Here is a 144,179-nt window from a genome sequence, read left to right as displayed (position 1 = left end):
TGCATATGGTGGCACACCATTGAGCAGGTAAAGAGGCCTTCTTGCTCCAAAATCACCTGAGAAAGGATATAAATTTCTTATTGCTTTACAAAGACTAGGTTAAAGGTTGTAAAAGAAAGCAAAAAGAAGAGGGAAAATCACAAACAAGACTGAAATGTACCATATACCTTTTTAAGCTAACCAGCGTAAGGTGCCGCCTGAGCAGCTTTATGAACTAGTGTATTGTATTCTGGTTTTTAGGATATAAAAGATATATTTCAGCTATAAGTAAATGTCATTGGTTTTATTCTGTCTCATTATTATTATTTTATTGCAGGTTTCTTTGTGGACATAAAGGAACTTGAAGAGTGTATACAATTTCAAATATCCCTAAGCTTGCTGATAATGCTAAATTTGTCTGGACCCGTAAATAGACAGCCAACCTTTTGAAAATTATCAGATTGGATAAAGCTTGGAGGCTGAAACAGAAGGTCATTCAGATTAGCATGGAGAAGTGTAAGATAATGAAACAGGACACTAGAAATAATTACAGTTTCTTCAGCCTAAAATGATACAAGTTTCAGAATTTGGATAAAATTTGGACAAATAAAGAGAAATTTATGGTAATTAAGACGTTATTTTTGCAATTTTACATGCTTATTTTCAAGTCTAAAAAAAAAAAAAGAACGGGTTAAAACCATCTTTCACAAGTGAGACTGAAGTTTGCATGTAAATGGAAAACATTAGGTCTAAGAGCCTAGTTATTTATTTTGTTTACCAATTGAAGCAATTTCAAGATTAATTTGAAACTGTCCAATCTCTTCCAGCAATACCAAGAGATTGGTTTTCCCTCAAACCGATGCAAAGGGCTTCATCCTTCAAAGATGATTAAATACCTTGGCCTAGCAAAATAAATAAATACTTTTAGTTTGCTCATCATTACTTCTGAGCGACTTCTGATTCTGCAAGTTGTGTGTTTGGCTATGAAGTAAAACAAGTCCACCATGCCCAGCAATTGTTATTATTTATATTTTAGCTCTTAGAAGTCCTAGTCATAAACCAGGTCTTACTTTGCCCTTCACAAGAGAAGCACCTGTGTCAACAAATGGCCTATTAAAAAAATTTCATTTATATGTGTACCTTTCAATGACAAAGAAGGACTAAGCACAACTAATTTGTGTACCAAATATGAAGAAATGCCACTGCCATGCAGCCAGTGTTCTGTGTCTCAGGTTGAAGTTACATAAAAGAGTTGAAATTATTTAAGAGGAGGAGCTCCTAGTGCCTCTACTTCCTCCTGCCCTTGCATCTCATGCTTGTTCTCCCAGCCATAGGCTTTTCTTCCTGGCCTTGCTTGGGCTCTCGGCCCTCTCCCAGACAGCTTCAACCCACCAGTCTGACAGGAAAGCATTTACTTCACTGTTAGTTTTGCTTTCTCTCAATTTAGGTAACCAAATTGGCATCACACAAGGCTGATGAGTACTAGAGCTGGCAGAAGTCACGTGCAGACAAGGAAGCCTGCACCCAAGAGCAGGCTGTGGGAGGCACTGGTGACTGTGGAAACTTGTCCTATTACCCTGGACCACAGAGAGTAACTGCAGTCTCAGGCTGTTTTTCAGCAGCCTTTGTGTAAGAGTCTGTGTGCACAAATGGGTGTTGCACAGTATCAGAGAATACATGGCAATGTTGCTCTTCCTGATAAAAAAGTACCCATTTTCTAGCAAAAGTAAATCAAGTGTTAGTCCTCCTGCTGGTCTGTTTACAAGTTTAATTTGTCAAGCAAAACAAAAAAGCTGACATATTTCTTTCCCTCTGTGAATGAAATGATCAGTCTGTCTTTATATCTGCTAGCTACTCATCCAAAAAAGTACCTTATTATTGTCTAAATTGGATATTCTTAAATGTGAGAAATGTTCTACATCAACCTTTACTGCTTAATTTAATTGCAGGAGTGTTTGGGACTTAAACAAATAGAAATACAAGCTTAGTTTCATAAAAAAAAAAATATCTTCAAGTGTCTTTTTGCTTTTAGTTTATAATTGGCTCAAAACTTTAAAATATTAGATGTGATTCATTATTTTAATTAATATGAATTCAAAAGTGCCATATTTCAATTAATTCAAGAAAATAAAATATTCTTATTTGCTTCTGGCATTACTCGAAGAAAGTCTAAAATATTTTGGTTTATTTAAAGGCAATGAAGTGTGTTAAATACAGTCAAGGAAGAAAATTAACGATTCTTTGGAAGAATTTAGAAGCCATGTGAAATTATTCCATGTAAAAAAAAAAAAAATCATGGAATCATAGAATGGTAGAGGTTGGAAGGGAACTATAAAGATTTTCTAGTCCGACACTCCTGCAGAAGCAGAGCCACCTAGATCAGGTCACACAGCAATGTGTCTGGGCGGGTCTTGAAGACCTCCAAGAAAGGCGACTCCACACCCTCCATGGGCAGCCTGTGGCTATGCTCCCTCACCCTCACAGTAAAATAGCTTTTCCTTATGTTTAAATGGAACTTTTTGTGTTCCAGCTTTAACTCATTACCCCTTGTCCTGTCACTAGATACTCCAGTAAAAAGTGTTGCCCCAAACTCCTAACATCCACCATTTAGATATTTGTAAATATTAATGAGACTCCCCCTCAGTTTCCTCTTTTCTAGACTAAACAGCTGAGGCTCCCACAAGCTTTCCTCATAAGGAAGAGGTTAAAGACTTGTTGGCCAAGCTTAAGGTTTATAAGTCAATGGGTCCTGATGGGATACATCCTAAAATGCTGAGAGAGCTGGCTGATGTGATTGCTAAGCCTCTCTACACCATTTTTGAACAATCATGGAGGACAGGTGAGGTGCCTGAGCACTGGAGAAAGGCCAATGTCATGCCAGTCTTCAAAAAGGGCAAGAAGGATGACCCAGGAAACTACAGGCCAGTCCCTGGAAAAGTGATGGAAAACTCATCCTGAATGTTATCACTGAACAGATGAAGGATAAGATGGTTAATAGGGGGAGTCAACATGGCTTCACCAAGGGGAAATCCTGTTTGACTAACTTGATATCCTTCTATGAGTGCATAACTGACTGGCTAGATGAGGGGAGAGCAGGGGATGTCATCTACCTTAACTTCAGCAAGGCTTTTGACAGTCTCCCATAACATCCTCGTCAGAAAGCTCAAGCGGTGTGGCTTGGATGAGTGGACAGTGAGGTGGATGGAGAGCTGGCTGAATGACAGAGCCCAGAGGGTGGTGATCAATTGCACAGAATTGTGTTGGAGGCCTGTGGTCAGTGGAGTTCCACAGGGATCGATTCTGGGGCCAGTCTTGTTCAACATCTTCATCAATGACCTGGATGAGGGGACACAGTGTACCCTCAGCAAGTTTGCTGATGACATCAAACTGGGATGACTGCCTGATTCCCCAGAAGGTTGTGCTGCCATTCAGCGGGATCTTGACTGGCTTGAAAGTTGGGCAGAGAGGAATGTCATGAAGTTCAACATGGGCAAGTGCGGTGTCCTGCATCTGTGAAGGAACAATCCCATTCATCATTACATGCTGGGGGCTGAACTGCTGAAGAGCAGCTCTTTGGAGAGAGACCTGGGAGTCCTGATTGATAATAAACTAACCATGAGCCAGCAATATGCCCTCATGGCCAAGAAGGCCAATGGCATTCTGGGATGCATCAAGAAGAGTGTGGCCAGCAGGCCAAGGGAGGTTCTTCTCCCCCTCTACAGTGCCCTGGTGAAGCCTCATCTGGAGTCCTGTGTCCAGTAGTTGACGGGAAGAAGGCAGAGTGTTGTGATCAATGGGGAAGGGTCTAGTTGGAGGCTTATATCTAGTGTGGTCCCTCAGGGGTTGATGCTGGGACCAGTACTGTTCAATAATTCATTAATGACCTTGATGAGGGAACAGAGGGCACTGTCAGCAAGTTTGCTGACGATACTAAACTGAGGGAAGTGGCTGACACACTAGAAGGCTGTGCTGCCATTCAATCAGATCTGGACAAGCTGGAGAGTTGGACAGGGAGAAATCTAATGAAAGGCAACAAGGGCAAGTGTAGAGTCTTGCCTCTGGGAAAGAATGACCCCATGTACCAGTACAGGTTGGGGAATGAAGGGACCTGGGGGTCTGGGTGGACAGCAGGATGAGCCTGAGCCAGCATTGTGGCCTCACGGCCAAGAAGGCCAATGGCATCCTAGGGTATATTAGAATTGCTGTGGGCAGGTCAAGAGAGCTTCTTCTCTCCCTCTACTCCTCCCTCGAGAGACCACATCTGGAGTATTATGTCCAGTTCTGGGCTCCTCAGTTCAAGAAGAACAGGGAGCTGCTGGAGACAGACAGGTACCAAATCTATACTGGAAAAAAGAATTCAAAATAGTTTAGTTCTATAGACTACATCACCCAGCTTCTGGGAGATTTTACTAAAAATACTCGAAATGTCCAGGAGAAAAGGCAGGATAAATCCAATTTGATAATGAATGGCATCAAAGCATATAAAAAAACCTCTATGAATAAACTGAAGACTATTAATACAAGAGACTTACATATTATTTCAGCATACTTCTGATTGTCATTACATTTGTGAAAATATAGACTGGATTAACTGAGGTTTTTTTTATATAATCTGAAAGTCACAGTTTTAGAGTGAAATCTGCATATAAATGAGGGAAAAGTAAGCACAAAGCATAAATAAAACAAAGGTTAAATCTAAACAAAGTGTTCTGTGTGGAGAGGTACCCACCCTTAAGGGAAGAGGAAGAAACAGACATTCTGTCTCTCCAAGGAACACTCCTGAAGACACCTTTTTCTTCAGCTGAGTAGGAAGCCTTGTTGTTGAGAAAGTCAGATCACAAATCTAATCAATTTTTAATAACTTCTAGGATATACTGACGTTTTGCTACTATTTAAGGTTATAGCTTAAGAAAGATTTAAGTGTATTTTTTTGCTTCCCCGCATTTCCTACCATTGTAACATTTATGACAACTATAGGTGTAATAACTACTGCTTCTGCTGTACCACACAGAGACTAGGTTAAGCCACTATAGGCAATGCTACAGGTGTGGTTAGCCGGAATTCATGTTAAGGAAAATCATTGGTAAATCCTTTCTTATTTCATTTTGTTACTCAGTGGACAAGATCAAATCAGGAGGCAAGAAGCAGTGGATCAGCTACTCAAATGCTTGTATTATTAAGTTCACATTTACAAAATCTGATGGGAAGTTACACCTCTCTCAGTTTGTACAATTCCAGGTTATTTAGAAAATACTGAATGGGGCTTTCTTTGTTGTCTAATCTCTTGGTAAATGGTACTTGATAACTGAACAAATAGGAGAACAGATGAGCAAGATAAAAATAATTTATTAAGCATGAGCTAGAAAACACACAAATGTAACACAGGTCAATGTGGCATGCTAAGATATTATTTGTCATGTTACAAATTTAGTGCATCTGAATACCATCCAAAAGGCTGAATTGCAAGACAGTGCCATTTCTGTCAACCTCTTGAAGCACAGTTTAGTTTTAAGAATTCAGAGATATAAAAAATGAATATCAATAGTAAATTATTCTGCTGCAGTGGAGGTACAACCACATTGGATTGTGGTTAGCCTCTAAATGAAAATGTGATACAGTCCTCTGTTTCTACAGCCTCTCCAGACCTTAAATACTAGTGGATTCTTTCTTACTATATAAATGCCTTCATACGACGCTTTTGCTGATTCAAAATATCAATCTCTTAGGAAGTTATTATAATGCATATCTGTTCGGAAACTTCCTTAGGCATTCAGTAAACAGATAATTAACATTGCTTTAACCCAAGGATTTTTATCAAGGTAAACTCATCACCTGTTTAGGTTCATCAGACAGTAAGACGTAACATCCATGTTCCCAGAATGAATGATGCAAAACAAATGAAAACAAATTAAGAAAATTTATCAACATCCTAACAGTCCCATCTTTTTCTGTCATCTGATTTTTAATGCTGGTGAAAAGTGGAAAGAATATTGAAGAATCACATTCTCTTTCCCAGAAAGGTTCATTTTCTAGCGTTACTGTCTAGGAGATTTTAACAGCAGACGTTGTGAAGCCAGTGTAGTTCTCCTGATATAGTGTAATCAAAGTCAGTTGCCTTTTCCACAAGCCCTGGTAGAAAAGCCATGGCTTTGGACAAAGGCCTCCTTCTGTCTCTTATGAAAGCATGAGATCCTATGGGTTGTCTTTTCTCTGCATTTTAGATTTAGTATAATGTATAGAACATTTGCACAAAATCTGCCATAGTACTTGGGCAAAATTCCAGGAAATCCATCTGTTTTCATTCTTTTTAGTGTTATTTATCTTTCTTAACTTGTCTTGCTGCTAGTAACATGAATGTTGCTTTGTTCAGTGGAACAATCTCAGAAATTGAGAGGGTGAGAAGTACTTTTCTAATTGCAGAATTGGCGCATCAGGAAAGATAACCAGCATTTTCAAAGTAAGATTTTACTATCACCAGACTAAGTGCAGGTTGTGGCATATATCCGTTGAAGACGGAAGGCTAAAAATGCCTTATGTCTAGGATTGTCATTATTACAGAAAATATCTCTCACGTTACTGTTGTATGATTGCATTTCATAACATTTTGAGGCCCGGAGGACACTCTAGCTCCAAGTCTGATGGTAAGATATTCAATTCAAAGAGAATATGTGCATTATTTTTCTTGATCTACAGTCAGAAAATATTACTTTAAAAGTAGAAATATTAATATGCGAGTTTCTCAGTGTATGGAGTAGATGTTTGTCATTGTTCAAGCTAAGCCAACAATGAAGCCCCATGCAGCTGCTCCCCCTCTCCCTCCCCATACCTCAAGTAGGATGGGAAAGAGAACTGGAAAAGCAAATTGAGACTCATAGATTAAGGTAAGTATAACAACTAAATTGATAGTAACAGTGAGAAGAATAAAACATAGTAATAGTAATTAAGAGAAACAAAACCCCAGATAAAAAACAATGATGCCCAATGCCATTGCTCACCACCCACTGACCAATGTCTGGGCAGTCATATATTCCTCACAGACAGTTCCTCCTAGTTTATGTATCGGGCAGGGTGCCCTCGAGTATGGAACAACTCTTTGGTCAGTTTTGGGTCAGCTGCTCTGGTCATGTTCCCTCACAGCTTCTTGTGCACACACTGGCCTCCCCTTCACCTCTACCCCCAGCCCACTCACTAGCAGGGCAGGGTGTCATGGTTTAGCAAGGAGCTGTTTTTGCTTGTTAACAGTGGGATCAGGTTGCAGTGAAGACATGGTAAAGCATTTTTGGACTCTCCCCCGGCTGCTGGGCTCACATCCACCTCCGGCCTGGCTGGGCTGATCTGGCGCCTCTGCCATCACTATTTAGGGGATGGGAATTTGAAGTGCTGGCAGGAGGTGTAAGAGTGATACAAGATGGAGGCGACCATGCGGATGCCACAGTCAGAGAAAGAGGGAGGAGCACCAGACCAGAGACCCCTCTGCAACTCGTGGTGAGAACACAGGCTGTACCCCTGCAACCCATGCAGGGCAATGGCATGACTGAGAGCCACCAGCAGCTCTGTGTGAGTGCACCCAGACGGTTGAGAGACTGTGTGAGGAGGCGCCATGGTACAGGCCGTGCTGGAGAGCCTGTGGGCCACAGAGCAGACCCACACAAGAGGCAGAAACGAGCTGCAGCTTTTGGGACAAATGCATGTTGGAGTGGCCCATGCAAAGCTGCCATATGTGTGAGGTATCCCATGGACTTACAGGGAGGACTGATGTGGAGCCCACCTGTCCTGAGGAGAGACAAATGGCAGAAGCTATGGGGAATAAACTGACTGAAATCCCCATTTCCTGCCCCCCTGAGCCGTTCACGGGGGAAGGAGGTAAAAACAGTGGGATCAAGACTCTGAGCTCAGGAAGAGGGGAGGGGTGGGGAGAAGGTGATCTTAAAGGTCTGATTGTACTCTTCATCATTGTACCACTCTGTGTTGTTTTGTATTGGTTATGTTTTGGGTTTTTATGGTTATGTTTTAGGTGGTATTGTATTAAATTATTTTCTGTTCTCTTCCCCAAGTCGAATAGCCTGGTCTGTTTTGTCCTGGACCATAAGCGGCAACTAAGCCCTCCCTGCCCTTTGGCAATTCTCAGGTCTTTGGTACTTGAGGCTGATCGTGGTCTTTTGTCCCCTGATGGGCCTAAACCACGACACAGGGTGAGAAGCAGAAACAGCCTTGGTGCTATGCAAGCACTGCTGTGCAATAATGAAAACATTCCCATGTTATCAACATTCTCTTTAGTGTAAACCCAAAATACAGCCCTGTGGGAGCTACTAGGAAGAAAATTGACTCTATTTCAGCAGAAACCAGGACCATGTTAAAAGATCATAACCATGGCATGGGCTGACACAGCAATTGCTCTGACTAGGGTAATACAAGGATTGGAAGTAAGGACTGTAATCATAAAAGACTGAGATGAAGAAGGAAAAAACAAATCAGAATCAAAACAGAAGTGCAGCACCCAGTTTAGCTGCCAGTAATTCTACCAGTTTAATACTGTAGGGCAGGTCCAGAGACAGCTTGTGGGTCAGACATGAAAAAAGCTGAAGGCAGGTCTGGTAGCCCAAAGAGGACCCCAGCAAAGGGGCAGCTGCATTTATGGTCTTGGTGGAAAGTGGTGTACTGACACAGATGCGATGGAACAAGCATGGATATCAATCAGTCATTCTTACTTAATGGCCAGACTTTATTTCTTACAGATTGGTCAGGTTATCAAGACGTACAAAACTGGCTTCTGTCAGAATGCTGCCTGACATTTAATAGTCCATACAGAGTATAATTGCAACTGACAGTAAGTTTGTTCATAGAAGTTATTATTATTTTCTGCCAGAGGGAGATTATAAGTATACTTGTAGGAAGACTGAAAACCCAACGAAAGGTTTTACATTACTTGGATAGAAGTAATTTTTTTCTATATTGTCAAGTGGTTGCTGTGCTGTAAGCCTGCTGATATTTTGATTAATAGTACACTCTTGACACTTAGGGCTTTTGCACTGAAAGATGCAAGATCTCTTGGAGTACTAAAGATCAGTCTTTTCTACTTTTTTTTTTTAAAATGCAAATATAATTTTTTTTACAGTGCAATTTTTTTTACATAGCTACTTAGCAAATATATATGCAAAATATGTCTTGTTTTTGACTGCTACCAAGAAAAATGAAAATAAAGGTCCAAATTCAATAAAAAAAATACATACAGCTATTATTTTCAGAAGAAGGTGGAGATAGGATTTTGGATAAAATAAGCGGTCTATATTCATGAAGAGGTAATTTCTACAAAAAAACTACTCAAATTCCATTTTTACTGTATTCAGATACATTTCCAAGCATTTAACTCTTGCTCTCAACATCATTTGCATTTATAGTTTTAACATTCTCTCCCATAGGCACTGTTTTAAGGACATCTCTCAGTTCAGATCAGTACACTGTCCATTATAACTAAAAGGAAGGTAACCAGGGTTCCAATTTAACATGTCAGTGGTGAATATCTAAAAATGCATATCTCAGTAGGAATATTCAGGCTTAGTTTTGCTTTTTAATCTTTGTAAATCTGCTGTATTTTGTTTCTCTTTAGTTGCTGTATTTCTGGGCTTCCTTGTGTTCCATTCCAACAAAAAATCCATACTGTTCTTGACACAATATGTGTATATCAACATTTTAAGGAAGCAGAAGATTTTTTTTTTTCCTAAAGCACATAACAGCATGAAAGTGAGGTGGAGCAGGCATTGTTCTCAGAAAGCCGTGCTGGGATTTGACAGCCAGGCTTTCAACACTGCTTACCCTGTGAAAAAGAATTAAAATATTGGACCAGGGAAGTTTCTTCTGCAGGAATATCTGTATTATCAGCTTGCGGGAGGAGAACAGTTTAAACTGTAATATCATTCTTTGTCTAGGCATTGCAAAAGTGTAAATATACTAACAGAACTCTCATTTTGTTTGAGGAAAAAGTTTATACTCATAGGTAAATGCATTGCAATTATTTAGAGAATCGTGTGCATACAGACAGATTGTGCTAGAAGTAGTCAAGTGTCACTGGTAAATCTTTGTAGTAATGACCAGGCTGAGAATAACACTACAAAATATCTTTTGGATTCCATAATCTTTCATTATGCTGAGACTTTGAGCAAGTGTGACAACTGTGATTGGTAAATAGTTCGTTTTGTGCTAAGCAGAGACAAGCTGTAAGAGTATATTTTAAAATAATCCACTGCAGAAATGTAACGTAACTGTGACAATTAGTCTTAGTGAACAAAGATGGGTCCAGACTGTGTTGCAGAAAAAACCCAAACAATAATACTAAAATTATTCTTAAAAACTATTGGTAATCTTCGTATTTGTTCAGACTTTCTATTTCAGTTTGTTAGTACTCCCTAAAATATCTTCCTTCTGCTACACTTGCCACTATCAATATATAAAAAATATAATTGTAAACCTATTCTAAGCTGCATTTGAATGCAGAATTATCTAATGGCTACATAGTTACTGGTGTATACTATACCTTATCTTTGCCCCTACAAATACGTGTTTAAATGATTCTAGATGTATGTGAAATTCTTTCTATCATTGAAGAATAACTTTTTTTCACAAGATTAAAATTAGATCCATTCCTAAACTGTTGTTAAATAGAAAATGTTTCAGTTAGAAAATTATACCAGAGTAACAGGATCTCTGCTTTATTTGTCTGGATTTTGAATCACATCAAAGCCTTGCATTATATTAAAAAAATGAAATAAAAAGGAAAAGATGGTGGAACCATCTAACTTTTATTTATTTACAGGGAAATCAGTCATTTATCAGAACCTGGAAGTAATCAAACAATTTCAAATTGCTTTGTTCACAGCTCTATTCCATCCGTAGTCAAATCTTGCTCAAGGGTTTTATCTTTATTTTATTTTTTTTTCTTCCTGTGAAGAAAGACTAATATTTTGGTGACTGTTTATTCATTTGGGTACTAAAAGGAACCTAAAGAGAATGAGGCTCTACATAGACACATAAAGGCTACTTAAGGCTGGGTTTTGACTTGTTATTATCATTCAGCTTTTCTTTTTTTAATAGAAAGAGATTCAACAAATCAAAGGTGATTGCTCTGTGCACCCAATTCTGGTTTTTTTCTAGTCTCTGACAAGAGGCTTTAGTAATACAGTTTCAGAATTTTATTTTTTTATAAACAGATCATTCTGACAAAAGTTTTCCTAAGATTTGTCAAATTTATCTCTTTTTCTGGAAAGTTGGATAATTTCAGAACAAATATTATACATAAGTTTCCAGACACTTGGCTTAGAGTTAAAGTTAGAAACTGCTCTTTCAACTGTTTGCTGAAATGAAAAATTGTTTCAATTTCTTCTACCAGAATGTTGTGGCTTTTAAATGTTTTGATTAATTATTTCCACTCCCAAACTTGAGCTCTTTTAAGTTATCTAGTTTAATTCAGTTTCAGTAAGTTCTTTTTGGATAGTTAGACACATTATTTCTAAACTGTATAAATGCAAAATACTGTGTGATCAAAATAATTCTGTTGTCCGATATGATAATCAGCCTCCTTCAACGTATTCTGAATGCTTACAAATATATTGTATTTCTTTCAAAGAAATAATACAACTCCAGACATACAATTCTGTGTTTATTCGTTATGACAACTTCAATTAAAAATTCACATTTCTTTCTTCTTTGGGCCTGGAAAAGTTGTCCCAAATGGCTTAAGACATCTAGAAAGTATCTTAGGTCTGTAGAGACAGGGTACATCAGAAGAATAAAATTATTGATAGCTTGCCATTAGTCACTAGTAACTGAACAAATCCAGGATCCAGAAATTAATTTCAACACAAATTCCAAACACACATGAAATTCAGATTACTGCATCCCTGGGTTAAGACTGTACATAAATTTATTTGCCAGTTAAATTGCTTTAAAGGTATTGTTTAACATTCAGCTTCTATATTCTCTTGCTTATGTCAGCACAAGTATTTCTGCAGTCAAAAGGACAGTTGGATTCAGGAGCACAGGTTGCTCAGAACAAATGATTTTTTGTTTCCTTAGGTATCACTTTCACTGCTTGCACTGACCACGCACAATCATGATGTCAAATCCTGAAGCACAGGACAGGTGATGTGAATTCACTAATGGGGCAAACAGTAAGACTGACTGTTAGCACTAGTCACAACTTAGGTAAACTTAAACTGAACCATCAAAGGCCTGAATTACCACTCCACTTTAGGTGTGATTCATTAAACTTTCATTAACAGTCTTGAAATTATGTGATGGTAGGAAGTCTAGCCCTTAAAGTATCAGTTACCATACTGGTTAGCATTAGCATTGGTAGAAATAGAACACACAACAGGAAAGCAGGATGTCATAAAAAAAAGGGAAAAGATTGTTCTGTTAAGAAATATATTATCTAGCCAAAGATTTGCTGCCTCAGCTTAACTGTGAATTCTGGAATAAAGCTACATTCTCTCATCTAAGAAACTTTTTTTGACGAAATATCCTTAACAACTGTTTCTTGATGACAATAAATAGAGATTCTTCCTGATCAGTGGCAAGAAACCAAACCACTAATTCACTGTTATCCCAGATTCACTACTCTTCTTCATTCTGAATTCAAAAAAGATTCGTACTACAAATTAATAAGTGAATAGTTCGCTGTGTAGTTTATTTATAATAAAACATGTTAAGAAAACAAAAAAAAATACTGATTTATATTGTCATTAGTATTTAGAAAATCACATTTTAATATACTTTCACCAAGTTACAATCCACTTCCTTTGTGTGAAAGAATGTCATCAAGGGCAAAGAGATGGGAGACTTTTTTTGTAAGGCTTCCATAAGATGCACATCAAATACAAAATGGTAGCCACAGTTCATAGTACACACAATTCTAGTGTAACTGGAAAAACAAAAATACTCCAGAATTCAACCTCAGTGTTTCACTCTACAGTTTAAAAGCATGTATGGATATTCTCATAATGGCTACTTGCAATTCTATCACAAACTACCAATCTCTTCCAAAGTATCCTATTCAAGCCTATGTTGTAAAACTTAATGAAGGTACATTCTTTCACTATTGCCATATGGTTCATTATTTCTTACCCAGTTGTCACACACCAAAATAAAGCTTAATCTAAAGGGCAGCAAGGGGTTTTAAGGTTTCCTGAAAACATATCAGTCATGAACCAGTACACCAAATAGAATTTTCTATCACCTGTCTGATCTGAAGTCTCATATGCCAGCCTACACTGAACAGCATCTTCAAGACCGTTACTATACAAGACATACTCTTGTCTGAGCATACATGAGAGTAATGAGCAAGCTACCTGTAAAAATGTTTTGACTTATTTTTCTGCATGGAAATGTTCAGAGCCCATGCATGTTCCTAAATTTTTGTCATTAAGTGGTCCTACCTATTGTTGAGGTCCTAGTATTTGTAGAGATGTTGTACGTGATCTGTACGTGCATGCTCACATGCATATGCACATTCATATAAACTATTCTAAAGGATAAGCTCTGTCCCTTAAGCAAGGTTTGCTCTTTCTGCCATTGTTTTCTTGCAATAAAATGAATGAAGTTTATGAAAAAAAATCAACACAAACTCCTTAAAACTGATTTCTCCTCTGAAAAGCAGATATTGGTCCTAATAATTAAAAAAGCAAAGATTCATACCTGCAGAATGTGACTTCAATGATGTGACATTTGTTGATTTGAATGGTTTCCTTCTTTGATGGTAAGTATAAGCAGGCAAAATAAATCCATCTCTTACAAATGGAAGAATAAAATGATGTGATGTGAATTTCTGTATGCAGATCAGACAGCTGTATTACTTGTCATCACTACAGAGAGTGTCAAATGAGTCTTATGTTTTGCTGACACTGGCAAAATGGTCATGGAGCAGACATGTTCATGTTGACAACCATGTGATTTCTTGTGATGCAGTTAGCATGCCATGAAGAAAAAGCAATAGAAGTCAATCCTCTCCCTCTTGCCTCCGGCAGAGAGGAAACCGGGAGATAATTTCCTCCCCATCATTCACATGTTTTTCCTCATAGTAGAAAGAAAGAGATGAAAGAGCTAAGGAGCTAATTAATCATTGAGCTAACTAATCATTGATTGAAGAAATTCAACGTCCCCAGCAGAAAAGTCGAGATACAATGTCAGGATGTTATTGTAACTACTTAGAGATTCCTATTGATGATGAACTGTCTGAGGACCAGTGAAGTTGAGGATAGTTGCAGTGCTTGATAGCATACATTTCTATTAGGACCTGTTTCCAGTATTCTGGGCTATGATATGGAGGGTACTACACTTATTATTAAATCTTTACTTGACAGAAGACAATATTTTCTCAAAAATCTCAGCACTGGTCCTTATTTAGTGAGGAAAAATAAAATTCTGTAATAAGAAGGCTCATGTTTCCTCTCTTGTCTATAATTTTTAAAAGCACTAGCTAGGATAAATCAAATATTACAGATAAATAATGATATCAAAGATATTATGCTCTTACCAAGTTAATAAAATTGGGCAATTGGGTACAAGACAGATTAAGGTGCTTCTGATGGAGAAGTTTCAGTTAGCCTAACTCCTGTTTAAACATATCAGATTTCCTTGGGGAAAGATAAACTAATAAATGGCACTGCAGTGGAAAATGGTGCTCGTCCTTTACTAAATTATATCAAGTCAAAGAAGAAGGAGCAAAATGACAATAAACTAAGTCTTAACTGTTATACTGTCAACAGAACAGCCTCTATTTTCTCTCATATTTTTCACTTTTTGCTTTCAAACTACAACTCTAAAGTGGTGTAAGTGCAGGATATTGTGTTAAAAATTTCTTCCTTTATGTGTTTCCCACAGGAATGATGAGGCTGTCCTGACTAGAACCGTATAAATATTCCTAAAGTCTCTTTTTTTTCCTTTCTAAATTGTGAAAGGAAGTAGTACAATAGTGCCACCAAGTACTGTGCCTCTCTACAATATAGATATGTACTGCAGGAGTCACAGAAATTTTAAAAAAATCTTTATTTTTTTCCTGTTTTGTTTGTTTTGTTATGTTTCTTAAAGTCATCACTTCAACAGTCTACAGAGTTCTTGCACAGGGATATTGCTGTCCAGTAGCCCTTAGTAGCCTGTCAGTCTGCTTACTGACAGAATTGGATATATAGCAAATCAATCTAAACACAAAAAATGACTGGTGCACATATATATTTCCTGAAAAAGTTTCTGTTGAAATCTCAACCAGTTGAGCAAAGTTATAGCTGCCACCACTTCCTTCAACCCCAAAGGGCCTGAAGCACCAGTCCGGGACTGTGGAAAGCACTCGATTTCTGTAGCAGGACATGGGAAGTTGGAGACATGCTGCCCACCCCTTTGTTTAGTTTTGTTCAATTAGAATGAATCTTCAGCATATTTGTGAGGTACATGTGTGGACAGCACAGAAAGTAGCTAGTTTAGGGGTTTCAAGGGAAATTTAGGAAGACAAAAATTATTGGTTTGCTCTGAAGAAATCTAACCAGTGAAATTTTTACTCCTGTGGTGTCTGTTACTTTTTTATCCTTTTTTGGTTGTCTTCTGCTTTTAATAATGTATGGGCTTTTTAGAGTTGGGCTGCCTACACAGTTGTTTTGGTTGCTTTGTACAGACTCACACATTAAGGACAATTTTTCACAACCTTCTTGCCTATAGTCAACTGCATCATCCAAGAGAAAAAGGTATTTCTCAAAAGGTGAAGTTGATTTGTAATATTCTTTTCATGATGTACTTTTCAGCTGAATTGAAAAGAGATCAAAGGGAAAAATAAGAACCAGGGTTTCACCTGAAAATACACCATACTTTATTCATGCAGTTTTGAAGCTTTGTTCTCAATAGGCAGTAAGCAACAATAGAAATATGCAATTCTGTTCCATATTGTCAACATTATTCCAAGAAAAGTAAATTTGTACATATGTGCTGTGACTTAATTAGTTTGTATAGCAATTGTTAGAAACATCTGACATTCTTAGGGATGTTTGCATTTGAAGTTACAGTGAATTATCTCTTCAAATAAAGATCTAGAACTTCCATAGAAATTATCAGTTATTTTCTATCAAAGTAGGCCATGAAATAACACATTCCCATGTACTTACATGCATTCCTGGGCAATGTTCCACATTGCAGCTAAATATTTACTACCAAATGTGCTTCTGGACCATCCTGGCTATTTAGGCTATTACTGAATAGTTTAAGAGTTGTGAATGTGTTCAGCTACTTTCGTACAGAATATTTGTTAAAACTTATGGATTCAAAACATGCATAAGAGCATTAGCGACGTTCCATAATAACTAGCTTCTTTCTGCTCCCCCCGACCCACAAGGTAAAAGTTCAAGAAAGAATGAAACATGTCTCTAATACATTTAATCTTTACAATAGAATACAGATGGCTCTGGCATATGACTCATTTTTTTGTACATTAGGGGCTAACTCAGGTGGTCAAGACTATATTTTAAACAAATATATCACAGCAAAATATAAGCTAAGTTTGTTTACATCTGATTCTCTTCCCAGGCTTACATTGATAAAACAGACTTTCTGAAGTAGGTAGTACTAATTTTACACTTGTAATTGGCCTTTCTAATAAGTATAACATTTGCTGCTCTGATAAACATTTTTGTTACTATTTGCTTTTTAATATTTGTGAAATATTACTTAATTAAAAATCTAAACTGGTCTTTCCATGTGACTTCTTACCTGATATCTCAGACATTACCCTTTACTTTGATGTTGCTAATGAAGAACTTTATCTCCACTCATTAGTTACTGCTTTATTCCCTTTAAACTATGTTTGCACTTAAAGATTCCAGAATGTTTTCCAAGTTGTGCATAGTTGTGAGGATAACCAGGATTAAATATTGCCTTCTTCATGTGCTTTGTAGAGGTGATATTAATACATTTAGGATGCTTGGTAGTGCAGAAAAGTGACTAATCTTGTTTTGGAGACATGACGCTAGTATTGTGCAATAGCTCTGACTCCTATTTTTCTTGAGAATTGAATGATACTGGAAGAGATCTCCAAAAGTTCTGTTCTACAATGCTCAGATTTTCTTTCCTTGGCCTTTTAGTCTTAAAGTCTGTGCTGTGTTGTTTACAATAAAGGCTTCTCTCTCTGTGGTCCATCTTTGCTTCGTGTTGAATACTGAAAGAAAGAGTTTTTATTTAAAAAATAAAATATATGTATTATGCATACATGTAATATATGCCTGTCAAATACATAATTCATTTTTTATTGTGTTTTTGTTTTTTTAGACATTATCTATATAATTAGAAATGACTGAGTACACAAATAGAAACCAGATATCCAATAGCATTCAGCAAAGAAAGAATACATTATCTTGCTTTGTAAAATTTAATTGATACATTGTGTAATAACTACATTAATCACAAATGAATAGGCTTGTCCAACAACATTTTTTTCCTGTTATTTAAAATCCTGGTTTGAGTGTTCCTTGCTATACAATATTATTCCTCCGTAATAACTTCAATAAACTTTCACATGGGTTTATATACATTCAGCCGGACTTAATGACAAGTGGCTTGTCACATCCTACTTTCATATCTTTGAAGATATTTTTTTTAATTTTCATCATGCCATGTCCATTAATTTAATATTTGTTGTGAAACCACCCACTCCTTAGAATCCAACTGTTTTGACTCAGCCCATCTGGGATTAAGATAGGACCATTCAGTTCAGGGTTCTTCAGCAGAATGAGGTTTGCTACAGTTTGTAGTCAAACTGTCCATACATCAGGAAAAAAATAATTCAGTGCTCAAGGCAAACTTCCTTTGTAGAGGTTAAAACATCCAGTTCATGAAAAAACTTGGAAAAGTGTGTCAGATAGACACTTGGTGGAAAAGAACATACAGTTATTACAATCCTGTAAGAATGGTCATCACTGTTGTTTGTAGACAAACAAAAAAGTCTTCCCAGAGACTGAAAGAGGGTTTTGAATCTTACTTTGACATGCATTTAACATTGTTTTATTCTATGCTTTTGCAGTTTAGTGGAATGTATAGTAGACTAATATAATGATTAGCTTACTTCTATCAGGATAGAAGTAATCGATTTTAACCTCTATGTTAACTTTCTGAATAGATACATTTTCAAAATTGTGATTTTAACAAAGAAATACCACACCATTTTTTCCTTTCTAAATAATATATCATTAAATAAAGAGAGAAAACATAAACATAAGTTTAAAACCATGTACTCCAAAAGCAGCTGCAGGCAAGGATGTGAAGTATGTGAAGGAATAAAAAAAAACAGAGATGCTCAAGTACCTTATAAAAATCAAATTTCTTCAGCAATTGACTTAGAAAATACAAGAGGCTTTCCTGATTGCCTGATGCTCCAGTCTGTTCTAAAAGTGTTTCAAGATCTACAATAGGCCAATGCAGTCTAATTCTAAAGGCACCAACATTTAAATATATCTCTCTGTACACATACACTCCAGTGATTTAGTAAACTGTACTTGACTCTGGTCCTTCACTCAATCAGTGATCAAACACAATATTTTAAAGTTATATACCAAAAACAAGAAGAGAAATTCAATGGACGTGACAGCAATGCCTTAGTTTCCTTCACTAGTTACTAATAATTTAGAAAGGAACATCCTGACTGCTTGGAAAGTTGATTGATTTTTGCTGTCGGGAGCCTTACACCTTCAATAAGTGCAAAGAGTGGCAAGTACTGTTACATGATACTAATAGCAGGCAGAGAGGCACTGCTTAACTATTTCCTGGTTCATTTTTCATTTGTTTTAAATGAAAGTGATTGGTCTGACATTGAGGAAACATCAAATAAAAAGTCGGTCATCAATGTGAAGCTTTGTTTTTTTAAAAAGGAGAAGGAGAAGAGGAAGGAGAGTGAACATGACACGGGAAAGAAACAAAAAACTGAGAAAGAAGACTGCAATAATTCTAATATCATCAGGTTAGTCTATGAATACCTAATGGATTATAGTTTTCTGTAGCTTTTTCTAAAATACTAAACATCTCCAATCACAATAGTCTCACTCCTCCCATGTTTCCTCTGTTTTTCTTCCTTTTGACATTTCTGATTCTCTCTCTTCCTTTCCTCCTTCACACAATGTTTTAGCTACCTTTTCTTCCTATGGTGCCTTCTTTTTCTTCCTATGCCTCCCACTGACCTTATGGGCAATGGCAGCAAAAGATGTTAATGTTTTAAGCAACGTTGTGTTCTTGGACGGTCAGTATCTGCATAGCTTTGTTACCTACTGTATCCCAGCCACCACCTCTCATATATGTCAGGGAATTCTTCTTTTTCGTATTCCATTTTTATCAAATGCACTTTTCCGCATTCACAGCTTGAAAAGTTACTGAAGCAGGAAAGGAAAAAGGAATGTATGTTCAGAGCAGCTAACTTTTGTAGGAAAATGAAGTCCAAATAAACAGGGGTCAAATGGGAAGTAGTGTCTAGTCTTACACTTTAAAAGTGTGTCATAATGCATATTTGAGTAGGCAAATGCAAGTTACTTTAAAACTGTGTGATAATAAATATATGGATTAATTACAGTTTTCTAGGCAACATTAAGGCATGTTGTTTACTTTCTGTTTGATTTTGCAACTCTTTCTATTCTTGTGCTCAGAGATTTTTTTTTTTTTTTTTTTTAGGTGACAGTTTAGATATCATTATCTGTTTAAACATCTGGACATGTTGCTGTGTGACCTGATCAAGGCGAACCTGCTTTAGCTGTGGGGTTGAACTAGATGATCTCTACATGACCTTTCCAGCCCCTACCATTCTATGATTCTATGATTCTATGACTCTATGATTCTATGATTCTATGCTTGGTTCTGATGTGCTAGATACACTGTAATATTCCAATGTTTAATAGCTGACAAATAATATATCTCCTGTAGAATGAGGGATTCAGTTAACATGGTCCAAGATTGAAACTTTCAGTCTGGCATCAGTAAATCTGATATGGGTGGTATCAAACACAAGAACTACAACATTTCCATATAGTGTGAAATGAGTATTGGTACTCTGTTGTATTAAAACCTATACAGAGTTCTGATTCTCCTAGAGATGCCCAAAAAATTCTTCTCAAGTAAAATTCAGGTTCCTTTGCTAGATACCTGAATTACAATACAGAGGGGATAAGGAGAAGTGTTAAATTCAGAAATAAGGCTCAAAAACCCAGAGCTCTTCAAAGAAGACTCCTGGGCAGTCAACAGGAAACACCAGACAGTGGTTTGTGAAACCTTTCCCAGAATTTAGGCATATTAACATGTTGTGGTTTATGTCCATCTGGGATGGAGGGCCTTTAGAATGCCCTAAGGACAGGGAGGGCTCAATTGCCACTTACAGTCCCAGACAAAACAGACAAGACTACTCAACTTGGGGAAGAAAACAGAAATTTAATCCACCAGAAACCAAAAATGTAAAACCCCAAAACATAACAAACAGAAAACACCATAGTGATACAATCATTAAGAACAAAACCATCCCCTTTCAAACCAGTTTCCCCTCACCCCTCCCCTCTTCTCAGGAACAGAGGCCTGATCTTAATGCCTCTATCTCCTCCCGCCATGAACGGCTCAGGGGAGCAGGGAATAGGGGTTTGAAGTGTGGAGGGAGGAAAATGGTTATGTTGACCACTTTTATAAACTAGTCATGTTTACTTTAGGAATATATATATATGTATTCATGAAGCCATGAATAAATACATATTATATACACTTCTGTGTAGGTAGTCTACATATTGTGTCAATATTATCTTTGTGTACATACACACACATTTTGTGTGTCAAAGCATTTCAGTACTGGCAAGAGTACACTGGCTGAGCCTTGATCTCAGAAACCCTGTTTGCTAGGCTGTAATCTAGAAAGTGGACATAGTACTTTTTTCAACAACATTTTTCTTTTTTTGGGAGGGTAGTTGTGGTGGCGGTTTGTTCAAGGTGTTTTTATGTGTCAACAAATGCATTTTGTCAAGGAAGTAATCTTCCTGACATATCTTCAGAGTTACGACTGTATTTTTTCTACCCATGCACGGTTAGAGGGACTACTGAGATTAGGGCAAACTTAGGTGGAAATGCAAGATCAGGACTGAAGTCATATGAAGAAAATTATTCTTAAACACAGGTATGCCTTAAGCCATAGGCCACTACTGAATGGATATTTTTTAGATCCCTGATATAGATTGAGTACCTAAAGTTTCCCTAATTCCTTGCTTAGATGACAAATTATTTTTCTTGATCTAGACTCTCTCTAATAGCAAACAGAGGAAACTAGTCTTTCAGTAGTTATTTTTTTACTGACCAGGCTAGTGGTATCTAAATTACATTTTACACCACAGACTATGGAAGCTTTATCTCTAGCTGTTAAGAAACTGGACAGTCAAGTAAACCCCATATGTTATGAGATCTACTATCGAAACAAGGAAGAAAATATAGAAATATTATACAGATGTAACTTTTACAACTTTCTTAACTGCATGCTAGCTTGTAAGGGTGAGCAAAGATGTTAACTGTTACTGTTAATAATATTGTTTAAAAAAGTCTGTGACATTTTTTAGTGGCAAATGTTTGTTTCCACCAAGTCAATCAATAATAAGTCACGAAATTAAGAAGTATTTCCATTTCCAAACCTACATAACGTCTACAACTAAAATATACATAGATTTAGTTCTTAGAGAAAAACTATTTCAGTCAGTATACTGTAAGTATATCATTGAGATTTAAAACCATTATTCTTCGACACCAAGTGACCAATAGTTGCTTATTTGAAAACTACAACTAGCTTCAGAAATTTTGTAGGAACATAGGAACTTGGCAAACTTGGCATTTCATCTTCAAGACACTGATTTTTCCCATTTACTTCTCAAATTAAATACTTATAAATTAACATCCATCCTTTGTAGCAACAGTTGCAATGTAAGAACAGGAAATAGTTTCCTAAATGTATAACACGCTGGATTTAATGCATAGATACATTTCTGAGTATGTTACAGACAGATAGAATAATTTTAGTTTTCCTAAGACACTTCTTAGTAGAAATAGAACTCAGAGTTGTTATATATCCAAAATCAGATGTGGTTGCTCAGAAATGTTTATTTCTTCTGAGTTGCCCTTGCATATTAAGCTTTTTATGAACGTTTTTAAAAATACGAAAGGAATTGGGGTAATAGTAGTAAATGTTAAGGGGAAGAATCTGCAAGGTGTAATAATTATAGAAAAAGCATTTTGATATTCAGATACAAATGCCTAAGTGTGATAAAATGACAATAAAGAATTTACCTTTATCATAACCCATGCTGAAGACATGAGTTCCTTCCTGCCTTTTTTTTTTTTTTTCCTTAACAGTATTCTCATATTCTTATGATTTAGATTTGATACAAATAGTCCCAGGGAGGGAAAATTCCAAAATCACAGAGCTTTACTGTGATATAAGTTGTGACACAGTGAACTGAGAGTAGAATGATTAATTTCCTTATAGTTTACTGATGTTCTAAGAAATCATAGTTAATTACAAAATTACAGATGTATGTGTAAAAGGTCCTTGTGAGGAAAGGTCTAAGCTCACTTCTTTCATCGGCCTCCGCTGCTAATCTGAGTATTTCTGCAGTTTAGATCATCTAGGTCTCAACAAGGAACGCAGAAAGCAAAGACTCTTTACCAGCTTTCTGTAAGTATTTTGGTTTGAGTGACTTAACATCAGCCAGAAACCTTCTAACAAAAACTGATTGACTGTCTGTGGCAACATGTGTTCTATCAACCACCTGACCACTGCTGATTCTCTGCAGTACTCTGGTCTCATTCATCAAACAGTTTCTGACAAGAAACAGAGTAAGTGAAACAGAGGTCTAATGGCTATTGTTTTATTCATAATCACATTTTTTGGAGGGTTTTTTTTTCCCCTCCTGGCACCCCACTACCTTGATCAATGAATCAACTAAATATTCTATGAATAAAGAAAAAGGAAATATAAGATCTATTTCATCATGCACAAAATGAAAATATGCTTCAGAGTGAACCTTATTATCACATTTGCCAAATCCTGATGCTTGTTTTGTTTGTTTGGTTAACCTTAGTGTTAGTTTCCTGTAGACTTAAATACAATTTCCCTCTCAAGAAACCCGGAAAATTCATGTTACGTAGGTCACTCTAAAGTTGGGCTTTTGGATTCACAGGGTTATCTGAACTCCACTAAACAACAAAAGGAGTAAGAAACATTTTCTTTTCTGTGGGGATCTGCTACTAGAGGGGGAATAGAGCAACTGTGAAGTGGTAAGATTCTTGTGTTAACAGCTTTTTGCTGGACAGCAGAGTAATATCAGCTTTCAGAACTCCTGGGTTTTGTTCTAGATTCCGTAGGAGACTCATCTTCACCTTTCTTCTGTTTTGCCTGACACCAAGCGTTGTGCCCTTCTACTGTCATTCTTTCCCCTAACCTGCTTTATGTCTTATTCCTAGCTTTCTATGGCTGTTGGTCTCCAGCCCCGTCTTTTTGTCCTTCTCCAGCTTATTCCCTGTATTGTCCCCACTGCTCATCTGCTTTTCTTTTGGACCTCTTTCTCACTCCCCTGCATTAAAAAAATAATAATAATAAAAAAAAGTACGCACAATAGTCGACCACGTTATCTACTAGGGGCAGTTTCTCTGCTGTCAGCATTTCCTGGCACAGTAGCTCATAATGTCCCAGTAACCACAAGAGTCCCGTACTGCCTTTCAAATCCAGAATCAAACACTTTAAACTTTCTGTCCAGTGAGAGAAAAGGAGGGAGAACTTATGAATAATCGAATCCTCAAATAGGTTTCTTAATTGGAACAAGCTCCAAACATGGAAAAATTCTGCAACCGTTTAAGCATCTCAGCTCCTGCAAAAGTCCACTGAACTTTACCAGCCAAATGTTTGTGCCTTGTTACATCTTAACAATTTTGGAGGGAATTTCATGGAAAAAGAAAAGAAAGTAGTGATGTTAACACATACATCCTGACATCAAGTCATAGGGATTTGTCTCGATGTCTGTCCTTAAAAAAAGCAGCTCACATCCAGTAGTAAAAGATGTTTTCAGCGTGTGTCTAGTTCTCAAAGGCAGCCATTCATTGCTTCTTACTTCCCAAAAATATTGGTTGGAAGTAGTTATTAGGCATAAACCTGACCAGATTAAACATGTGAAAATCAGGAGCTAAACAGTGCCATGGAGAAGCAGGGGAATCCAAATGGCAGGTGCTCACCCAGCCCACGACAGCTGTGACCTATTCCTGTGGCCACATGACATGCTTTTTATTAAGTCTGATGCTTACTGAGGTGTGGAAAGGCCTGACCCGAGCTGCATCCCGGCAGTGGCCCTATTTATTTGACGCCCTTGGCGGTAGCATAGGACTGCTACAAGAGATGAGACGAGTCTTTCTAAATATCCCGGAATACTGGAGATTCTTCAGCGTGGGCGGTCACTCACACCTCGCCCTTCCGCTCCTCGACTCGGGCGTCGCTCCCGGTCCAGTCGGAGGCACGGCAAGGCCCGGGAAGGCGAGTAGAGGCCCAAAGGCAGCCGGGACGCCCGCTCTCTTCGCCCGGCGGAGATGGTCACATATCGCCGGCCGCGGGGCTCCCATCAACGCGGAGCCTGAGAATGGCGGCTAATTCGCGCGCCGCCTGGCAGGAGGCTGCTAAGGACCGGCCCTACCGCGCCACACCGGGCGTCTTCCTGCTGCTCGCGGCGGCGCGGATTGTGCGCGGAACGGGTGCTCCCCGCGCCGCCGTCTGACGCCGAAGGGCAGCGCGCCCCCACCGCACGGCGCAGGGGCAGTGCGGGCCCGTGACACACGCGCGGCACCGCCCACCGCCTGGGCGCGGGGGCGGAGCCCGGAGCCCGGCGCTTGGCGGCGGCGGCTCTCCGAGCGCGGAGTAGTGTGTGTGCGGCGGCCTTCGGTGCTTCGGCGGCGGCAGCGCTCCGGTCGCCGGGAGGGAGAGGAGGTGCCAGACTTCGGCGCCGCTTGCCGGCAACGAGGAGGAGTGAGGCGGCCAGTGAGGCTGCCGGAGGAAAAGGAGGAGGAAGGGAGGGAGGAAGGGAGGGGAGGGGGACGGGGAGCAACAGCAGCAGCGGCGCTCGGTCGGCCTCGCAGCGCTGCCGTCGCCGCTTCCCTGCTGGGCTCTCGCCTGCCCGGGAACCCGATCCGTTCCCGGAAACTCTCGGCTTGCGTCTGTCCGAGGCGGCGGGGTCTGGGCAGGGGAACTTCTCGCACTTTTCCGGAGAAGACTTGGGGCTGCCCCGGCGCGCCGGCGGCTGCAGCGCCTGGGGTCCTTGTCGCACGCTGCGGCGGGAGAACTTTCTCCTCCGAGCGCCACTTTCTCCTCCACGAGCCAAGGCCCGGGAGCGCCGGCCGCAGCGAGAGGAGCACGGCGGCGGCGCGGCCGGCCGGCCGCGGAGATGAAGCTGAGCCGGCAGTTCACGGTGTTCGGCAGCGCGGTCTTTTGCGTGGTGATCTTCTCCCTCTACCTGATGCTGGACCGCGGCCACTTCGACCACCCGAAGAGCCCCCGGCGAGAGGGCACCTTCCCCAAGGTGAGCAGGGCGGCGACCGGAGCGCGACTAGTAGGCGAGCGGCCGAGCCGCTGGGGGGAAGGTAGGGAGGAGGCCGGCGGTGCCGCTGGAGGGTGCCGGAGGGCGCCGGAGCGCCGAGGCGCGGCGGCGCGGTTGACCCCTGCAGCCCGGGCCAGCTGGGGCAACAGCGAGGTGCCGCGGCAGCCGAGCCGTTGAGGCAGGGGACGAGCCGTGCCGCCTCTGGGCGGCGCTACTCTCGGCACGGCCCGGCCCGGCGGGGCGTAGTGGGGTAGCAGGCGCAACGATGCCGCGGTGGCGGGGCCGGGGCTGGGGCTCACCTGGGCCGGGTGGGGCCGGACCAGGTCTTCGCGGCGGCTTTCGCTCCGCCGACGTCCCCGGCACCAGGTAGCCGGTGCAAGGGACGGTGCGGGTGTCGCTGCAGAAGCCGGTGCGGTGGACGGGCGGGAGCCGATGGGGAAGGTTGCGAACTTGAGCGCAGTCCTGGGCTGTGACATCAACAAGTGGGTCTGGAGACATGCTGACTTTATGGCGCAGCTTTCTGTTTCGGCGAGCCTTGCTTTGGAGAGGTGTCTGGCCGATAACGGACCGGACCGCACCGCACCGCGTGGTTAAGCGAAGCAGTTCTGTAGTTCCTCACTTTCCATTGCCATCTGTGTGGGAGAGGAATTAAAAGCTGTGTGTTATGGTAGTGTTGCAATAAGGAACGTTTAAGTGTTTCACGAAAATAGTATTTCAGACTGCACATGGTATGCTGTGCGGAACAGTAGAACAGTGCTGTGTATAAATAGCTTTCTTCTAATAGTAGGCTGAAAAATTAACAGAAAGTAAGCTTATAGCTTACTTAGGCTTGCACTATACGCATTTTTTGGGGGGAATAAAGTGTTGGGGTTTTTTTAAGTACAGCAGTGAGACTTCAAGTGAATAGAAGAACTCGGAGAGCTTATTTGTAAAGTAGCAGTAATATCTCTGATAGAATCACATTTTTTTCATTTAATGCAAAAATATTATTTTATTATTATTTTGTTAATTGTAAAAATGAGAACCATAACTTTCAACAAGGAGTGCAGATCTCTTTGTTCCTTCAAGTTACAGTTCAGAGGTCAGCCACTAGTTTTTGCAGGAGCTAAGAGAATGGGAAAGAAGCTTAGGAGAAGAAAGCAAGATGAGGCTGGCCACACTAGCTGTGTCTCCTCAGTATTTAGCTCCAGCTGGAGAGTAATGCCATGTGTGACACTTAAAATAGCCAAATACATGTGCTGCTTTGGTGATATGGTCAGTGCCTTACATGAGGAAATTACTTGATGTGCCTTTACACCACCAGTTGAGTTTAATCCAAGTGAAGTACAGAACAGAAAAGCTTTTACATGGGTGGTCCTTTTTTGTAACGTTAAAGATTTTGAGTTGAGATGCTTGAGTGAATGGGGAAGATTCTTTAGAGGTATTTTGTCTTCCAATGTCAGTGTTTTGCAGTTGAGATCCTGTCTGTGTCCTACACTGTAATGTTGATCTGTGGTGTAACACGGTTTTGTCTCTTGTAGCCAAGTGTTTAGTACCTTAATCTGTTCTTAAACCTTTCTTTCCTACATGATCTAGTCAGAAGCATTTCTCCTTCTGTCTTATTCCCCTTGGTCTTCTAGAAAAAGTCTTTCAGTGTTTACTTTTTTGCCTTTTCCATATCTAAATTTGAGGCTACTGACTCTCAGTGGGGAATCCTATGTCAGTCACTGCTTTTGTCCTTCCTTTGAGTGAACCATTACCTTTTCCTTTCTTACTGCTCTATCTTTTGAGGAATCTACAGATGAATTTGATGTTCTTTTGTAATTTCCTTATGCTGCCCATAGGGTAGTAATTTTTCACTTTGTTACAACTGGGAAACCTGTGACACCTAGCAAATGCTTTCAGAGCCCTAGGATAACAGTTTAAAGCAAATGCAAAAGACGAAGAGGGAAGTAGAAGCCGCCTCCAAAAAATTTGACAGGAACAGCTTTAATCCTACCTCAGGTGAAAAAATTGTGTCGGTATAGTGTTCCCAAAACTTGGTGTACTGTAAGTGAAACTAGCCACAGATGTAAAAACTTCAGGCTGTTTTTGTTTGTGAAAATCTGTGGCTGCAGTAGGTTGTAGATTTAAGAAGCCATTCTCTTTCCTGATGACAAAAGTCAGAACTCTTTTTGCTTCAAATAAGAAACTGAGCCTTTTTTTTCACAAATGTTGGGGTTGATTAACTTCATACCTCTTTCTGTTCTGACAATGTGATAATTTTTCAACTTTGATGTTTCTACTTGCAGTTCCGATAACAACATCCACGTTTCCTGTACTGGAAATTGCATATTGATTGGTTTCTTCCTGGACTATGTGGTTTACACTGAACTCAGAGGAGAGAAGGAGTGTATCTCTGGAGGCAATCTCCTGTTAGCTTATGAGCTTCTATCTCTCTGGGCCTTTTATTTAATTTGTGCCAGGATTATAGTTGGAACTTTTCATCTGGCAGTGGCTGTGGGTCTGCATTCACCTGAAGTGTCATAGTACCTAATAACAGTAGTATAATAAATGATTAGGCTTGCTGCTCCACTTTCTTCTTCCAGACAAGATGCCTTCTCTTTGCACAGTCTCCAGGCAGTTTGTGCCATACACAGTTTTATGTACCAGTTTTCTTCCAGGTTTATCCACTAGTGTAGTGAAGGAGGAGCTTGCTTTCTGGTTTGAGAGTTTGGGTAGTTCTTCAAGGATGCCAACAGAAATGTCTTGCAAAAGTAATTTTTGAACAAGGTCTCAAGATAGGTGAGTATTCAAGGGGAGATGCCTTTACATACTTCTTAACTGAGACTTGTAAATGCCTTTCACCACCATAATGAACAGCACCTGTGGTCAGTCTTGGGAGGCAGTGGTGAGATGTCTTTTTAGGCGTTGGGATTGCAGAAAACTGGCATCAGTAGTCAGTTTTACAGTGCATGCTATGCACACCTCTCCATGCTAAGATGGCATTGTGTCAACTGTAATAGAGCTTTAGCTAAGGTGATTTATAGTCTCTTCATGATTGGTGACATATTTAAATCGTAGTATCAGGTGATCTGTATATTTTTGTAGACCTGAAGTCCCTGTTGATTTTGTGAAGGTTAGGTATCTCTAATACATGGAGTTGAAGACTCACTGGCCTCTCCTCTGTAATTCCTGCATATGCCTTTATGGATCCTGCCTGGTTGTTGGGTTGTGTGTTATTCTTACAAGGGCCTTATCACAAGCTCTGTCTTTCTTTTGAACCTGTTCCTAGCTGTAGGATGCTCCTGTCTAAGGACACATCTCATGATATGGTGTTTCATAGTGTCCAGACTCAGGCTAGGAGCAATGCTACAATGTTGCACAGAGGCACACTCAAGGTGGAGGAATAACCTTAGGTGCATTTTTAGACTATTGTTATATCAGTTGTCAGTACAGATCATAGCGTAAGAGTCTTCTAGTGGAATATAGTGGAAAAAAGGTTCAGTATATTGCTTTTATCTGTAATAACAGAGTCCTCTGAAAAACTTTGTGTGACGGCAGCAGACGGAAGAATTTAAGAGTGGTGGTTAATCCCATGCCATCTCTTGTGCAGCAAGTGTCAAGTGCAAGTGGCATATGAGATAAGTTGATAACTACTATATGAAACTGTATTCAGATCAAGTCCAAAGTGGATTAACACCATAAGCATCTTACCTTGAAGACTCTGTGTTACATTATAAAGGTAAATACTAAACACTGATAAGCCTGTATTAATTAATTCTCTATTTTGGACTCAATTAAAAAAAAAAATCATTTGCTTAACATGGCTTGTTTTCTCAACTAACTTTAATTTGACTGAGAACACATCCATAAAAGCTGTTCAATTACAGCAGTGTGTGGAATATTTCTTTGATTCTAAATTTTGCTAGATTCATGTCTAAGTATGTATGGCACACATTAAAAATCCAATTAAAAAGAAAAGTGGAGAGTTTGTTTGTAAGAGTAGCTTACTTAAGAAATATATGGCCTTTATATAGTCTTCACATGCAATTTGTCTTTAGTGATTTTTTTTTTTTTTAGTTTTTTTTTTTTCCTCCCTGAGTATGGCAAAACAGGGACACAACACAGCATCCTCTGTCACTACCTGGTAGGTGATGCTTTGGACATGAGCTTTTACTTCTAACCACTTGTTTTTTTCTTCTAACAGCTTGATGTGGCTTTTGTGACACATCTCCCCACTGTGTGCAAAGTTGTTTCTGGAAATGTATTTTTAAAACTTCAATATGCCATGATTCTGGTTGTTAATTGGAATGACACCAAGGGATTGCTTCTTTTTATCTCTAGTCTTTCCCTTAAACTTTACTAAAAGGCAAAGCAGAAATGTACATCAATTTCTATCCTTACTCCTTTATTTTTTTCTAAACAATTATTTGAATAAGATATCTCTCTTTCCCCCTACTCTGTCATTTCCATGTCTGTCATCCCCTCCCCCTGCTTTGTGCCTTTGGTGAAGACTATTTGAAATGTACTCTGATCTTCTCCTGTGTTAGCCATTTTTGTGGACTCACTAGTTGCATTGCACTGAACAGAGATGATCAGGTACAGTTCCTCTAAAAGCTGCTGTTTATTCTTTTGTTTCCAGGGTCCATCCAGTAAGGCATTAAGTGGTGTCACTGTTGGTGTACTGGTAAAGCTTCTCTACTGAATTCATGCTTGCAGAGTGTCTGCACAACATATCAAATACTTCTACACAGGTGGTAATTGTTGCAGCATGGAGTGTTACTTTGTCTAAGCTTGCCAATAATTTGATAGTACTACCATCTGGCCAAAATATGAATCATGGAAGGGTGGTGCAGTGATAGTAGGAAATTAGGACTAAATATATGGCAGAAACACCATCAATTCTCAGGATCTGTGTTGAGCAATAATGCATTGTGAACTTTGGTCTGGAGCACTGCTGAGGTGGTATTTATCGTGCTTTAAGGAAGGGCTACTTTCTGCATCCCAAAGCCTCCATTAGGTGGCTGTAACTGCAGCGTATCAGACCATACTTGGTAGTTACCAGTACTGTGCAGTGTAAACCTCTGCTCCCTCCAATGTTGGTGAGTCTGTATGGTTCCTGTTTTAAATAGCTTCTGATACACTAAAAAACACCTTTTCCAGATGGAGTTTTGCTAGGTGCCTCACCATAGTGACGTAGCTGAAATCACAGCTTGTGCAGACTATAAATATGTTTTGTTGCTGCGTGTTCTTAGTGATTGGTGTGTTTTTATGAGCTCATTTAGGAGCTTTCAAGACCTGTGTTTTGTAACAAGGAACAGGACTTCTGTTGGAAACAGCGTGATCTGGTATTTAGGAAACATTTGTTTCATTCACTCTAAAATGTGAATAGTGGCAATTAAGGTTGAACATAGTTTTGAAGTTGCGATTTTTTTTCACTTCTCAGCACTGAAAAATTGTAGCTATGGTGACTTTTAGTAGCATTATTAAGAGTTTTGCATCAGAGGAATTTAACGTTGAGTGAAGAAACCCACAGAAGGAATCATCATTTTGAGATATGTTGATGTTTTTTTAAAAAAATCCTATTAACAACATTTAGTAAGTTTGAAATCTAAAAGCCTTTGAGTGTCCTGATCTAGAGTGTAAGATAATGAAAATTTAGGCTTTCATCTGCTGAGCTTCTAGTAAGGTGTAAAGGAGGAGGAGTCTGCCTTTGTGAAGGTAATTACAAGTCAGTAAGAATTCTTTGTACTTGTGAATGTTCACAGTGTGTATTTGTCTTCTTGTGTGCACACCTAGTATAAAATTTAGGCTAAGCAGTTAAGCAGAAGCTAGTAGCCTCTTTCAATTACAATCTTTGAATCTGTAGCAACATGTACTTTGCAGGAAAGTCGAAATATCACTTATAAATGGGCCTTCTGCTACCCAGAGTCAATGCCTTACTGATTGGAGGGAGAAACTTTCCTAGTTTGCTCTTGTTTGACCTTTTCTTTATCAGACGTGTGGATTTGTTATTTTAAGTTTTGACTTGTTCAAATAAAGATAAACGTTATTAAAATGCTCTGGTGTCCTTAATGCCATGTAAGCTGTGCTTCAGTTTTATACTGCTAGCCATTTAAATAAAGATTCAGTATGGGGCAGAGAGAATCAAAAAATAAACAAATCAACCAGAGTAGCAGTGAACATTTTTTCACATGAATTTCACATGAATTTGCTTTAAATAGGTAATATTTCTAGATTTGTCTCCATCTCTCTTTCCTTTTTTCCTACCTTCAGATCACTGATGATGGTATTAAGTTAGACCCTAACAGCACGCCTTATATTAATCTCTGTAAATTGCATGAAACTTAAGTCTAGAATAACTTAAGTCTAGAATAACAGTACATTAAACACTCCTATTATTGCTGTATGTGGAAAAACAAAATGTAGAAGTTCATCAGCTTCTTAGAACGTTTGTCAGACTGCTGCATCTTTGGAATAGAGTTTTCTCATTTTTTTTAAGAGAACAGACTTGTTTTCCAGTTCAGTTCAGAATTCCAGCATCTTTGTGAAGTGAGCTTGCTTTGAATGGTACTTTCAAGGCAGGAAATTATAACAAGGTTACTTACATTGTTTTCTTCATCACAAATGCACATAAGCCTTCTGCCAAGATTAATAAAGGCTTTAAACCTTGTCTTGTTCTCTTGCCCAATGGACTGTGTGCTTTTTTTTTTTTGTTCTGTGTCCTACCTTGCAGTGCAAATACATGCTGAAACCGTGTGTTTGAATATTAAACTTTGATGCTACCTGAGGTTCTATTTTTAACTTTTACCTGCTTGCTTTTTCTGTACAGGAGGTGACGATGTAATTCTACATTTACTATCTACATTTCACTGCACAGTGCTCTAGCAGTGAACAGAGAATTGTTTCTGATTTTACTGTTTTGGTATGCTGGTATTTGATCAGACATTTATGTAAAGATTTTTAGCAGAGTTAGTATGTGATTTGTGAAGATGTAGCTAGAAACAGTTAAGACAGGTGCAGAAAATTATGAAGATGGTTGTCATTCAGTGCAGCCAGGAAATGAGACTTTTTGAAATAGGTTTCCCCACTACTTACTGCAGTAAATCTATATAGGCAATGATCTTGACTTGAATTCCACATCCCATAGAGTGCTTTGTTCCTTGTGGTACTCTGCTTTCTTAACCACAGCTTATCAATATGCCAGAGTCCATAATTATGGAGCCTTTTATACTGCCAACTCCTTTGTGATCTCTTGCTTACTCATGTGGATGAGGAGAATGGGCTTTGGCTGGATTTGAACCAAACATTTGGTGGTAACTGTCTGAATCTGGATACAAAAAATCAAGTTCCAGCTGACCTAACCTCAAGAGTCTCTAGTGTGGATTTCTCCTTGTGCTTGTCTTTTTCCATGAGGTTTCCTCATCTGTGAGATTGTCATACTCCCACTTCAATTATTTAAGCTAGCCTTCGTTTTCCTGATAATGTAGTCATTTGTGATGTGTTGAAAGCAATTGCATTTAGAGAAGCGGATGTTCGCTGAGAAAATGAAAGTCACAACTTAGATCTTTTATGCAATAGTTAATGCTTAGATGAGAGAAACTGTCCATTGTCCACTTCCCCAGGATAAAACAGCTTGGTCTTTCATTGTCTTACTGGACTTTGCTCCTTGTATTGAGTGGCAGTGTGTACCTTTCTGAACAGAGTCCTTGCTGCAGATCAAAACAGCATCAGAAGTGGACAGAAAAGGACAAGCAGAGGGCAGTGGGAAAGCAGACTGCTTTGGAGTATTTGGGGCTTGAAAACTGCCAAAGTGTTCAGACTGACTGAAGCATAAGGAGCTATTTTTTTGTAGCTGATTTGTGTGGTATTACTGGCAGATTGCTCAGTGCAGCTAGCAGGTATGGACATTTTTTGTTCCAAATGGAAGAAGTGTATGCTGATCCGTGCTGTCCTCATATGGGATCATTTTGTTGGTCAAGTCCAACTGCCTGTAACCATGGGGATGGTGAACAAATGCACTGGTCACGTGATGCCATTCTTTTACTAATGCAGCTGTAGCTACTTTCCATACTGGAGGATTTTTTTTTATATGTTACACTTCCTGTAGAACTAATTCCTTTGCTGTGGAGTAATGGCAGGGTTGCCTTTGGTGCTTTTTAATAAAATCTTTATTTGCACAGTCTGCAAAGGCAGAAATAAATGAAACAAAGAAGTTGACATCAAAGTAGTTGTAAGCGTGTTAACAGGTCGTATAGTCCAGGTGGCTCACAAAACAGTACATTGCATTTTCTTAAGTTTAAACAGGTATGTGGATTAACAGCTCATACTTGAGTGATGTTCACTTGGACTAAGACATACCCTGATAACATACTTTCAGTTTTCTGTACAATTTAGGCAGGGCTCAAAGTCTTGAGTCAGGATTGCTTCTTTTCTGAGAGCACTTGGTGCTGTAGTCAGGGACAGGTCTGCTGACATTTATGAGTTAGGTAACTAGCCAAATTTTGCTACCCAGTATCTAGAAAACTATGTAGATTACAAAATTTGAGGTAGAATTGGTTCAAGTAAAATCGATGCATTTCTGCTCAAATAAAAAAGAAAAATTTGCCCTCACCCCAAAAGTGTGGAAAATATTCACACATTGAAAAACAAAATACTCTTAGAGTCTGATTTTAGTAATAGAGAGGACCTGTGTGTTTTATTTTTTTCAATTTGACCCATTTAATGCCCCTGTAACATGCTTCTGATCTGTTTCAAGATTAAGTCAGCATCTGTTACTAGCAGTTAATAAGATGAAACAGTTTTAAAATAACTTTACTGTTTTGTAGTGTTTTGACTTGACATTTGAAGTTGGACAGTGTAAGTCAATTGCCATCATCTAAAGCTGTTGCAACTGAATTTCATTTACTAATGCTAATTTTATTGTCTTCAGGTGCAGTATTTTCCATGTTTAATGCACATTTAAAAATAATTTTACTACTGAGTTGTCTGCTCCTTTCTATTTAAAATGAGGAAGGAGAGTGGGTGGGCAATGAAAATAGACCTAGCTTTTGCATAATTTCAATTTGAGAATGGGTTCCTAACATTAACTATTTTCATACTGAATGCAAACTAGAATCTGTTTTTAGTTTGTGATTCTATTGCTTCTTAAACTTAACTCTCATGCTGATACATTTCAGAAATAGAAAATATTTTTTAAATCTCAAAAAATGTGGTTACCAGTCAGTTTTAACTTGCATGAGATCATAGTTAGAAGTTCTTAACTGTTTTTATCTCATGTTTTGCATTCGAGTTAATGCATGGCATTTAAAACTACTGTAGAAGACATCTTGGTCTTCAGGAAACAAAGCAAGATTGTCTGTAGTGGAAGGTCTTTGTAAGGATTTATTTCTCCAAATAGCAGCATATTTAGCGCTAAAAGTAATGTAATTAAACACAATTCTAAAAATCACTGTTGTTCAGAGTCTTAGGTAGATTCGAACCTTCCAGCTTAAAAATAAATTATTGCTGGAAGTGTATAGCAATGTATGAAGTTGTTGAAGGTGGTCAGGGAACAGATTACTATTCCTTATGACACAGGATGCAGGGAACTTAGTGTTCAAACTTTGGTGTGACAAAAAGTATTTTGTTACATAACAAATTCGGTTATTTTGCTGTTTATTGTTGTAGATATTTGAGGATTTAAAGTACAATAAGTTAAATGAAAGGTCTAGCCTAGGTGAAAAGTGACCTTCAAATTGAAAGTGCTTGTCTGACTTTCAGAGGTTGGTGATATATGTCAACAGAAGGATCAGCCTAAACATGTGTTTAGCAGGTTTTCTAGTGATTGTGTTTATTTTTCTTTTTTAACCTTCTACATCTTTCATTAGCTATTACTGGAGAGACTATAATTGGCTAGATTGATGGTGTAACATGTGACCAAGCAGTTGAAACAGTGTTGCTAGACAGTATGAAACTCGTTTCTCATAGTAAGAGGTAAAATATTTCTAGAACATACATGAATAAGGAGATTAAAGAGTTGTCTGATTTTACTGTTGTAGAGGCAACATATGTAGTAGTGGAATAGATGTGAATGGCATTTTAGCTGCTTACCCACTTGTTAACTGTGCTGAGCTATAATCATGTGTAGTGAACCAGGAAATAATTTGTATAGAGGGCAGCTAGTTGTCAGCTTCTTAGGAATCTAAAGATCAGAACCTATATTGGACAGCCTGTAAAGCCTTCAATCAGTATTTTTTTTAAATATATATATGTTTATATATATGTTATTTTTAGCAGTAGTGGCATAATAGAATTTTAATTTTCTGAGTAGAGAAACCTTTTTTTTGAAATGTCACAGACATTGAAAGGGAAGATGCTAATTCTACATGGATGTGTGTACACATCATCTTTAATGTAGCATTTGAGAGATTTCAGTCTGTTTCCTTTTGCCATCAGGGGGCATGGGACTACAGGTTTTTTTCTTTCCTGATTCATACTTGCCTTATTGATTTCTTCTTGTTTTCAGTTAATCTACTTTATAAGTTTCTGGTATTTATCTTGAACTTGTTGAGATTCTAGGATGTTTCTCCTAGATTGAAATTAACTTAATCTGAATCTGTTGTTAAAATATATTTTTGTCATTTGGAAAGGAATAACTCTTTTCCTGTGTTGTGTTTTAAAAACTGTCATTGTTTTCAGGATTTATCCATCTAACAAAAAAATATAAAGCAGTGGGTCAGCACTTTATTCAGGCCAGAAAAGGAAGGGAAAAACTTACAAACAGGGTAAATACGAAAATGTTTCTTGTGCAGAATTACAAATAACTTCCATAAAGATAAGATGATAGTAATGACAATTTAGTAGAACTCAAAAGGCTGATAGTTATCTCATGGCAAAGGAGTTGGATTTTTTTCCTGCAGACTTCTCAAATTGAATGGAATTTAAAAGAATGTGCACATCACAGTCGAGAAAGTATACTGAATCCTTTGGAAACTACAGAACTTGGAGTTAACTTGGTATTTGAGGAAAGCAGTTTGTCCTGTAAAAGGAAAATGCAAAGACCTCAAATGAAGTATTGTCAAAGGACAAAGAAGTCTCAAAAATGCAGTTTCTAATATTATTCTGTATTATTTAGAAAATAAGACATTGGTGCTGGGTGAAGTTTTACTTTTCCTTAAAATCACATGTCACAGAGTAGCTGTCTGCTGAATCAATGTTGCTTGTGTTGAATGTATCGTGTAAAATGTAAATGCCTGAATCTGTAGCAGGTTTTTCTTTTTTTGTAATAACAGCTTCTTGAAAGAAACTTGATCATACATTCCATGTTTTTGGATCTGACCACGCCTTTATTAAGAAGTGATGACTGGCTTTTTGTTCTTTATTATTATTATTGTTGTTGTTAGGTTGTCAGTCTGAAGAAAGAAAAAAAATACTAATAAGACAGAATATCCCTAAAAACCTGTTAAAGTAGTCTGGCCTTTTGTGATTCTGTAAAAGCTAACACATTCATCCCTGAAAAAGGCATACCCCAAATTATTTGGAAGGAGTGGCTAGTACATGAGAGGGCAGTAGCATTTCCAGGAATTGTGTTCTGCTCCCTCCCGTATTCCAACAATACAGTGATTAAATGCTATTAAATTGCTCTGTGGTGTCTGTCTCTCTGAGTTACTTTGAGAGATACATTGACTTCTTTCATGTCACATTGACGTAATTCTCTATCCTTCCTCTTGTAGTACGCACAAAATTATCTACAAAAGCCAGTTGTTTGGCAGCTGAATATGACCTTCTGACTGAAAGTGCTATGCACTTGAGCTGTCTTTTACAGGATCATCTTGATGTTTATAATGGTCTCGTCATACAGATTATTGCTATGATCAAGCTGTTAAGAGATCTTTTGCCCCCATTAAATGCTTTTGTTGACATCTCTTTAAGTTTTGCTGAGCATAAGAAACTCAGTATTTATGGCAATACTTTTTTACATGTTGTCGTGGTCTTGGCCCAGTTGGGAAAAGAACAACAATCAGCCAATTGCTTGCTTCTCCTTGTCCTGATGAGAATGGGAAGAGAAAAGTACCAAGAGCCTTTGGAACTCCGTGAGGACACGGAAGGCTTACTTACGACTTACAGTCCCAGGCAAAACAGACAAAACTACTCAACTTAAGGAAGAAAACAGAACTTAATTTAATCCACCACCAACCAAAATAATAAAAAACAGAAGATATACCCAACCAAAAGCAATACAGAGTGGGATGGTGATGAAGGGTCTGACCAGCCCATTAAGACCACTTTCCACCCAGTCAGTCCCATTCCAGTGGCTCCAGCTGCTCTTGCCTTAGGGCAGTCAGACTCCTCACCAGTCCTCCCTGCTCTGGCGTGGGATCCCTTACAAGCTGGGCAGCCCTGCACAAGCTGCTCCAATGTGCTTTCATCCCAAAGGCTGCAGTTCCTTTTCATCTCCTTGGGCACAGAGTCTGCAGCAATCACCCTTTCCAGTCCTCCTGGACCTGCAGGTGACTATCAATCCCACTGTTGCCCTCCATAGGTCACAGGGGGCAGCTGCTCTCTTGCTGTGGGCTGCAGGGTGCCTGGTCCAGCGCTGCTCCTCCCTTTCTGTCATACTGAGTGTGAGATCCTCCCAACCTCTTTGACCTTGTCCCACCCTCCCACTTCCTCCTATTCACTACAAGTTTCCCATCTCAGTGATGGCAGAGGCACCAGACTGAATCAGTCAGGCTGGAGATGGGTCTGGCTCAGAGCTGGGGGAAGTTTTGGAAACTGTTTATGGGGCCCGCACAAACTGCAGCCCCTTCCCGCTGTTACTGAGTAAAAAGTGTCTCCATACAAACCCATCACACGTGTACAGGACAAAAATGATAATCTATGTATCCTTTTAATCTGATCATTATGTGACTGCGTTCTAAAAAATGTCGTTCTCTTTAAAAAGATCAGATTTTTACAAATCTATGATAGAAATGAAAAAAAGATGAAGTTGACATAATTGATACATAAGTGAGACATTTAAGAATACATTTACATCACCAATTAAATCTTGTGCTGCAAATTCAGGTTCATAGTTGAAAATGTAACTTTTACTCATTTCCCTTATTCTGAGACAAGAAGGTTTCATATGTTGGTTCAATTTCTTACTCGTTTGTCTTCAAATATAAAATAAAGGGGTTTTTTTGTATGTGATCATATACAATTCTGAAACTGAATTTTTTTTTCAATTCTATCAAGAACTGAGATGAGAAATATTAACACTTGGTTTTTTTGTTGTTTTTTTTTTTTAGGGCCAACTATCAATATTGCAAGAAAAAATAGATCATTTGGAACGCCTGTTGGCGGAAAATAATGAGATAATTTCAAACATACGAGATTCTGTGATCAACTTGAGTGAATCAGTAAAGGACAGCCAAAAAAATCCAGAGGCTATAAACTTCAGTCAAGGATCTGTCTCTGAACTATTTCCTTCTGCTTCAGTTTTGCTTACAGTTGATTCTGAGGAGTGTTTGTTTGCTTCAAAAAGTGGAAGTCACGTTTCAGGCGTGCAGGTGAGCAATAAGTCTTTCTCTTTTATTCTACTGGAGTCTTAGCAGACATTACTTTTTAGTTCTGAAAACATCTAATTACTAGTAAAAGTTTGGTACCAAGCTCCTAATATAAGACATAATGGAACTGCTTAAGTGACTGTTGTGCTATGAAATTGTTCGTACTTAACTTTTTAAAACTGTCTGAGAATCGAGTTGTGGTTATAAAGAGACAACATTTCAGAAAGATTAAAAGTTCTTTAAAAACTCCAAACAAAAAACGGTGATTATACTCGGATTATTGTGTTGTGCTATCAGAAACACTCTGGAAAGAATTTATTCGAGAGTCTTTGTTTTTCCAAATTGTTAAAATTGATGACAAACTGGAAATAGCAGATAGTCTTGGTTTAAGTATTTTTTACATTTTAGAGATTTGTATGTAGATGAGGCTTCATGGGAAGGTAAAGAATGTCCAAGAACAAGTAATTTTTAAAAACCTCAGGTACTGTGTTCCTTTTGCAATGCCATTTCTGACTTTCAGCATTCTTGCCTGTCATCAGTTTGTATAGGTACTTGGATCATAAACATATGCTATGTTGACTGGTTGACATGAATGAGGGAGACTGAAGTTTAAAGTCAAACACTTCAAAGTTGAATTTATTTTGTTTTCTGGAGATGCTTGTGAGTTCATGGACTCTTAAATATTCAGTTTTAATGGAGTGTTTCAGGAGCATTGAGAATACTGTGTGAAGTTTGTGACCTGTACTGTTTTTAGGAGTCTTGTGGGAGTATTATGAATACTATAAATATTCATAGTACTCTAAAGCAAAGATTAAATTTTGAAGTCCAACTTTCTCATTCTAGGAATGAAAGTATTTATATTTCAGGAGAAAGATGGTGAACTTTAGATGAATAAGTACACATATTAGAACAATTGTAGCCTCTGATGTATCATTCATAATGCCTTTAAGCTCTTCAGGGACAGACACCACCTTTAATGTATTTTACAGAGAAAAGTAGCAGATTTTTTAAAGGCAGTATCTGACTGTCCATGTTTCTAAAGTACATTAAGACTCCTGCTCAAGAAACTAAAGCATGTGGACCTATGATTACTTGTTTTCAGGTTGGTGAATTGTTCCTTTTATGATCTGTTAGCATGTTAAGTGGTGTGCTTTTTCAGGTACATTAGAAATAAGTTACAGAAAATGTGAGTTGTGGATAGGAAAACGTGAATAAAATGTGTTGGCATAAATTCTCGGACATGTTATCCTATTGTGAAGGGAAAGTGAAACATGTTTGCTTAATCTCTTCTCATAATTTGCTTCACATTTGTAGAAACTCAGAACATGTATCTATTCTCAGATAATGTATCTGCCTACCTCCTTAGTGGTAGGCTGTTGTAGCTGAATACCTTTTTCATTATTTTCTTTACTTGTAAGGGTGTATGTGTATATTTAGTAACAAATACTGCAGGGAATATTATTAACATTGTTCCCCTACTCAAGAGAGAGAGGTCTCTAATGTTGTCTGTGTTATTACATTTAGTATCTTGTACTCAGCAGGTCATCCACCATCATCATTAAGTCACTTGAATATTGTTTCTGTATACAATTTCTCATCCTGCAAGTCTGACCCACATTTCAGTTATGGGATCTAAGACCTTGTCTTTATAAGAACTTGTGTAACACCACATTAACGAGCTCATCCAAATTACTGTATTTGAATACAGTTTTACTGTTTGATACTTTGCCAAGCCTGGTGTATTCTGCAAGCTCAGTTAATTTATTTTCTTCTAAACTTTTTTATAAAGACTAAGAAAATCTTGAGTAATTTATATGGAGCACCGTTTCTTTTAATTATATTTTAAATTTTGAAACAGCTTGTAAGTGTTAATGAGCTGCTGTTCATAGGTATTAACTTAAACCCGTAGATTTGGACCTTACTTCCTCCACGTTTGTCTTTTAAGTGGATATATGAGAGTGAAATGAGAGAAAGTAGTGAACTAAGGCAAAAAGAGGCTTTGCTGAATAAATTATGACAGTTCATTATGGTCTCCTATAATAGAGAAACTGTTATGAGAATGCATTCAAATATGGATTAAAAAACCTTTGTGATATTTCACTGAGAAATATTATTAGGACTTGCTGCTCAGAGAGATGTATTTTCTTTACATAAATCTGAGAAAACGAGGATATTTTTCTTATGAAGGAATTGTAAATCAATAAATTTTATACTTACTTACTTGTGGTCTTTGTAAATACATAGGAAATTGTAATCGATCTGGCCACTGAATATAATAACTGAGAACTAATATAATTCAAGTTAGGTAGATGAATATGTACCTTTTCAAAAGGTAAAAATAGAGTTGGGTAAGCAATAAAACAAAATTAAGAACTCTTTGTTAAATAAGGTTATGACTTGACACATTCTGAAGTCAATAGTTCAAGATTTATCTGGAATTTGTGCTCAAATAAGAAAGGATTCTCAACAACTATCATCCTGAGCTGGAAGGTCTTTTAACTAATATGCTGAGGTGTTTCTTCTCTTGTCCCTTTCAGCTATAGAAGTACTTCACTTTGTGCTTGTTAATACTGCTTCTTTTCAAAGTGAGACATGAATCACTGTTTGAAGTGGTGACCTGAAGAGCCCCAACTATCCTTTTGTTTATTCTATGCAATAGCTTAGTGTTCTCTGAGGGAAATATTGTGATGTTTGCTCAAGGCTTGCAGTAGTTCAGCAGTTTGAGCCTCTCAGTGTAGAGAAAGAATTATAGGAAAAAAAAAGACAACAGATAATTTCTCAAATGTTTTAATTGAAATTATTGTAACAACATGATTGTCTTCTGTGAAGACAAGCAGCATCCTTTTTGAATGTCTGTCTACTTTTTTTTACAATTTCCTTTCTTACTATTATCAATATTTTATACTCAAAAGTGAAATTAAAATATGTCCAGGAAACACATGTCCTTAACCTTTTTTGCCTACTATTGACTACATAGTTGGAACTTATTCTTCATTTGCAGTCATGTAACCTAGTCAAGGGATGATGTAAATTATAATTCGTCTTATTGAGGATGGCGTTATATGAAAGATAAAAATGATGTAACATCTGTCTTATGGATGTCTTGGTGTAAGTGCAATGGTTTCAGCCTGATTTAGCTGCAGTTTGTTCCAGTGGAAGTTTTTTGGACCTAATCTTTTCTTTGGCTTTAACTGCTTCTGATTAACAAATCATAGAATGGCCTAATGGTTGAGGTTGACAGGGGACTCAGGAGGTTATCTGAACCAGCCTTCTGTTCAAGCACTGTCACAGACAGCTACTCAGGTAGCTTTTGACTACTTTCAAGATTTGATGTTATAGAGTCTCTCTGGGCAACCTGTGCCAGTGCTCAGGGAACCTCCTGTGTTTTTGTTTGTGCCCACTGCCTCTTGTCTGGTCTCTGAGCACTGCTATAAATAACCTGTCTCCTTCTGTACTCTCTTCCTTCAGCTCATTTAAACCCACTGACAAGATCCTCCCAAGGCTTCTCTAGGCTCAACAGTCCCAGCGCTCTCAGCTTTTCCTCATAGCAGAGCTGCTCCAGTCTTCTCTTCTTAGTGGCTCTTTGCTGGAGTCCGTCCTGTATGTCCGTCTCTCTTGTGCTTGAATTCAGAACTGAACACAGGACTCAAGATATAGCCTTGCCAGTGCTGAGTAGAGGGGAAGAATCCTCTCTCCTGACCTGCTGGCAACACTCCTTAATGTAAACCACTCACCTTTTTTTGCTGGAAGGGCACATGGCTGTCTCATGTTCAATTTGTTTTCTGCAAAGCCACTTTGCAGCTGGGTGTCCCCCAGCATGTACTGGTGCCTGGGATTTTTCCTCCACAAGTGCAGGACTCTATACTTCCTCTTGTTGAATTGGATGAGGTCACCAAGATGATTAGGGGCATGGAACATCTTTCTTATGAGGAATGGTTGTGGGATATGGGACTGTTCAGACTGGAGGAGACTGGGGGGGGGACCTCATTAAAACTTAGAAGTGTTTAAAAGGTACATATCAAGAGGATGGGACATCACTTTATTCTGTAGTGTCCAGTGACAGGACAAGGGGTAATGAATAAAAGCTGGAATACAAAAAGTTCCACTTAAACATAAGGAAAAACTACTTCACTGTGAGGATGAGGGAGCCCTGGCACAGGCTTCCGAGGGAGGGTGTGGAGTCTCCTTGTCTGGAGGTTTTCAAAGCCTACCTGGACAAGTTCCTGTCAACTGATCCAGGTGGACCCCCCTTAATACGGGGATTGAACTAGATGATCTTTAGAGGTCCCTTCCAACCCGTACCATTCTGTGTGAGGTTTCGGTCAGCCCAGTTTGGTGTCATAAGCAAATTTGCCCTCTGCCCTATCATCTAGCTCATTAATTAACTGGGGCCAGTCTTGTTCAACATCTTCATCAATGACCTGGATGAGGGGACTGAGAGAATCCTCGGCAAGTTCGCCGATGACACCAAACTGGGAGGACTGGCTGGTTCACCAGAAGGCTTTGCTGCCATTCAGCGAGATCTCAACTGGCTTGAGAGTTGGGCAGAGAAGAACCTCATGAAGTTCAGCAAGCACAAGTGCAGAGTCCTGCATCTGGGAAGGAACAATCCCATGCACCAGTACAGGCTGGGGATTGACCTGCTGGAGAGCAGCTCTGCAGAGAGAGAGACCTGGGACTCCTGATTGGTAATAAAATAACCATGAGCCAGCAATGTCCCCTCGTGGCCAAGAAGGCCAGTGGCATCCTGGGATGCATCAGAAGAGTGTGGTCAGCAGGTCAAGGGAGGTTCTTCTCCCCCTCTACTCTGCCTTGGTGAGGCCTCATCTGGAGTTCTGGGCTCCTCAGCTCAAGAGGGACAGAGAAGTTCTGGAGAGAGTCCAGTGCAGGGCCACCAAGATGATCAGGGGACTGGAATATCTTTGATACGAGGAAAGGCTGCAAGAACTGGGACTGATTAGTCTAGAAAGGGAAGACTGATGGGGGATCTTATAAATATTTACAAATATCTAAATGATGGGTGTCAGGAGGTTGGGGCATCCCTTTTTTCTATAGTAGCTAGCAAGAGGGCAAGGGGTAACGGGATGAAGCTGGAACACAAAAAGTTCCATTTAAACATAAGGAAAACTATTTTACTGTGAGGGTTACGGAGCCCTGGCACAGGCTGCCCAGAAGAGTTGTGGAGTCTCCTTCCTTGGAGGTCTTCAAAACCCACCTGGACATGTTCCTGTGTGACCTGATCTAGGTGGACCTGCTTCTGCAGGGGGTTTGGACTAGATGATCTCTAAAGTTTGCTTCGAACCCCTACCATTCTATGATTCTGTGATAATGAAGATATTAAACAGAACTGGACCCTAAGTATATTACTGGTTGTGAGCCTCCAACTAGACTTCATTCCGTTGATTCCTCTCACTCTCTGCTCATCTGATCCGTACATCAGCAGCTTTTCTATGAGGATGTTACAGGAGGCAGTGCCAAAAGCCTTACGGAACTTGACAATATCCACTGCTCAATCCTCATCTACCAAGCCAACCATTTCATCATAGAGGGTTCTCAAGTTGGTCAAACTTGAATTGCTATTGGTGAATCTGTGCTGACGACTGCTGACAACCTTCTTGTTCTTCATGTGCCTGGAAATAGTTTCCAGAATTAACTACTCCATCACCTTCCCAGGGGTTGACATCAGACTGACCAGCCTGTAGTACCTTGGGTCCTCCTTCTTGTCTTACTTGAAGATAGGAGTGATGTTGCTTTTCTTCAGTCCTTGGGCACTTTTCTTATTCAGCATGATTATTTGAAAGTTCTTGAGAGTGGCTGGCTCTATCAGTACTCCTGGATATATCCTACCAGGGCCCATCAGTTCAGGTATGTTCAGTTCATTGAAGTATTGCCGAACTTGTCCCCTTTTCTCTAAGAGCGTATCTTCCTTGCTCCTGACTTTTCCCCTGGTTTCTGTGACCTGGGATTTCTGAAGGCTGGCCTTGCTAGTAAAGACTCAGGTGAAGAAGACAGTCAGTACCTCAACCTTTTCCATGTTGTATGTCAACCCATTCATTGTCTCCTTCAGCAGCAGGCCTTAGCCTTCCTTTTGTCACCTATGTACCTACAGAAGCCCTTCTTGTTGCATTTGACATTCCCAACCAGATTCAATGCCATTTGGGCTTTAGCTTTCCTAAGTCTCAATCCTGGAAGCTCAGAAAGTGTTTTGGTATTCCTCACTTATTACCTGTCTCAGCTTCTACCCTCTATGTTTCTTTTTCATGTTTGAGTTTCATCAGAAGCATCTTGTTCATCCATGCAAGCCTCCTATTGTTGTGATTTACGCTCAGCCAGGAACAAAGAACCACAGTCGGCCATTAGCTCCCTCTACCCCTTCCCGACAGGATGAGAAAAAGTACCAAGGGCCTTTGGAACTCCCTAAGGACAGGGAGGGCTCACTTGCCACTTATGGTCCCAGGCAAAATAGATAGGATTACTCAGCCTTCTCCATATCTTGTGTCACCGGGTCCACCATCTCTTTCAGAAGCAGGAAAGAAAATAAAACTTAATTTAATGTTAACACTCTTCTTGGGAAAGAAAATGAAACTTAATTTAATCCACCACCACCAAAAGACATAACAGTGATGAAGAGTCTGACCAGCCCTTTAAGATACCCTTCCACCCACCCCTCTCCTCTTCACAGACTCAAGGCACCTGATTCCAGTGTCTTTACCCTGAACAGAAATGGGAGGTGCAGTCAGTCCTTTCCTGATGGCTTCTGCCATTTGTCTTTCCCCAGGGTGGTCGGACTCCTTACTGATCCTCCCTGCTCTGGCTCAAAGTCCCTCACATGCTGGATAGCCCTGCACAGGCTATTCTGACATATGTTCATCCCAAAGGCTGCAGCTCCTTTTTGGCCTCTCAAGCACGGGGTCCTCAAAAATCAATAACCCATTCTAGCACATGGTCTGCAACACTCACCAGGTGTAGGATCCTCCCAGAGCTGCAGGTCTCACCACTGCCCACCATGGGTCACACAGTGACAGCTGCTGTCTCACTGTGGGCTGCAGGGGGGTCTCCAGTCTGGTGTTCATCCTCCCTTTCTCCGTCACTCACTGACTGTGGAGTCTGTGTGCTGCTTGCCTTCCTTTTGTCTCGGCCTTCCACCTCCTACTCACTGCATATTTTTCTTCTTAAATAGTGATGGCAGAGGCACCAGGCTGGGCTGGAGGTGGGTCCAAGTCAGAGCTGGGGGAAGTTTTGGGAATGGTTTAGGGGGGCAGCACTGCAGTCACCTCCATCTGTTACCAGGCAAAATCAGCTTCACACAAACCCATCACACCTACATGTTGGAACTGACTCCTCTTGAACTTGGAATATGTGATCCTTGAGTATTAACCATGTTACTTGGACCCCTTTCTCCTCCAGGGTCTTATTCCTTGGTACTCTTCCAAGCAAAGTGCCCTCTGTTCCCTCATCAAGGTCATTAATTAATATATTGAACAGTACTGGTCCCAGCACTGACCCTGCACTACATACAGGCCTCAAACTAGACCCTGCCCCATTGATCACCACTCTCTGCCTTCTTCTCTTCAACCAGTTAACAACTCACCTCACTACCTGATCTGAGGCTCTGCTAGTTCTGGAATTACAGTGGCTACAGAAGAGGGTCGTTTTAGTTTTGACTTTTTCTCACTATCCAGCTCTGTTTTAATTGGCAATAAATTAATGTTCCCCAGGTTGAGTGGGTTTTATCTGTGGTGGTAATTGCTAAATGATCTCCCAAACTTTATCTTGATGCATGATGCATCCTCACCTGTCCTGGTGAGGATGGAGAGTGATTGCAACTGGGTGGGGGGTTGGCAGCCAGCCAAGGTCAAGCTGTCATGAGGGCTTAAGTTCAGTCAGTTTCTGTCCTGTTAGGAAACTCTAGAAACAGACATCTAACTTAACCACTGAAAAGTTTTAGCTCTTGTGGTGTTTGTGTAATAAATGACTCCTATAGGTTGTTTTTGGAGAAGTGAAATGTTTCAGTAATGAGAACTTGGACGTGGTAACTTTGGTTGAAATACACATTAGAAGATGCTTGGTATCTGAATTTCATAGGAACTATGCTTTATTTACCTGTAACCTTCTTATTTACATTGATAAGTATAATATGTCTCACTTTGTGTGATTAGTGTTCTGGGCACCAGTAAATATCTAAGGAACTTTATTATAGCAGTCAACTATAGTTCTGAACATTTTTTCCATAACAGTTTCTTCAGTTCCTTTCTGTGAGTTGATGTTTGACTCAGTCTCTCCCCTATTTCTTCTTAGTGCTTGCTTAGTTTGTCCCCTTCATTGTCTGCATTCTCCTATGTAATGTGTTGTTCTGTTCTGTATAATCTTTTCCCCACCTTCCTGCCCCAATACCATTGTTAGCTGCCATAATTTTTGTGACTTAAGGCTCTTATTTCTACTGTTTGTCTAATCAGTTTCAGCTTCCTCGGAAAAGGGCCTGCCAAATGCTCCTTTTCCTGGCAACTGTGTCTTGGGTATCCTAGTGTGACTTGAAACTTGCTCTAATTTGTCAGTTTTCTATTAATTGGACACTTCATATATCCCTGTGTAATGAACAAGTTGATCCAGTTTTGATGAAAACAGCCTTGTTTTTTAATAGCAAACCTGTTTCTGTTGATTTATATTTTATATATCTTTTACTATCTTTTTAGATGTTGGATGTCTATGACATTCTTCCTTTCGATAATCCAGATGGTGGTGTGTGGAAACAAGGATTTGATATCACATACAATGAAAATGAGTGGGATAGTGAGCCACTCCAAGTTTTTGTCGTTCCTCACTCACATAATGACCCAGGTAACATTTTAACTATATCGATTTGGGTATCTAGAGGCTTTTGAATTAAGAAATGTATTGCTCTTTATGCTAAAATGTGAGGTTTTTTTGAAAGCTACTTGATGTGTTAGATTTAGGTCTAGCAAGGCAGTTAAGCCATTGCATAATTCAAACGCCAGTGACATCAAGTGACAACTTTTATGATAAAAAATGTACATTATTTATTTATTAACTGATAATCTGGTCAGCTTATCGTTGCATTAAAAAGGGCCTGTTTTTTTTTTTTTTGGCTTTTTTGACTGTCAGAGATATTTAACTCTCAGGTCTCAGGTTGTGCTGGAGAGATGAGCCTTTGGAAAGACGTGATGACAGCAAGTCTGATGGTTTTGACTCTTAACCCTTTCTTTGATTTGTGCACACAAATGATAAGACAAGCAGTGAATGATAAGACAAGAGTAAATGGCCTCAAGTTGAGCCAGAGGAAGTTTAGATTGGACACTGGGAAGAACTTTTTCACTGAGAGAGTTATTAAGCATTGGAACAGGCTGCCCAGGAAGGTAGAGTCAGCATCCCTGGATGTATTTAAAAGACAGATGAGGTGCTGGGTGATATGGTTTAGTTCAGTGACGGGCTTAGTGATATGGTTTAGTTCAGTAGGGGCTCAGTGTTCTGTTACAGATTTTCTTCTTTTAAAGTTCTAATCATTTTGATGGTGTGTTTTTGGGGTTTTTTTTTAAGAACTTAAGTTCCTTCTGTAACTCTTCCAAAACAGAATATATATGGTTTCATCTGTGGTACTTGGCCTGAGTCATTGATACTTGCAGAATTGACCAGTTTCTGTGGCCATTGTGGGAAGACTCCTTGGATCTAACGTTTAGCTTTCTGTTCTCCATCCTTCTGCTTGCTTCTTCATGTCTGAATTCCTGTCTTGCCTCTTATAATTAGCTACGGGAGATGTTCACAGCCAACTGTGAAAATTTTGTGTCTGACAAATGTTGGCATAGGGTCCCTTAATCTACTGTTTGGTTCATCCTTTAGCACAAATTCTTACTCAAATTGTCCCACTGAGCATCTGTATTCTAGGGAATCTGAGTATTGAAGTTCCTGGGCCTCTTCTCATATCAACGTGATTTTGGTAGATAGTAACAACTCACACTGCAAATTGTGTTTTGTCTCACTGTATGTGAAGCAAGGCAGACAGTTTTGAGGCTGCTGATGGCTTGGCTGGACAATGGCAAAGGCTGTATCAGATTATGCTTGGAGGAGGCTTCATCAGAGCCTTTTGGGGTTAGCTAACTGAATAGCTCTGCATTGCTCCTATGAGAATGGTCCCCAAAATAGGGGGGATGGACACTTTTTATTCGCCTACAAATGAAGATGGCAAGTTTGTAAGGTAACTCAGTGATGAATGCCTTGAGCTTCGCTATGTGTTTCCCATTAACACTTGAAATACTCTACCTTCTTTTGGAAGGTCAGAGGATGGACAAGGGTTTTCTCCAGGTGCAAAGACTGGCATTCTTCTCTGTCAGTCTTGGGTTCTTGGTCTGTGTTTAAAAAACCAAACCAAACAACGATAAAAAAAACCCCAACCCATCCCCAAAAACCCCAAACAAACAAATTTGAAGACCCCTAAGAAAATGTCCCACCCTCCCACCCCTTCCAAAGAAGTTGAGTCACCAGAATTATTAAAGTTCTAAGACAACTAAAACATAAATACTGGTTTATAAGCAGAGGTAGCATCACCAACACGTTTTTCTGTTAATTTCTTGTGTAGAATTTCCTGTGCTTTCCTAGTAGGAGTTTACTTGTCCAGGAAGTATGTTTACTATGTGTCTGTCTAATCCTTAATTTTACATCTTGGTATCTCTCAGTGCACTTGAGAGCCCCCTTTAAGGAAGTTTAGTCTGTTTCTATTTTTTCTTGTCCAGCATTACTCTGTCCCTCTTCCAAATAGAGAGATATGGAACATAAGGAACTTTGCTTCACAGATGGATTTTTATTACCATTCAGGTATCTATCTTTGAGGGAGTTGCTCTTTAAATCTATGTTAAGATACTTGTTTTTCCATCACTCTGAAGAAGTCCTCTCTGTGTCTGCCCCTTCAATAATAAACTTTGAAGAGTTCTATGCAGTTATGAGAGCTGTATCTTGTCTTTCAATTGCACCTTTTTTTGTGCAGAGGTTATTTCCAAGGACTTACCACAAGTCTTAATGCTGGTGTCATTCAGCTTTAGATGACTTTCTTAATGGTGTCCAATTTTGGTTCCTAAAGTCTTCTCCTTAAGTATCAAAGTTCTTCATGCCTTTACTGTGAATTTTATCTGTCCTTCCACCAGCAGCAAATAAAATTGAGAAATCTATATTTCCTGATGCAAACAATCAAAGTATTTCCAAGCTTGTTCAGGCTTCTCAGTTGATATCAAGTAGAGTTAAACTAACATACAATCCTGGTAAACGTAAACTGTTCCATCACCAAAGTTTATTTTGTGAGACTGCATATTGTTTGCTTTTACAAAATGTTACCACAGAAATCTCCTGACTTAGTACTACTTTCGGTAAGGACGTTTCTGTGGAATTGTCTAGAGTATGAAATTGCATATTAATAAGCACTTGCAAGAAGGAAAATTTATCTGTAACAGATCTGAAGTGTCTTATATAGCTAATGATTACATTATTCCTTTCCCACAGAGGATTAAAAGGCATGATGCAAAGGAAATGTCTTTGGGTAATAAAGCTTAAGGCATATTGAACCGATGGTAAATATTTTTCACATTCATTGTTACACTAAGAGATGAGGTCAGTAAAGGTATAACTATATTAGCTGCAGAAGCTTGTAATTTGCACTGCATTTAGTGTTTTTTTCGTCTGAGGCTATTTTCTCGTAACTTTTCACATAAACGGTTAAGCTAGTGAGAATCCGTAGCTCAAAGGCAAAGAAGCTGCTTTGAAATAGATTCCATAGGGATGGGGATGGTCTTAGGTTCCATGTTGCGTTTTGATGAATGGCTTATGTGCTGAAACACTCTTACTGTGTGAATTCAACTAGGAGATAAAAACTTGGGGTCTCTATGCTTTTCCCTCCATAGCTAATACATTTATCCATTATTGGGAAATCAGACATCAGAATGAGTCCTCTTCAGACTTTTTAACAGTGGGAGGCATATTTGTCTTTTATTTGCTGTCAAGAAGATGAAGTTGCTGATTAAGTTTTGACTACTTCAGTACCATGTCTGATTTGGAGGGGACTCACCCAGTGCAGATTAATCTCAAGCCATGGAGAGATGTTCACTTTACAATTAGCTGTGTTTTGTGAGGTTATAGCCATCGCAGATGGATGGCATTTCTTTCTGGAGCAGTTTAATGAACGATCATATAACCTGCTGTTCTGGCAAAGGCCTTATGTTAGCTTTCATATGTATCAGCAGCAGTTGACATGTGACTGCTCTAGTGGATTAGGCAGCTGAACTCCAGAGGGGAAAACCCCGGCACAACTGGACTTGAAAGATGATGTTTGGATATGACTCGAGGGATCAGAAGACACCTTTTGGTCTGTGGCAGTGATGATTTTGATGTCTTCTCATTAAATTACTTAAGAATTGAGACTTGTGAGCAGTGTAGTACATGTATGTAGCAGACTAGAGTAGTCTGTTGCTGAATGTGATTATTACAGACCTAGTACAAATAGCACTTAAGTGGAGTTAAAAGAGACTAAATACATTTTTCCATCCCACCTTTGCCCACACACCTCTAGTTTCTACCAAAGTAAAAATGTATGTAAAAGTATGTGTGTTGAGTCTAAATAGTACTTTTTACGCTTCGTTACTTATAGCATTGGTAACTTTACCTTACTGTCATTCACATTAACCCCTTTTTATTATTTAAGACAGTCTACATTTCTAAGGAGGAAATCTGTATAGCCCTATTAAGTGAAGTGCAGTGTTAAGAAAACAGAAAAGCAAAAAAGTTTGGTATAGTTAATAAACTATGGAGCTTCAGGTTTGTTTTCTCTTGCGCAGATGTGGATATGGTTTTTCAAGTGACTTTTTTGTTTTCCTGAGATGTTTGGAACACAGATGTTTTAAACTGTTGTCCAACCCACCAACATATAAGAACAAGTTAGTGTAAAGCTGAAGCAGAAAGAAAAAATACTAGTTGAATGATATCTTTACCTTTAAAAAGTTCCGACTGTAAATTGAAATTTTACTGATTAATATGTTAATGTTAGGTTTTAATAAGAAGATTTAAAAAAAAGTCACACCGTTTGTCTAGAGCTTGTTTTCCTTTTTGTGAACAGCAACAGTATATAGCATTTAAAAAAACCTCAAAACTATGAAGGCTATGTAAAGATTACAAAATATGCATTGAATTGTAAAGGAAGATGAGATCTAGAAACAGAAGAGTAAACCAGGCAGCTCAAAAGTTTTTCTTGACATGCTGAAATACAAAATTCCCATTTCTGTTGTTGCATATGTGGTGGTAGGGGACATTTAATGAGACATTTTCTTTGTTTGTTTTTTTTTTAACCTTTGCCCAGGTTAAAAAAGAAAATTCAAGTAAATTGCTTTGAAAGTTGACATGACTGTTTCAAAGAGTGCACTTTTAAATTCTTGATGAGTGGAAATTTTCTTTACATCTTAGGTGACAAATTTGATACATGCAAAGTAGAAATATATCTTGCATTGTAAAACACTTAAGAAGTCTAATTATAATTTTTCACATACCTCAAGATTCATGACAGATTTTGCTTTTGGTGAAATATGCAATCATTTGACTTTAGCTACACGTATGACATTAAATATGCTAAATACAAAATTATTCTTGTGGTCCATTGAGCAGCAGTCTGTTATAAGTTAAAGTGTACTACTGAAAACTGAATACATTGTCATACCTTTTTAATATTAGTTTGTCTGCTTCTACCTAAATGACTTCATTTCAAAGAATGTTTTTGAGGAGCAATGGATGCATCTTCTATTTATCTTCTGAATCAGAATGAATGCTTCCATACAGGGATGTTCCAGGTGGCTTTATATCTTACTCTGGTTTATACTATGCCAAATAAAAAAGAAATGAAAAGCAACCTTAGACTGCTTTTAGTTTTAATTTTGAGGTAGGCTTACCTCAGAAACAACACGTTTCTCAAGTTTTTTTTCATAGCATTGGCCACAGAGCCATTTATCTTTATTAAAAAGATACTTCTTTTTGGTGCAGTTGTCACTGAACTTTTGTCAAACATATTTTTACATTTAAAAAAATATGTGTATTCCATACCTCTAAAATAAAGGATTTTAAAAACTTGCTGAATCTACGAAAGAGCCAATGCTAAATTCTTTCAATGTGTAATAATTCTTACTGAAACAGAAGTTAAAACTTAGCGTTTGGATTTATTTCTAGTACTTGCATTATTGGTATTATTGTGTGTTTGTGTGTGATCTGTATGTCATGCTTAAATTTTCCATGCTTGAGTTATCCAGAGCACTGATAAGAACTCATGGCTACATGTCCTTTTTTTTGTTTTGTTTTTCTTAAAAACTTATAACATTGCCCCATCATATTATGTGCAACATGCATGTAATTAAGAACTAAGACATCCTCTTTCAGCTTATAATTATTCTTTACTTCTATAGCTGTCAAAACAGTTACTTCTGTCTTCTTCTGGAAACTAATTAGTTTAGAATTAAGCATAACTGTAAAAAAATAGAAGTTTTTTTTTTTTGTTTTTTTTTTTTAAATTCACATGTGCATTTTAGAAATCCAAGAACTGAAATGTCACTAATTTTGTTGCAAAGAGATGACCTTTATTTTCTGGAAAGCGATATAATACTATCTGAATTGTAATGGATTTATTTAATTTTTCCATACAATTAATAAATTACTTAAGTTTCTTATGTTGCAAGAAGCATCACTCGTATGAGAACCTTAGACTCAATGAGATAGTGATGTATTGTAAAGTAAATCAGAGATGCAAACTGCCCTCAAAAAATCCACTAATGTAACAGAGAGTTGTGTTCCAGACATTGACTAGGTCTGCTTCTTCATTAGAACAGATTTAATGAGAAACTAGATATCTTTTTAAGGGTGACTTATGGTGGTTAACAATTGAAAAGTCTTTTTTGTTTTGTTCCAACAGTTAATTTTAAATGAACAGACAAAAGAACAAAAACACCCCAACAGCCCTGCAGATAACACTCACATACTCTTGGTAGTAATGATTTAGTGTTTCCAAAATTGATTTGTGAGTCTCGTCATGGTCAAATTGTAAACTGCTTTTACTTAACTAGGTTACTTTTTAAATAATGCTAATTTTTTAACTTCTGATTTAGCCTTGAATTTTGCATGTCTCCCTATAACCGTCTTAACTGTGCTAAAACACAAGAATACCTTTCTCTAGTGGATGGAGCTAATAGAGCTTCAAGAAGGAAATTGGACTAAAAAATGTTGGCAAGAATAGTGGCAGACGAGTTAATGAAATGCTTCAGGATTTTTTGCATGACAGTGGATTGGATTGACACATAGACGTGATTCTTGGAGACTGTTGACCCAACAAAATTTATGTTAGTCAAGTGGAAAAAAAAACCTGCATGATGATGCTAATTCTTGGGGGTTTGGGGTGTTGAGGAAAAATCAAATTTCGACACATTTGCGAATGAACATAAGTGAGGCAATCAAAAGGCAAGCAACTTAACAACGTGTACTCTATATTACTGTCTCATGTGCTGACAGAAAATGAAAATATCTGGCAAAGTCCTGGATACTTAAGACTAGCATAATGACATTAAAAATAATACTGTTGGTTTTGTCTTGTGTTTATACTTTTATATTGATGAAGATCCTTATGTAGACTTAAAACAACAAGTGTTGTTTTGATGATATTAACATATTTAGCTTCAGTAATTACTGCTTTAAACTTTTTCACTTTATGTATAAACTGTGCATTGAAAGATTCCTGATCCAAATACACTGGTAAATGCTCCTTTCAACTTGGAATCAAATTTTTAGTTCGTGGATAAGCACAGGAATGAAGGTGTACCAGATTCTACTGTGGAAGAGTGGCTGAGATGGGAAATAATACACTTTAGTCTTTAGTAGCAGAGTTATAAAAATTAAATTAATGTATTAATTGTTCTGTTCAGCTTTTCATAATTTTTAAAAATCTTTATGGCTCCATGCAAAATTGGAAAGACTCTGTAAGTCATGGTGTTAAGAACTATCAATGGCATGAAATTTAAGAATAACAAATGCTGGTGTCTGTAACTGGGACTGAGTAATACTGGGCACAAATATAAACTAGGAGAGGAGTATCTGTGGAGCAGACCTGCAGAAAGGTCTCTGGGGACTCTGGCTGACAGCAGGTTCAGTATGGGTCAGCAGTGTGCTCAGGCAGCCAAGAGGGCAAACCGCCTTCTTGGGAGGGAGCACCAAACCCAGCACAGCCAGCTACTCAAAGGATGGGATTGTCCTGCTGTATTCAGCATTGATGCAGCCTCTGCTTGAGTACAGTGTGCAGTTCTGGGCCTCACAACTTCAGAAGGATGTGAAGGCACTTGAATGTGTACAGAGGAGGGCAGTTAAGCTGGTGGAAGGACTGGAAGGCATCTCCTGTAAGGAGAGGCTGAGGACTCTTGAGTTTGTCTAATTTGGAGAAAAGGAGGCTGAGGGGCACGTCATTGCTCTGTACAGCTTCCTAAGGAGGGGAAGTGGAGAGGGTGATGCTGAACTCTTCTCTTGGGCATCCTGCTCTGTTGGGGGGGGGGGGGGGGGGGGGGGGGGGTTGGACTAGATGATCTCTCAAGGTCCCTTCCAACCTTTGTGATTCTGTGACAAAGCTGTATTCTGGTTCAAAGCTGTATCAGGAGAGTTTCACACTCTCAGGAGGCCTTTCTTTACCAAGAGGGTCGTTAAGCACTGGGACAATCTTCCTAGATGTGTAGTCAAGTGTTTAAGAGGCATTTGGACAATGCTGGTCATAAATGTGCTTTAACTTTTGATCAGCTCTGATCAGGCAGTTGGACTCAGTAATTGTTGTAGGTCCCTTCTAACTGAAAATAGATAGGTTTATTAATTTTTTCAAAAATGTTTAAGACTATTTCAGTGTCATTTTGCTTTTAAAAATGCATTTTATGCTGCAGTATAAAAATATCCTAAAATAGCTCATTATTAAGAGATATTTCTGTGTAGGAAAAACGTAAGTCTATTTTAGTTCATACTCTGTTAGTTATATGCTAGCATGGTACTGTCTCTTGAATAAAAAATTTCTGCTAAAAAGCTATACATTTGTATACTACTACAGGTGAATCTTTAAATATCAGAAAAGTATTTCTTTGATTTGTTGAGAAGTAAATGAGCATTGAAAAAGATTAATTCGTTGTGATATCAGTTCTTTGGTGTGAGTTTTCATTTAAAAAACCACACATACTGAAATAGATCACAAAAAAAATTTTGATTAACAACAGTACAAAAAAACCAAATTCCGCTTACTCGTTGCTTTTTCTATATTCAGTCTTCATGAAAATATTATTTAACAGTATTTTACTGATACCTCTTTTTTTTTTGGATTAAGCTGCTTCCATGCCTCTAAAGAAAATGTTTGAAATTTATATTTTAAGCCCTCCTATTAACTGTTTTTACAAAACGTAGATAGATGTTGATACATATAATTAAGATAGATGAGATTAGACTCTAGTGTTCTATTTGTACAGAAACTTGTATTGGATGCAAAGAATTTTCTAGATGTTGAAATTGTTAAAAAAATGTACTTTAGTTCTGAAGTATTGTAATTTTATTTCATTTGTAAAAAGAGGGTTTTGTAAATTTGCGATGTTTGTTTTTGAACTCTTTATTAAAATCTAAGCCTTACAAAGTGATAGTGCAACCAAAGTGTGTGTGAGTGCCTAGTGGTTATTCATAATTACAAGGTTCATTATTTGAAATATAATTAAGAATTTGATGTGAACTAGAAGATAATGTGCATATTGCCAAATTACATTAACTCTGCATTTCTACCTAAGATTAAGATAATTGTTTTTTACCCTTAAAATAAAATATATATCCTTTCTGATTCATTATTCATACTCTATTTAATAATAAAGTGGGTTTCTTTAATTTAAAATAGTTTTTGATATTATCTTATTCCAGAGCAGCATAATCCTGTATCTTTAGAAGCAGATCGGCATTGTACTAGAACAGCAGTGCCTCTGCAGAACAAAACTTGTAAGTCAGAGCCCAATCACTAGGATCATATTTGTCTGGAGTACAATCCTCACACTGTATGTAAGCTTTCACAAGATTTTAAAATGTGTATAGGACCAATTTTGCATTCTTCAGTACTCTGTTTATGTACACTTCATTTTGGAAGTACTTGATGAAAATGCTCACAAGAGCTGGTACAGTGAAGAGGAGGAATATGTCCCTTGTGTATGAAGGGGAGAGACTTGTCTGTTTTTTTCCCAGTTCCAGAACAAACACATCCCTTCCATATTCTGGGAAGGAAGATGCAAATACTTTCTTATGTAAGGTTTTAGGAAGAGGTTAAAGAATTTAATGGAAGGCAGTGTACTGTGAGGTCTTAGTACATGATTGAAGTTAATTTTCCTTTGCATCTCTATGATATGTTTTCTAGTGAAGGATACATATTTCTATCTTCAGTAAGTGAAAAATAACTCCATATTCGTAAATCATGTTGAACATGTGCTGCAGAGCTTACTGCTACTTTGCTTGCCCCTGTTTTATTTGTTTACTCTCAGGTCTCTGGGATACCATTAGTGACTCTTAATTTTCTCCTCAAGCTATAGTTGTAAGATGTTGCTAATACAGATTTTTGTTCAGTTGTTTTACATGAAGTAATGTGATGGAATGTTTTATGACTTGAAAGAAGAGATTAGACATGGAGGAAAGGATTAGGGAGTGTGGGGGGATGTGTGTTGGAAATAGGGCTTGGGCTGGGAAGATGATCTCTTAGTAGATACTGCAGTCATCCTGATATGAGAAATGAAGAAACCTAGGGGAAGTTGTTAAGGAAAGATCAGTTTGAAAATGTGTCCATCTTCATTTTCAGCTACTTTATTTTAAGCACAAATTAAATTCCATAGTATTTTAAAATTATGTATTCTGTTGATCAAATTAGAAAGCTTAATATTACACATAAATATATATTTAGGAAATGAAACCTCTAAACTTTGTAATGATTCTATGAAAAAGAAACTCCTACAGTGCTATTGTGGTTTAGGCCCAACTGGACACAAGGACCACACAGCCACTTGGTCAGTCTCTTCCCACACTCCCATGGTGAGAGAGTGAAGAGAAAAAGTGATGAGTGCCTCATGGAAATCTCTAAGGACAGGGAGGGCTCAATCACCATTTACGGTCCCAGGCCAAACAGACAAGACTACGCAACGTGGGGAAGGAAACAAAATTAATTTTATCAAAAGAACAAATGAGACAAAATCAAGTAGGATGATGAGCAAAGTGCAACCAGCCCCGCAAGATGTCCTTCTCTCACCTTTCTTTTCTTCCTGTGCTCAACTCTTCTCCCCATAATCTCTTAACTCCTCCCCCACAGGAGGGCAGAGTATGGGGGTTGTGGTCAGTTCCTCACAGATGGTCTCTGCTGCTCCTTTCTCCTCAGAGGAGGACTCACATTCTACCCCCGGTTCCAATACAGAGTCCCTCCCACAAAATACAGTCCCTAACAAACCTCTCTGACATGAATTCTTTCCAAGGGCTGCAGCTCCTCACAGACTCCTCCCCACAGATATCCACAGTAGCACAACTCCTGGCACATTCTACTCCATTCCAAGCTTCTCACAGAACCATGGTGCCTCTGGGCACAGCCACCTCCTCTGGTGTGGAGTCCTCCATGAGCTGCAGCAGATCTCAGCTCCACTGTTTACCCTCCATGGCTTGCAGGGGGACAGCTGCTGTCTTACCACGGGATGCAGGGAGACGTTTCTGCCCCAGCACACCTCCCACTTTCCTGCTCAATCACTTGAAGATCTGATGGTCACTTCTTTTATCCCACTCCTTCCATCTGCAGTTGCAGATCTCCCCTTAAACAGTGATTGCAGAGGCACCTGATTGGCCTGGGCTGGCCAGAGGTGAGTCCAACCAGATCCAAAACTGCTGCCGCTCCCTCAGTTACCAAAACAATCCAGCTTCATATGAATCCAAGTGCTTAGTGCTTCAAATGTCCACAGCAAATAAAGTTCATCTTTTTAATAAAATGCTTAACACTTTGTGGAGAGTGGGAAAAAGGCAGGTCTCTATTGAAAGCAACTTAAATTTCCCTTTTTTTTTACCCTTAGGTTGGCTGAAGACGTTCGATGATTACTTCAGAGATCAGACACAACATATCTTAAATAATATGGTTATAAAACTACAAGAAGACAACCGAAGGAAATTTGTGTGGTCTGAGATTTCTTACTTTTCAAAATGGTGGGATGCAATAGATAGCCAAAAAAAGAATACTGTTAAAAGGTGCGAACACTGAACTACATATCTTCCATGTGGCATATGCTGAGACTCTGTATATGACTACACAGTAAACTTCATTTCAGTTGTTGCATTGCAAAATTACTGGAATAACTGACTACTTAAGTTCTGATATTTTGGATGTAGTTGAATTTTTTTCTAGTTACAAAATAATCTTTCTAAAGAAGTGAAGTGAAATTACCAAGTTGCTGAAAAAAATGACTAAAAGTTTCCATGAACAACCATGATGGTGTCATTCAAACTGTAATGGATTTGTGATTATAAACCTATTTGTAATCACACTGAAGTATTGGTAATAGAAGAAAAAACAATATTTTGTGTTAGCTATTTATATGTGGTAAATTTTTCTTTAGGTATAACACCATTATTAAATGAAATTGTTTTTGAGTATGTGTGTGTTTTTTAAGCATGCAGCTGCTTAAATGGTGAAGTAATACATACTCTACACCATTGCTTTTAGTTCTTTTAAAATCACAAGTTAAAATGTAATACAGAAGTAAAGGATTTGCTTAGACATTGAGGCAAGGCATGCTGCTTGAATAAAGGATATAGTTTGGAGGTTTGAAAAAGGTGGGTTTTTTTACTTCTCTTTAAGACAAAATCCAGCAGTATACATTAAGGCTATGATAGCCTCGCAGCTGCAAAGGTTAGGTAGTGCTACGAATCTTGGTAATGAAATAGAAAACTGTTGAAAAAAATGTGTACAGTACAGGAGAATTATAGCACAGATTTATTTTTTTTTAAATTAAACATATCTCTTGGAACACAGTAAACAGTAAATGATACTCACTAGGGAACTGTGTACTCAGGGAAGTCAGGTATTGGTTAAACTGCTGTAAGACATATCGAATCAGTACTGGAGATTATTTTTGCTGTATATTTTTCATTATTGTATGGTTATTATCCATAATGTGACTTAAGTTTTCATAAGTTTACTATATTTCTTAAATTCATTAAATATTTATATGGTGGTGTGCACTGTAAGTGCTGAAATTACGTTATTCAACTGTATGAACTATATAATTCCAGATCGTTATCTTCACTGACATCTTAATGGAAAGACTGGATCGTACTGTGATCTGTTTCAAGAATTAATTTTAATGAGTGAGATAGTGTGAAGCCTTTATAGATACAATAAACTTTGAATCTCTACTAGCTCTTTAAAACAATGAAAAGAATGGCAAGTCAAAGACAGGTATCAGTAGTGCTTGAAATGTGCAATGTGTAAGGATCTTGCTCAGTTGATCTTCATACTTCAGTATTTTTGTTATCTCTGCAGGAAATAGCCTTCTCCCTGATTTGAAAGAAATCAAGTATCATGACACTAGCAGTGGAGCTGGTAGTTTTCATTTCACAGGCACTAAAACTTTTACTGTTCATCTACTCATTCCTTCCCTCTTTGATTAAGAGATATAGTCCAGTAAAGTAAATAGGAGAAGCAATTTTGATTTTGGCATCGTGTCCCTGATAAATAGCTATTGGGTGTTCAGAAATCGATTTTTAAGAACCTTATTTTCATATGCAAGATCTAACCACAATTTACATATTTTTCAGGTTAATAAAAGATGGACAATTTGAAATAGTAACAGGAGGATGGGTCATGCCTGATGAAGCCTCTTCTCATTATTTTGCTGTAATTGACCAACTGATAGAGGGACATCAATGGCTAGAAAAGAACCTAGGTATGTAGCTCTATCCAAATTTTAACAGCTTTAATATAGGAATTCAATACCAATATGCTTTTAATTGTTTGTTTTTCTGATGTGCTTAGAAGACTCTCTTTACCCTGCTTTCCTGAAATGTCAAATCACTTACTGGAAGCTGTAATATTAAGTATTTGTAATTGTTGTTCCAGGTAGAAGTTCCTGGACAAAGTCTATTTAAACAATTCTGTGTCATAATTGTCTTGATTAATGGAAAATGTGCATAGTACATTACTGTTATAAAATGTAACGTGAAATTATGCTGGGTTGTAGATCTCATGTTGCTAGTATCGCAAAGAGTTTCTGATTGCTGTTTCTATCTTTTGAAAATCATGACAGGGCCTTAAAATGATTTAAGAATTGATATTCTTTGATGGGTGTGGATTTATTCTGCAAGATGTATATTCATGAAGTTCTTCTATGTAAGGCTTTCAAAAAAGTAAATATGAAATTCTGTAGTAGTTGTTGTAGCAGTAGTCTTAGTAGTTATAGAACCTAAACCCATTGTACCGTTAGAATTGTTTTTTTAAAAAAAAACCAGAACCTACTTGTTTTCTTTTAATGAATTACTGACTGCAGTAATACAGGCTGATCTCATTTGATGTCTTTGGGAGGTTTATTTTATATAGTTCTGTGAGTAGATGTAATGTTCTATAAGTACAGAAACCCTTTTTTATATAGAATATATTTGTACAGTGATTTTAATAATAAGTTATCACTGCTACATCCAATTAACTAAAATTACTTTGAAAAGCTGTTTCACTTAGATTGCAATTTGCATAAACACAGCCTGATGTAATTAAGAGGTGGAGGGGAGGGAAGCCTAATAAAATGGTAACGCATTCTGTACTGTTTTTTTGATAAGACATTAAAAATGTGGAACCATGGTGAAGAGTAAGTTAAACAACAGTTAGATACAGGTTCTTTATTTGTTAGTATGAAGTTCAGTGCAAAGACAATATTAATGAACATGATTCTAAAATTTACCAGCTAAAATAAATGAAAAAGTTAGTTCCAAAGCCAACAAAAGCTAACATTATTACAGTGAAAATTCAAGAAGCTATAACGTTAATCCATTACCATCTGTTAATATTCTTTCGGCTTTCTTTTCCAATTGTAACATCTGTAAACTACTTCAAGTGGAAAAAGAGATCTATTTTATTGTTTCCATTTAAAGATACATGAGATGTCTGAAATAGTATAACAATGTAGACTACTAATCTCAGAGTTTTCATGTAGTTAGACAGAATGCTTTTCTTCTAAGACATCTGATCTATATTTTTTTGTTAACTGTTTATCTGTTTAGTTCTAGCTTTCAATTCCAGGGTGTGTGCTGCAGGAGGCTGAATACTTAATTGTATATTTTAATTATCTTCATGGAATTTTGCCTTTAGTACTCTGATTGGTAGAGCTCTATGTGAGTGAAAAGTAAAGCTTCCATTTTTATTTTGTGAACAGGAGTGAAACCAAAGTCTGGATGGGCAATTGATCCTTTTGGGCATTCACCAACAATGGCCTACCTTCTGAAACGCACAGGATTTTCCAATATGCTTATACAGAGAGTTCATTACTCAGTTAAAAAACATTTTGCAACACAGAAGACACTAGAATTCTTTTGGAGACAGAACTGGGGTATGTGTTTTTCCATGATGTCAATTTCTTTTGTTAATTTACACAGGTGAAATACAGACAAAATATCAAGAGAATCATAGAATCTTAAGGGTTGGAAAGGACCTCAAAAGATCATCTAGTCCAACCTCCCTACCACAGCAAGACCACCTAGAGTAGGTCACACAGGTGGGTTTTGATTGTCTCTAGTAAAGGAGACTCCACAACCCATCTGGGCAGCCCTTTCCATTGCTCTATCACCCTCACAGTGAAGAAATTTTTCCTCATGTTTCTTTGGAACCTCTTATGTTCCAGCTTGTACCCATTGTCTCTTGTTCTGTCATTGGACATCATTGAGAACAGCCTGGCTCCATCCTCCTGACACCCATCTTTTACATATTTTTAAACATTAATGAGATCACCCCTTAGTCTTCTCTTCTCCAAGCTGAAGAGCCCCAGCTCCCTCAGCCTTTCATCATAAGGGAGATGCTCCACTCCCTTCATCATCTTGGTCGTCCTGCACAGAGCTCTTTCCAGCAGCTCCCTGTCTTGAGTAAATACTGCGGAAATCTTTACAGAAGGTGATTTAGAGAAGTTAGTCTAGGCTTAAAAATGCTATACTTGGAGTTCTGTTAAAAGAAGTCTTTCATCTAGGTTAACTTTCAAGGATTTTTTTTTCCTTTTGATTACAAAGAGAATGTGAATGCCTGTATGTTGGGAAAGATTAAACCTAAAAACTGTATTACTGCTGTTGTACCTCTGATCTTTTGTTTCTTAACTTTCTTTTGTGCTTTTACTTTCCTTTCCCTTCTTCTACATTCTTTACAGATATATATCTAAAAAAGTAAATGGTGGAATATTCTTTTCCCTTTTCTCACTTATTTGATCTCTTCCTCCTACTCCTAGGATGTGGAAATAAAATGGAGGAGAAGGAATTTTTCTCTTGGAAAGGAAAAAAACCCAAAATAACCCCAAAAAACAAACAAAAAAAATTTGAAGATCTGTCTTGTTATGTTTTTACTATGGGAATAACTTTTCAAGGAAACAATTTCCCTCAGCTGCTGTGACAAATTAGTGTCATTAGTTAACAGTAGCTTTCTGTGGACTTGAAATTTGTAGCTCATTTTTAGCCAGAAAAATAAATTAAAAAACGTTTTACTATTTAATTTGCAATGAAATTGTCATCTAAAACCTTATTCTTATAATAAATATAATTGGATTTTTATATGTTTATACAAGATAGAATATGAAAATTTTCTTAGATAATGTAGTGATTATAAATTGAATTAATTCTAATAAAAAATAATTATATATTAATTTTATAGATGAATATTTGTTTTGCATTGTACCATATCAGCAATTCAATAAGATGTATGATGAATGTATGTAGTTGAGGATTTGGTCTTTCTGTTTTTAAAGTAAGCAAATATGTCCCTACTTTGTCAATACAGGGTCAGACAAACATGTTTAGTATTTACTATTGAAAGGCAGTGGTGATTTTGAAGCTTTTTAGTTCTCTGTGTTTTTAACTGAAAATTGTTGGAAGGTATTCAGAGGAAGGAATCTACTGCTCAGGTAAGCTTGACTTGAAAACATACCACTATGAAACAATTTGTCAGATACTGACACTTAAGAGACTTTTCTTTGAACATTAGTGTATATCACTCAGCATACAGAATATTTAGGTAACAGACTATTTTCATAAGTAGTTGCATATGTAATTCACATGTGTGATATGGTATAGTGTTTGGGCTTCAAAAGAAAGCTTTTCAAAACAGATCACGTGTCAAAGATCACTTCATACTCATCAGACATAAGGAGACATTGTACATGAGGCAAAGTGAACTCTTGTAGTTGAGAAGTAAATGCATATATTTATGGAATATTAGCTCTTTAGTAATAGGTAAGTAGCAGTAAAACAGGAGTTTTTAAACAAAGTACTTAATTTGTAAATAAAAAACTGTTCAGGATTTGAATGATATGTTCATGTCTTTTGTTGATATGAGCACATTTACAGCATTCATTACTTTTTTTCACTGTAAAATTACTGTTAGTATTGGAAACAGGTTATGAGCATTTAGGGATTTTACTGGATGAGTAAACTTAAATTCCTCTTAAGTTCCATGAGAACTGCAGGTTCTCTTTAAAGTTAAATTTTGAAAGATCTTCCTTTGAGACTTGTCAAAGTGTGTTCTGTCTTGTTCCCCACAAACTCTGGAATGCCATATTTTGCTCCTATCTTTCCCAGCCAGCTGGTTCTTTATTTTAACGTTCCGGTCTTGGTAGTAGCTCTGGTTTTAGCTTCATTACATGTAAGATATATCCAAATGTAGAATCCAGTTACAGATATTCAAAGCAAGTAATTGTTTTGATGTGATGTTTTTAATACAGTTCTTGTATTAAGAACATGGAATTGATTCAGTTTTGGCAAATCTGAGAGGATGTATTTTAAAGGTGTGGTCTACATATTTAATTACAGATTTGGGATCCAGTACAGATATCCTTTGTCATATGATGCCTTTCTATAGCTATGACATTCCTCATACTTGTGGTCCAGATCCAAAAATCTGCTGCCAGTTTGATTTCAAGCGTCTTCCTGGAGGAAGAGTAAGCTGTCCGTGGAGAGTTCCACCAGAAGCCATTCATGCTGGAAATGTTCAACACAGGTACAACTTTTGAATATTCTGCAGAGAAATAACCTAAAAAATAATTAATTTATGCTAATCAAGGATGATATCTAGAAAACCTGGTGAATTTATATAGTTTTTGTCATAAGAAAATAATACCTATTACTTAACCTACTCTTTGCACAGAAGTTCAGAACATAATTGACAGTGAAGTCTGAAGATAAGTTATAATTAAGGATGATGGAGTGAATTTTTTTTATTGCCATTCTTGATGCATCATACTTTCTCAGAATATGAGACAGAACATAGCCATCTGTTTGGTTAAGACTACTAGACAATAGTCTGTCTCCCGCCAGTGAAAGACATCAGGGACAGCATGGAGTAGTATTTTGTAATTGCAAACAGTAAGATATGGAATATGCTTGGAAAATTTGTCAATCTGTGGCCTAGATTTCTTTGAAGTAGACAGTTTAAATGAATCGTAGTCTTGTGTCTTACATGTCCAGGCAGGGCAGTGGAAATCTTATTAACCTCAGTTTATTTTTCAGTGAGAAATACTGGGTTTGTTTTGCCATGAATAAGAGTCAAATTCACAGTTTTACAAAACTACTTTTCCAGAGTAAGGAAGAGGGAAAAAAAAAAAAAAGAAGGGGGAAGATAGAACTGCTAAAGGTTTTTCCAGATGACAGTTGCATTTTGTGGTCCTATTGTTACCTTCAGGCTTTCAAACCGTCCCCAAGTTCAAGTAGATGTATAAAGCAGTATAACAAATGTATTAAAGATAACAGACTGACTTTTTGGTTCTAGCCCTGATGGTGGAGTTTTGAAGTGATGATGATGCGTTGATTGTCTACAGGTTTAGTCTGCATGTCTTTTTTCCAAGTATGAATTTTGCCAAGCATCTTGAAAACTTCACTTTGTCAGTAAAATTCAATTACAAGGTTGTATTGAAAATAAAAACAATAGAAAACAGAATACATCACAATTGTTATATTTTAAGGTAGAAATTTGAATTAAGATATGAAAAAGTAATTTTCTGTAAAAGTAGAAAAATGAAAGCTAAAGGTGTCAAGAGAACAGTAGAGCTAATAGAAGACTCATTATGACACATCAGATGCCTATCAACTGTGAAAAGAAGTTGTAAAAATAATAAATCTTGAATATGTATCCTAATTAACTGAGATATATTTGTAGATAATTTGTAGATGAGTAACAGCTTGTTTAGCAAATACCTATGAGCAATAAGTACAATGTAGGCCTGCTTGGAATGCTTGTTAAGATAATTAGACCTTGAGAAAGACATGCTTCTTTCACCACATCACATGAAATCAAATAATAAACAAAATAGGGCAAGTATGTAGTGAATGCATGATCAAGTTCAACAGATCATCGTCTCGATGTTGTCCCTGTAACTTAATTCTTTTGCTGCAGCTTTTGTTAGATATAAACAGTTTCAGTGTCTAACAGGCACTTGAAGCAGCAGTATGGTAGATAATACCTAAGTGAAAAGTAAAGCTAACACATGGTCTTTGAGTTGGGAGTTTGGATTGTTTACATTTGGAACACTAGAAAGAATAGAGGAACCATACTTTAAGCATGTATTTTCAAATAAATCCATTAAAACATAGGAAGTAATGTTTTGCTGGAGACTGGTAAAAACACTAATGATATTTTAAGAAAAACTTGGAATCTTGTAGCCAAAACCATCTCTAATCTGACCTCTGTAACAATGTAAGTTTTATAGTTGTTATGTGTCATGGTTCAGGCTCATCAAGGAATAAAAGATCAGCTATAAGTATGAAGGGCCTTTGTAACCCCCCAAGGATGGGGAGGGCACAGTTGCCACTTGTGGACTTGGGCAAAACAGACAAGAATAGTGAACTTGGGAAAAAAAGTTTAATTTAATTCACCAGCAACTAAGAACATAACAAACAAAAAACAACACAGAGTGACTTGAAGAGCACAACCAACTGTTTAAGACCACCTTCCCTCCACCACTCTCTTCTTCCTATGTTCAGAACCCTGATCCCTATCTATGCCTTTTTGCCCCTGAGCATTGCAGGGAGCAGGGAATGGGGATTTCAGTCAGTCCTTTCTCAAAGGCTCCTGCTGCTTGTTTCACCTCAGGGCAGTCGGACTCCTTGCTGGTCCTCCCTGCTCCAGTGTGGGGTCCCTCACAGGCTGGGTAGCCCTGCACAGTCTGCTCCAATGTGCATTCATCCCTAGAGCTGCAGCTCCTCTCTGGGTCTCTGCGGCCTGCAGGCTCCCCAGCATGGCCTGCTCCATGGCTGTCTCCTCACACAGTCTCCCGCCTGTCCAGGCGCACTCACCTGGAGCTGCTGATGGCTCTCAGTCCTGCTATTGCCTTCCATGAGTTGCAGGGGCACAGCCTATGTTCTTGACACAGGTGGCAGAGGGGTCTCTGGTCTGGTCCTCTTCCTTCTTTCCTCCTCTGACCATGGAGGCCACATGGTCACCTCCATCTTGCCCTACTCTTCTACCTTCTCTTCCTCTGCAGATTTCCCTTCTTAATTAGTGATTAGTTAATCTGTCTCTGATCTCTGGTTGCTTTGTTTTGTAAGACTGGAGGAATACAGGTGATCTAGACTACATGGATATGAAAAAAATATTTGATACACATTTGATAAATTTAGAGGTACGATATAGGTCACTGATCTTCCTTCAGTGCTAAGGTCACAACAAAGTTAATAAAACACAGATCTTGAATGCTCAGCTGGGTCTGTTGTTTTTGGTTTCAGTACTATTATGGACATAAAAATATATACTGAAGAGATATTGAAAACTGAAGACTGGTAGTTGTTGGATTTGCCATTACCTTGACACTTTAGTTGTGTTTTGCTAAGAAGGAATGAAACATCAACCTAATTGAAAGCCTGTACTTGTTTAATTACACTTTGTAAGAATTGAGTTTATAAAGGTTGCTGTTGCAGTACCCTGTTTTGCAGCTTCATCATTATCCATATGCTGGTGAATACTGAAGTTCTGACTTTTCACACTAGGAAGAAAAAACAGCCATTTGTTTAGGATTTTTTTCTTGAATGAGTTGGGTTTTTTTAGAGGAAGTATATGTCTTCGCTGGTGTATGTCTTTGTCATGGAAATGGGAAGAAATTTGTACTAGAAGTTATGCTTTTCAGAGGAACAGCAGAAAATAGACTTTTCCCTTCAGCCCCTACTCTTTAAGGTTTTTATTATCTTTATGGTTGGTCACATTGTACAACATGCAACTAGTGTTCAAAATTATATTGCTGATGTGGCATTGGTAGTTAATATTTGTGATAGCCAGCCTGAAGAATCTGAGATCACCCTCTTAGAAGGTAGTCATCTTGTCTGCATAACTGTCTCCTCCACAAAAATTACTTGTTGACTAGAAAATTGCCAGTCACAGAATCATAGAATGATAGAATGGTAGAGTTGGAAGGGACCTTTAGAGATCATCTAGTCCAACCCCCATGCAGAAGCGGGTCAACCTAGATCAGGTCTCATAGGAACATGACCAAGTGGGTCTTGAAGACCTCCAAGGAAGGAGACTCCACAACCTCCCTGGGCAGCCTGTTCCACTGCTCTGTCACCCTCACAGTGAAATAGTTTCTTCTTATATTTAAATGGAACATTTGTGTTCCAGCTTCATTCCATTACACCTTGTCCTGTTTCTGGAGTCCACCAAATGAATTTGTTTTCTAGTTGAGGTAGTGGAACAAAGAGTGCATCCCTAATGTTTTGTGTGTGGGCTGAAGTAATGTGGACTCTGAAGCTGTAACCACTGTCAAACCTGTCATATAGGACTTGTTATAGCTGCTTCAAAATTTCTTGTGATCCCCACAGACTCTGGGTGGTGACTGATGCCCTCCTTTGATGCAGGAAGGGGCAAAACCAGCTGTTAATTATTTTGATGTTTTTTAGCCTGTTATTTTTGAGTTAAAACTTTTCAGTTAAAATACACTTGTGTTTCAAAGAGATTTTCTTAATTTGTGGAAGGTCTTAAGCATTCAATGATGATTGAAGCTTTTGATGAAGCTTTTGATGATTGATGAAGGAAAGCTAAAAAATATTCTTGATGCTGCTGCTGACAATGTTGAGATACTTTAGTGTTGCCAACAAAGAGGGCAGTTAGGGTTTCTCTGAATATTAAAAACTACATATTGTGCAATTTCAACATTTGATTGTATAAAACCAAAAATTTGGTGTCTGTTTTTTTTAAACTGTTAAAATGGAGTTGCTGCTGATATGGTATATTCATAGCATTACAAAAGGTTTATCAACACTTACCTCTTTGATTTTCAAATTTTCATTCAGGTAAGGCAGAATAAACATATATTAAAATACATTTTAACACTCTCTTGCTGAGGAACCAGAAGGGTGACGCATTGATGAAACTGAGTGTTTTGTTTCGTTTTTTCTCCAGGAATATTTTTCTTTTTCAGCAAATTCTGTCTGGGGCTTTCTGATAACTTTCTCATTTCTTTATGAAGTAGTGACTTAGGAAGTTATTTGAGAGAAACTTAAATTAGATGTCTCAGGTATATTCTCTTTTCTTTGATATTTTTGCAATTAAAACTGGAAGGAGATCCTAGTTCTCCCCTTAAAACCACCTAATCATCCTACAGTTATGAGTACTTTGAAGAAAGTGAGAACAGCAACAGTGATGAATTTTTCAGCAGATTTGGAAAGAAACTAGAGAAGGGCTTTGAAGAGAGATGTCAAAGTCAAATATCCTGTTAACTGTAACCTTTTCTGAAGTCCTGTATTATTCAAGAGGCTGTAAAGTAATTTGCAGTCATAGGCTGCATGAGGAAAATTGGAGTTGGGCTGGTTTCTTAGAGGACTGAATTTAAAAGTTTTTGTGTTGCACGAATTGTTCTGTGAGTTGTGTGGAGACAAAGTCTTGATGTTTAAATCAGCAGCCTGTTGAAAGTCGTGGAAAGTATTGATTGAAGAATAAATACTTGATAATCTGAAATGAATCAAACTACAGACAGAGATGGGGGAAGCTACTAGTTGAATCTATTCTGGTCTCAGCTGAACTGTATATATCTTTAACTAAAGATGTTGTTGTGCCCCCTTTCACTCTCCAGAATACAGACCTTACGTTTACTCAATAGTTGATGTGCTAAATAAACCCTGACTTGCTGGTCAAAAAAATATGTATTTTAAAAATATTGGACTAGACTCAATTCTTGCATAAATGTTTATATAACAAATCGTCAAGAGTATGAGCTGGAAGTAGATATTCGTAGACTGTTAAAAAGACTTGTAGAAATAAAAAGCTTACTGGAATCTGAATTTTGCTGCTATTTTCTCTTTAAAACTTTGTCATTTCTATTCTTGTTTTCTTAAATGTGTTACTATGTTTCATACTCCCTCTTAAAGTTATTTCCATACCTTTAATTAGAGAAGATCAGCATCTGAAAATTTTGATAGTGATTGGGGTTGAGGGGAGTGGATGATGGAAGGACCTTTTCAGTAACCCAGACATCAGCCTTGTAACTGTTAATATGTTGCTGGTTAATGACAGAACTGATATTTTATCTATCAAAGAGTTAGTAGGTGTCAAAGGATAATTTTACTGCCTTTTTTTTTCTTTCTCTACATGTGCATGTGTGGGTGTTTTGCTTGGGGTTTTTAAAGGCCAAAAGCAGAATAGCAGTGAGTGTTTAATTTTTCATGTGCTTAAAGCTTTAAAAGACTGCCTGTAAGACAGGCAAAGAAGATGATTGAAGACAGAGCAGTGATTGTTGGTAATGAATGTTCTCCAGAATTATTTTTTTTTTCAAAGGTGGATTTCCTCAAAGATTAATTTATGGGCAGTTTTTCTGTCAAGGACACAAAGATAGGAAGCAAAGTATCCAAGAGAATTACCAGAGGGAATGAGAAAGAGCTTATTATTGTAAAGAAGGGCTGGAGAGGATTAAGGTTGCCATCTAAATATAAAGGAGGTAAACATAATTTAAACTGAAGGTTAGTTTTAGCACAGAAACAAATTGAGGCAGATTGTCCTACTGTTTCAGATGGAGCTTGATAAGCTTGTTGGAGGATTTAATTAGTGTAGCGTTTGCAACAATAGCGGATTGAATCAGGTGTCCCTGTGGAAGAATTATATCTAGCTTTTTGTTAGAAAATGAGGTATCGGAATTTTTATGTCTTGTTAGGGTCACCATAATGTATAGCTTGATATCTAAGAATTGTTTTGTCAAGTGATTGCCTTTATGCTTTTCTTTTCTGAAGTGCTTTTTTTTTCCCCCCCTCAAGGGCTTGGATGATTTTAGATCAATACCGAAAGAAGTCCAAGCTTTTCCGTACTAAAGTTCTGTTGGCTCCACTAGGGGATGATTTCCGCTATGCTGAGAGCTCAGAGTGGGATCAGCAGTACCAGAATTACCAGAAGCTCTTTGATTATATGAATTCTCATCCTGAGTGGCATGTTAAGGTAAATGCAACACTTTTTCTGCTTTGTGGAGAAAGCAACATTTCTCAGTATTTTGAGATTCTTCTTTTAAAAAAATTATGGGCTTGTTTTGTTTTGAGTTTTTCTATACTGTGGAACTTCGTTTATAATTTAACAGCAGATTGGTTAGTCTTGGCAAATTATATTTTCTTGACCTTTACCACTCCCTTTTCACACTGGTGCACATTCCCCAGCAGACTGTAACTCCACCAGCGAGTAGCAGGTCACACACAGCTTCCTAAGAACCTACATATATAAAGGATGAGTTCACATTTCTTCTTTAATTGCTGGGTACCTTGGGTATTACTACTTACACAAGGGATTGCCTACTCAGCCTTTCTGATCTTATGAGATTTACCATCCAAGACAAATTTGAGATATTTATCTGATGATTATGTCTTTGACTATGAGATTCCCACTATTCTGTGGTCCTAAAAGTATGTACTAGATTACTGTAAAAGGTATCTATTTTGCTTCCAGGGAGTTCAAACTCCCAACTGAAGTTCTCCTTTACATTACCTGAGCTCTTTTAAAAATATTGTTATTGTCGGAGCAATTTTAAAAATGACCAGAAGATAATGCATTTTATCTCTGATGTACAATTTCTTTGTAGATGTTTTTTTTTTTAAAAAAAAAGGTTTCTGAAGGCAAATACTAACTTTTTCATCAACAGTCATTTTCAGTTAAGCATATTTTGAAGATCTGGAGCACAACAGAATGAATTTTGAAAATGCAAGGTTAAGACAGTTATGCCCTTTTTGCATTGCATTGAGTTTATTATTTAGTCCAGACTTCTATTTCCATAATACTGAGATTTTATTTTGGTCATGTATTAAGGACTTACTTAACATGAAAGAGTGCTCTGCTTATTTTCTGAGATTTAGCTTTGTACTTTAAAAAAAATTTTCGTGAATCGTAGAATGGTTTGGGTTGTAAGAGACCTTTAAAGGTCATCTAGTTCAACGCACTTGCGATAATCAGGAACGCCTTCAACTAGATAGGTTGCTTACAGCCCCGTCCAACCTGACTTTGAATATTTCCAGAGATGTGGTATCTACAGCTTCTCAGAGTAACCTATTCCAGTGTTACACACTCTCATCATAAAAAAAGAGTCTTGCTTATATCTAGTTTGAATCTATCCTCTTTTAGTTGAAAATCATCACCTGTTGTCCTATCACTACAGATCCTACTAAAAAACCTGGCTCCATCTTTCTTATAAGCCTTCTTTAAATGTTGAAAGTTTGCAGTAAGGTCTCTCTGAAGCCTTCTCTTCTCAACTCTAAGCAACCCACACTCTCAAGAGTGTTCCATACCTTTGATATGAGGTACGACACAAAATCTGTCATTTTTGTGTCCCTCCTTTGGACCTGCTCCGACAGGTCTATGTCTTCTACTGAGTTGAAATCAAGAGTTATTCAGCTTGTCTGGAAAGTGTGCAGGAAGACTTTAAAGCTCTTTAGGATAGAATTTCTGATGTAATTCTGCTAAAAGACTCGTATATTTCTGAGATGAAACCAAGCATATTCATTCTCTTTGAGTAAAGAAAACAGAACTTATGTTATCATAATTTTAATTTTCATTCAGGCCCAATTTGGAACTTTATCAGATTACTTTGAAGCTCTGCGAAAGGAAAGCAATTTAGGTGAAAAGAGCAGCAATTCATTTTTCCCTGTTTTAAGTGGAGACTTCTTCACCTATGCAGACAGAGATCATCATTACTGGAGTGGATACTTTACATCGCGACCCTTCTATAAACGACTGGATAGAGTCCTGGAATCCTACTTACGGTAAATACCGCCATCCAGTAAATTCATAACATATGTCTTGACATATGGGAGAGATGAATGTATAAGTACTCTAAGTCTCTTGAGCAGATGGAAAAGTGATTTTGAAAGGCACAGTTTAAGTTTACTTACAGTACGGATAGTCTAAATGGCCCCCAAATGTAGTTCTTATTACAACCATTAGTTGGTGTATCTGGGTCTTTTTTTTTTTTTTAGCAAATTCACAGAAATACAATTATCTTTTTCCATCCAAACGAGTAAGTTTTTCTAAACTACTGTTGAAGTGATCAGCAAGTCCTGATTCTGTGCAAAATAGCAGTTAGTATGCATTTTATTTCTGTATTAGATTTGGATAGCTGTCAAATGAATCTGTCGTTGCATGAATCTGTCGTTGCATGCTAAGAATGCTAAAAAGATTGTTGAAGTAATTCAGAAACAAGGCAAGAGCTGCAGCAATGCTTCTACATGTACAAATAGAGAAGACCACACCTTGGGAGTTCAGAAACTCTTGTGAAAATAATTTCTTATATATTTAGTTTAAATTAAAAAAAGTCAGGAACCTAAAGATAACCTAGTATAGGCTTTGAGCAGTCAGTGGTTTATTTGCAGTGTCCTGTAATGTAGAGTTCCAGTGACAAATTATAAGAAATTGGAAAGTCTATGGTAACTACTTTAGATAATCTGCAGTAGTTTCAAATAGAGGTGAGAAAAATAAGGCTTTGTACAGATAGAGGTAGATGCTTACTTACAAGTTGAAGTGTGTTCTCTAATTTAATATTTCTTGTAGTTTCACTTCTGAATATCTTTCATCTTTGACCATTGAACCATTCTAATCTTTAGACTTGAAAGGAAAATTCTTCATCTAAGAGTCTGATGTACTGAATACATCTGTAGAACAGAATCAGTTAAACTTTGTTCTGAAAGGCAAAAGAATTCTAGAGTGTTCCTTATAGACAAAATTGATTTAAAATGAAGTTCTAGAAGGAGTATGAACTGAAAAGATATTTGCTATACAGCTTCACTTTAATGTTATTTCTTTTGCTTTCAAGGTTATTACCTTGTTTATAAATTTAAAAAAAAAAAAGGTGGGCCCTGGGGAGGAAAATCTGACTTGTGTTTTGAGGACAAAAATGTTTTGTGTTCTCTAGCTCATAGCTGTGGTTGGGTCAGTGTTTTGTTCTTTTTAAAGAAAAAGTAAGGCACTTTAAGAGAGTTTATGCAGTGCATGAATGTGCATCTGATACCTTTTTAACTACAATATACTTGGGTTTTTTTTCAAGCTAAGCTGTAGTAGAGTTGGAGGAATGCAGAGATGTAGGAATTTGCACTGAGCAACTTAAAGATCACAGCCATTAGCTTGAATGTCCAAGTAATAAAAAAGTTATTAGAACTTTTTAATACCTTCATGTATGTGTGTGGTCTCTGAGAAGTTGTCTTACCTGTAAAACCAAAATTTCATCCTGTTTCTCGAATATCAACAATATGGAAATGAATTGAGCTACTATATCTACAGTAGACATTTTATATTAATTTGTCACATGCTACTTGCATTTTTTACATATTTTTCACCTATCAAAGCCAAACTGAGACCAAAGGTGTATTTAGAGTTAATAGTTAATATCAATGCACAGTCTTAAAACCCAAGTTGAGAGTGATTTTAAAATATATTATTGTATCTAGTTTAGTTTTGAACACATTCACTCACTAACAGCTTGGGTAAAAGTTAATGTATTTACCTTTACACTACTATTATTGTTGTTAATAATGTTATCAGTGTAAAAAATTTATCATTATTAGCATTAAAGCTTAGAAGTTACTCTTACATTTAGTTTAAGAGCATATGTTATTTTACTTTACTTTTTAAAACATTAAGTTCTATCTTCTTGTTTTCTTCAGACATTTAAAAATCCTTTATTAAACACAAGTAAAGTTTGGGAAGGAAACTGTTATTTTTCAGACTGAAAAAAATAGAACTGTAACGTTGTAGGGAAAGGACATAGGAAAAAAGTTAACAGATGATTTCCCAGAATTTTTACAGGCATCTTTGTTAGTCAGATATTCATAATCACTGGCAATTATAAGGTTTATTGTGTGGGCTTTTTGTAAAATAAACTTAGATTCTCATAAAGCAAATGAGAACCTAATGGTAACATTGAAGTGCTAGGCTTTTGCTTAAGAAGTAGAAGAGAAAGGCTCTGCTTTGTGTCCAGTCTAAGGGTTTTTGAACCCAATGTTATAACTGTTTAAGTGAATATACAGTGAGCAGGTGCATGGAGGTCTTAAGGAGAACTGAGTTTGGTTAAGTACAAATGGCAGAAGAGATACTTTAGGAGCATATAGATTTATATATTTAAGGTAATTTTATTTGTTTAATAAACTGCTTTTTGAAATCGGAATGGTATGTCTCTTGTAAGGCAATCTGTCCTTACTATGTAATTTCAGATTTCACACATTTGTGAAAATGGTATGTTACTTTCTACTGTCATACTTTTATTTTAAAGCATTTTTTTTTACATCACTGAAGCCTTGCAAGAAATGTACAAGATATAAAACTAGTTGATGATGAAGTGGTGCAGCAGTGTTTTTTAACTATTTGAAGGTAGAAACATGCCAAAAATTAAGATCAAGGTTTCAAGAGCTAGTGGAACTAGGTATGAGGAAAGATATAAAAACATGTTTATTCTTCAGGTGAAAGGTGTGTTACTTTTTGCTTTTTAAACCTACAATATATATTGAATCCTTCTCTGCAATTCCAGGACAGCTGAAATCCTCTACTTCTTGGCTTTGGTGCAGTCCAGTAAATCTGAGAAGATGAGTATCTTTCCTTCAGCGGATAACTATAAACTGCTGACAGAAGCTAGAAGGAACCTTGGACTCTTTCAGCATCATGATGCTATTACAGGAACCTCTAAAGATTGGGTAGTTGTGGATTATGGCACTAGGTAATTTATTTTAAGTATATAAGCTTAAATCTTAATTTCCCTTTGGTTTTTTTAAATGTCAGAATCACAGAATCTTAAGGGTTGGAAGGGACTTTGAGAGATCATCTAGTCCAATCCCCTTGCCAGTGCAGGACCTCACAGAATAGGTCACACAGGAACTTCTTTAGTTGGGTTTTGAATGTTTTCAGAGAAGGAGACTCCACGACTCATCTGGGCAGCCTGTTCCAGTGCTCCCTCACCTTCACAGTGTAGCCATTGCCCATTGTTGTATCACTGGACATCACTGAGAACACCCTGGCTCCATCCTCCTGACACCCACCCTTTATGTATTTGTAAACATTAATGAGGTCACTCCTCAGTCTCCTCCAAGCTGAAGAACCGCAGGTCCCTCAGCCTTTCATCATAAAGGAGATGCTCCCCTACCTTCATCATTTTTCTGTTCCTATGCTGAACTCTCTCCAGCAACTCCTGTCCTTTACCTTTAGCATACTGCCCTTCATAGGAATATAATTAGCCTAGTTATTGTTTGAAATACCTCTATAATCTCTCAGTTTGAAGTACCTCATTAATGACAAGTATTTTTAAATTCCATCAGCTTTTTTCACTTTTATAAAATTGCATGTGTCTCTGTATTTAAGAAATGTATGGTTTTTAATTTCATACCATATTGATATAAAAGTTATATTTATTTTTCTGTAACTCATACTTTTGAATTCCTTGTTCTTTTTAATTTTTTTACGTTATCACATGGAATAAAAACAACTGAAAACTAACTCAGACTTTAAAAATTTTAACAGGCTTTTCCATTCAATAATGAACTTGAAGAAAGTGATAATTGACTCTGCTCATATTCTTATCCTAAAGGATAAAAGTGCTTATAATTATGACACATCAAGTCCATTCCTGAAGATGGTGAGCTTTCTTGTTTTTCTGCAAGTATGGCATGTAAACTATGTCTTTTCAATACATTTTGAGTGGCTTGGAAAAAGTCAGTATAAAATTTGCTTCCATTACCTGCTACACATATTAGTTGAATGTATTGGAAAGTTAAATGTGAAAACTTCAGCAGCTACTACTGAAAACAATCCTGCACATCTAAGGTAAATGGCCTTATTTTGTTCAAGTTTGAGAGTCACAGAGTAAAAGCAAGTGTTCTGATTTTCTCATGGCTATAAATTTTTCATGTCTTTAGTAACATCCATATAATAAATAAATATGTAATGGTATTCAGTCCTTTAATATGACTTTGCTTATTACTTACAAATATAGGAAGAGGAAAATTTCTGTCCTGATCATAAGCTTAAGCGGAATTTGCTATAGGAGGTCTCAGGAAGACCTTGAGGATTTTTTCCCTAGCTGAAGTTATTTAAAATAGGAATCTACTGATGATAAAAGTCAGCAACAAATCCCCACAATAGTGTATTGGGACCCATGTTGCAGTTAAAAGCAAATTGAAGAAACATACTTCTTAATATTATTTCCTTTCAGAATTCATAGTTTCTGCACTTTCTGAACAAAGAGCTCTTTCACTGATCTTGTGATTCCACTCTTGTTCATGTAATAGCTAGTCTTAGGAAGTCCATCTAAGCCCATAAACCTGGAATAGAGAAATAGAGAGGAAAAGAAATGCTTTGTGCTTAAACATTGAAGGATTAATTAGTTAATTATTAGTTAATTAATTTATTACAGGATTGCCTCACACCTCTAACATAACAAACATGACATATAGCCTGCTGGTTTAGATGTCCCAGATGTCATACCCTGAATTACTCTTTCAGTCACATTTTTTTTTTTTTAAACAAATGTTAGTTCTTGATACATTTTATGATAGTGATACATATATGTGCATGCTGTATATATTTGCCTGTTAATGCATGCAATGTGTATGTTTTGTCACAAATATATAATTTTTCTCCTGACTAGAAGATGTGCACCTTCATAAAGTAAGAATATTTTCAAGTTGTCTGTGGAATGAAATTTTAACTTCTACTTTGAATTATATTGGAGGATGTTGGGATGGTGTATTTTATTAAACATTGTGTTCTTTATGAGTCTGGATTAATACCACTGGACTGTAGAACTACTAATTGCTGTTTAAACTGTAAATTGCCTAGGAGCATACTAAGTCAGACTCACTATTAGCACTGTGAAAACAGAAATGGGAAAGTTTGTTCTTATTTCAAGGAATTTATGAAATCTATATAAACTGGGAAAAGGTGATTGCAGAAATAAATTATTATTTTCCTCTAAATTATACAGTAACTGTGACATATCATAAATCTAATATTCATATAGTACTTTGTGGTAGTAATCAAAGGAGTTTTAATGTGGGATTCGTAGAAAACTAATGAGAGAACTTTAGGATATTTACAAAAAGCCATTTTCAGACCTTGAGCAAGTAGGAAATTTAAAGGCACTTGTTTCAAATTACCATAATGGTATTTTGGTGGACGATGAAAGCTGATATCAAGACCTTCTTAGAGATGGACGTTCAAAATGACTGCCAAGAGAGTTCAGACAAATGATGAAGACTTTAGAACGACTGTTATCTTTGAGGCATGAAGAAGGGAAAAATACATGGTCCAAGGAACAGATCAAGAGACTGTAGCAAGATTCTAGAAGACAGTAGCTACATTCAGGGGAAAATTGCCCTTATTACAGAATCACTATTGAAGCCAGGAAAAAGGAAACCAGAAATGAGACATGATGGAAGAATACCAGAATGACACTGCTTGCACTGTGTGTCTGCTATTCATAGTTACAAACTGAAGCATCATGGTTTTCTCAGCTGATGACTGAATACTTTGTATGTCATCTGTACAAAGTAAATTTTACAGACTCTACATTAGTGAAAAATGAAAAGCTAGATCACTTGGAAGACAATACAGTGAAAAACATAAGAAACTTTATGATCCTGAATGATCCAACCAATAGGATGAGCTCCAACCTATAAAAGTAAAGCATGCAACCATATAGTTCAACCATTGCACTATTCCTGTATATTAGTCTTATTTCTTTGAGTGCAGGAAGAAAACTTTCACTTCTTGTAAGTGGAAATAGTTAGATTTGAAAAACATAATTTTGAGGATGTGTTGGAGTATTTTGATGAACTCTTGGCTTTAAACATCAGTTGCCATGTCCATAGTTGCCACCATTATATGAACCAATAATAATGTACCAGTACATCAATATCTTGGCTGTTCACTTACTGAAAGACTAATGCAACAGTGAGAACAATGGCTTGTCACTAACTTTTCTTACTGGAAACAAGCCCCGGGTGACACTGCATTTAAAGGAAACAGAGAAATTCTGAAAATTATGAGTTCATTAATACTGTGAAACAATTCTTGAAGTAGTTTCTATCACATAAAAATAATAGAGACCCCCAACTTTTGTTTTTAGAAAATTTGCTTTATGTACACTATAAGGTAGTAATGAGATCTGACAGAAAACTAAATTCTAAGTCCTTGTGTTAAATATGCAGATGTGTAGGTTTTTGGAGAGTAAATTTATAGGAAGAGAAAGCTAATAAAAATACATGATGAATAAGAAAGTTGGCAATCATGATGTGTCTGCAAAAATGAAAACATGGGGATGAAAATTTGATAATAGTATCTAATAAGAGACGTTTAATGAAAGCAAAGGTTTCTCAGTTGATCAAAGTGGAACTTTTACTTTTGCCAATCTGAAGTACTTAGTTTATAAACCTCCGTTTCATTGTCCTGTGTAGTGTGCTAAAATGGGCTTCTATGTATAGTATAACTAGTATGGTTTTGTGTTTTGCAAAGTTCATGTATTAGACAAAGTACATGTATGTTTAAATGTCTTCAAAAGCAAATTCAGAGTTGTTCTCTTGTAGGTTGATGTTCAGTCTTCTCAAGATTCTTTGCCACGCAAGACAGTTATAAAGCTGACATCGCAGCCAAGGTACATAATTTACACATTACTTAGTGTCTGAGATTTGTTTACCAATATCTATGTTCTCACTGCCTAGTAGGTTTTTATACCATTTCATTTTTAGCTAACTTTTACTGAAATATATTTTTTAACGTTTAAAAAAAATTTAAAAAATGAAAAGGTAGCTTGACATATTATGCTAATCCTATTATATCTAGTTGAAAGGAGCTAAAGCTCTTTAAAAATAGAGAAGTTTATCACATACCATTAATTCAGCTACAGAAAGTAGTGTGTTTACTCTGTGGTTTTACAACATGGTAAATCTTAATAAATGATGCCTGAGTGATAGAAAATTCTAGTTACTTATAATTACAGTTTTTATAAGGCCTAAAAATCACAATATATAAATGTTGAATTGTCTTTAAAATTCAAATAAAAAATGATTTGGGGAACACTTTTCTCTCAACTCCAACTTTTTATTGATTTGACTTACTTTAGTTATAGGTAGCTCTAGGGTATTCAGTTGCAACTGATATTCTGCTATTTTCACAGATATTCAGCATTTAACCTGAAGTAACTATTACACTCACTAAAAGTTCACCAATCCAAATAAAGTAAGGCATGATTATGAAAACTGCTGAATGTAAATCAAGTAGTACAATGGTTTGGCTTACAAAAAGATATTTACCTGAATCATGAAAGCGTTAGGCTATTCAGCAGACTAATTACTACTGTTAAAGAAATTTAATCAGATTCTTTGAGAAAATAAGTAAAGTTTGGTCTTGTGAACTTTTTGAGGGAGAATCATAGAATGGTATTCCTCCAAATTCAAATGCGTATAATGTATGTTTATGTATTTTTGAAGTAAGGTCATCTCTAGAGCTGTCACATAGACATACATGGAATTTTTTTAATAGGACTTTTATTCTCGTATTGAAGTGATAGGTGCTAATGTATTGTCTTAACCATGTCCAAAATGGTCAAAAAATCAGGTGCTTAGCCTCTTATTTAACCATTTATTTTGACTTTTTAATATATCTCCATAGGTATCATCACAGTTGTCTTGATGCAAGTTATAATTGTAGACTTTCTTTACCATTTGAGGACAGCTTTAATACTTTTTTTCTTGCCTAGGTTAGTTGTTGAAATTTCCCCCATGCCCCTTCCGTCCCTTTTGTTTGAGTCTGCTGTTACACTTATCTCTCTGCATAGTATACCATTCTCTTTTTGGTGTTTAAGCATATCAAGCATTTGCTGTTTTTTTTTTAAATGTACATTGTAGAAAAGTATGTCAAGCTTTTTTATTTTAAAATTAATATTGTCCTATTAGCCCTTTGCCCACTAGTCTCTGAACTTGTCTTAACTTATGAAGGAGATAACTTTGATAGACAATTGCTAATTTTAACTTGTCTAGTATTGGTGAAGATACCATTGGGTCAAATAAGACACAGTTCATGTTCGAAAGACTGTGTAATGAGAATTATAAGAGCTAGAATAAAAATGAAAACATGGTAAAGGAAAAAGGGAGGAGAAAGATTGGAAGTGAATATTGATATTACTGCCTGAAAGCCTGGTTTTTTTTTAGTGACTTCCTGTTTAGAGACACTTTCAAAGTGATAGGTGCATACAACTTTTGTTTCATTTGCTGTTAAAATTTTCGTTTGAATATCGGTATGTTCAATTATTTTATAATATAAAAATCAACTTAGTCTTTCTAGGCTTCTAACTTTACCTTTGGTTGAATAGTGAATCTCAGCTAACTAATATTGTTGCATTGTGAAATGCAATATGCTAGCTGAAACAGTAACTTTTGCTTAAATCTAGTACATGAATATTATGAATATCCATCTGAGTTTTATAGGTAACAAGTAAAGACGTGAAATGTAAATTTCAGTAGAAACTTAAACTCAACATGACAAATTTATCTTTAAGGATTATTGTACTTAAACTTCAGGGTCTGAAGTTTCTAAGACAGGAAATGATTTTTCGTTTTGAAAATGCTTTTTATTTTTCATTTCTGAAAATAGTTTTTCATATAGAAATACTAATTCTCATAAAAAGTTTATTATTTAATTATCCCCTACTTATAATAGTCTTTATTGTTCTTTATTGTCTGTACCATGAAATCTCTATATTCCTTCCTGTTAATATATTCTAATATACTGTTATGTGGGATAGAACTTAAGTCAATTTAACTTGCAGGATGTTGCTTTTCTTAAATTGCCTGAATATTTTACTTTTTGTAGTTTTGCATTTGACTATCGAGATTTTTTAAATATAACTGATTGTAACCTGATTATTCTTATAAAAGTGTGAGTCTTATCACCTATGAATTTAGAGGAACATTACAGATGGAAAGTTCACAGGATATTTTTTTAAAATCTGATTGATTATTCAAATAATTTACCTTTTTTTTTTTCTTATGTTTCTGAGGTAATACTGTCAACGTAAATCTAACCAATTTTTGACTAGGCAAGTAGATGTAGTACGCTTTTGCCTCTCATTCGAAGTATCATCTTCAGTTTTGATATTTTTTTAGTTAAGTTTGTAGAACTTAGTAGTGAAAGCTAAATGGACAGAGTGTACAGGAGAGACAGCAAAACTTGATTACATGGAAAAAAAGAGGAAGAAAAAAATCTATCTTCCAATAGTCATTGTTCTATTACAAAGCAGCTTCAGAATTGTTTTGCAGTTGAGAAGCGTCTTTCAAGCTACTTCTATGTAGATACCAGTTTTAATACATCTGGTATGATTTTCCTGCCTTTCTTCTCTGTAGTGTTCTCTTGACATCTTTTTATGAATCTATATTTTTTTTTTAAAAAGTGACATGTCAATTTCAATGAAGTATGTGGATTATTTTAAGTCTTACTGCAACTCTGTCACCTTAGAACAACTAAGTGGTGTTAGAATCGGGGTTGAATACTGAAGTTCTAGAGTGTTTAATTATACTAACTCTTTTTAATGGATAAATGAAATTGCACACTTTAAAAAAAAAAAATCTTTCTTCCAGTTGAAGAATAAACCTTTCTCAAGATAATATCCAACTAAACATGGAACTATTGTTGTCTAGTTGTGAAATTAATTTCCAATAAGTCATGGGGAAAAAGCTCGTGATGTGCTGATAAACTGAATGCTGCATCATAACATCTCTTCTTTGATAGAGAAGAGATCTCTTTGATCTCTTCTTCATCTCTTCTCTTCATTGCTTTTTGGGAACAGTCTACTTGTAGTCATATTTCCCAAATGGCAAAAGAATTGCACTCACTGGTCTTGGAGGGATGTGTGTGTGTGAGAGTTTGAACCTCTTGCCATCCAGTTTAAGCTGTCAGCTGTTGATGGAAGGGTATGTCGACAGTCCGAGTGGCAAGATTTTCTAACTGTTTCTATCTACGGCGTTTTCTGGCAACAACACTGCAGGGCAATGTGATGAATGATGAAATAACTAAATTATCTGTCTGTAACAACCTGGATTTTGGAGTAGTGATGTTTAGCACAACATGGTGAATCTAGGAGTGAATGAGGCCTAACAGAATCATGCATTGTTGTGGGGAGAAGGTGTTGCTTTTTTTGTTTTAGAGGTTTTCTTTGCTCTGGAGTCCACATTACTAGGCTGTGGATTTTCAGTACTGAGCTCCATTGTATTCAACAAGCATGGTTAAGATGTACCATCTGAACTGAAGATACTGTCATAACTTTAAGATTTAGTGCTAAACCAACAATACTTACAATTTATCTACAAATTACTTTTGTAGAATGGTGTGATGTCCTTACCAACTAATGTAATAGCTAAGCAGATACATTTTCCACTAGTTGAAATATTCAGGTTGCCTAAGGGATTAATTTTGAGTAGGATACACTGTAATCAATGATTTGATCAAATGTCTGTCAAGACACCAAGCAGTTTAGTGACATCCACTTTATAAGAGAAAGTTTCATTTTTCCAAAGAGAATATACAAAGTAATCTGGGCTATTATCCTTACTTCATTATCTATGAGCAGATTTTAGCATAACATTATCATTAATAAAGTTTTGAAAAAAAGTTGTGTTCATCCTGTTAGATCCAAAATGTATGGGGTTTTTTTTTTTTTTTCAGAAAGAAAATTCTAATTTACCTTTAAAATTTTGCAAGTTGATAATCTTTTAAAAAATTTGCTTGGCAGGTGTAACCACATTCTCAACCCTGTACTAGTATGTAAAAATTGAAATTATATTATGAAGCTTAATGTGAGATAAAAATGTACAAGTGTCAAAAATTCTTGGCGGAGCAGTGTGTATGTATGTTGCTGAATTTGGTTGGAAGATGATAGCAAGGACAATATGTGTGAGAAGGAAACTTTGTTGGTATGATATGCCAAAGGGGAAAGGGCCTGATAATATGAAGCAATTGATTAAAGCATCACACCAAAGGAACTGTACCTCTCTGAGCTTAAAAGATGACTGTATTGGGATAACGTGCTGGGCAAAACTTCCTATTTGGCAGCTTTAACTTTGGTGGTAATTTTTTTGTGGATTTTCTGGCCTGTGTTACTTGTTGCTGATACAATCAATCTAAGCAGTTGTCCAATGTAGTTACAAGGAGGAGATACTCCAACAGCATTTGACACTTTAATAATATGCATTTTAATTGTCTTTTATGCTTGCATGAATTCTGAGACATATGTACTGAAACAGTTTACCCTTGTTTCAACTTTTTTTTTTTAATTTTTGGTTGTCACTGAGGGGAAAGAAAACAAGAATGAATACAGTAACATTTAAAATGAGACCAAAATATTTGTGGTAGTTCACACATTGTTAAAAAGTATGCTTGTTCCCTAGGTGGAAAAAAAAAGCAAACAAAAAACCTCAAACCAAAACCCCGAACCAACTTTTATTAGTTGAAATATCAATAACAATATACACAACCTTTTTATGTTTTTGTTAAAATGAAACCTCTGTATTAGAAAATTTAAGGAAAGTTGGCAGGGTGAATGGTTGTTCAGTCAAGCCCTAAGACTCTTATTCTTTTGAGAATCAACACTTAATTAAGCACTTATATTCTCAGCACAATAGTACAAGAAGTTAAAAAATTGGAAAATGTTTTTAAATTATATGTGAAGAGCTGCACTTTTACTTTCCAATACTCTGTCTTCTTAGTCTGAATACATCCAAATGACTTAAAAAAATACTTTAAAGCATTGATCTCAGTGTTCAGCTACACAATGAATTTACTACATTTCAGGTAACCTATAACTGCCATGAATATTATGTACAGTTTGTAGTAAACACAAGGATATTTTGACTAAATTGAGTGGATATTAAAAAATCATTGTCTCTGATTTTTGTGGTGGAAAAGCAGTTGCAAAGGCAATGAAATGGTTGGCAAAAACAGGGCAACTCGGCATCTGAATCCCAAAACATCCGTTAATACGAACTTGAAATACATGTTAAAATAAAAACCATTCTGGCAGAAGTGGTGACTTTAGAATTAATGGAACCAGAAGCAGGGTTTATTCCTTCTGTTTTATAGGTTAAAGTTAGCTGTGCAACTGCCTTTGACAATGACAACTGTCAATGTTTAATGGGAAAGGAAGTGAGAGTGTGGAAGAGTTCACAGCACCTTAGTCTCTTAATTTCCCACTCATTCTGTAAGATCACAACAATTTTTTCAGGTATTTCCATTTGTACACTGGTTTTTGTACTTCTTGTATTACTTAGAGTACATGCAGGTTTATCTATGAACTGACTGTGCTGGCAATTGATGTTTTACTAAAAGTTTGTTTGGAAACTCTGAAGCAGACGACAAATAAGATAAAGGATGAATGTCTGTTGTGATGTAAGGCATAACTCTTTATAACTGATCATGGTTTGTTTTTTCAGTTATTATAATTTTTCATTATTAGGAAGAAAAAAACAGCTTTGATTTTCAGTTGATTATACTCCAAAGCTTTCTGTGGAATTAAACTTTCTATTTCAAAACGCAGTTTTGACTGTCATGTTTCTGAATTTAAGATGTTCTAAAAGTTGTTACATTTTACGGTTTTAATTGTTGCTTTTTCAGTGGATAAAAATTAATATCAATGAAACTTTTCTCAGCTTTTGATCTATCTTATTGTTGATAAACCAATGACGGTCTGTTCTAAATATTTGTGCTTACTGACTGTCTTTGAAAATGCAGTTTCAGCAAGTAGCATTTGTAGAATCTTTGTGGCTTCTCAAAATTGCAGAAATTTAGGATTTTTGGTTGAATGCACAGAATTTCAACAGTTTCTGTTTGGGTTTGCAGATTATGAAGGCGTTTGATGTTTCAGTTGCTATAAAGCATTATAACATTAAAATGAAAAATCCCACAATTAGGTGTTCTAAGAAAATTCTCAGTTCCCCTGAAAACCCTGTTTGTAATAGAAGTATCATATGAAATGGAGAAAGGATAGATTAACTAAATATACTTTGAAGGGAAGAAAAAAATGAGTTTGTTTTTAAAAAATTAATAAATGATAATTATGAAAGAACTTAGTAAAGAACTGAATACAACAAAAGGATCTGCACTTGTATGTATATACTTGTTGAAGCAGTTTTGGGAGCAGAATTTACAGGTTTTCAGTATATTAGTGTATTTGTTTTTGTTTTTTTTTTTTTTCCCCCAGGCATTGGCCCCTTTAGCCTTTTTAATGGATTTGCTTTGAGGCAATACTGTAGTTAGTCCAAGGTTCTCAAGGCACAGACTGAAGTGATATGGCATACTTAAAGTCTTTCTGCTCTTCTGAACCAGATTTTTTTTCCCTTCTAAATGCAGATTTATAAAGCCTGCACTACAAGAGGAACAAGGAAAGAATTTTAGTGAAGGTACTTCCTGATCCTGAAAAAGTCAGGGGGCTTCAAGCCCATCTTGGACTTCAGAACACCTCACAACTTTGTGGTAAAAGAAAAATTTAAAATAGTGCCTTTGGACTTAATCCTTTTATCCTTAATTGGAGAGTAGCTCCAAATTAGGATATGTGTGCCACTACAATCCATCCAAATCATAGGAAGTATGTGTATCTGGCATATGTAGTAGGTACATAACATTTTTAAAGTCTTGTCTTAGGTTGGTGTTGGTTTTTGTGTTCCAAAATTTATAGTTTTTGATGTGATGTTGTCTGTGTGTATCATGAGTGCTGTTTTCTTGAGGTTGTTCCATGTTTTGTTCTTGAGAAAGCCACGCAAAGGTCCTGTTTTCTATGAGAGTAGAGGGATGGAATGTGTGCCTATCATCCATATAATTCTCTATCTTTTGCATGAACAATTAATATTGTAAATATATATCTGTAATGTTATAAGAAGATAATTGATAGGAAAGTGTGTGTGTGCGTGTGTATGTGTTAACAAATCTAAAGTTAGATGTTAGATTTGTCATTAGGAAGGGCATTCCTGGAGTGATCCAGAATTCTGAAATGTCAACCTCAGATAATGGAACTTTAAAAAAGTACATTTTCATTGTTTTAAAGTATTTGTATGTTAATCAGAACTGTCAGCCATAACTGCTTTTAGAAAGAATGTGTAATTTTAACATTATAGTTCTACTTCCAAACTACACCTCCTCTTCAAATGCTGTTGTAATTATAGCATAATTCTCTTTTGAGTTAGTTGAAACTCTACTGAATTCTTGTGAATATACTTATTTATTGATAGTATCTCTATTTATGTCACTGGTTTAATCTTATAATGAATAGCTAATTTATGCATAATAGATTCTGTTTCCACCTTTGTTTTTGTACCTTTATGAAAGCAACACAAATTTAAATCATGTGCTTTTAACTTCAAGTTGAGATAGATTCCTACTAATTTCAGAAACCGGAGAAGATATATTCAGGAAAAGACATAAATATCAATATTTGTTCATATATGATAATATTTGATTCTAGATGAAATATTAATAGTCATTCAATAAGAAAGAATTTAATTGGACTATATGATCTGCCACTTAGATGTAAATTGATTTGTTGTTGTTTTGTTACATCTATGGCAATACTGATAGTCTCAAATTAGGATTCTTAAATTTACAAGAAGTATAGCTTGATGTGATGCAGAAGACCATATTACCATTGTTTAACTTGTCCAGTTAAGTAAGCTGAAAAATCTCCTTAGACTTTATCTAATGAATGAAGTACCCCTTCGGAATCTCCTTTTGAGGGATGGGGATTCTGACTGTATACATGAGACCTATTTGCTTAACTGGAATTTTTATTAAACCACCCATTATCCCACTGCCCCAAATTTCATGTTTATATCTGACAGTATATCTAAGACTGCAACTCTTCAGTCATAAAGTTTTTGTCACAAAAAACTATTTACTTAAATGTCTAGGATGGCATAGCTAAGAACAGTAATGATTTCAACGTCCACAGTATCTCAGAGGAAGTGTACAATAAAGCTGAAGCAATTGTTGAAATTCAGTGTTGTAATGTAATTAGCTGCATTTGTGCAATTTAAATCACATTTTCACTGTAGTTTCCTTTGGAGCTATGAGATGAACTTAGCTTTTTGTGAATTTTCATTCTCATAATCTGCAGATTAAATTTAAAACAATCTCCACTAACCTAAACTGGAACGTTGAAGTACATTTGATCCCTTTTCTTTAAAACTGGAGAACAAAAAAGCAGACTTGGCATCATGTTTAATTCCACATTCCTAGTCAGTTTGTTGTTGTGGTTTTGCCCAGCCAGCAGTGAAGAACCACAACAGTCTCATTAGGATGGCAAAGGCCCCAGTGAAATTCCAGGTAAACAGAGGAGGAAAAAAGGTAACCAAGGATATTGTGGATTGAGACAAGGGCAGGGAAGGCTCACTGCCAATTACAGCTCCAGGCAAAATGGACTCCAGTACTTGACTTAGAGAGGAAAGTAGGAAAGTTTGTGCTACTATCTACAAGAAACAGAACGGAACAAAAAGCTAAAAGAGAGCAGGAAGATGAGAAAGTTACAACCAGTACTTTAAGATCTCCCTCCCCCATCTCTCCTTTCTTCCTGGGCCCAGCTCACTGCTCCCAATATCTCTACCTCCTCTGCCTGCAACGACTCAGTGGGGCAGGGAATGGGAGATGTGGTCGGTCTCTCAAAGATGGGCTCTACCGCTTCTCTTTTCTCAGATGAGGACGTCTCCTCACATTCTTCCCCTGCTTCAATACGGAGTCCCTCCCCCGGGACACAGTCCTTAATGAACTTCTCTGGTGTGGGTTGTTCCCAGCAGCTGCAGCTTTTGCTGATACAGGATCCCTCACATGTGACACAGTACTTAGTATCTCTGGGGTGAGTTCTTCACCACAGTTGCAGCTTCTGTAGATAAAGGGTCCCTCCCTCAGGACACAGCCTCTTCTGGGCATAAGTCTAATGAACTTCTTTGGCATGGGGTCTTCCGCGCAGTTACAGCTTCTGTGAATACTGGGTCCTTCATACAGACACGGCCTCCTTGGAGTCTGCGTGGTTGCTTCACTCTCTCTTCCCACTCCTTGTACCACCACCAGTGGTAATAGACATACAGTGGAAGAGGGGAAGACATATTGGAAGAAATGGTTTTCAACATAATTAAAAATGTGTGTTAGCAAGTTAAATGCTTGAGATGCAGAACAGTATAAACAGTTTTAGATATTTTCAAGAATAATGATTGTAGCTTTTGTCAAAGATTTTCCCACTAAATTCTCATTCTGGTTAAGAGGTCAACGTACAGGAACTTTATAGTGTACTGATTTTTTAATTACTATCTAGATTTGCCTTTTGTCTCTTGAATTTAGTCTTGAGAGTTGTAGCAAGACGTGTATTACAGTACCCAGCATGGCCTAAGGTTATGGACTAGTCTGTTTTGTACGTAGTGTCTTTTATTTGAGCAACTGGAGTAAATGAGAAAAGTGAACTGATTAAGGCACAAGACCTTGCAGTGACTGAAAATGTTACCTGATGTTTTTATGAGAACTGATTGCTCTAATAAGAGAACAGCTCTGCTTACAACTGCTGTCCTTAGTGCACAAGTACAGGAGTTTGTGCTCCTTTATTGTACAGGCAAAAGGAATTTCGTCTTTAGTATTAGTAAATCTTTTTCCTTTGATGAATATTGTTTTGGCACTTGGCAGATCTGTTATAAGAGTGTTTCTGTATCACTTTTGATGAAGGAGCTGTCTGAGGGCTCAGCATTTTGAGTGTTTTACACATTAAGAGTTTTTAGCATAATAAAGCATAGTACAGTGTAATTTTTCTTTTACTATGAGCAGCTGGGTTTCTAATGAGGTGAGAACTGTCAAGTAGAGTCATAACTACTTTATAGCAACAGATCAGTTCTCTGTAGGAATGCAAAGGTCAAGATATTTCCTAATACTGGAAAATTCTGGATTTTCCCTCTGCCTCTCCCTACCTCACCCCCATGATATGTAGCATATATAGTATATGTATGTATCCAGTTATTTTCCTAAAATAACTGTCTTAAGTCTGTAACATCATTTTTCTGTAAATTAGCTGGTATGGTTTGATATCTATGTGTATTTTTCCCTTCTGAAAAAAAATCCACCACCTCTGATGAAGAATAATCTGTCTTATGGGTATTACTCATTGTGCTTCCTTCCTTTCTGAGTATGAATGAGGAAAAAAATTGGGTTTTGATTACTGGACAAAGATCTGTGCTTATCTTTTTAAAAACATATTAAATATTTTTTCTGAAGGTTATAATCTTATTAATTAAAAATTAACTGACAAATTCTTTGTTTCCTTATCTTGGAATCTCCTTCTCTGGAGGTCTTCAGAACCCTCCTGGACGCATTCCTGGATGACCTGATGTAGGTGGACCTGCTTCAGCAGGGGGGTTGGACTAGGTGATCTCTAAAGATCCCTTCCAACTCCTACAAGTACAATAATTGTGGGCCAAATGTCATTGATTTATGATACACAGAGGCCTAGAGTTCAGGAATTTGAATAATGTGTAGTAGAAAAAGTATAATTTAGATGAAATCCAGAGAACTTTTTATGTTTCAGAAACATTCATGAGCCCAAGGCAGAGGATTGTGGGCCAAGGTGTGTTGAGAAATGCAAAAGGCTTTAAAAAATGCCTGCAGAGTTCAGTTTCATTCCAGACAAGCATGAATCAGACTTGAATAACTACAGAAATTACATTGGTCACGTGATTTTTATGCATGAGATTTTGAATGACTTTGTCTAACATTTTGTTATCTAAATTTCTTGCTGAATAAATTTTGAATAGGACTGAAAGATGTCTTGGAATACTGTGAAACATACATTTTCTAAAGCTCAATTTAGTAACTGATAGTAGAGTTGTTTTAAAAAGCGTTACTCTACTGCCAAGGAGTGTGTCACAATCATAAGCCTCCATGATTAGCTTTTGATTAGTCTTATTGCTAAAGCAATATTAAAAATATAGTTTGAGATATTGGAAAATGTCTAATTTTTGTAGAACCAGGGGAGCAGCATGATTAGATAATTTCAGATGATATCCTGAGTCTCATTTTTTAAAAAAAGAAAAAGATAAGGAACTCTTCAGCTGCAAAATAAGTGTCTATTACATGTTTTCCTGGGTTTCAATGAAAGAATCATGGATGTTTTTTCTTCAGGGAAAATTGTACATGTGTGCAATGTATAGATAAATACCTGTTTTAAGGAGGTGGTTTTGGTTCTCTTTGTTCTATTTACCACCATCTCCAAAGACGTGGTCCACCCTGGGCCTGTATAATGTCAATTCATGGATTTTTTACAATTCTAGCTTTCTTAAGCTTTTCTTTTTCTGCTTCCATACAGCATAAGTCACATAATTAAGACATGCCTTTTAGAGGTACTTTTGGCAGCTACCATGGCAAGCAGTGCTTTATGTGGTTTAAATAGTAATCTCTGGCTCATGTCCACCTCATACATGTCATAGGAATACATACCTATCAAAAACAGTGTTTACTAATTAAACCTACTGATTCTCCTTGCATCTTCCAAAGTATTTTTTTCTTACCTATTTTCAAATAAGGAACAGTTTTGATTCTCTCCTGCCCCACCCCCACTTTGATGTCCTGAGAAGGTTTTTGAATTTTGTTAGGCTTTTTTTCCTGCCAGTGAGATGAATTTGTTTAGATAATTTAAGTTTTGTTTATAATTCTAGAATCTTTAGACCTGAAAAGATTTCAGAATACCTTTTCAGTTGTAGTTTGATTTCTAGCCCACACATTTTTAAAGTATGTAGAATGACTTCAAAATCTTTTCTGTAGGGCTTACTGAATTTTTATGTGTATTCATGATTTTTTCCTCCTTTTCATTCCCTCTCACCCCCCTTCCCCCTCTTTGACATTTCAGGAGAACTTCCATGCTTCTGTTTGTTCTTTTTCATTCTTTAGTGGAAGATGGTTGATGCAGTATATCATTTGGCTAAATGGCTTGCATCTTTTCATTATTTTGGATATACTTTTCTTTTGCATGTAGGATGTAGTTTTGGCATTTTTTCCCCTCTTGTTTTTAGTTTAACATTTATAATAGGAAAAGCAGAAACTAACTACAGGTGCTGTTCACTTAACTATGATTCTATGATTGTACAAATGTGCCCAAAGAACTGGTTCTGAGAGGTTATAATGTGAAATACTATAATCCAACTGCAAAATTTTGTCAGAGAGGTTCTAGTAAAATTATCAGTCTGAGCTAGAACCCCTCAAGGAACTAGTTCTCAAAACAAACTTGAGTGAAGATCCTCCACCAAGCAATGAAAGCTGTGTCCTAAGCTGTTGCAAGGCCAAGTGTCTTGAAGAGGTGGTCTCGTGAATAGTCCTTTGACATTGATCTTCTGTCGCTTACTAGTAGTGAGTTTCTTATATTAGTTGAAGGCATTGCTTCTGAAGGCAGCATTGAATGAACTTCGGAAGAAAAAGATAGTGATCTTGCAGATGTTACCAGTAAATGTGTGTGTGTATGTTTGTTTTTCTGACCATATGTATATGCATGTCAGTGAAACAAAAGTACAGTGGTCTGAAATACTGCATCTTCTCAATTTAAGAAACAAAATATCCAATGGCATTCTTCTAGGAGATGAAGACTGAAGTTGTTAGAGATCTGAATCATCTTTATTTGCATTTCATCTATGAATATAGCTACACCAGTTTACATGTTTTGTAGATAATCTAATAGTGAAAGTAATTGAAATAAGAATGGGTGACTTTTCTCAGCTCCGACTGAAAATGTTTCACAGCAAGTTGAGTCTTTACTGCAGGAAAGTCAAAATACTATTTGATGCTTGAATGTACATATTTGATAAATGGATTTATTAACAGCATATCATAGGTTATGTAGGGAAAATGATCATGCTTAAGCGTCCAGAAAAATATGAAATGAAAAAAATCAAGATGTATCTTTCCAAAAGTGTCTGAAAAGCAGGTGGGTAGGATTTGCTTCTCTGAAATTGCAAATGTTTACACATCAGAGATTCATCCAGTTCAAATCTGCACCAGTTTCAGTTTACTTCTGCTCCCAGTGCACAGATGGAATCTGTGGTCTTTGTCTGAGTAAATGGATGTAGTTTTATCTCTTGAAACAAGAAAGCATGTAACTTTCTAGAGATTAGATAGTTTATATTTTATATAGTTTATATCAAAATAGTTTCACAATTCTTTGATTTCTTGAATAAATTAAATAAATCGTGGATAACACTTGGCCATAATAATGTTTCTAAAGTAAAATATTTGGGGTGAAATTTTTCATCCAAATTTTACCAGCAGGCATTAATGAAATGGTGAAAGAAATTAATAATGACAGGGAACTAACTGCTTGATGCTTCTGAAAGATAGTAATATTCATGTTTTTGTCTTAAAATCTGGAATAGAAAGCTTTTAAATATTGCCTGGCTTATTCTCTGTGTAATGTAACCACAATACATTATCCAATTGTACTCTGTGGATGACATTCTTTGTAATGATACAACTTAAATCAAGTGTAGCTCTTCTGTTTCATGTGGAATTTAAAATAGTTCTAGTAGAATGTTACTTAAGGGTGGGACTTGGTGCTTCAGAAGTAGTGTGTTTTAATTACATTAGTCAGTGCTTTGTATATGCACTAGAATTATAGTTCATTGAGTATAAATACTTCAGTCCCACTGAAATAACAGTGGAAAACAAAATACTAGCATCTAGTCTAAATTCCTGCATTTCAACTGCTGAAAATCTGTCATTACTGCCTTACTATTCTACATACACATAATGCACTTAAAATGCATTGAATAAAGAACATACAAATTGTAGCTACCTTGGTACAATAAGAGCTGTGTTTTATCTCAATATTAAAAAAAGTCTGGTGAAATATAATAATATGGAAGTTCCCAAGTTCTTCTTTCATGGGTAGATTTGTCGTGTGATTAACTGAAGTTGTGTAAAGTGTATATATCAGTGGAAAGGTGAACAAAATTTCTGAAATATTTTTTGGCAGATAATTTAATGAAGATGTCTAGCATTACTAAAAATGAATCATACACAAAAGCTAGCACTTTATTTGTAGGCATAAGAGTTGAGGAATTCCACTGTATAGAAAGAATAAATAAAAGATTTTTGTCATATTCTCTTGATGGATGAGAATAATGATTTATTCTAAGCTTTGATTTTGGAACATCCCTTAGATCTGTATTGTTTCTGACACAGTTCTTACACTCTTCTTTGCCAGTATGTGGTGTGTTCTTAAGAAGTATTTCACTAATATAATTTGTCTTCCTACGTTTTAAGGACCCTAAAATGAGAACAGTGTGAGTTTAGGTTGTTTTTAATACCACAACTTCATTTAAGAAAAAAAAAAAAAGATATTTAAATTAAGATCTTATCTAAAAAGGTGGAGCTGCTTCTCAGCCCTGAAATTTTTCAGTTTCGTTATTTCCAAAGTTTCATTTCAGCAGTTGCGTCCACTTCCTGCCAGACCTTATGGTGCCACAGAGATCTGTCTTTCCTCTGACATGTATGTAGAGGAGGGCTACCCTCAGTCTTTTTAGAGCCTATGTTGGGAAAGAGAAGGGAAAAGTTGAAGCTGTTTAGTTATGTAACTAATTTGTTAGCAAGACCTTAGTTGTACTCTAGTGCCCAGCTAGCAAATACTGGAGCACAGGGCACCTAAATGTATGGCTAAAGAATGTGTAAGACTTACAGTCAGAATACGTGAAATTATGGAAAGAGGTTCAATCTATAGGTAATGTTTCAGTTAGACCTGTGATGCTAGTTAGATTGAAAGGAGACAATTTTAGATGAAGTGATTTGATCTGTGAAGGTAGTAGTTGAATTTGAAAGTTAAGATGTAAAAGGAAAAGAAAGGAAGAAATGTACTAACAAAACCTTGACGAATTTACATATAAAAGAGAAAAGAGAATGCGGAAAATCTGCTTAGAAGGAAAGCTGAAGGAGTGATTTGGTAAGTAAGAAGTGGATATTATGGAAACTGATGAAAGATAAGATTTCATGAAGAAGTGAACTGTGTTTTAGAGTGGGAAGGGTCAAGGAAGTTGAAGATAGAATATAGGTTCTGCTGTGCAGCTAAGAAGTTTTTAGAAATTTTGGCAAGAACATTTTTCATTGTTAAAGAGACTTTTAAAGGGTGAGATGAATAAAAGGAAACTTCAGGGAACAGCATGCGTTGAGCTTGTCAATGAAAAAACAAGAAGTGCAATGATAGTCGTACAGATGCATGAGACACAAGTGTTCTAGTATCATTTAATTTTTCTATATCTTACAATATACAAACCTGTAATAAAAGAAATCAAATCGACTAATAAAGTCACTTTATTCAGCTTATTCTTTTGGTTAGTGGTATAATATGTATTTGAATGGAAGAACAGGCATAGGATTAAATGAAAATCAGTTATTGTATATGCAAAGTACTTCAACATATATGCAAACACTATATATAGTAGAGAGGTTTGGTAAATTATAAACAAAATAATTTTGAACTTTTCCTTATAACTGAGAGGAACTAGTTGCTTTAAAAAAGTATATATCAGATATATGTATGTACAGCAGGTTTTGTTCATGACTTCATTGTTTCTAAATTGTGTTAAAGGAGAAAGCAACTGTGGATAAGAATTTACTAGCTTAGACTGAAAAATAAACTTTAAATGCCTTGAAATATCTTGATTGTGCTTTCAACTGTTAGTAGCAGTTCTTCAGTAGTTAAGATGGAAAATTAATTTATTTTTATTGTAAGGTATTTTCAAAATTGCTTGGAAAGATAGTAGCATTAAGAAAAGAAGATCTGCCAAGAGTTGATGTTAAATATCCATTGTTTCCTGGTTATGTTTTGCATATTTATTTGTTGTGGTATGTACCTGTTGTTCTAACATTGTTTTAATGCTCTGTATGTAAAATTTATGTGCAATAATATTAACCATGAAGGAGGAAGCTTGTTTGCCAAAAGATAATTTGGCAAATATGTTTTTACAGGTACCTTTTGATATATAATCCTTTGGAACAAGAACGGTTTTCAGTAGTTTCAGTCCATGTGGATTCACCCAGAGTTAAATTATTATCTCCTTCGGGAAAACCTGTTACTATACAGATTAGTGCTGTTTGGGATGGAGCAACTACACTATCACATGAAGCCTATCAGGTATGGTACTTTTAAGTAAAAATATTAAAGTTTTGTTTTTTTTTTTTAAAGATAGTGAATCTTCACAATTGAAGAAAATTGAAAGAATACTTCAAATATTAACAGTTCTTTCTTCTGTAGTTAATGCCATTAATTGTCATTTTAAGGGAAACAGAAACATATTTAGCATTAATGTTTCTTAAACTGATAAATTATTAAACTTCTGTGATATGGTGTATTGCATTTAAAGGGTCTGTTTCAACTACATGAACAGAAAATACCGGATGCCTTTTTTCCCTTAACTTTCTAAAAGTGTTTTTCCTTCAAGTCTATGTGTGTGCTTAAGTGCTCCAGATGGAAGGCTTTGGAGGTCCAATGGCTTAAGCAGTTAGATTCTGGATAGTAATCTGTCAGGATAGTCATCTCCATTACTTAAGCTAGACAGGTGGCTTTGAATCCACTTCCTGGTTTCAGTTCTAAACAAAGTTTCTAAGAATTTTTGAATCGTACATCATTATAGAAGATTGTCTTCCATAATAACCATCAGCAACTGTATTTTGAAAATTCTTAGTGATATGATAGTACTGTATTACTGTAATAGTACTGTTTACTTTCAGGGTTATGTTCTTAGTATGATATCTTTTAAATTGCTAGCCAAATTGAACTTGTTTCAGGGTAATATTTCTGTGAAGAGAAATTATGAATTAAATGTCTCTCAGTTGTCCTCCAAAAGGATAATTATTGGTAATTGTTGTGGGTTAACCCCAGCCGCTCTCTGCCCCTGGTGTCTTGGGGGAGAGAGTCAGAATAGTAATCATGAGAAAACTCATGGGCTGAGATTAAGACAATTTAATAGGTAAAGCAAAAGCTGTGCTTATTAGCAAAGTGAAATAAGGAGTTCATTCATCACTTCTTATGGGCAGGCAGGTCTTCATCCATCTCCAGGAAAGCAGGACTACATCACATAAAACAGTTACTTGGCAAGACAAACACCATCACTCCAAGCATCCCTCCCTTCCTTCTTCTCCCTGTTTTTATTGCTTAGCACCATGCCATATGGCATGGAATATCCCTTTGGTCAGTTGAAGTCAACTGTTCCAGCTGTACCCACTCCCAACTTCTTATGCCATACCAGCCAGAGTCACAGAGCAACATGAGCAGCAGAGATGTCCCTCATGCTGCAGAAGCAGTGTTCAGTGACAGCTAAAACATACTTCTGTCATCAAACATTGTTGATATCAAAACTTAGGACTGTATAAGCTGTCCTGAAGAAACTAAACTCTATCCTAGCCAAAACCAGTACGAGAAACACTGGTAGTCATCTGAAGAAGGAAAAACAACATTTCATATCTGTACTTCAGGTTCTAAGCAAATACCTTTGGAGATCTACCTTGTATATTACAATTTTGTGATGATTACTTTAAAGCTCCTAAATAACTAAAAATGAGACACTTGCCATGTATTTTGTGATTTAAATTTGTGGATTTTTCAATGCAGTTTAAGTGATGTGTAGACTCTTTGTGCAGTTAATACACTGCACACGCATCTTTAATGTAGTCAGAATTGCACATCACAGCAATTTTTTTTTTTAATGAGACTCAATCTTTCTTGGATTTATACAGCAGTGATCTTGATACTGAGCAAATTAGCAGTGCAGATGTTGTTTGCTAGTTCTTCTTAGCATGCTTCAGCTAAAAATTTTGAAATTCCATTCATAATTTCATGTTCATTTGTGGAAATATGGAAAAAAAATCCTAAAATTGAAGCAAAAGGAGATACTTTTAGTATATATTTAATAGGAAAAGTTGGTAGTTTTAATAATGTCTTTTTCTTTTCTCGCAACAGGTCTCTTTTGTGGCACATCTACCACCTCTGGGGCTTGGAGTTTATCAGCTTTTGCAGGTTGAGAGTTCAGAAGCCGTTTTATCAGACTATTACATATATATGAGGAACAGTAGGCAGGAGAAGCCAGATGGACTTTTCAAGATAAAAGAAATGCAGAATTCTGTGGATAACATAATCTTAGAAAATTCTTACATGAAACTGTGGTTTTCTGGAATGTCTGGATTACTGGAGGTGTGTTGCATTATATTTTGAAACACTGTGTTTTACTTTTTAAAGAGCTTCTGTTCTTATTTGTGGAAACTTAAGTATGTGAACTCTTTTGAACACGATTCTCTGTCTTTAGAAAATTAATACCAAAGAAGATGGTAAAAATCATCAAATGAAGTTGGAGTTTGCATGGTACGGAACTACAAGTAACAGGGATAAAAGTGGAGCTTATCTCTTCTTACCAGATGGAGATGCCAAGGTAAATCTTCTCTTTGCGGAGAGATTCTAATCTTGAAGTGACTTGAAGCATTCTGCAAATACATATTGGAAGAGCTAGTTTTTCATAGCAGTGAAATACAAATGTGTGGCTAGAAATCAGGACATAAGTTATTGAAATCATTTGGAAAACTTCATACTTAATAACTCTAGATTTGAGTAAAAAGACAGTATTAATTTGAAAGTGCAAAAAGATACATAATCTTTATGATTTACAAAAAACTTAAATAGATCCTTCCCTCGCAAGAAATCCAGTGAGATGTGACCATTCACTTATAAAGAAAATAAGTTCGCTTTCACACCCTAAGGTGAAAAAGTATAGGACATAGTGATTCATTTTGTCATTTCTTCACCTTTTAGCTTCTTAAGATTTCTTTATTGTAAATTCCAGTTCAGAGTATAATACTTTTTTTAGCTGATATTAGCATATGTGGTTTGATATAGTAACCAAGTCCCAACAGATGAAAGAAAAGATTAAATAGAATCATAGAATGGTAGGGATTGGAAGGGACCTTTAGAGATCATCTTGTCCAACCCCCCTGCTGAAGCAGGTTCACCTAGATCAAGTCGCATAGGAACATGTCCAGGAGGGTCTTGAAGACCTCCAAGGAAGGAGCCTCCACAACCCCTCTGGGTAACCTGTTCATCTGCTTCATCATCCCCATAGTGAAATAGTTTTTTCTTATGTTTAAGTGGAATTTTTTGTGTTCCAGCTTCATCTCATTATCCCTTGTCCTGTTGCTAGCTACAATAGAGAAAACCTCCTGACACCCACCCTTTAGATATTTGTAAATGTTAATAAGATCTTCCCTCAGTCTCCTCTTCTCTAGACTAAACAGCTCCAATTCCCACAGCCTTTCCTCATATGAAAGATGTTCCAGTCCCCTGATCATCTTGGTGGAACTGTTCTGATTTAGTCATCTAGGGTTATCAATATTTTTATCTGAGTAATTATTGGAGGACAACAGCATGCTTCTATTAGTTTGCAGACTGGAATTCCATAAATGACAGTGTTCTGGAACTAACTCAATTTTTCTATAGAATCTAGTGAATCTTTTGGAACTGAAAAAGTAGTATTTCGGAAAGCAGGCAATGAAAAAGTAAAAAGCTGTCTTGTTTGCAGTATATTTCTTCTGCCCAGTTCCTCCTGAGGAATCTGCAGTTACATGCAGAAGGCAGACTGATTCCGTGTGTACCACTTTGGGAAATATGATAAGGTAGTCATTCTTTTGTTGATTTGGGATTTAGGGATTATGGTTTTTTGTGTGAGGTGAGAGGGTGTGTTACACGTGCAAATCAATCTGGAAGTGGACCATACAGTTTCTTTTCCTTTTAGCAGTCTCTTGTAGAAAAACACAATTGAGGTCTGTGAGTTAGCAGTTTTAAACCATTTTTCTAGAGGTGAAGGTCTGTGTACTGGAATGTAAACAGATCTGAATCTTTCAGGAAGTTCCTTGGATTAATAAACTTTATAGCTGTCCTAAAACCAACCTGGAGTACTGCAGAGTGCATTCTAAGAAAAAGTAAAGGCTCTAGAACCAGCAATAAGTTGGACATCAACAGACCTGTTTACACAGTAATTTACACAGTATTAAATAGAGGGTACACTGAACACCAATAACCCCTTGTCACTACTGTGGAAAGAATATCTGTAAGGCTCTATGAAACTATGGCAAACATTACCATGGTGCAGCTAGACAGCCCCCAGTAAGAACTGTCTCTGGGATTGTGGCATGGGGTCTTGGCTATGTATGAATCTGTCCCTGCTGTCTCAGCAGTGTGAGAGTACTTCAGTGGTAGCCTCAGGTCAGGGACACCAGTGTAAAGTCCAGGACAATGACACAGAACAGAGGCTTCACGCTGCACTTCTAGAGATATGGCAGTGCTCCTGCCATGTCTGTATTTTCTGCAAAATAGAACAAAATCAAGGAACTAGGGAAAGAGACCATCAGTATCTTTAATTTTTTTAAAACATCAGTGCTGTATAACATCAGTGCTGCATAATATTGATGGACAATATTATCAAAATTTGCAAGGAAGAGACTTCCTTAGACCTCAGAGCAAATAAAAACCAAAAGCATTCTGCCTGTGAAGTAAAGACATGTTTGTTTCTCATGTGATTTTGTGAAGGATAGCCAGTTCTGTAAACCTATTAGATCTGGAGGGGAAAAAAAATCAGTTTTCAGTAGACTCCAAAACAGTTAAATGTCTATATTTTCCTTCTGTGTATTCAAGGCAAGTCACTACGTGATGACCTACTTACTGGCCATGCTCAGTAACAAAAGGGAATAGAACAAAGCAGGGTTTTTTTCCAAAGAGTCAGATGCTAAGTATTTATGGAATCAATTTGAGTGGTTCATGTTCTTGTTTTACAAATCAATTTTTGAGACTCAAAGTGCACTTTTTTGGTAGACACAGGCTGGGAAATCGTGATTCTCCCTCAGGCAGCTGTGTAAGCTGTGCAGCATGCTCACATGTATATGCTAGTTGCTGTAGGTACTTATGTACAAACAGAATATATAAGAAAAGGGATTAATGTTTATTTATCCTGCAAGGTCTCTGATGCTAGAGCTTTTCTCCCTCTTTTTTCTCGTCACACTTTGTCTCCGTGACTGGACTTAGATTACTATTGGTCTCTGGACTTGCATAGCTCTAGCTGCTGTGAGTAGCTTCAGGAAACTTTTTTTTAATAGGTCCTTTTTTAATCTATAAAGATCACCTGCTGCCTCTAGTTCTCAGAGAAGAGCACATATCTTGAGTTATCTGAATGCTTGGACCTCAAACCTAAGGAAAAGATAATGGTAGTCACATTTTTGTAAGTGAGGTTGAGATATTGTGCTACCCTAAAGGACAGAGGCTGTCCATTTGGAGTATCTGCTCATATCCATCTTCCCATCTTCCCTCTCAAAAGGGGAGAGGATCTTCATTCAAGTATAGTATCCTTACTTTTAATGTTTCTCCTGTTTTTATGTGCCTAGTAACAGGAAGAAACAAGTACATGGACAGCATTATCTGAAGGGGGGTTGCAATACTCAAGAATCATCTGTCATTGAAGTGTCTGTTCCTGGTGCTATGTACTTTCTTCAAGCATCGTGTCGTCTAAAAATCTGCCCCACACATTATTGGTGGGGTTGGTTTTGGATGCAAAGTTATTAAAAAAATATATCTCTTCTGCCACATAATTCTTAAAACCAAGTTCTCAAGAGCTTAGAGCATTCGATCCAGCCCTACCCCTCAGCCCAGTCTAATCTCCAACCCTGCTGAGTCACAAATAATCAACTGTTGAGATGCAGCTTTTCTTTCTCTTTGTCCTGAGTTCTTTTTGAAGCTCTTAGGCATATCAAGAGCAATTCAGTCTGTTTTGGAAAACTTTCTTCTGGGCCCAGTTTTTGATTTGCACACCAAGAGTGTACTGCACTGCCAGTAATTTCTAGACCATGCTAAGATGGTAACTAGTGCTTCACTTGACTACAAGAAGGGCTTATTGCCCATGCTTCAGGCTTCAACATGCCATGCCAGCTTCTATGCAAGCCAGTAAATCTTTAAATGAAGACATCTGTCCAGTAACCTCCACCCCTTGGCACTTTGGCACCAATTTGATGCCAAGTATTTTTTTTAGGAAATACCAGAGACCTATAGCAGATGTTCTCCCTTAAAATTTCTATCTTGTTTCTACACCCCCACTACCTTCCTGAAAGGGGAGATTGTCATAGTTCTCTTAAATATGAGTACTGAAAAATTATTTCTGGACCTTTTGATCCATAGGTCTGTTATCCTGTTTCTGAAAATACTACTTTTCAGGCAACAAAACCTACCCCAGCAGGATTCTGGATCTTGTACAACGGAACTCATTCCAGTGGAGCTGAGTGGAACATATTTTACAGTGACTATTTGTTTTAACTGCTTAGGAAGTGGAGTCTTGAGACTAGCACTGGATAAGAGACCCAAATATATTTATTCCCAAATTAAAGTCTCAGTAACCATAGAATCTTTCCTGCTGGATTGTTGTTTAGTCCAAGCTCCCACTCCAGGCAGAATAAGTATTGAATTGAGACTAGGGCTCTGTCCAGTCAGTTTTGCAAATACCTCTGTCATTGTTTGTTCCAATTAGAAAGGAAAGTGTCTGAGCAGTAAGAGGCCTATTTCCTATTTCTTAGTCAGACTTTCACTTCAACAGTATCATTATATTTCAGGACCAGGATCACTCCATAGGCCTCTGTGCACCTCACCAAGAATCTCTACATTGATAAAGAATAAATGGACATTAAATAGAAAAAAAAGGTTTTCCTGCTTAAAAGCCACATTCCTTGAAATGTTTTCAGTGTGACAAAACTGATCAATTATCTCTTCATACATTCTGAACTCATTATGCCACGAGATGTCTACTAGGAAATGACTTTCTAGAATTGGTGCTTTTCTAGGCACTAAATATGAGTTAGGAGGGTTCACTGTTCTCTCAGTACTGTATTTTTTCTTCATTTTGCCTGTTTGAGCAAGAATTGGGAAGGTGCAGGCATCCTTAAGAGCAGTTAGTGTGGTTGCCTTTAGCTGGGATGCTCATCTAGCTTCCCTTTGTTTTGCTGGTTTGGAGATGGATAGCTCCAGGGAGACTACAACTGAGAAATGTTCTTACTAACATTGGTGGTTTAGCCTGATGTCCACCAAGTCATAAAATCATTTCCCCTCCTAAACTGGAGAGGAAAGAGAGAGAAACATAACAAACCGCTTGTGAGTTGAGGTAAGGACAGAAAGATCACTTGGCAATTAGTGTCATGGGCAAAACAGACTTAACTTGGGGAGAAGAAGTTTTGATTTATTAAAGAAACAATAAGAGCAGGGAGATGAGAAATAAAACAATCTTAAAAACACCTCTTCCCACCTCTCCACTTCCCAGGACTCATTTTCCTCCCTTCCAGCAGCGCAGGGGATGGGAGTTGCAGTCAGTTCATTACAGATAGACTTTGCCATTGCTGCTTCTCAGGGAGAAGCCTCTTCATGGTTCCCACTGCTACACTGTAGGGTCTCTCCCATGGGAGACAGTCCCTCACAAACTACTCCAGTGTAGATCCTTCCGAACTGCTCCTCACAAACTGCTCCAGCGTGGGGCCTCCCACAGGGGCAGCTCCTCATACCCTGCCGTAGCATGGATCATCCACCAGGAGAACAGTCCTTCAGGGACAGGCTGCTCCAGCCCGGGTCCCTTACAGGATCACAAGTCCTGACAGAAAATCTGCTCTGGTGTGGGCACCTCCCCCATGAACTCCCAGGTCCTGCCAGGAACTTGCTCCAGGGTGAACTTCGTACGGACTCATAGCCTCCTTCAGTCAGCCACCTGCTCCGGCATGGGGTCTTCCATGGGCTGCGAGTGGATCTCTACTCCCCGGTGGCCTCCATGGACTGCAGGGGGACAACCTGCTTCACCATGGTCCTCACCACATATCGCAGGGGAGCCTTTTCAGTGCCTAAGCACCCTCCTCCCCACTCCTTCTCCACTGACCTTGGTGTCTGTGGAGCTGTTTTCACATTCTCCCTCCCTGTTGCTGCTGGAGTTTTGCAACTGCACAACAACTTCTCCTTCTCAAATATGTTATTTACAGAGGCATTACCTCCATCGCTAATTGGCCAGGCCTAGGCCAGGTGCAGGGTCCAGCTTAGAACTGACTGGATCTAACCCTGTGAGCTACAGGGGAAGCTTCTGGCAACTCTGTTTAAAGAAACCACCACTGTAGCCCCCCTGCCACCAAAAAACCTGGCCCAGGCAAAACCACTACAAGAAATAAGCCTGTAAGATAGGTGTTACTTTGCTAATAGAATGTATTTGGCAATGTAGGAGCATGTAGTCACAGCTTAGATGACTTTTGTCTTCTATATCTATAAGCAGATAGATAGCAGTCTCTTGTGCCAGAAGAACAGGGAAGATTCAGTCTACATTTACAAATTGTGTTAGTTTTTCATGGAAATAAGAGAATCCAAAAGCCACCACACATTCTACCCTAAGATCTAGAGTTCAGATTTCCTTTATCCCAGCATGTCTTCTGGCTTCTGTGTGCTCCTAGTACTGTACTCCTTCTGTTTTTCTCAGGATTGAGAAATAGATTTCACATAATAGGTAACACTAGTCAGTTTCATTGAGAAGATGAGAACCCTAAAGATTCTTTCCTCTATTTGAGTTTTTGTACTGATTAATTGGATAAAACATTACTGTAAGATGATTAGTGGCAAAGTCCCTCTCTCCCTAAAACAACCCATCTCACCATGAGCAACTAGGATTCCTGCTCCTAATTCCTTTAGAAAGTATTCCTGTAGTTGATAGCTTCAGAGTTGCCCCTTGGAGGTCTGGCAAAGCTTTTATTAAACCTTACCATTCTATGATTCTATGAAAAGTATCTGAAAGTTTAAGAATAAATATACAAATAGAAGGTCAGACTTTCAGTCTTTGAAAGTCTTGGTTTCTTGTTTTATACAATGCTTCTTGAAGTCTATGTTAACATACATAGTTACATACTCAGAGATGAAAATTGAATGATATGTACCTGTACTACTTGTTTTCTAACGTTTTATCTGTATATATGTAATCTTGATTTTCTCTCTTCCTCAAAATCTTTGGTTTCCTTACTTACAAAGAAAGAGTATGTTTTGTCCTTCTTGTAATGTTGGTACAGCCAGCAGGAGGACATCTGCCCTCTTAAGAGCTTTCTGCTTAGATCCCTCTAAATAAGTTCTTTTTCAAGGGTTTGGGGTATTTTGACTGAAGCCTTTATTTATTGCTGGTGTCCTATAGTAGTGGTAGTAGTTGTATTTTTATTTTGGCTTTGTACACAGTGTTTATGTGTGCCCATTTTTACCTTTGTAGCCATCTGTGTATTTTTATGTTGTGTATACAGTTCAGTTTGGGATCAACTGTTTTTAAAAAAGCCATCATTTGTTTATCTGAGATTCAAAATACTGTGACTACATGGAAAAATAATGTTATTCTTTTCTTTGGCTTGACTATGGATATGCAAAATTTCTGCTAGTCCTTGAGACATTAGTAAGATGCCAATCTCCATCTTGGCATTTCTTAATGGATCCCAGCTCTACCCTGCATTTCAGGAGGCTCCCCTGGCAAATGTAGTAGCTTTTGATGAAAAAAAAAGCTTCCATTTTTGAAAGAGTATGAAAGAGTATGCAAACTGATTGACAAGACAGTGTCAACCACTGATATCGTAAATTGTAAGCAGTCCAAACAGACAGCTAAACAATCTGCTACGGATTATGAAATTACAGTATTTGATTACTGATTTAACAAATGCAGTTTTGCTTCCAAAACGCTCAATCCAGATGTTTACAGTATTAACACATTACGATGTTTGTCTGTAAGCCTTATATCCATTAATTCTCATAAACTGCCTGTAAGATATATAATGAGGGTTATCCTAGTTTCAGCTAAAGGAAAAGTGAGGCTATGAAGAGTAGCTGCTGAATTTCAGGTTGAGTAATTTTTAAACTCCTAATTTTTAAACTAGACTTAAATAATGAACAGTTTCAACTGTTTGATATTTATTGACACTACTTTTATGCAGAGCTTTCAAAATAATTATTCTAAATCTGTTTTCTTTTTATAGCCTTATATTTTTGCAGATCCACCTACCATCAGAGTTGCTCATGGAAGGATCTTCTCAGAAGTTGTATGTTTTTTCAACCATGTCACACATACCATGCGACTGTATAAAGTCCAGGGTAAGAGCTGTGAAATTTGGTCTCTCTCAGCAGTTATTTTGCATTGTTAAAGTCTTGGATCCTACCTGCTTTTTTAATGGTCAAATGCACTTTTGAACTAGTGCAGAATTTGTTGACCGAAGCCTTTACTGAGTCCAGTGCACTATGCTAGCCATTAAGCTGGCATGCTTAAACTTAACAGATATGTTGGAGATGATGTAAAAATGTAATTTGTTTCATAACTTCAAACTCATTGGTGGAAGTACAACAATATTGTCTCTAAAGTTGCAAAGAATGTAGTTATTTGTTAGCAGCATTAGTAGTGAAGTCTGCTTTACCCTGCAACTATAGGCAGGCTTTGGTTACCTGTGAACTTCCTCTTTGTGTCTTTTATCTGCTTGAAAGAGCTTGTGACAGAACTGACTGTGCCTGCTGAGAGGCACAAGCAGTTAGGATATAACTTCCTATCCATTTTGCTTACTTTTTCTTCAGTAAGGTTTTTGGAGTTTGTTTCTCCACTCTTTAACTGTGATTTCAAAGGAAATTGTTTGAAAACAATAACTTTGGAAATTCTTTAAAATAATTCTACATGAAACTCCGGGTCACGTTCCGTATGAGTACAAGCGAAGATATTGTATAGTAATTTGTTGTTGAAGATTCTGAAGAAACATGTTTATATTCAAGACTATATCTTTTGGTTTTTATGTGATCAATGTGCAAAATAGACTTAGATGAAAAAAAGATACCTTGAGGTCCAGATGTATTAGGTTGCCAAAAATGTAAAAAGGAAGTTACTTGAAGCTGTGTGGGTTTCAATAAATTAAACTGCTTAGCAAGGAGAGGACTTATATAAAGAGGATGTTCATTGTAGTGAAAGGGAGGCAAAAAGCCTGAAAGATCTCTTTTGGTTTTGGTCCTGTCTGTTTTTTTAGCACAGATTTCTCTGTAATACTACCTTTCTAAAAATTTGCTCATGCCTACCAGAAGTAGTGTATTTCCATTTCATAGTTCACAGAAAATGAATTGTCAGTGAAAAATCACTTCCTTGCCCATTCCTAACACATAAGTTTAACTTTCATTCTGAGTGCACTATTGGTTTTTTTCCTCTTGTTTTAGGACAGATTTTAATTAGTCACACTGCTTTAGTACTTATACTACTACTTATCCAGTCATCATGATGAAGTCCTATACTATGCTCCCAGTTTTTACAAGGAAAAATTATGCCATTATTTTACATATTCTATATGTTTACTTTTCTGTGTGTGTCTATTTTAATTTCTTAACATGAAATAGGCTTTTCCAAAGTTGATGACTTCATGTCATTGTTTTACTGACATCTGTTTCCTGGGCTTTTCATGTTATTTACATAGCATTCCTTCAATTAAAGTAAGGCATTTTGAAGTCTTACTATATATATACAGTAACAAGGTATGTGGAAATACATACATGTATGCATATACATATATTTTGGTTTTAAATAAAGACCTAATACTCCTGTTTCAACATACCTGATTGCCAGGGGTGGAGAGCCTTATGATGTAGCTGATACAGCTGTTAGTACTTCAGAGTCCTACAGCTTCTTTAGCAATTTTGATAAAACACTGCTTGAGCAGAAAATACTCTGGTTTGGCAACTTAGTTCAGTAATTGACCTATGTGTAATTTTTAACTTTTGCTGCTTCCGTTGGCATCTGGTTTTGCTATTAGCATTGCTTTTTTAAAAATTCTTTTTATCAGAAGCTTCTTATGTTTCATTATCCTTGTATCTCGTATAAACTCATGCAGTAGAAAAGAGCTGAGAGTAATTTGTGGTACAGACATCTTAAAATTGTGAACTAAAATACCCTTGTTCAGAGTACTCATGCTTTAAAATAGATGGAAAATCTATGACAAAGAGCATCAAAAACTAGAGCATATAGATCCATATTTTCAAGGCTTGGGAAAGCAGAAGTAATTACCTGATCTGAATGTTTTTCATTTATCACTGTAGTATAATAGCCATTGGCAAATGGAACGTTTTAACATTTGAACCTGCTGATATTGCTACAGGTGGTATTCGGATTTTAGAAAAGATGAGAAAACAAATACAGAGCTTGACATCTTCCTCATTCACAACCCTGACTTAATTTTATGTACTAAATAATGTTATAAAAATTAAAGCAAGTAGATATTTTCAACACTCTGTTGTGTAAAGATTTCAAGTGTTTGTTCTAGAATTTGACAATGTAAAGAACTTGTTAAGGAAAGTATTGCAACATGATCTCTGCAACTTGATCTAAGTGAACCTGCTTCTGCAAGGGTGTTGGACTAGATGATCTCTAAAGGTCCCTTCCAACCCCTACTATTCTATGATTCTATGATCTCAAACAGAACGGAAACTTTTCTTCATCAGACAAGCATGATGTAATTTCATCTCACTAAAAGATACCTCTGTTCTGCTTGACAGAATTCTTTTCACAATTGATAGTCCATTTAGACTACAGAAAGGGTAGAAATGGTCATGCTGAATTGATAGCATGATTACAATCGAAACTGTGTGTTGAACTGTTTGAAAATGTCATATTAGTATTAAGGTGATTTAGTTTTCAGTGTAATGCACTGTTGAAAAAAAAAATCTCACTGAACATCTGCCTACATTTTCAGATATTTAATCCTTCTTTTAATAAGTAGGCATCTTTTCCCTATCAGCAAGACTTGTGCTGTTGATGTGGTCATAGCAGTGTGTGGTTTCTTAATTCACTGTCCTTAAGGAAGATTCTCCTTGCTTTAACTGCTGACTGGTTTCATGCTTAGTGGAACAATTGATGTCAAAAAGCTGGTAACTTCTTTCTTGTCTGTGAGTGACAACAGCTGTGTTAAGAGTCAAGGGTAGAAGTGAAGGGCTAGAGCTTGCTCTAGTGTATTAGCTGCTGATAAAGACAGCACTTAAAGGCTGTATGATGTTTTGTACTGATTTACTGGAACCCACATTGATTTTTATCGTTAATTTATTATGTTCTACTTTGGTGAAGCTTTCATATGTCTATTTTATGAGTACTGAATTTAGAAGTACTGATGTGTCATATGGTAAATAACTGAACTGGCTTCAAGTGCCTGGTTAGATATAGTAGAAAAGGAAATCTAACAGAAAAACAGAATCACTGTTTTCTGAGAGCACGGTCATACTTTTATACGTGGCAATTGTGAGATTTTAAATGCATCTTTTTCATGTAGGTTTGGAAGGCCAATCTCTTGAGGTTTCCAATATCGTTGATATTAGAGGAGAATATAATCGTGAGCTTGCAATGCGAATTTCATCTGACATTAACAGTCGAAACAGATTCTATACTGACCTTAATGGATATCAGGTAATTATTTTCTATTGATTATAAAAGCCTGAGATATTGTTTTTTTAACTCTTAGTACTTCTGTTTGTAAAGAGTTTGAGTCATATTAATCAAATTGTTATTTTGAAGTCCACCAAACATTTAAAAGGAGAAAAGCTTTAAAAATGTATGGTATAAAATTTTACTTAGACCAGATGAAGTAGGAACTGTTTTCTTTCAAAGATTTTAAAAATGCCATTTTTTTTCCTTTTAACATTTAACATTTTACCAGGATTGTAATTAAGTTATTACAAGCCACCACATAGTTGATTGTGTGTGTCCCTGCCTTCTTTCCATTCTGCTTTGTCTATTTAATTAGAGTCCTTTGAGTAGCATCATGCTAGATGTGCATAAGGTCCAGCAACTCCTACCTAGAAATAAGCCACTTGCTGCTGTGATGGAAATAAGTAATGTGCTTTTGGAGTGTAGTAACTTGTTCCATGTGATGAAACAGTGTATCTCTTTCTGTAACTCCGACTGTGCAACACACACAAAAGAAAGAAAATTTTATTTTCCTTACCTTCCTTTCTTGCTAAAAATAGTTTTGCAAATACATTGGAAACTGCACTTACTGACTAAGGGACCACTGTTTTTCCACTTAGTGTGTAGTACTGCATTTTACTGGAGACAGTAAAGTGAATATTTAAACATGATAATAGTTTTAATACTACTATTCATTTGCCATGTACCATTCAGGAATTCCACTAGCACTTTAATAAGTTCCCGCTATACATCAACAATTCCTTTTCTACTACTTTGAATCTATTCACTGTTTGATCTCTGGAGGAGAAAAACATTTCTCTTATTCTGTTACTGTGATCATTCCTTTTTTTGTAGGTTCCCTTGATGAATCTTTTGGCATTTTTAAAATATTCTTCGATCTAAAAGTACATTGACGTGTTAAATTTAGCCACAAATCTCCAAAAAGCTAAATAACACAGTCAAGTGAATGCTTTGGTGCCAGTTGTGCTTCTAAAGCACATGGGATAAATGTCTGAAAAGGCTTCTGAAATTTAACTGCATAAAAAGAATGTACCTTATTGAAGTTCATGTTTGTACTGCAGATCCAGCCCAGACTGACGATGAGCAAATTGCCTCTTCAAGCAAATGTCTATCCTATGACTACAATGGCTTATATCCAAGATGTTGGTGTTCGTGTAACACTTCATTCAGCTCAGTCTCTAGGTGTTGCAAGCTTGAAAAATGGTAAGGAAAAGATGATAGATACTGTAACCATCTGTCCTTTGTGATTGTCTGAAATAGTTTGTTCAAAGATTACCTTACTTACTAGTGTTTGAAGAAAAGAAATACATTTCTCCAACTCTGAAGAGCTTTAGAATATGCCCATAAGAAAGTTCCCAAATGAGATCCTGTCATCTTCAATGGAAGATCTGTCTCAAACTAGAGATAGAGGAAAGAAATTATGAAAAAGACCAAATGAACAATAAATTGTGAAAAACAGTTATTTTGCACCCAAGAACTCTTAACAGAACTCAAGGATGAAACAGCAAAACTACGTTGTTTGTTCTGTTTTGTACTGCTTATGTTGTGGACAGTTTAGGATGGAAAATGTGATGCTGATTATGGTTTTTTTTATTTGTTTGCTTTGGAGCAGAAAGCACTAGTCTTCAGGTATATGCAGTAAAGCCTAACATCTCTGCCAACGAAAACAATAGCATGTTTTTTGTTTTTTGGAATTAGTGAAATAAAGGATAAAAATCACCTTAGGTAAGAAATAACACTTCTTCAGAAGCAAAATCATACCCCACAAATTTAATGGAGTACTTTGAAAGAACTAATAAATATGTGGACGAGAAAAATCAATTCATGTTATTAAAGCCAAATGGGACACAGTCTTGTCCTGCACAGCTGAGAGAGCTGTGTCCTGGAGGGATGGAAACAGAGGTCAGTCTATACTGCTACCACAATAAGGAGACATTCAAATAAAAATTAGCAAGTAGTGAGCAAAATAAGGCATATCATTTATAATTTAAGGTATTTAATTGCTTGCTACAATATCTTGTGAGTTTAAATTTACATGATTTTGAAAGATAGTGGAATGAATATTTAAAAGAAAAAAAAAGCATCTGAAACTACACCAAAACCTTCTTCCCACTTGCTTTTCAAGAAAATACAGTATTTCTGAAATGCCCTGTGTGTGTTCTCGCATAAGATGAATACCGTATTAGATTCATGACACTATTAGCAAACCTAATTCATTTTAGGATGAAGAGTTAAAACTGGGCTGTAAACTGATGCTTCAGTAATGACAGAGTGGAAAATGTTGACCTTTTGTTCCAAGACCTTCTGATACAAGACCAAACTGCGTTTTTTAATGCCTTCCATTACTAGAAAGAAAATTCCCTTTGTGTAGATATTGTTAATATACAATTTGGTATATTGTTAATATACCAAATATTTGTAGGCACTTGTTATATAAGTATTGGAGACTAAATTAGTGTGCAGCAGCACCATTGCCTTGTAAGTGTCTGTGTTTAAGATTGCTTTGCGTCACAGAATAATTCAAAGTTCAAGTCCACAGAGACTCCCCCACTCCCTGTATTTAAGTTAGGGAAGTTAAGCCTAGTCCTATTTGGCATATTGCAATTAAGTATCGGGGAGAAAGTTGTTTTCTGTGAGCATTGGTTTCAACTCATTCAGAGGGCATTAGAGGCTTTTTTCCTACTCCAGTTAAATAAAAGAGCAAAACATATATCCCATACCCAGTCATGTCATTAACTTCATAACTGTCTCACACTTTGTCAAACTCTTCTTACGTCACTCAAGGTTAAGAGATACTTAACATCAAATATTTACTGTGTACCCACTAAAAAGGATGAAAACGTATTCATCTGACTTTTTGTCATTAAGTAATATTTCATGAAACAACTGTGTTTACTTCCTTTGTCCTGAGGACATGTCGGACTCTCCTTAAATGAGAACAAAAATTAAGCTAAAGGTCTTGGTCTTCATGACTTTTCTTTTGAAGGCCTTTCAGAGATTATGGAAGAAAATTCAAACACATTCTAGTTTAGGCAAGCATCAATTTGTCTCTGACTTTAGAAGCCCTGATTATTTTGTTTGCATTTGCCATTCACACTTGCCTTAAGAATCATAAAGCTTTATTATGTCAGCTTTCATTATCCTAACTTCTTAAAGAACACTGAGAATGTGGTTTGCATCTGTATCTTCTAAGTTTTGTTTGAAGACTTTGATAAAAGTTTATCATAGGTTTGTTCTTACTGCTATGATTCTAGGATTTTTTCAGAGACTTACACCTACCTGCTTATGCTTGTACAATGATGCACAAAGACCATCAATTCGAGACACAATCCTAGTCATACACCTTAGTTAAGATAGCAGTTTGTTTCTTACTCATTGCCAGCTGGCCACTGTCCTGGATACATGAAGTCTCTTTTTACTTGAGGGAAGGGAAGAAAAAAATATTTAGGAAAAATGGGTAAATATTTGTAGTACAATGGGGAAGTATAAAAGTATATAGCAACCTTTTCTAGTAGCTTAAATTCTGCATGTTTTAATTAGGAAACAAATACGTAAGTCTTCTAGTTTTATTTAGGAAACAAGTACACTTGTTTGAAGATTCAATGTGCAAAAACCATAACAGCCTTAATTACATGCCCTGAACTGGTTTCCCTCTGGATATATAAACTTGAAAAAATATGAACTTCATCTTTGAAAAGGCTGTTTATGATTTAACATTATGCTTAAAAAGCTAAATGACAAATACTACCATTCAGCGTAAACTCAGAACTTAGTATTCAGCATTCATCTGCTGCAACATTCTTTCCTATTCCCACAAGTGAAAGTACCCTTACAAGAAGGGGTGATAGTGAGTATAATATACTCATATTGCCTACCTTTTTTTTCACTTCTGCCTCTAATGGTGAAATAAAAGCTAAAAAAAAATCAAATTTGGGAGGTATGTTCTTTTATGATTACAAGATGCAGATCCTCTAGAGAAGGTCCCTTCATAATGCTAGAGTGATTCTCCTCTTTAATGCTTGATATGTCAAGTATCTTTGTTAACAACTAATAGTTAACAGTTAACTTTCCATGCTAAACTTCTTTTTTGACTCTTACGTTAAAAATTTGCAGGACCTTCTGACAAAAGGCCTGTGAACACAGCCAGAGCCCAAAGGTGTTAATTGTTTTCATAATCAGTCATAAAAATATTGCTCTACTATAACTCTTCCATACACAGGAGAAAAATTATGGTTCTTTATAGTTATATTTCGGAGTATTTGTTTTACATTTAATGGAAGCTTTACATATTCTTGTTACCAATATAATCCTTCTGTTGCTCTTTCAGGTCAGTTGGAAGTGATCATGGATCGTCGACTTATGCAGGATGACAACCGTGGCCTTGGACAAGGTGTTCAAGATAATAAGATTACGGCTAATATCTTCCGACTTCTACTGGAAAGAAGACATGGAACAGATGCGGTAAGATTCACTATCTAAATTTTTCTTGCTAATGAACATAGAAGTATTTATTTTTGTTGCAGGAGCAGTAGAACTAAGGAAACAGAGCTTCCAAGGGAGTTTCATCAGCTTGCTTGCATATTCTTATTGCAAACACTTGGTCTTTCACTATTTCTCACACAAATACTTGAATTGGCTGCTTTCTCATTCAGACTCCAACACATGACTGAAGAACTGCTAAGGAAATCTCCCCTTTCCCCTTTCCCCTTTCCCCTTTCCCCTTTCCCCTTTCCCCTTTCCCCTTTCCCCTTTCCCCTTTCCCCTTTCCCCTTTCCCCTTTCCCCTTTCCCCTTTCCCCTTTCCCCTTTCCCCTTTCCCCTTTCCCCCCCTCTTCTTTTTTCCTTTTTTAATTAATTAAAGAAGCTTTTTAAAATATCTTTTTCTTCACAAAGTTAACTGAATCTAGACAAAGGTTGACAAATTATTTCCGATGAATGAGTGGAAAGAGAAAACATCTTATACATTTGATTTTCTTAGGGATTGTGATTTAAGGGAAATATTTAGATGCCAGACTTAAAAACCTTCTCACTTCATTATGATTCTAGGAAAGCCAAGACCATTTTGTTTTAAGGAGGTTTTTTTTTTACTTGCACAGGTGATCTAGTTTACCTTTTTCTATATTAGTCTTTTGAATAACTCTTCAATTTTCTTTCCATTCTTTGCCTTTTTTCCTATTGTTTTTGAGAAGGACAAAATAAGAAGTGTATCTTCATAATGAGGTAGTAGAATCATGATGACAGCACTGAGTATATTTTAAAATAATCACATAGCTAAAGATGAGAGGTTGTATACTGAGCCACTAATGAATATGCAGATAACTTTGAATTAATTCTGGTTTATAATGGATATCATTAACCACTGTAAGAGGATAATAATATAAAGCTTAAAGCGAATTTTCACCACTTAATGACTGACAGTAGTTTTTTCAGATTGTACATGTCATTATGATTTTCTAGTTCCTTATCCTGTATAAGATAGACAGCGTATTAACTGCATTTGTCATGGTGTGCAAGTATCTCAGCTAACTTCAGCTAACTTGAAAGAAGCTAACGTGAGTTCTGCAGTAGTTAGATTTGACAGTGATCATCACAGAGGTTAATCTACCTTTGCAGGAAGAAACCTGCAGAACTCTATACCAACACAGAAGACTTCTTTAGTAGCCAAGGTAACTTGCGTTGTATTATATTAGAATGTGAAGCTGATAGGTAAGAATTATTGGAAATGGAAAGCTATGTTTATGTTAGGAAGGATTTGAAACAACAGGAGCAGATCAGATCGGTGTTCACACTGTATGCAGTTTTGGTATTTTGCATGGAACTGTGAATTAACTCAGAATTATGTCTGAAAGTCTTGTAGTACAGTCCCTGCTCAAAGCAGGATTATTTTTGTGTCAGAACAAACTCTAAAAATTGTCTAAAGGATTAGTCCTCTATTTAGACCATAACAGAGATGATTTTTTTAAAGTCTGGAATATTTCTTTTAAATTTTGTTAAAAATAAGCATTGACATCTTTTTATTTTCCAGGCTTTAGTGTGTTATAATAGTATAAGAATATGAATGAAATAGGATTTATAGGAAGCGGTAATATCTATATTTCATTGGTGACATATCTGGGGGAAAGATGCCATGCCAGGAACACATTTCCTTCTTCAAATTTGTATTTCATACTTTGCCTTGACTTGCTCAGTTTATGTAACTGGATTTATAGCCTAGTCGGAAGTAGAGAGCCAGGATTTAATGGCTCAAATAGCTTCTAAGTTTTGGGGAAGTTTGTTTAGAGAAACAATTACATAGGCAGTTAATAAAATCACAAATATGTGACAGATAATCTAACTCCTTTTTCTCCACCATATACATGGGGCAGCAGCCACTCACAGCAAGCTCTTGATGAAATAGGTGGCACAAAGGACTGCCTTCCTCTGATTTCAGGACTTACAGATGTACCTCTTTCCTTTGGTTTTGGGTTCATTTTTGCATAGCTGTCTGCCAGTTATATTTAGAAAGAAAGTGTTTTACTTCAGGAGTATGCATAATTTAGCCCTTAGAATTCACCAAAGTGAGCAAGTGCAGTTTGATGTCTTAAATTTAAACCTTTCTGTATCACCACTTCTAAGAAGATGTACTTGTTCCTGCTACAGACTCTGGCAGTAGGGCAGAATATTTCTTAAAGCAGGGAGAAAGGCTGCAAGTCCAGCTACCGTGTCTTCTTCTTGTATTCTCAAGTGAAGTAACCATCAATGGATAATGTCCTTGCACATGAAACAAGCAGTTTCCATCAACAGCAAAAACTTCATGTTAGTAACAGATTTGCAATGCAGATAGACCCTCTGGAGGACAAAAATGAGGAGAGGTCGTTGTGTAGTTTCTGGTTTTATCATTAGTTTGATGTGATCTACTCCCTCATCAAAACAGAGCTCCAGAAAATTTCTGATCACTGTGTTCTGCCATCAACAGGAACAGGATAAGCTCTTCTCAGTCAATATGAAAAAATATCTAGCACCTTGTCACTTCCCCAACACTAGCAGGGGTTATTTATTCAGGCATTAAGTCCCTCCTCTTTCCTCCTGCACTATTTTTGGACAACATAAACACTGTAAGAAAGATTAGAAGAAATGAAATCAATGGGAGAGCCTATAGCTAAACTATAAAATAATTTAATGGTTGAGTAAACCGTGTCATGCTGTCTGTCTACTTTTGTGATCCCTTTCATCCAACTGTACCGATGGCTACATTTTTGTCAGCCTTGATAATTATGGGGGGTGTGCCTGTGACCATGGTGACTAGTACTTTCTTTGGTATCTGTATTCTTCTATAGACCAGTGAACAGCTGTTCTCCAGATGGTCTGTTTATAGAACATAATTACTATTATGGCATCTGATTAAAGACTAAGTAAATTAAATGCAATGACCTGGCAGTCATCAAAGGAACAGTGATAGGTGGAGGAAGTGAGGGAGCCTAACCAAGGTGGAGTAAAGCACACTGAGCTAACTGCTCCTGAGACCATTAGGATTTGGTGTGAAACCCAACAAGACAAATCAGCAGAAGCCATTTTATGCAGACTGAAGGCATTGTTGCCTAAAGGGGAAGATTTGAAATCTTAGATTATTTGGAGGGAGAGAATTTTGAACTTGTTTGGAAAAAAAAAAAAAAAAAAGGCCTGTTATAGGATTGTCAGTAGAAGGGACATAGCAGGGGAAAGAGAAGGATCAAAGAGGAACAAGTGGGGAAAAGTAGGGGTGAAAGGGACATAAAAGGTCTGATCAAGTCCAATGCTTGATGCCTGTCCTATATTGTTACTAAATCTGGTTTCTGTGTTAGTGCACAACCTTTTCTGGATCTATGTGAACCACTAGCCAGTTAATACTAGGATGCAAGTAGAATAAGAGGTCAGTGTGTCAGCTGTTTGGGAGAGACCATGGGACCAATGCAACTGCCTGCCAGTTGATGGAAAGACCTATATTTTCTGTGTGTGCATATAAATTACTAGCAAACTGCAAGCTGACAGGCAGGAGGCTGAAAGGATGAGAAGTCTGATCATGTGAATGGTTAAGAGGACTAAGGTCCAGACCTTGATGTCAGATGAACTTAAAATCCACGCTGAGTTTTGAGACATTGGTGGTTGTTGAGTGTACTTGTGAAGCAAGGAAGTGGGGATCTTTGACTAGTAAGCTTCAGACCTGCTCAGTTGGACATTACATTCAAGTTTGGATTTTCTGTTCTGCTTGTGTTACCCAAGTGTTCTGTGTTTATGGGGCTCCTGGTAAAAGTGCTGCTCTCTGCTCACTTGAATGGCTGGCTGGATAAGGATGTGTGCATGTGACTGTTTGGAATACATACTCTGCCTTTCTCCTGAGGAGCAGAACCACAGCAGGCTGCCATCTATAAGCCTGGGTAAGAGTCTCTTTAGTCTTAGAAACTATCAAATTTGGCTCTAGCAGAATGGAAAGAATTCCTCCTGTCAATTCAGGTCTTCCTGGATTTGGTTAGCTGTAGCAGTCAGAGGGGTTTTTTTTTCTCACCTGCAGTCTCAGTACCAGCTAAGAGTCCACAAGTAGTACAGCAAATCTGTATTGATTTTAGAGTCAATCTGAACCAACTCACAGACTCATGGATATTTTACAGTGCCTCATAATTTTCTTTACTCCTATAATCACCCTCCAGGGAGCCTTTTCACATAATGTGGCAAAAATGCATTTCCAGTGTAACAGCCTCCAAATGAATTGACAGAAAATTTTCCATTTTCTTGACTTAAAGAGATAATACTAGTTTTGTCTGCTCAGTTGAGTACTCCTTTGCTGGTCCCTTCAGTAGCTAATAATGGACTTGAAACATATTTCCAAAAGAATTTATGCATTGATACGCAGAACTGTAACATAACTGAGGAATGTTTCAGTGTTGACAAAAATTTAGGTACAAACAATGCAGACAAATATAATCCTTATATTTTTCAGGATTTTTGCTCCCCTGGGCTTTCAGGAAAGCAAAAACAATCTGGCATCAGCATTCTTGTTTGTAGTCTTTGTAAGCCTATTCTTTACTCACATTTATATCTGTTATTTCTGGTTGCAATTTATCCAGGCCTCCCTAAAAGTCTAATTTATTACAGAGGACCTGCTTTTTTTACAGAGATTACCTGAAGACTGCTCTGATGAAGATTTTGTGCAGCTTTGAGGTCTTAGGTGTTACCCACTACTCAGAGAAAGTCTTCCTGTCAACTTATTTGATTTCCATACAAAATTTACTCTGCAACCACTAGCCAGTTTGAAAGCTGCTTGAAGAGATGGTCAGTGTTTTCTTTGATGTGTAGTTACATCAGCATTGCACTCCTGGACACTGAAAAGGAATTATTCACCTGAGAAGAATTAATCCAATTTTTGTCATGTTATTTGTTGCATTTTGAATGTAAGTATTTTATATCACAATTTGCAAGACTGGATGATTTTAAAGCAAGTGAATCTGATTTTTACTAGGTAAAGCCTACAGCTAAGTTGAAAGCATTTACAGTTTGACATCAGTTTCACAAATTTGACTAGTCTCACTCACAAATGAAAGCTGAATTTCTCTTGCAAATTAGGAGCTTTAGGGCAATTTATATGCAAGAGCATTGTGTAATTTTCTTACCTTCATCCCATTTACAAGCACTTATTTCCTCAAGTAGGGAGTACTCTACATAGTTAAGGATTCAAGTTATTTGCATTTGGGGAAGTATGTATGTAATTTTAAGGCCGAAGTATCCATTCTTATCTGTCATTTATTTTTTGTCTGCTTTTTCACATAGTCAATGAAGATGTTCTCTCCTTTTCTTCTCACCTATAAGCGAATTATAACAGTATTACCTAATGATTTTCTCATGTAAAGGTGACATTTCTTGTAAGATGCAGATAAAGTATAGGTTCTATCAGACATGCAGATGGAGTAAAGATATGTTGCCTGAGGACTGAAGTGTCACTCTAGTCTTTTCAAAAAGTGCAAGAAGAAGAACCTAGGAAATTACAGACCAGTCAACCTCACTTCTGTCCCTGTAAAAATGATGTAACAGCTCATCCTGGATGCCATTACTAAACAGGAGGGGGAAAAAGGGTTATCAGGAGGAGTCAACATGGATTCACCAAGCAGAAGTCATACTTGACCAACGTGATAGCCTTCTGTGATGGCCTGAGTGGATGAGGGGAGAGCAGTGGGTGTCACCAACTTGACTTCAGCAAGGTTTTTGACACCATTTCTCAAAACATCCTCATAGGGAAGCTCAGACAGTGATGTGGATCAAGAGCTGGCTGAGTGACAGAGCCCAGAGGGTGGTGATCAATGGCACAGAATGCAGTTGGCGGCCTGTGGCCAGTGGAGTTCCACAGGGATCGGTTCTGGGGCCAGTCTTAATGTCTTCATCAGTTACCTGGATGAACAGAGTGAACCCTCAGCAAGTTCACTGCTGACACCAAACCAGGAAGACTGGCTGATTCCCCAGAAGGCTGTGCTGACGTTCAGTGAGATCTTGACCAACTTGATAGTTGGACAGAGAGGAATCTCATGAGATTCAACAATGACAAGTGCAGAGTCCTGCACCTGGGGAGGAACAACTCCATGCACCAGAATAGGCTGGGGGATTGACCTGTTTGAAAGCAGCTCTGCAGAGAGAGACCTGGGAGTTTGAGTGAACAGCAAGCTAACCATGAGCCAGCAATGTGCTCTCGTGGCCAAAAAGGCCAATGGCATCCTGGGATGCATCAAGAAGAGTAGCCAGCAAGTGGAGGGAGGTTCTCCTCCCCCTCTACTCTGTCCTGGTGAGGCCTCATCTGGAGTCCTGTGTCCAGTTTTGAGCTCCCCAGCTCAAGAGGGACAGGGAACTTCTGTAGAGAGTCCAGTGAAGGACTACCAAGATGATCAACGGACTGGAACATCTCTCTTATGAGGAAAGGCTGTGAGACCTGGGGCTGTTCATCCTGGAGATGAGAAAACTGAGAGGGGACCTTATCGATGCTTATAAAAACCTTAAGAGTGGACATTGAGAAGATGGGACCAGTCTTTATCTGTAATGCCCAGTGGCAAGATAAGGGGTAATGGTCACAAAGTGGAACACACAAAGTTCCACTTGAGCAAGAGGAAAAACTTGTTTCCTGTGAGAGTGAGGAAGCCCTGGAACATACTGCCCATGTTATGGAGACTCCTTCTCTGGACGTTTTCAAAATCCTCCTGGACACATTCCTATGCAACATGACCTAGGTGAACCTGCTTTAGCACTTTAGGACTAGATGATCTCTAGAGGTCTCTTCCAACCCCTGCCATTCTGTGATTCTGTAATCATTGGATTGTATAGAAAGAAACAAATTTTTCTGTCTGTGTTTGTCTTTGGAAAACTTAAGATTATTTGGCTTACCATCTCTGCTGTTGTCAGATGTTAGGTTTTGATTGACAGATATTTAATATTGTCTCCCTATGTTTTGGGACTAGACATGCTCTGAAGAGTCTGTTTACTCCACAGATTAGATTTGCCAGTCCATAAACATTCTTCTTTGAAACGTGCTGCCAATTCGTTTCCTGAAGCTCTGACAAAGCAAAGTGATAAAAATTGTTTCCTCACGGCGGTATCGGCGCGCGGTGTGTTGGGGGGCTCCGGAGACACTGACCGGGCGCGGGAAGCGGCTGCCCGGCAGCGGCTGCGGATGAAGGGGCAGGGGGCGTCTGGCTCACTCCGTGCCGTCCCCGGTGCCGGCGGCGCAGTCGGTATTACTCTCTCCTGTGTTTTCTTTGTCTCCCCTCGCGTGCCCGATGGTGCCCAGTCTAACACGGGGCGCGCTCCCCCACTCCTCTGATCGTCCTGCGCTGCACCCCCGCCCGACTCCGCCCACTTGGCATTCCCCTGCAAGTCGTCCCAGGGGTAACTCGGCGGGCTGGGCTCGAATGGGAAGCAGCTCTCCCGCGGGGGCTCTGCTCCGAAGCCCCTTCGCCTCTCTGACTTTGCAAAAACTCTTGTGTATAAAATAACTTTTTTTTTTTCTCAGCACGGCCCGCTCAGCGATGGGCTGCGCACCGGGCTGGCTTTCAGTGGCGACAGGCTGTGTCTCGATGGTCTCTTGTCGCTCCAGTTTCTTTAATACTTCCTGCAGGAACCTGTCCGTTCCCTTGTCTGTCTCCTTCAGCCTCGGTGCAACGGTCAATGCCTGGGCTGCAGGCATTTCTTTTAAAGTATTTAGCACGTCTCTCCAAACGAGACCTAAATTTTTACTGATTTTACTACTACTGTCCTTATCACCACTAATAGTGGCTTCCCAGAGAAGGTTTCAAATTTCTCACCACTCACCAGAAAAGGGAGGTGAGACATAATTAGTCCCGATACCAAACAGTCCAGCTGTTGGCTCGGCTACAGTCTCAGGCATATCAAGCCACTGAGTTACAGCAACAGCCAAATCCTTTTCCAACTTATACTTTTTCAAACGGTTAATTACTTCTCTCCATGGTTTCATCAGTTTCCGAGCAGTCTTATCTTCGTCTATAACCAAGTCCCAAAGACAAGTCCCATATGCTCTCCACTCCTCCTCATCAAAATATTTCTCAGAGTCCTTAAAAAAGCCTTTACAATTACTATGTACAAGTAGACCAGACAAATCGGTCAGTTTAAAGTCCACCCCCCGCTTTTCTAAAAAGCGATGTAAAAGTGAGAGTGCTGCCTCCTTATCCATGTTGCCAGCTCCTCGTCTCACCGCAACCGGTAGTCACTCCCCCAGGTACAGCAACCTCTGCTTGGGATCTGGCAGGCTTCCTCCTCCGACGACTGACTCTGCCTCCGGATTTTCAAGTCTCAGCTCCCCGCAGGCAGGCTCTTTACCCGGTAACACCCAGTGATGGTCCCTGTTCGGGCGCCATATGCCGCGAAGTTTTCGGCTCTTGGCCTGAAATAACCAGACTCGAAGTCTGAAAACCAGGCTCAAAGCCTGAAAAATGAACCAGACTCTAAGTCTGCAAACCAGGCTCGAAGCCTGAAAAATGAACCAGACTCTAAGCCTGAAAAACCCAGGCTCGAAGCCTGAAAAAACAGCTCTAAGCCTACTTCATACGGCGATCAACCCAGGGTCCGATTCTCAGCTGAGTGGGAAGAAATCAGTCCTACTCAATGTGAGTGATGGCAGAAATCTTCTTTATTGAGAGCAGGCTCTAACTTATATACACAGCAGCTTCAAAGCTAGCTCAGCAACAGCAGCTAATAGCTTACATTCTTATGTTCATCCTACTTGCGGTTTCTGCGATAAGCAAGCTCCCTCACATTTTCCCATCTTGTTTTCCCCTGAAGTTGTTTTCCACCTTGAGTTGTTAGCTCGTTAGCTGAAAACAGCCCGACCTTGAAGGAGCAGAAAGTGGCCTGCTGTCTGCGCTATGTGACAGCAACTACTTTAACCATGACTCTGACTCTGGTCTTGATTGTGCATTAAATTCATATAACTAGAACTCAGATTGCCTTGCCCCATCAGGCAATTAAAGCATTTAATGCATTGTATTTAATGCAACTGCAAGAGATATAAATAAGTATGCATACATGTGTAAACACCCCAAAACAGGGATTACTGTTCTTCTTGTCCATTATAACCTGATAAATGTTTCTTCCCTTTTCTTTAAGGATCTTCCATTTGTGTTTTATTTCCATGTCTTTATCATAAAATACAAATTTAATATACCAGTGCTTAAGATTCTATGTTTTAACTAAACTTTCTGCAAAGTTTTCACTAAATACTAGCTGTTTAAAGTATAGAAGGAATAGAGTAGATAGAATAGTAGAATAGTAGAGAAGGAATAAAGTATAGAAGGAAGTTTTCACCCCTATCTTAATCTCCCTTTCTGAAACAGAGACTGTCTTTTGAAAGTACCTTTATTTCTCTTCTGGCTTCTGTGGAGCTTTAACTAGATATTGTGAATATGTAGGACTTAGGTTTGCAACATAGCTTTTACAGACACATAAAAGCACTGTAAATATAAAACTCAAGTACAAAACCTGTAAAATCTCGGGAGAGGGTCCCTTCTACTCCTTCTGATGTGATGTTGAAATAAAACTGGTGAAAGAAATCTTTTGCACTGCAGACAAAGATGCTAGTTACAATTTCTTCCAGCAAACAGTTCTAAGAAGTTAGATTGAAAAGACAGAACGATGTAGGATATGAGGTGGATCTGAAGAAAGTAAGAAAGAAACTCGGGACAGAAAATTTATGCAGAAAAGGAAGCCTGTAAAAGACTAGCTGTCTGTCCACATTCAAGTGGATTCTGAATGGACAGAAGCAACTTGCTAAAGTAGTAGCTGGTTTCTTTCTCTAAACTACATCGTTTACACATCAAGGACTAACAGAAGACTGAAGATGAATGTAAAGTGAGTTGTCGTGTAATGTTTATTTTGAAAGATGTACTAATGACTTGTAAAAGCAGGAGATGTACTTTGTAATAGAATAGAATTAGTGAATGATCACAAGTTTTCAAAAATAATGACATGTACAGTCTATCAATGAAAATTTTCTACTAATGGAATTATATATTAAGTAAATGGGTTTAAAAATTAAGACATATTAAATATTAAAATGATTTTGCATATATTTTCTCTTGTATTTTGTAGAATGAAGAAAAGGAATCAGTCAGTTTTCCCTCACTTCTTAGCCATATGACATCTTCTTACTTAAATCATCCTGTAATTCCAATGACAACATATGCAGATTCAGATGTCCCAGAAATGCTGAGTACTTTTTCTCCACTTGTGTCATCCATGCCCTGTGACATGCATATAGTCAATCTGAGGTCAATCCAATCAAAGGTAAGGTCAAACCACTGTTTTCAGTAGCAAACCACTGTTTTCATTAGCAAACATACCATATAGCTTATTAATACAGCCTAATAAATACAATTCAATGAGAGGCTTATATAATATGATCAAATGCAGCTTAATGACTCATTTTTGTTAAAGTAGCAAGAACTAGAGACTTGTGTCTGTTTGAGTAATGTAAAATACAGGTATTGTGTTTTCACAACATAGTAATATGTATAGAGCAGTGTTCTGTCTCAGGAGGGGACACATTTCAAGGAATTCTCAAAATTAAAGAGCACAAAAGTTCATATGCTTTGCTGCCTTCTGTATTAAGATGAGTTGTGTTTATCACAGTAGGCTTTATTCTGAGCACAGTAATTTGTGTTTTTAATAAAGCATATAGTTGTAAACCCATCTGGTTCCACTTGGAAGAATTAAAGAAAATCTATCACTTCTTAACATCCATAGGAATAAATTGTTAAAATATTTTTATGTTTAAATACAAGACCTATTTTAATTGTCCTGACATCGGTTTCCAATCCTTTATTACTTCGAAACTATTCTCAGATTTACACAAAAAAAAGCACAAAAAAGTAAAATCGAACAAAGCCCTGTTCTGTACTCAGTATTTTTTCCCCTTCCTAAGGAACTTACACAATTCTAACCACTGTATTTCAATTTTCTGTTTTATAATCTATAGAAGTAGAACTCTGTGTGCATTCGTCTTTCACCAGTTCTTCTATAAATTCTTTTCAGTTTTCAAATACCTTTTAAAATGTGGGTATATTAACTTTATGCTGTATTTACAGTATCACTCACCAATGCTGTTACCGTAGATGAAATCTCTTTAATTCTGCCATACTACAGTTATTCCTTGTCTCTTAGAGTCTCTGTGGTGGCTGAGGTAAAACTGCTTATCTAGAGCAACCTCAGATTATATTCAAAATATCTGCAAAACTTGCTATTAGATACTGTTTTATCATCGTTCTTAATTTTTAGTCTTAACCTTATTACAATTAGTTAACTTACACTTTCTCTGTTAGTAGTTTAGTCTCATACACTTCTTCAGCTGTGATGGTTTCTTATTTTGAATTTCAAAGTTAGATAACTCTGATTCTGCAAGTCTTATGCCTCTGAAGGGTTGTGAGGAAACTTCATATTGAATTAAATCTCCAGGTGAAGTGTATGTTCCACATTTTACCAAATATGCTTTCAGTTTACTTCAGTGGGCTAAGCAACACCTATTTGCTTCTTCACGGCAATTTCTGGGATAGATCTTCATGAACATGTCTCCTCTCTGTTTCTGAGGCTTAGACTTCCTCTTCTTGTTTCTATCATGTGGCCATGAAACCTGTGAAATGGAAGGCTGGTCCTGTGTTTGCTTTTTTGAGTTCAATGTTACTATTCATAGGTGAATTCTATGATTATCTGGGCTGTCACGGTAGTTTAACCCTGGCTGGATACTAGATGTCTACCAAAGATGCTCTACCACTTCCCATCCTAAACTGGATAGGGGAGAGAAAATGCAACAAAAGGCTCATGGAGGAAGATAAGGGCAGGGAAATCACTCTGTAGTCACTATCATGGACAAGACAGACTCAACTTGGGAGAATTGGTTTGATTTATTAACAATCAAGAGTAGGGAAATGAGAAATGCAAACTCAATCTTAAAACACCTCCCCCTACCCCTCCCTTCTTCCCGAGTTACTACCTCCCCCCTCTCAGTGGCACAGGGGGATGGGGAATGGGAATGGGAGTTATGGTCAGTTCATCACAGGTGGTTTCTGCTGCACCTTCCTCTCAGGGGGGAAGACTCTTCACCATTTCCCTGCTCCAGCATGGGATCCCTACCATGGAGATAATCTTCTTTGAACTTCTCTAACTTGAGTCCTTCCTGTGAGCTGCAGTTCTTCACAAACTGCTTCATGGGGAAAACAGTCCTTCAGGAACAGACTGCTGCAGTGTGTGTCCGCCTACAGGATCACAAGTCCTGACAGCAAGCCTGCTCCAGTATGGGCTCCTCTCTGTCCATGTGCCCACAGGTCCTGCCAGGAGCCTGTTCCAGCACAGGAGTCCCACAGGGTCAGAGCCTCCCTTGGGCGTCCACGCTCTTTGACATGGGGTCATCCCTCGGCTGTAGTTGGATCTCTTCCTCATTGCCTCCATGGCTGCAGGGTCAGGGCCTCAGCATGGGCTGCTGCACCATAGGCTGCAGGGGAATCTCTACTCTGACAGCTGAAGCACCTCCTCATCTCCTTCTTCACTGACCTTGGTGTCTGTGAAAATGTTATTCTCACATTCTCACTCCCTTCTGCTACTGCTGCAGTTTTTGCACCTGCACAGCAACTTCTTCTCCTTCTCCAATATGTTAATCATAGATGCGTTACCTCCATTACAAAGCTTAGCCTTGATCAGCAGCAAGTCCATCTTAAAGCTAGCTGCCTCTGGCCCAATGAGATACAAGGGAAGCTTCTAGTAGCTTTTTAAAGAAGCCACACCTGTAGCCTCCTGGCTAGCAAGCCCACTACAGCTATGTGGACCCTAGTATCCCATTAGTATAAGGGAGTTTAAGGCTACAATCTCTTCCCTGTCCACAGCTATGTATTTCAAGGATTATTTGATTGACAGCTCTGGAGCTTGCAGCATTACTCTGTGCACTTCAAAGTGAAAGTTATCAGTAGTCATAGGATAGGAGCACTATTGTTGGAGAACAGGTTTTTCCTACAGCAGAAATGATGCTACGCCTTGAAAATATTTTCTTGCATACCAAAAGAAGCCTTTTTAAGTCTGTTTCCTTTCTGTTATCTCCCAAGTATTTGAATGACATGTATCATCATTCTGTCTAATAGGTATAATGCCCTTTTCTGGAAATGTAGGCTACTTCTCCATTACTTTACCTGCTGAAGTTCATTTTCAAATTACAATTTCACATAAAAGAGTATCAAATAAAAAAAAAAATTACTAACATTTAAAGTAGAAATCAGAATGCGTAAAAAGGAATTATAGCATATATGAGAAAAAAACATAAGGGAATTCCTGGTTTCCCTTTTAACTCTCCTCTCATTAGAAATAATATTGCTGTGGTTGTAAGAAACGTGATCACATCATGGAAGAGTCCAGTACCTTAGTAATAGGAAATTGAAAAAAAAAAATTAATAAAGCTCCAGTTTTTAAATTGCTTTACACAGATTTGTCTACTATAGATAAACTGGGCCTCAAGATTTTAAAACTGAATATGTTTGTCCTTTTATACTAAATACATAGTTTTGTAATGTTGATTAACTTTCAATGCATTTCTGTTAGCTTACAGTAATCAGATTAAAAGTGTTTTTCTTTCTCATAAAATGTTAGCAGCATTGCCCTGGGATGCTGCTTATGATAAAGCCTAGCAACAATTTTTTTCTTCAGGATGCCTGATGTGAGAACCGTATTTTATATTTCAGAAATCAAAATCAAATCAAACTTTGGCAGCCTTTTCAAGAAAGGCAGTCAGAGATTTGATAGTATTATAGTTAGGGAATTCTTGTCATATAACAATACTGTCAAGTTTTACAAGATTAAGGACCCTGTTGGTTGTTGAGTATTGAGAATTTTGTTACAGTTTTTCGTGCAGTTACCATGGTAATTTTTAGAATGTGTTATTTGATGTAAATTAGATTCATCCTTGCTTAGACATTCCTTAGGCTTGCATACACTTAATCTAATTTACCTAGAGATGATATAAGAAAAGGTAAACTAAAGTAGATGAAGAAGCTGTGGCAACTTAGTCTTATATCTGCTTTGATAATAGGTTAAAACAGCTTAATTTATTAGATATGAATGCTATGTCCCTAATAAAATCCTAAAAGGTTGAATATTGGTACATAGCAAAACACTTTTTTTCTGAAGGTGTCATTATTTGTTTATTCCTTTCCTGTTTAAAATCTTTTTAATCTTAATTAAGATAATATTTAATTTTTAGAACTCAAAATATTAAATATTCATGCCATTATTTGAAATTCATACATTCGTTACGCAGATAACTACAAGATAATTCAACTGTAATAGAGAAATTTACTGATTTGTCATTTTTAACATCAGTTTACCCCATGGAAAGTCAGTCTGTTGCATTATGAATTTTAATATTTCTCTTATCTGATGTTTAGGCAGATGGAATTAGTTTGTGTGCATAAGAATATCTACTTTTAAGTGTAACACTGTCACATCAGTGGCAGTTAAAACCAGGTCACGTATTTCATAGTTGGTGACAGAAAATAATTTTGCCACATCATTATTATTACCTTATTTAATGTGGAAAATGGTACTACTATTCCAATGAACATGATGTGAACTTTTTCAACCATCAGTGATACTAAATACTGCAAACTTATTTGACTATGCCAATTGTGGATACCATTTATTAATTAAAAACTTGAATTTAGTATGTTCTAAGCTAATGTTCATAGAAGTGTTCTCCAGCTGAGTTTTGTGCATGATTTGTAAACTATGAAAAGTTTTTACATTTTTAAATGCTTTACTGCAGATTATCTCATTTCAGATCCAAATACTGCTGAGTAAATTTTTACTATTTTAATTGAGAAAGTTACTTAGGAAATACTAACATTATCAGTTTATCATTTTTCATTGTCTGAACGAGTACTTAATTCTATGAATTTGTCATACTATGAAGCTGTATCTTGCTTGGTGTCAAAGAAGCTGATTCATGCTGTTCCAAGATCTCCTTTATTAAGAGAAAATTGGTTTGGATCTGAAGCCTGTTAGGTTAAGACCTCTCTCATTTCTTGCACCTTCAAGAGCTGAAGCATGACAAAGTGCCTAATACTTGCTGACATAGGTTTCTCCAGTGCAATAGATACTGAAGTACCAGCATTGCACCTAACTCAGGACACAGACTTTTGGGGGAAAAAAAAAAGCACCAGTATCAAATCAAGTAAATCAGAAATAAATTAGAGAAAAATAACTGTCATGACTCTGGGTAGAACCATCATTTTTATGACCTTATTGTATGTGTAATAAGATGAAGTGCTGAAGAATGTAAAACAACAGCAAAAAAGAAATCAAGTAATGCACCATAGAAAATAACTATACAGCAACCAGCTTGTGGCATTGAAGGGCACCTTGGCACACCACTTGTGTGGTGTGAAGATGGCTTGCATGCACATTCATCTGTAATGTGAAGAATTGTTTTTTATGTTGCTCTTGCTGTACAAGACTGGTTTTCTATATCTTAGTGTAAAAGGAAAAAAAAAAGTTTCTGCGTAAATTGAAGTATCCCAGCCAGTATTAGGCCGTGACTTTTTTTTCTGAAGTACATATTAAAAAAACAGGACTCTGATTTGAGGCATTTATATGCTGTGCTTGTGACCATTTGTCTTAAGTGATATTGCAGATTTGGTCCAATCTAGGAAGTTGATATTGTGGATTACTCTTTGATGCCTTTTGAGGCTCAAGTGCACTATATGCCTTATCTGTAAAGGTAAAATTTATTTAACATTTGTATTTTGGTGCCTATTTTCCTGTACACCTAAAGATGAGTTAGATTTTGAGAGCTGTCTTGCCAAGTTGAAGCTCGATGGAATGTAGTCACAATGGGTATTTAAAACTGGCTTTTGTAATTAGCATGTGATTTGTAGTTTGGTTTTCATTTTGCATAATAATGTTTCTGGAAGTCAGTTAATGAAACAGTGATAGCTACACTTAAATTCTCAGTCTTTATATGTGCATTTATTGAGCTTTGAACTCCTTGATTAACCACTTAGATTTATATTCTGCAGAACTTTATATATCTAAACTCTCTTTGCTGTGTAGTTCTTTCTATACTTAGTCTTATAAACAGTAAAAGAAACATGACTGTTCAGTCTTGGCTGAAGATTATTTAAGGCGTAAGTGGCTCTATCAGTATAAGGTAATGATAATTTTATAAAGTCTTAAAATGTGTCTTTCTGTCTCTGCTACTTTCTAAGTAACTTTTTATTTTTCATATTTGTAGGTAGATGTTGAGCCATCTGATGAAGCTGCTCTGATTCTTCACAGAAAAGGATTTGACTGTAGATTTTCAAACAGAGACCTTGGTCTGCTCTGTTCCACTACTCAGGGAAAGGTATACTAATATCCTTTGGGTAGCTTACCTTAAAAATATTGCAGAAATACTGATATTTAACTTAAATTATAGGTACTTATTTCTTAAGAGTTGTCAGGATAAAAAAAATTATCTTGAAAGCAGCTTTCCATTTGTTAAAGGATGGGGATCTGCTGGTGTGTAGAAATGACCATGTAAGCATCAACTAATAAACTTCTATATTGGTTTTAATCTCAACTTCCTATAAATATTGTTTTTATATAACACAGGCCAGTGTTTTTACAGTGTTTTTAAACTTTACTATTAAAAAGATTAAAATTGCATATTCTGAAATGTATGTTTAGAGTATTATTAATATATACACAAGTGACTATAACTTTGAAAATTGTTGCTTGTTACAGCACGTCCTTTGTCTACGCATGTTCACATTACCTATGCCATTGCAAATATCAATGTTTTGCAATTGTCATAGAATTGATGTTATAGATAAATAGAAATTGTCCAACTTTGTTTTCAGGGTTACAGATGGACTAAATGGTTATGAATCTAGCAGTTTTGTAATCAAATTTTGAAATAGCTTTGGGACTATGTTGTTTAGAAACAAGAGTAGTTTTAATCCAGTTTTTTCTGATCAGATTTTTAATATCTTGATTTAACTTACTTGCTTCAAAGTATGATGGATAAACTTTGCCACTCTAATTTAGTGCATAGCATTTGAGCCAAAGTACTTAAAAATATTCATAATCTTTTGTTTAAGAATTGCTGTGCTGGCGCTTGTAAGGAGATGCATAATTTGGACCAGGGTTGGACTAGATGATCTCTAAAGGTCCCTTCCAACCCCTACCATTCTGTGATTCTATGAGTTTAAAGTCAATTATAAGGTATATACTGTATGTCCTAATTTCTTTTTTTCTCCCTTTTTTTTTTTTTTGTCCAGATAAAGATGCATAAACTGTTTAACAAATTCAGAGTGGAAAGTCTTACACCCACATCTTTATCTTTGCTGCATTCACCTCCAGATGCCAGAAATATAAGTGAAATAAATATGAGTTCTATGGAGATAAATACATTCCGGATTCGGCTAAGATGAAATCTGGCTTTAATACTCAGATAGAGAAGAGGAATTGGCAATGGTATCTCATAAGTTTCACGTGCAATAAGAAGCACATTATAATTATTCCAGCTTCTGGAAAATGTGAGAAAAACATGCATTCTATATTTTTTTTTTACCAACACAGTGAAAAGCCATGTTGCAAGCAACTTTTTTTGGTTGGGTTTTTTTTTTGCTTGTTTTGGTGTGTGTTTTTTTTTCATAAAATGGCAACATCAGTATAAGTTAATGCAACAAGTAAAGAAGTTTCTAAGGTTGTTAAACTCTCAACAGATTAAATCTCAGGTTAAATACTAACTGATGATGTTTCTGGTGTTTTAACTTTCATAAAGAGGACATTAGATTTTAAACAGCCTTTTTTTCTGATCCTTGATGAATTTATTTAAAAATAATTCAGTGTAGAAAGTCCTGATGCAGCTTGGAAATAAAATGGAATAAAATAGTCTTGTGTACTAGCTAATGTCCAAATATTTACAGTCATTTATATAAATGACAATAATGTCAATTTATTCCACAATTAATTTCAATGTATTCAACATAAAGGGGATTATTAATTGTGGTAAAACGAAGCCTGCATTACTTGTGATATGTGATGGTAGATGTTAATACTTCTGCCATTCATCTGAGTTGTGTAAATAGGAAAACATGACCCTACAAAATAATTTTGCAATGGAAATGTTTAATAAAACGCCAATTTTGTTACTTGACACACTGGGATACGTGCAATTATTCCATTATCATGTATGATGAGAAATGTCATAATTATGAATACAAGATTTTTATAAAACTCATTTAGATACTGATGTTCACTCAAATGAGTTTTCTATTTCAAGATTATCATATCAAGATAAATGTGCCTTATTTTTTTATATGTCTTGTTACAATTTTGGTGTCTATGTTAATGTTTCTGGGGGAAAAGTAGTTTATATAATACCTAAGCTGTGTATCTCCTGTCCGACAATGCTGGCCATACTCTGATCTATGTCCTCCTGCACCAAGTTTGTGCTGTCTTATTCTGAACATTATGACTATTTGAATGTATTAAAATGATGTCACAACATAAAACAGACAAAAAGAAGAATTACTGCAAAACCTAAATTCATCTGCTTTCAAGGAAATAGCAACTTGCTGCAGAGAGTTGATAGTAAGCAAGACATAGTTTACAAACTCATCAAAACATGTGCTTGCATGTCACAGACTCTGGTGACCTGTTAATTCAGAATCATGTGCCTATATTTTAAATAACATTTTTCAAATTTGCAACCTCACATTACCAGTGTTCATATTACTGAAGAATGCTGTCTTACTTTTTGATTTGTTTTCACATAGTAAGTAATTCATATTTAATGCTGAAGCCATTCAAGTGTGAAAAATATTTCCGTAAGTAGAGCAGCTGTTTACAGCTAATATATATAAACATGCACTTGAATATGATCCAATTTCTTAGTCTTCGTAACTCTTTATTCTATCTCTTGCTTATGCTTTACTTTTCCATCCGTCATTGTTTATCTTTAATACTAATGCATGAAAAGTCATCATAACTGGTAAAAAGATGTGCTATTTTTAACTCTAGTATTGCCTACTGTATTTAATTTCATCATTGTGTATCAAATCATGTAATGTAGCTATGGGCTATCTTGAAAGCAAAACTTTGATTTGATGCGTTGTCACAAGTTGGATTTCTTGTTGAGATAGATTGTGTAGATTTCCTTGCTTAATTCAACTTAATTCAAACTGTATGTTTTGTAATTAATGGAATACTTTGTAGGATCTGGTGCAAGATATATCGAGAATATGAGAACCACTAATAACAAAGGAAAAAATCAGATGGATCAAATAAATGGATGTTTTCATGCAATAAACATGTACTGTAACTTTTCTTAGCTGTAGTATATGAAAATACTGGTTTTTTTTTTGAACTTAAAGCTTGGTAGACTTGCCAGGAGAAACTTCTCATAACATTTATTTTGTTACATCTTCAAAATTAAAATGCTTCAGAGACCTTTATGTGTTCTGTGCAAGAGAGCTTTCAAAGTACTATTTCAGTTTTGTTGGGCAGAAAAGTAGACTTTGATGCAATAATGTTTTAAAGTATTTTGCCTGTTCTAATTGCTTCCAAAAGACTTTTCCTATAGCATTCTGTCTATTCATTTATCATCAACTATAGTGTTATGATGCCTGAATCTTCCTTAACCAGCAGGTTTAATCTCCGTAGCTTTTTTTTTTTCATGTTTTGTATAACAACAGAAGAGTCTTCAATTTGGGATCTTTTCCTGAAATTCTTAATTAAATCAAAACTTGTCAAAGTCTAATAATAAATTTTGCTTCAGTTGGTTCAGAATGTGGCTGTTGATGGCTTTGAGTTTCTTTTCCCAACAACTCTTAGTGAATTCTTGCTCTGTATTTTTTTATATTGGATATTCAAATTAATTAATGGGTTTTTTTCTGTGTGTTGGCCATCTAATTTAATCTTTTTTTTCCTGTTTTTATAGCTGCTGGGTTTATAACTGTTGGTTGAGAGAACCAAGCATCCTTACCCTCCAATGTGATTTTAATGCAACGTAAGACATGATTTAAAACATGATTCTTTTCAATACCACAGTTGTATGTGTTCTGATTTTTTTTGCATTCCTTTATCTTAAATGTCTTTGGTTTGCTCACATTGTCTGAAACAAACTGATTTCAACTGAAGGTTTTTGATATTTTCTCTTCAACAGTTTTATATCTTATGGGGATATGTAAAATAAGATCTCTAATAAAAGATACTGTTATTGTGAGACGTGACCAGCGTCATTAATGCTTTAGGCCTAGCTAATTTAATTTTAACAAGAAAATAGAGGAACAAGAAGTGTGGCTTCTTTGAGAAGCTGAAATATCAGTAGCTTTTGGCAATGACAATCATCTTTGGTGAGGTGAGATCTTTATGAAAGATGCAGTCTGTTTCACAGTTAACCAAACAGAAGATTGATGCTAGCTTGAGAGATGCAAATGTGTGTGACTGCACAACATAGGGAGGGTTTCACAAAGGAAATCTTACTCTGACTTGGCAGAAAATAGTAGAAGGTGCAAAATTCTAGAAATGTTTTTACTTGAATCAGTCTCATTTCTCTTTGAAGTCTTTGAGGGTAATGGAATGGAAGCTATTGTAAATTAAGAAACACATTAAAAAATAAAGTAAGAGTAGCAGATCAAGTGTCATTAGTCTGGACACTTCTAAGAAAATAATGTGATGGTAATATACTTAATGCTGTAATTACATATGATGAGTAGGACAGACTTAGATGCTTTATAGATATGCTTCTTGAAGTGCTGGTGGAGCTTGGGCATGAGTTGTGAGGACAATTAGTATAAATTTTATTGTCTAAAGCTATTTGATATTAGACTGGATAGTCTTACCTATAAATAAAAAACTATACATATACATATAATATTTAAATCTCTGTGATTTTAAAGCTGATGTTTCGAGATAACATAATAAAAGCACATAACATCTCGCTGCATCAGGTAACAATGATTATAGGTCAAATTTAAAGCACCCCTTCACCTTTTTAGGGTCATCATATTCTGAAATCTAATAGTACCAGCATGAATATAATCCACTATTCCAACTATAGATAAAGTCTTTACTGTTACTTTTTGAAATTCAATGTATTTGATGTATACCTGTCCACTGGCTTTTAAAATAACAGGTGCTGTATTTCTCTACCTATCTTTACTGACACTGAAACTAAAATACATTGTGCAGATTTAACAGATTATCTGACTTGGGATGAGTTGTATGTATGACAAAGTTTGTTATCCTATTTAAGATAACAACTCTGTGATAATATTAAGATAATATTAAGAATTTACAGCTGCAAAAAACATCAAAAATCCAAAAGTTAATTTTATCTTCTAGAATATACTCAAATCATTGGAGAACTATTGGGATTTTCAGTGTTATTACTGATACAGAGTTCTCTACCTCCATACATTTCTACAAACTATAGTACTAAACTGTGGACTTGTCTTTTAATATACAGATTTTTATTAATTGACAGCTATTTAAAGTCCGTGTTGCATCATTAGCTTTTATCTGCCAGAATTTCAATGTAGTAGCAATAGTGCATCATTTATATCACTCTCTTTCCTTTAGGTAAATTACTTAATAGCACTGAGGATAATGACAAAGGAATTTTTTAAAAATTCAATCATGTGGATAAACTTGTGCTATTTGAACAGGGACATTTGTAATCATACATTTCAGAGCTTCAGGTTCTCAGTATATTCTTGCTGTCATATAGCACCTGTTAAAGGAATGCCCTTTGACTGACAGTTTGTAAGATCATTAGTATTAAGAGTATGACTGAACTGGAGACTTTGATCACAGAAGTATCTGTCCTGTTTTGCCAGCACTCCATGTTCATCACACCTCACCATACAGGAATCATGTGCCACTGTTCCTCTCAAATTACTGTGGTCTCCTCAGATATTTCAATCTCTAATTTAGTAATTCCTGTTATGCTACTTTATCCTCTCTTAGCAGGTCAGCTAAATGCATAGGCATTTGCAGGCTCAGCTATTTCAACCAGTCCTTTGTGATTCTAGGATTCTGTAGTTGCACACTGACAAGACTAACTGAATTGCACTTGAAATACATATGTAGTCTTGAATTTCCTCCTGAGATGCCTGTTAGAATTTCTAGGTATTCAAACATGGATGTGCCACTCCTAAGTTTAAGGTCTAGTTAAGGGATCAGAAAACCCTAACTCCCTACAATCCAATTTAGCTGTCTCATAAACCTAATTCTCTTTAAAGGCCTTCTTTAGGTCTCTTTTGTGGAATACTTTCTAAACAACAACAACAACAACCAAAACCAATCAAAAATTTCTTTTTGGCCAATCCTTCTGTTATACATTGGAACCATGTCTTAGAGTTTACAATGGAGCCATTTTAGATTCAATTAGCAATAGTTATTCAATAAAAATTCTTAGGTTGTTGTTAATTTGACTAAGATAAACATAAACAGGAATGCCACACTTAAAAGTAGCTTTTAGGAAATCTGTTTCTGATCAGCCACTGATGTTAGGAGAAATTACATTAGACTGTGAATGGTAAGAAAGTTTCCTTCTCTACACGTCACAAAAATATTGCCCTCTTCCAGTACACAAAGCTCTTCCAGCTTTGACAGGCTGACTAGTACCAGAAAGTCAACTATAAAGAACTTGGAAAGCACTGATGCTTTTGGAGACTCGATTTAGTCTTCTCTTTATTAGAGTATCCCACTTTTTAAGAGCAGAATAGCTTATTTCTCTCCAGAACTAGACATATATGGACAAATATTGTGAACCTTGGTATTGTTTCTTATTGTCTCCCTAAGTAATATCTATTATTATTATTAAGCTGTTAGAGAGTGGAGCTTTAATTTTTTCATCAGTGTACATCAGAATATTGCCTGTCGTGGATGACAAACCAAATCTATTCCTTAGCTGAGAATAGGCACGGTTGCTCTAGAGTTGTGGGGGAAGGATAATATTGTGAATGAATCTGGATATGCAGCACAACTGTGGAAGAATTTTGGCTCAAATGGTTAAGCCAGAGATCCAAATTTGCAAATATTCCTGCATTTAGATGAATATTCAAAAGAGATACTTGTCTAATATTTTCCTGAGATCAGAGTTTCAAAATATATAAAAAATACGCGGATGCCCTCACTTCACTTTGTCATGTGGCTGTTGAAAATGGTGAAATATGTAAAATCATCTTGAGCTGGACTGGAAACAGCAGGCTTCCATATAAGTCTCAAGAAGTTTCTTATTAAATATCGAGATATCATTAAAAACTATGTTGTATGAATTTGAGCTGACCATCAGGGTGGCTATGGAGGAGCATAGTAAGTAGTGTATACATTAGAAAATTAATGTCAGCTAAAATGAAAATGCATGCGTTATACTTGTATGTCATTTACCATGAGACTCTGCTGAACATTCCTTGGCTATAATTTCTGTTTGCTGTAATTTTAGCTGTTGTATCATGGAATGCTGTGATTTGCACTTCTTTACCAACTACCTAATTTAGGAAGATACCCAGTTCCAAAAGGCTGTAGATTAGCCAACTATTGGAGTAGAAATGTTTGACTTACAATTTTCTGAACATCTGTGTCTGGGATGATGACAGAAACCAATCATGGGATATGAGTTTTAGTTATTCAAGATTTACCTTCTATTAGGCTAGTGATTCAAGTTTTTCCCCATAGGTGAAAGCAACAGTATGTAAGTGGGGCTCATATCTTCTTTTCTGATTTGATAGTGTGCTTGAGTTGCAGTGAAATAGTTCTCTAATTTATTAAAAGGTGGATGATCCCTTCAAGTGCTGTTCTTTAATGCTGGTGCTGAACACATTTGAACAAGACTTGTTCAGGCCTGACTAACATTCAAAAATGAGCTGATATGTATCAGCCTGGTATCAGCAGCTGAGATGGCTGATGGGCTTTAGTCTCCAGAGTATGTATAATTTGAAGTTGTCACCTTGTGCTGTGAGATCCTTCAGTTCTCCTTAAGTACTTGTTTGAAACTCTCTGCAATCAATATTAAAACTGATGCTACACTTTGTTTGCTTTAGGTAGTCCTATTTTTTTTTTTCTTTTTTTTTTTTTTGGTACAGTTTTATACTTAGCACCTGTGTCTATGACAGATAAGCTCAAAACTATTGTCAAGCTTTCAAAGAAATACTAGATAGCATAAATAGGAGTCTATTGTTTTCCACAGAAAATACCCACATAACATGTTTTGGGGAGACTGAGAACAACCTGTAACTTGTAGCAAACAGGTTTTCAAACCAGTAAGTTATGGCTAGCCTACGCAGGACATTTGGGAACCTTCCTTATGTAAATAAATGCAGAGATGATAGCTCAAAGTAAAATAAATGAACAATTATTTGGTTAAGAGTAAGCATTCTTTCTTTAGAGAAGTTTCTGGTATGTACATTCAAATCTACCTTTCTGTCTCTCTCTCACAACCCTGACTCCAGATTCTTGGACCAAGAGGAGGTTACTGGTAAACACTTACTCATTTGTATTCCTGCATAAATTGAAAATGAGAGCAGGAGCTTGAATTAATAGTGGAAAAGAATGCCAGTGCACTTGTACCCATAACATGAATGCGTATAAATGGATACAATAGAACACATGGTTTATTTTAATGCTAAGAACAAAGCTTAAAAACTTTAAAAGATGAAGTGTTGTATAAACCCCTGTTCTCCTGTTCCTTGGAATGCTTATCATCTTTAGGTGCTCCAGTAGGTGTCTGTGCATTCGTCTCATCTGTTAGCTACCAGAGCAGCTAACTTCTTTTCCTTTTTTTTTTAATAAAGTCATTCTGATCTATTATATCACCAGCCTTGTACTTTCACAGGATTTTCTTTTAGCTCTATATTGTTAATGAGATATTCTGTTAGATTCATGACTGGCTATTTCTGAGTTCATCTTTTTAAACTCATAAATAAGATATAATACTTGTCTATGATTGATTTATAACCAAGCAAAATATATCTGCTAATGTTTTTGTAGGCATCTAGATAGTAATGAGTCTTAGGAAAAAGATTTGAAAGGAAAGGGAAAGCAATACCTTATTTATTATTTCAAACTTTCATTAGTTTTCCCAAAGACTTACTATATAATTCATGTCAATATTTGCATCACAGGATCAACAGACACAATGCAAAATTTTTGGTTACTATGATGATACACTTCTGTGGATGCAAATTAAAAGTCAGACTTAATTGATCTCTCCTGGTTCTAATACATTTGAAAGATTTTAATTTTCATTTCAACTAACCTTTGAGATAATGAGTTCTCTGAATTGTCTTAAATTTCTATCCATAAAGAGAGGAGGTTTTATTTGAGGCCTTCTGGATCTCCTCACATATCCACACTGAGATTTATGTGATATAACGGGCATCTGCTATCTATTAGGGAAAGAAAAATGTTTCCCACGGCAATTTTCATTCTAGAGAATGTGTTTCCTGGACTGAAAAATTATCAGAAGAAACACATGTTGTGAAGGATAGTGAAAAACATCCTTCCCTCATTTTTCTGATTTGGTGGTATTTCTTTGCTATCTTTCTGACTTAATAGGTCTCTGATTTCAGTAGCTTCAGGCCGGTGTGAAGATTAAATTACTGTTAATATTTTCATAGTCTTTGAATGCCTTTGAGACTAGAATCTTTCCTGAGAAGTAATTCTGGCATTTTTTATAATGCTTTGTCCAGTCTTTTAACTAACCTTGAGCAATGTTAGCAGACTTGACAATTCAGCATCTTCCCTTAAACATATCTTCTCTATTGGAAAGTAAATAAATTTAGCCAGAAACATGTCTTTCATTTCAGACATATATATCTATTGATTTTTCTTCTATAATTCTTATGCTTTTATCTTCTTTTGGCACCACATCTACTATTTGGGTTATATATACCAGGGACAGGACAAATGGACTGAGAGATGAATTTCAGAATGGGTAAGTGCATATGGGAAGCTATATATCCAACAATTGACATGCTTTAAATTAGCTATTACTAAGAAAAGAGGTCCAGGAGGCACTCTATACAGTTATCTGAAAGTGCCAGTTCCATTGCACAGCAGCAGGCAAGACAAAACCCAGAACATTAGCATTTGTTGTCATAAGAGGAGTCAAGGAAAAAAAAAACCAAACAGATATACAGTTGTGAATTTGAACAAATCAACAGTATGTCTCTGTCTTGAACATTGCCTGCAGTTCTAATTCTTTCATTTTTAGAACGATATAGTAGAACTAAAAAAAGTAATGGTTGCTTTACAGGGATGACTAGAGCAACTCCGATATGATAAAAGAGTAAAAAGCTGGGGCTCCTCAACACAGAATAAAAAATGACAAAATGGCAAAAATGAAAGAGATTTATAAAATGTTGAAACTAGAGATATGTGTGGATACACTAGAGAGGACATGCCTTGCTATATTTTTAACTCATAAGAACTAGTTAAGACAGAACGAAATTATTGACTCACAGATTTAAACCAGAAAAAAAAGAAGTAGTATAACTTGTGGAAGTAATAACAGGTAAGTAGATTCAAAAAGAGGTTATACAAATTCAGAAAAGAGAAGCTTTCCAGTGGCTCTTAAGAACATGACCACAAGTATGACCTGCAATTCTCAATATCCCTAAACTAGTTAGAAGCGAGGAGAGTAACGCAGGGTAGTGAATATCTTATAAAGGTCCTGCGGTAACAATCTCTTCTTAAAAATAATGTATGGACCACTGTTTGTTATACTACATACACCTGAAATCTGACCAATCTATCAATTTTTATGCAAATCTAAATCATGTATTCTTCTCCCCAGACCACTTTATGGCTATTCTTATCAATGGCATCCATCTATACAGAGTTACACAGAATAATTCTCAGTCAAGATTCTACTGAAATAGTAGACTAAAATTTATATTTATATAATATAAATATAGTATATATATATATACAATAATATTTTATTTTATAAAATTTTAAACATTACCTTCCTTTTAGCTAAAAATTAAAGTTACATTTAGCCTCTTTGCATCACCACCAAAAAATTTAATGACTCGATAGGTGAGTCCTTAACAAAACTTTCTTTTTTTTAGAAGCAGATAGTTACAGACCTTTTTACATACATGGTATAATATTATAGCCTAATTCTTTTTGAAAAAGTTTAAGAGAAATTGTGTAGAGTATCCCACTTCTGTATTTGGACTATATCATGTCAGTCAAGCTTACCCAACTGCATACAGTTATATGCCATAAGTACACAGAAGAATTTCCAGAACAGATGTATGACTCCAGATATTCACAAAATGCCTAAATAATGCAGAGAAACAAGATTTGTTGTCATTCTCAAGAGTCTGAAAGGACAAGTTTCTCTACCTAAAGAGCTGTGTTGTGAAAGAAAAAACAGTGACTCTTTTTTTTAAATTTTTCATTTCCTCCCTTTTTTTGACCATTTAGAATTTTAAAAATGTAGTCAAGTTGAAAACAATAATCTGAAAAATTGGCAATTGGGAAGTCCTGTGCAGTGCATCCACTCAGAGGTGAGGTCTCTAAAGTCACTGCAAGAGGGCCCAGCTTTTTTATTGTTGAAGAAACAATGTTACATAACTTCAAACACAGAAACATTTGTTTTCACTCTCCATACCACCTGGAGCCTGACTAAGGCTCAAGGAGGAACAAAGGGAGTTTCTTTACCTATTTGACTTTGATGACGTATTTTGATGCAAGGCCAGACATCTGGTTTCATGACCTTGACAGCCTGCCTCTGAACAAGCAAAGGAACACATTCTCATGGCATTTATCTTCACTAATAATTATGTTCTGTCTAAGCTACATCTTTCACTAATGATCATAAATTTTTCACTAATAACCAGATACTAATTTTATATAATGTTTGGTTGGGAAGTTCATCTATAGATCTGCTTGATTCAGGGTCTGTTACTCAGGCTTCAGCACTTCAGTGTTGGGTATAACTAACTGAACTTAACACAATATGCATATCTGGTCATGTCACCAGGAGAAACTTGGGAAAGCAAATGATAAAGAACAGTGTGCAACCTTCCTAGAATATTCACTAGCCTCCCTCTCAAAAAAGTAATCAGTTTTGTGTCCTTCACCCTTTCTACATGAGTGATTTTGGGAAGAAAAGTGACATAGAATGACCCAAAAGCCAAACTCCTTTGGCAAGAGAAGCTTATAGTGTAACAAGAAGAAATCCATATAGCATTTTTACTGTAGCTGAAATGTCTCCATGATCTGAAAGAGCAGGAATATATGGCACTGACACATTTCATCAGCATACTCCTACTCGGTTTGCCAAGGTCACTGAAGAAAGTATTTAAACACCATTAGTTCTAAAATTAATACTTGAAATATTCTCTAATTGCCTTTCTACAGCCCAGCAATTCTTTCATCAGAGCTCTGTGCCATCTCTCTTTCAGGCATTTCCTCAACCATTTTTTAAGTTCATATATTAATTCCCAGTGTTCACTAGTGTTGTGTACTTCCAGGCTGTTTAATTTCATCAATTGAATTTGTTTAGATACTTATATTTCTTTTTCTGTCTCCAAATGATGATAAAAGCTGCTTTGTGGTATGCTATGATACTTGAGCATATACATCAAGGTATTTAATTAAACTTAATATGAACCATTAGTAATCGCTAAAAAAAAGATGGCTAGTAAAGTAAAAAACAGAAAAGTAAAAATGACATGCCCCTATTATTTAACATAGTTCATTAACCTTAATGAAATTATCTGCTTACCACAATGTAGCCAAGGTTAGGAATTGGGAATTTGAAAGTTCAAGGTTCAGACCAATTGAATAATTTTGTACATAAACTTCAGTGAACAGACTCAAATCTCTTTGATTCCTCTTCTAGTGTGTAGTGCTGTGCTGTGTCTTGGAGCACAAAACAAGGCTGACATTGGAGAGAGAGGGAAATTCCATCTCTTTCCAGTGAAACAAACCCATGGCATTTGTGCATGCAGAAAGACTGCATGAATGAAGAAAATAACAGGCTTGACAGGATTTGGGTAGCACACAACTGCAGAAAAAAGATTAGTTACAAAATTAGTAAAACAGGTCTGAATTTACCTTATCTTAATCATTGTCCTAGCACCTATGTTATAACTCTGCAAATGGTCAGCAATCTACATCTGTGCTCTAGATTTGCAGCCTCTATGTAGTTGATTTTATAAAGAGGATTTGACACTTTTTATATCATTACTTTCACCTTTAGCCATTCATTTTGCTTTACAGCTCCAGGAGACGTAATAGACATTTTGTGTTGAATAACCCTTCAACAAAAGGTTTGTTGAAAATCAGTGGAACGTGAATGCAAAAGCTGC

At 36.8% G+C, this 144,179-nt stretch overlaps 1 protein-coding gene across 4 annotated transcripts; it reads left to right on the top strand.

The window, feature by feature from the left end:
- Positions 1–24,896: 24,896 nt before the first annotated feature.
- MAN2A1 (mannosidase alpha class 2A member 1) lies at positions 24,897–135,022 on the top strand. 4 transcript variants are annotated; one of them, XM_062018366.1, is made up of 22 exons: positions 24,897–25,565; positions 38,816–39,076; positions 47,767–47,911; positions 59,188–59,359; positions 60,929–61,056; positions 62,536–62,709; positions 65,165–65,351; positions 71,582–71,759; positions 73,362–73,564; positions 76,318–76,503; positions 77,301–77,415; positions 80,363–80,430; positions 96,792–96,957; positions 98,782–99,012; positions 99,125–99,247; positions 106,869–106,983; positions 110,175–110,308; positions 111,391–111,532; positions 114,657–114,790; positions 124,921–125,115; positions 131,096–131,206; positions 132,123–135,022. In XM_062018366.1, the coding sequence occupies exons 1-22, from the start codon at positions 25,431–25,433 to the stop codon at positions 132,273–132,275; spliced, it is 3,456 nt and encodes a 1,151-aa protein (XP_061874350.1). In that variant the 5' UTR covers positions 24,897–25,430; the 3' UTR covers positions 132,276–135,022. The 4 variants fall into 4 exon arrangements, 3 of the variants coding, with proteins under 3 accessions (XP_061874350.1, XP_061874351.1, XP_061874352.1); XM_062018368.1 differs by lacking the exon at positions 24,897–25,565 and adding an exon at positions 37,997–38,035; XR_009820860.1 differs by lacking the exons at positions 124,921–125,115; positions 131,096–131,206; positions 132,123–135,022 and adding exons at positions 119,457–119,732; positions 121,810–122,143.
- The last annotated feature ends 9,157 nt before the right edge of the window (positions 135,023–144,179 follow it).

The sequence above is a fragment of the Colius striatus genome, chromosome Z (genome assembly GCF_028858725.1).
Source record: "Colius striatus isolate bColStr4 chromosome Z, bColStr4.1.hap1, whole genome shotgun sequence".
In the NCBI taxonomy this organism is placed as follows: Eukaryota; Metazoa; Chordata; class Aves; order Coliiformes; family Coliidae; genus Colius; species Colius striatus.
Note: the sequence above shows the minus strand (reverse complement) of the source record. Positions and strands in the feature narration are given on the sequence as shown.

Coding starts and splice junctions, on each gene's coding strand:
- MAN2A1 (XM_062018366.1), top strand. CDS start 25,431: ATGAAGCTGAGCCGGCAGTTCACGGTGTTCGGCAGCGCGGTCTTTTGC. Junction 76,504..77,300: donor GTTGTGGATTATGGCACTAG/GTAATTTATTTT, acceptor AAATTTTAACAG/GCTTTTCCATTCAATAATGA. Junction 111,533..114,656: donor TGTTGCAAGCTTGAAAAATG/GTAAGGAAAAGA, acceptor TTGCTCTTTCAG/GTCAGTTGGAAGTGATCATG.